Source organism: Balaenoptera physalus (genome assembly GCF_965194825.1).
Source record: "Balaenoptera physalus genome assembly, chromosome: X".
In the NCBI taxonomy this organism is placed as follows: domain Eukaryota; kingdom Metazoa; phylum Chordata; class Mammalia; order Artiodactyla; family Balaenopteridae; genus Balaenoptera; species Balaenoptera physalus.
In genome coordinates, this window is record NC_138903.1 from 69,914,281 (window position 1) to 70,047,854 (window position 133,574).

The 133,574-nt window shown below is 36.7% G+C and overlaps 1 protein-coding gene across 1 annotated transcript; it reads left to right on the top strand.

Annotated features, from left to right (window-relative positions):
- The first annotated feature begins 42,138 nt into the window (after positions 1 to 42,138).
- On the top strand, positions 42,139 to 117,137 carry SH3BGRL (SH3 domain binding glutamate rich protein like). The gene is made up of 4 exons (XM_082447486.1): positions 42,139 to 42,402; positions 104,637 to 104,822; positions 109,538 to 109,618; positions 115,847 to 117,137. The coding sequence occupies exons 1-4, from the start codon at positions 42,358 to 42,360 to the stop codon at positions 115,877 to 115,879; spliced, it is 345 nt and encodes a 114-aa protein (XP_082303612.1). The 5' UTR covers positions 42,139 to 42,357; the 3' UTR covers positions 115,880 to 117,137.
- Positions 117,138 to 133,574: the final 16,437 nt, after the last annotated feature.

Here is a 133,574-nt window from a genome sequence, read left to right on the forward strand (position 1 = left end):
CTGAAGGGGCTGATGCACCACAGCTACCCGGGAGGGAGTCCAGGAAAAAGTCTGGAGCTGCGGAAGAGGCAAGAGACTTTTTCTTGCCTCTTTGTTTCCTGGTGCGCAAGGAGAGGGGATTAAGAGTGCTGCTTAAAGGAGCTCCAGAGACGGGCGCGAGCCACGGCTATCAGTGCGGACCCCAGAGACGGGCATGAGACGCTAAGGCTGCTGCTGCAGCCACCAAGAAGCCTGTGTGCAAGCACAGGTCACTATCTACACCTCACCTCCAGGGAGCCTGTGAGGCCCACAACTGCCAGGGTCCCGTGATCCAGGGACAACTTCCCCGAGAGAAAGCATGGCGCACCTCACTCTGGTGCAATGTCTCGCCGGCCTCTGCCGCCACAGGCTATCCCCGCAGCCCGTACCGCTCCCTCCCCCCACCCTGAGTGAGCCAGAGCCCCCGATTCAGCTGCTACTTTAACCCCGTCTTGTCTGAGCGAACAACAGATGCTCTCAGGCAACCTACATGAAAAGGCAGGTCCAAACCCAAAGCTGAACCCCAGGAGCTGTGTGAGCAAAGAACAGAAAGGGAAACCTCTCCCAGCAGCATCAGGAGCAGCGGATTAAATTTCCACAATCAACTTGATGTACCCTGAATCTCTGGAATCCCTGAATAGACAACGAATCATCCAAAACTGAGAAGGTGGACTTTTCCCTTTTTCTCTTTTTGTGAGTATGTATGTGTATGCTTCTTTGTGTGATTTTGTCTGTATAGTTTTGCTTCTACCATTTGTCCTAGGCTTCTGTCTGTCTGTCATTTTTTTTTTATAGTTTTAGTATAGTTTTTAGCAATTGTTATCATTGGAGGATTTGTTTTTTTGGTTTGGTTGCTCTCTTCTTTTTTCTTCCTTTTTTTATTACTTAAAAAATTTTTTTTAATACTTATTTTTTACTTTAATAACTTTATTTTATTTTATTTTAATTTTTATTTGATTTTATCTTCTTCTTTCTTTCTTTCTTTTTTTCCCTCGCTTTTATTCTGAGCCGTGTGGAGGACAAGCTCTTGGTGCTCCAGCCAGGCATCAGGGCTGTGCCACTGAGGTGGGAGAGCCAAGTTCAGGACACTAGTAAAAAAGAGACCTCCCAGCTCCATGTAATATCAAACGGTGAAAATCTCCCACAGATCTCCATCTCAATGCCAAGACCCAGCCCCACTCAACGACCAGCAAGCTACAGTGCTGGACACCCTATGCCAAACAACTAGCAAGACAGGAACACAACCCCATCCATTAGCACAGAGGCTGCCTAAAATCATAATAAGGCCACTGACCCCCAAAGCACACCACCAGACGTGGACCTGCCCACCAGAAAGACAAGATGCAGCCTCATCCACCAGAACACAGGCACTAGTCCCCTCCACCAAGAAGTCTACACAACCCAGTGAACCAACCTTACCCACTGGGGGCAGACACCATAAACAAAGGGAAGTTTATAGCAATACAGTCCTACCTTAAGAAACAAGAAACATCTCAAATAAACAACCTAACCTTAGGTGCAGCCTGTGAAAAGGAGACCCCAAACACGGAAAGTTATGCAAAATAAGAAGACAGAGAAACACACAGCAGATGAAGGAACAAGGTAAAAACCCACCAGACCTAACAAATGAAGAGGAAATAGGCAGTCCACCTGAAAAAGAATTCAGACAAATGATAATAAAGATGATCCAAAATCTTGGAAATAGAATGGAGAAAATACAAGAAACGTTTAACAAGGACCTAGAAGAACTAAAGAGCAAACACACAGTGATGAACAACACAATAAATGAAATTAAAAATTCTCTAGAAGGGATCAATAACAGAATAAGGGAGGCAGAAGAACGGATAAGTGACCTGGAAGATAAAATAGTGGAAATAACTACTGCAGAGCAGAATAACGAAAAAAGAATGAAAAGAATTGAAGACAGTCTCAGAGACCTCTGGGATGACAATAAACACACCAACATTCGAATTATAGGGTTCCCAGAAGAAGAAGAGAAAAAGAAAGGGTCTGAGAAAATATTTGAAGAGATTATAGTTGTAAACTTCCCTAATATGGGAAAGTAAATAGTTAATCAAGTCCAGGAAGCACAGAGAGTCCCATACAGGATAAATCCAAGGAGAAACATGACAGGACACATGGTAATCAAACTATCAAAAATTAAATACAAAGAAAAAATACTAAAAGCAGCAAGGAAAAAACAACAAATAACACACAAGGGAATCCCCATAAGGTTAACAGCTGATCTTTCAGTAGAAACTCGGCAAGCCAGAAGGGAGTGGCAGGACATATTTAAAGTGACAAAGGAGAAAAATCTGAAACCAAGATTACTCTACCCAGCAAGGATCTTATTCAGATTCAACAGAGAAATTAAAACATTTACAGACAAGCAAAAGCTAAGAGAATTCAGCACCACCAAACCAGCTTTACAACAAATGCTAAATGAACTTATCTAGACAGGAAACACAAGAGAAGGAAAAGACGTACAATAGCAAACCCAAAACAATTAAGAAAATGGTAATAGGAACATACATATCGATCACTACCTTAAATGTAAATGGATTAAATGCTCCCACCAAAAGACATAGACTGACTGAATGGATACAAAAACAAGACCTGTATATATCCTGTCTAAAAGAGAGCCACTACCGACCTAGGGACACATACAGACTGAAAGTGAGGGGATGGAAAAAGATATTCCATGCAAATGGAAATCAAAAGAAAGCTGGAGTAGCAATTCTCTTATCAGACAAAATAGACTTTAAAACAAAGATGATTACAAGAGACAAAGAAGGACATTACATAATAATCAAGGGATCAATCCAAGAAGAAGATATAACAATTGTAATTATTTATGCACCCAACATAGGAGCACCTCAATATATAAGGCAAATACTAACAGCAATAAAAGAGGAAATAGACAGTAACACAATCATAGTAGGGGACTTTAACACCCCACTTCCACCAATGGACAGATCATCCAAAATGAAAATAAATAAGGAAACACAAGCTTTAAATGATACATTAAACAAGATGGACTTAATTGATATTTATATGACATTCCATCCAAAAACAACAGAATACACTTTCTTCTCAAGTGCACATGGAACATTCTCCAGGATAGATCATACCTTGGGTAACAAATCAAGCCTTGGTAAATTTAAGAAAATTGAAATCGTATAAGTACTGTTTCCGACCACAATGCTATGAGACTAGATATCAATTACAGGAAAAACTCTATGAAAATTACAAACACATGGAGGCTAAACAGTACACTAATAAATAACCAAGAGATCACTGAAGAAATCAAAGTGGAAACCAAAAAATACCTAGAAACAAATGACAATGAAAACACGATTATCTAAAATCTATGGGATGCAGCAAAGGCAGTTTTAAGAGGGAAGTTTATAGCAATACAGTCCTACCTTAAGAAGCAAGAAAAATCTCAAATAAACAAACTAAACTGACACCTAAAGCAGTTAGAGAAAGAAGAACAAAATAATCCCAAATTTAGCAGAAAGAAAGAAATCATAAAGATCAGGTGAGAAATAAATGAAAAAGAAATGAAGGAAATGACAGCAAACATTAATAAAATTAAAGTTGGTTTTTTGAGAAGATAAACAATATTGATAAACCATTAGCCAGACTCATCAAGAGAAAAAGGGAGAAGACTCAAATCAATAGAGTTAGAAATGAAAAAGGAGAAGTAACAAATGACACTGCAGAAATACAAAGGATCATGAGAGATTACTACAAGCAACTCTATGCCAATAAAATGGACAACCTGGAAGAAATGGACAAATTCTTAGAAATGCACAACCTTCTGAGGATGAACCAGGAAGAAAATAGAAAATATGAACAGACCAATCACAAGCACTGAAATTGAAACTGTGATTAAAAATCTTCCAACAAACAAAAGCCCAGGACCAGATGGCTTCACAGGCGACTTCTATCAAACATTTAGAGAAGAGCTAACACCTATCCTTCTCAAACTCTTCCAAAATATAGCAGAGGGAGGAACACTCCCAAACTCATTCTACGAGGCCACCATCACTCTGATACTAAAAACAGACAAAGATGTCACAAATAAAGAAAACTATAAGCCAGTATCACTGATAAACATAGATGCAAAAATCCTCAACAAAATACTAGCAAACAGAATCCAACAGCACATAGAAAGGATCATACAGCATGATCAAGTGGGGTTTATCCCAGGAATGCAAGTCTTCTTCAGTATACGCAAATCAATCAATGTGATAAAATATATTAACAAACTGAACAAAAAAAACCATATGATCATCTAAATAGATGCAGAGAAAGCTTTTGACAAAATTCAACACCCATTTATGAAAAAAACCCTGCAGAAAGTAGGCTTAGAGGGAACTTTCCTCAACATAATTAAAGCCATATATGACAAACCCACAGCTAACATTGTCCTCAATGGTGAAAAACTGAAACTCTTTCCAGTACGATCAGGAACAAGACAAGGTTGCCCACTCTCACCACTATTATTCAACATAGTTTTGGAAGTTTTAGCCACAGCAATCATAGAAGAAAATGATATAAAAGAATCCAAATCAGAAAAGAAGAATTAAAGCTGTCACTGTTTGCAGATGACATGATACTATACATAGAGAATTCTAAAGAAGCTACCAGAAAACTACTAGAGCTAATCAATGAATTTGGTAAAGTAGCAGGACAAAAAATTAATGCATAGAAATTTCTTGCATTCCTATACATTACTGATGAAAAATCTGAACGTGAAATTAAGAAAACACTCGCATTTACCATTGCAACAAAAAGAATAAAATATCTAGGAATAAACCTACCTAAGGAGACAAAAGACCTGTATGCAGAAAATTATAAGACACTGATGAAAGAAATTAAAGATGATACAAATAGATGGGGAGATATACCATGTTCTTGGATTGGAAGAATCAACCTTGTGAAAATGACTATATTACCCAAAGCAATCTATCGATTCAATGCAATCTCTATCAAATTACCACTGGCATTTTTCACAGAAATAGAACAAAAAATTTCACAATTTGTATGGAAACACAAAAGACCCCAAATAGCCAAGGCAATCTTGAGAAAGAAAAACAGAGCTGGAGAAATCAGGCTCCCTGACTTCAGACTATACTACAAAGCTACAGTAGTCAAGACAGTATGCTACTGACACAAAAACAGTAATATAGATCAATGGAACAGGATAGAAAGCCCTGAGATAAACCCATACACATATGGTCACGTTATCTTTGATAAATGAGGCAAGAATATACAATGGAGAAAAGACAGCCTCTTCAATAAGTGGTTCTGGGAAAACTGGACAGCTACATATAAAAGAAGGAAATTAGAACACTCCTTAACACCATACACAAAAATAAATGCAAAATGGATTAAAGACCTCAATGCAAGCCCAGACACTATCAAACTCTTAGAGGAAAACATAGGCAGAAAACTCTCCGACATAAATCACAGCAAGATCTTTTTTGACCCACCTCCTAGAGAAATGGAAATACAAACAAAAATAAACAAATGGGACCTAATGAAACTTAAAAGCCTTTGCACAGCAAAGGAAGCCATAAACAAGATGAAAAGCTAACCCTCAGAATGGGATAAAATATTTTCAAATGAAGCAACTGACAAAGTATTAATGTCCAAAATTTATAAGCAGCTCATGCAGCTCAATATCAAAAAAACAAACAATCCCATCCATAAATGTGCCAAAGACCTAAATAGACACTTCTCCAAAGAAGATATACAGATTGCCAACAGACACATGAAAGAATGCTCAACATCATTAATCATTGGAGAATTGCAAGTCAAATCTACAATGAGATATCATCTCGCACCGGTCAGAATGGCCATCATCAAAATATCTACAAACAATAAATGCTGGAGAGGGTGTGGAGTAAAGCGAACCCTCTTGCACTGTTGGTGGGAATGTAAATTGATACAGCCACTATGGAGAACAGTATGGAAGTTCCTTAAAAAACTAAAAATAGAACTACCATACAAGCCAGCAATCCCACTCTGGGCATATACCCTGAGAAAACCATAATTGAAAAAGTGTCATGTACCAAAATATTCATTGCAGCTCTATTTACAATAGCCAGGACATGGAAGCAACCTCAGTGTCCATCAACAGAGGAATGGATAAAAAAGATGTGGCACATATATACAGTGGAATATTACTCAGCATAAAAAAAGAGAAATTGAGTTATTTTTAGTGAGGTGGATGGACCTAGAGTCTGTCATACAGAGTGAAGTAAGTCAGAAAGAGAAAAACAAATAGCGTATGCTAACACATATATGTATGGAATCTAAAAAAAAAAAAAAAGGTCATGAACAACCTAAGGGCAAGATGGGAATAAAGACACAGACCTACTAGAGAATGGACTTAAGGATATGGGGAAGGGGAAGGGTAAGCTGGGATAAAGTGAGAGAGTAGCATGGACATATATACATTACCAAGCATAAAGTAGATAGCTAGTGGGAAGCAGCTGCATAGCACAGGGAGATCAGCTCGGTGTTTTGTGACCACCTAGAGGGGTGGGATAGGGAGGGTGGGAGGGAGGGAGATGCAAGAGGGAAGAGATATGGGGACATACGTATATGTATAACTGATTCACTTTGTTATAAAGCAGAAACTAACACACCATTGTAAAGCAATTATACTCCAATAAAGATCTTAAAAAAAAAAAAAAAACTTCCTCAGGAGGTAAAAGACCTGTACTCAGAAATCTGTAAGATACTGATGAAATAAATCAAAGATGACACATACAGATGGAAAGATATGCTGTGTTCTTGAACTGGAAGAATCAACATTGTCAAAATGACTCTACTACCCAAAGCAATTTACAGTTTCAATGAAATCCCTATCAAATTACCAATGGCATTTTTCACAGAACTAGAAATAAAAATTCTACAATTTGTATGGAAACACAAAAGACCATGAATAACCAAAGCAGTCTAGAGAAAAAAAAATAGAGCTGGAGGAATCAGGCTCCCTGACTTCAGACTATGCTGCAAAGCTACAGTCATCAAGACAGTATGGTACTGGCAAAAAAACCCAGAAATATAGATCAATGGAACAGGATAGCAGCCCAGAGATAAACCCATGCACCTATGGTAACTTAATCTATGACAAAGGAGGCAAGAATACACAATGGAGACAAGACAATCTCTTCAATAAGTGGTGTTGGGAAAACTGGACAGCTACATGTAAACGAATGAAATTACACCAGTCCCTAACACCATACAAAAAAATAAAGTCAAAATGGATTAAAGATCTAAATATAAGGCTGGACTCTATAAAACTCTTAGAGGAAAACATAGGCAGAACCCTCTTTGACATAAATTGCAGAAAGATCTTTTTTGACCCACCTCCTAGAGTAATGAAAATAAAAACAAAAATAAACAAATGGACCTAATTAAACTTAAAAGCTTTTGCACAGCAAAGTAACCATAAATGAGACAAAAAGTCAACCCTCAGAATGGGAGAAAGTATTTGCCAATGAAGCAACTGACAAGGGATTAATCTCCAAATTATACAAACAGCTCATGCAGCTCAATATCAAAAAAACAACAACCCAATCAAAAAATGGGCCAAAGACCTAAATAGACATTTCTCCAAAGAAGAGATACAGGTATCCAACACACATATGAAAAGATGCTCAACATCACTAATTATTAGAGAAATGAAAATCAAAACTACAATGAGGTATCACCTCATACCGTTCAGAATGGCCATCATCAAACAATCTACAAACAATAAATGCTGGAGAGGGTATGGAGAAAAGGGAATCCTGTTACACTGTCTGTGGGAATGTAAATTGATACAACCACTATGGAGAACAGTATGGAGGTTCCTTAAAAAATTAAAAATAGGACTACCATATGACCCAGCAATCCCACTCTTGGGCATATACCAGGAGAAAACCATAATTCAAAAAGACACATGCACCCCAGTGTTCATTGCAGTACTATTTACAGTAGCCAGGACATGGAAGCAACCTAAAAGTCCTTCAATAGAGGAATGGATAAAGAAGATGTGGTACATACATACAATGGAATATTACTCAGCCATAATTAGGAACAAATTGTGTCATTTGCAGAGACATGTATGGACATAGAGACTGCCATACAGAGTGAAGTAAGCCAGAAAGAGAAAAACAAATATTGTATAATATCACTTTTATGTGGAATCTAGAAAAATGATACAGGTAAACTTATTTGCAAAGCAGAAACAGAGAGGCGGACATAGAGAACAAACATTTGGATACCAAGCTGAGAATGGGGAGGGGGGATGAAGTGGGAGATTGGGATTGACATATATACACTACTATGCATAAAATAGATAACTAATGTGAACCTACTGTATAACACAGGGAACTCTACTCAATGTTCTGTGGTGACCTAAATGGGAAGGAAATCCAAAAATGTCGGATATATTTATACGATTCACTTTGCTGTACAGCAAAAACTAACACAACATCATAAATCAACTATACTCCCATAATAATTAATTAAAAATATAAAGAATTGATTATTTTTCCATTATTGCAAGAATTTATTCCTGAGTGAAGGTAAAGACTGTAGCATATACTACAAAGTTTTTTACTAGAAACAGAAAGTTGTAGGGTGTCTCAGTATGTACCCAAGTTTTAGGATCCATTTAGGATTTTGACATGTCTGGCTATACTTGGAGAACTGGTGGAAAAGCAGTTCCAGGGGCCAAGCTACCAGAGGGGCCAAAGAACCACTTGGAATATAACTCATGCACAGGGAAGAAAAAGTCACAGAACTCAAGATGAGTTCAAAGACAGTGGGTCAGCCCCATTAGCAAAAGTGATTACAGTTACAGCACAGGTGTATATCACTCAGTTGGATTAGTCACTAACCCAGCTCACTCAGAGGAACTCACATTTCAGTCCTAGTGGGATACCAAACAAGAAAAAGAGTGAAAATTATAAAGAGCTCTTTTACCTTATCACACAGCATGACACAGCTGTTTTACCTTAGCTGTGCCATTTACATGGCGCATTAAGTGTTTAATCCTTACCTCAAAGTATCAGGATCATCAATGTCAGCAACCTGAGATAGAAGATGGCATCCTCAGTTCTTATACCCCTCCCAGACAAGGGCAGTAGATATCACCAACCTACTGTAAAAATGTCAACAGAGGCAAGAATCTTCAACAGTTAGCAGTAATTAGTGGTGCCTTCAGAGGCAATGGATTCCATAGCTTTTGGGGGCATAGTCAAGGACAGGAGACATCATTACAGCAAGGAGAGGAAGAAAGTGGGGGGCACCAAATAGCAGCCAAGAGGACTGGTTCACACAGCATCTGAGAGATGCCCTAAGGACTCTCAAACCTGTTTGTGATGCACTGGGGCCTGAGACAGGTGAAGTAGAGCAGGTATTAGACTTCTTTAAAGCAAATGAGTCCAGACTTATAGAAATACTATTTGATGATTGTTAAAATAACTGTATCTTACATCCATGATGATGTGACCCAGGAAATGAAAGTCACTTATGGTTATATTAGTATTCTAGTAAGAAAACAAATGTATAACAGAAAAAGAACTATGTTAAAAAATGAAGAAAAATCAGGCAAAATCATTTTGTCTAGTAATGTTAATGACTTAATTTATTAAACTAAAAGTGGATGAACTAGGGGCATAAATAGTAAAATCAACAATCCCTCCAACACTATAAATGAGTGATTATCAATGAAATATATCAGTGATGAAATGTATCAATTATCAGTGAGAGATTATCAGCTAACTGGTAATATGTGTATACTGAGAAATGCTAATACATCTCAAATTCTCCAAATCTAACATTAGAAGTATATTAAATATCACAATACAACATCATAATTATATCGAGTATCTACTGTGTGCCAGATGCTTTATATAAACTAGCTCACTCAATCTTCACAGCAACTCTGCATGTTAGGTACTACTATTCCCATTATGCAGATGAAAAAACTGAGACTCAGAGAGCCTGTGACTTGGCCAGATATACTACAAATATATGGTGGAACTGGGATTGCAATCCTGTTTTGATTGACTTCAAACTTGATGTTTCCTCTGCTACAATATGCTGCCTTCCAAGAAGGTTGATTTTAAGTATTGAAATGAGCATGGAAAAATGTATAGCGCTGTCACAAGAATAGCACATTGTTATTGTGACTCAGGCGAATCTGCTTTTATTTAACATCTAATTTGTGTATTACAAGTAACAAGTCTCATTTGGTGAATATTAAGTGATTGATAAAGTGTGTTTTGGAGATCTGCTTATGAGGAAACTGGATTTTATAATTGAACCAACCAATGGTGATGAAACTGTAGCTTTCATCACAGAAAAACATGCATCTTAGGTAAGTGGGAAGGGAAATGAATGCCACTGAAGTAACATCTGAAAAGGTAATGACTGTACGACTTTTCTTTTTTCACAAATATAATTTATTTTCTCTTCAAAAAGAAACTTTTGAATCCTGAATTCTTATGTGTCAGGTAGCAGGTCAGTTCTCATTCTGCATAAACTTTGGGAGTTGATGGAAATGTGAAGAGAAATGTAATGGTATGTTTCCAGTCTTGACAACATAATTTACTCAGTTTTGACTCACAGGTTGGTGGATGAGAGCCAGACAGCTTCACATTTCCTTGTATAATTTTTATGTGAGCTAGTTAATCAGCATACAAATATTCAGAATTTTCCTGAGCTGAAGATGTACAACTGAAAAATTAAAACTATTCAATGACTTCCCATTGTTCTCAGGATAAAAGCCAAAATCATTAACGGGCCTAGAAAGCCCTGCATGGTTTGGCATCTGCCTCTCTCTTTGCACTTCACCTCCAGTCACTCAAACCCTTGCTTACTACACCCTGGCCACACTGCTTCAGGGTCATTGTACATACTGTACCCAAATATGATACATTACTAAAATTATTTTGTCCTCCCATTAGAAAATATTTCAAATATAACAATAAGTATATAAAATGCTAACTGATAAATATGCTCACAAGGGAACTATTTGAGGAATTCTGGATTCATGCAATAAAGTTTACATTTATCAAAAACAAATTACTTTTTATGAATCACATGTCTTGATAAAATTAAACATGCTAGGCAAAGCTAAATGTTATTTGCTTTTTTAAATACAATATTATTTTTTTCTCCAAAGAATTTGAGGAAGCTCTAAAGACAGTTTTAAAGAGCGACACTGCATTCTTCTGGTTCCCCTCTGTCTGCTCCTTAAATATATGTACATAACAGGGGGGAAAAGCAGGGGGATGTAGAATAAAACAAACTTAAGAGATATAACAACCAAATGTGATGTGTGGACCTTATCTGGATACTGACAAGAAAACAATAAATGAAAGTCATCTTTGTGGTAATCAGGAAAAATCTAATGTAACCTGGGTATCAGATGGCTTTAAGGAATTATTGTTAATTTTGTTAGGTATGATAATGGCATGGTAGTTACATGAAAAAATAAGTCCTGTCAGTTAGACATACATACTGAAGTATTTAGGAGTGAACAGACATGATGTCTGGATTTGCTTTAAGGTATTCCAATAAAAGGCAAAGGAAGAAACAGATACAAGGAGATTATACTAATGTACATTGAACACCCAGAATAAACTCCGAATGTTAAAAAAAAAAAAGAAGCTACAAAAAGACAAAAAGAAAACACCAATGAATGTTTTTTATAATCCAGGGATAGGAAAGGCCTTTTTAACTATGGCTTAAAATCCAGAAGCCAAAAAAGAAAAGATTGATAATGTCAACTACTTAAAAAATATCTTCTGCATGACAGGGACAAAAACCATGAAAAAAATTTTTTTTCAAATGAGTAATGAAAAGCTGGAAAAATAATTGCAACTGATGTCACAGAAGAGAGCTAATCTTCGTAGTTTATTAAGAGGCCTTAGAAATTGATATGAAAAAGACAAGTAATCCATTAGAAAAAGGAGAAAAAGACATAAATGCACAGTTCAGGGAAAAAGGAATATGAATTCCCCATATATATAAAAAATGCTCAACCTCACTCATAATAAGAGAAATATACATTAAGATACAAATAGAATTTTTACCAATCAGCTTCGGGAAACAAGCATTCTCATATATTTTGGTAGGAAAATTCCTATGGATAATTTGGTAATTATCAAAAATACAAATGAATTTATTCTTTGACTCAGCACTCCTAATGAGAATTTATGTCTACAGATATACTTGCATATGTATACAAGGATATTTATTGGTATACTGTTTGTAATTAATAAAAGATTGGAAATAGCCCAAATGTCCATCACTAGTTTAGTAAATTATGGGATACCAATACAATGGAATACTATGCATCTGTTTACAAAACAAAGGAACCTCTCTATATATACTGATATGGGAAGACCTCCAGGATACATAGTTAAGTGAAAAAAAGTAAGAAAAGGAATAATTCATCCTTTTGAATAAATAAAGGATGGAAGTGATAATGACATATATCTTCGTTTTCTTGTATTTACATAAACACTGGAAGTATCCACAAGAACTAATAAAAGTAGTTACTTGTAGGAAAGGGAAGAGTGGTGTAGATGGGGAGGGGATGGGACTTAATATAAACCTTGATTTATTGTTATATTTTTGAACCATTTGAGTATATTACATATTCAAAACAATATAAATAAATAAAACTTTAAAAGTTAACTCCTCAGCAAACCTTCCTCATTTTATATCATACAAGATTAAGTCTTTTCCTTTACTGTGCCCCAACATTATTTTATATGCAGTTTTTTATAACACTCCACAGTTAGTACCATAATTTTTGTTTCTTGTCAGTCAATCCTGCAAAGGTATGAACTTAAGTGTAGGAATCTTATGTTAATGCATCTCTGTCTGTTTCATAACGTGCACAGTGCCTGGCATGTGATAGTTGCCCAATTAATTGTCTTTTGAATGAATATAACCTTTTCAGGTACACCTTATCTTAATGAATCTTTTCCTATAGCATCTTGCTTTTGCCTCTTTTATTGCATTTGTAACTCCATTGTAGTAGAATTATTTACTTAGATGTGTTTGTCTTTATGAGATTGTGAATCCTTGAAGTATAGTAGGTATTCAATTAGGATGGTGAACTGAGAGACCTTGAAAAATTAGAAATAATTTTTCCATAATTCTTAACAAATGATACCAATACTATCATAATATGTAGTGATATCTAAGATGAGCACTCTCCAATAAAGTAATAGAGTCTCGGTAGTGGAAAATAAGAATCTAAACTTTAAGAAAATCTTTGTTCATTACACTGATGCCTTTATCCATGGAGACTTCACACATCCTATAGTCCTTTATTCAAGGGTATGCAGAAATCTATTAAGCTGTTTTTACAATCTCCTTTTGGTTTAATTTCCAGAATTTCAATGATTACTTTTGAAATACATTAGTGGCATTTAGTCAGACTTTATAGAAGAACAACATTACGTAGAACAACACTAATAAATTGGAATCAAAATTCCAAGAATGATAGGGATATTATCCTAGACCACATAAATTACTCGAATGCATGAAAGTCCCTTGGCCTAGCTGAAATGTAGTTATTTATATATTCATTCATTCAGCAAATACTTTTTGAGCAACTACTATGCTAGGCATTCTGAAGTATCACAATATAAATAAAATATGGTCTTTGTCCTCAGGGAGGCATTATAGCATAGTGGTTAAGAACAAATTGACAAAAAAAAAATTGTAAATCACTATATTGTACACCTGTAACTTATATAATATTGTACATCAACTATACATCAATAAGTAAGAATGTGAAAAAAAGTGCACATGAAATCAAATAAACCTACTTTTGAAATATTGCTTCTCTCTTTACTAGTTACATTATATTACATTAAGTTAGTTACATTATATTAAGTAACTTGAGCAAGTTACTTAAACACTGTGCTTAGTTTTCTGTCAAACAGGGACAATAATAGTTATTTCAGAGGATTTTCATGAAGGTTTAAATGAAATAATGGACATATAGTGGTATACAAAGTGGTTGGCACATAATAACCACTCCCAAAGTGTTTCTTTTCAGTCTTATCACCTAAAAGTAGAAGTGTTCTTTTCTGCAGTCAACCTTTTCATAATATTAGCATTTATCTGCTTTATTATAGTATATCACCCCATTCCAAATACTTACAGGTAGACTTGGTATTCACACATGGTACACTTATCCTAATTCTCAGGCTCTATGAGGCATGGGGGAACAAGAGTAGTGAGGATGTTAGTGAATGAAATTGATGAATGATTATTAGCAATCTTAAGAAGAATAAAAGAGGTTCCATAAGACTGACGATGGGAGGATACCACGTTATTTATTTGAGTGAAACAATGGAATTCTAAGAAAGATTCTAAATGTACTAAAAGGTACTTTGAAAGGAAATGGTGATCACTAAAAGTCAGTATGGGTTCACTAAGAATATATTATATATATTATGTTAGTCCAGTAGACCACTGTTACCTAACTGGTATCCCTCAGAACATTGAATGTTAATAGGATAGTGCTGCTAAAACAAACATACAATAAAACCGCACACACACACACACACACACACCAAACTTTTCTATGACAAAATAAATTTAGGAAACATGAGATTAAGCAAAGTTAAACATGCCTTCACATGTATTTACTGCAGGACTTTTCAGTGTTTTAATACACTAAAGCGTGTTATATGTTTCCACTAGCATAACACAGTACACAGTCTTTCCCAAATGGTAACATAGAACTATTTTGTGGGGTGTGTGTGTGTGTGTGTGCACATTACTTATCAAGATTACTCAAACTAATATTTTATAAAATAGTTTTGGAAACACAGGTCTAGTTTGTTTCTTTATAGTTACTAGAGTAGTAGAAAGGATAATGAGCAGATATATTTTAGTTTTTAGAGGGCTGAAAAAATTAATTTTATTAATCTAAGATGAAAAACTGTCTTCTAGATGAGTCAGCTTTAAACATTTTTCTTGCATAACCCATGAAAGAATTTTGAAAAAAAAAATATATCCTCTCACACATTTTTAAGTTGACATCAAATGTTTTTCAACATAATTTAAAATTTATTTTTTAAAAAGTTGGATCACAGGACATTTCTGGTGTTGCAGTGTTGAAAAATCTTCCTGCCAATGCAGGGGACACAGGTTCGAGCCCTGGCCCAGGAAGATCTCACATGCCGTGGAGCGACTAAGCTCGTGCACCACAACTAACGAGCCCACAAGCCACAACTACTGAAGCCTGTGCGCCTAGAGCCTGTGCTCCATAATAAGAGAAGCCACCACAATGAGAAGCCCGTGCACTGCAACGAAAGGTAGCCCCTGCTCGCCACAACTAGAGAAAGCCTACGTGCAGCAACGAAGACCCAGTGCAGCCAAAAAAAAAAAAAAAAAAGTTGGATCACAGATGCTCAGAATTGCCTTCATTATAAACAATTTTAATGACATACTCTATTCATTGGTCTCATACATAGACTACTTTTAGTTATTTATTTAGTAAATCAGTATTTATAATATAATAGCATGCACAAACCCAACATCCAAAAGGAAACTTAGGTCTTGACAGTAATTTGACTTTTACCCATATATTTTCCCCCTGCTGTTCCATTCCCCTGGGTCACCTACCCTGAATCCTGTGTTCACTGTTCCCTGGCTTTCTGTTTTATTTAGCTTTATTGCATTTGTATGTATTCTGAAGATATATATCTTATGTATTATATATGTTATATATATAATTTTAGAAGTTTTAACTTTATAAAAAAGGCTTAATGCTATCTATAATCTTCTGGAACTTAATATTTTCATTCAATGTTATTTTTCTAAGGTTCATGCATATTTTTGGACGTCTGTGATTATTATTTTTTTTAAAAATATTTTATTCAAGTATATAACATATGCACAAAATATATACCAAAAAAAAGTGTGCAAATCATAGGTACAACTTGATGAATTGAAATAAACACACCTGTATAACTACTACCTACATCAAGAAATAGATTTATGTAGGAATTTGATATATTTTATATTATTTAAATGATGTTTCAAAAAGTTCATTTCCCAAGTTTGATGTTAAAATGTTGGAATAGCATTTTATTTATGTATTGATCTTGCAATCAGTTATTTTGCTAAATAAATTCATTTATTATTTAAAGTAGTTTATCCATAGACTTCTTGGATATTCTATATACATGTATATTATTTATAAATAATACATTTAGATTTCTTCCCTGCTATCATTTATGACTTTTATTTTTAACATCTTTATTGGAGTATAATTGCTTTACAATGGTGTGTTAGTTTCTGCTTTATAACAAAGTGAATCAGTTACACATATACATATGTTCCCATATCTCTTCCCTCTTGCATCTCCCTCCCTCCCACCCTCCCTATCCCACCCTTCTAGGTGGTCACAAAGCACCGAGCTGATCTCCCTGTGCTATGGGACGGCTTCCCACTAGCTATCAGTTTTACATTTGGTAGTGTATATATGTCCATGCCACTGTCTCACTTCGTCCCAGCTTACCCTTCCCCCTCCCTGTGTCCTCAAGTCCATTCTCTAGTAGGTCTGCGTTTTTACTCCCATCATGTCCCTAGGTTCTTCACGACCATTTTTTTTTTTTAGATGGCATATACATGTCTTAGAATACGGTATCTGTTTTTCCCTTTCTGACTTACTTCACTCTGTATGACAGTCTCTAGGTCCATCCACCTCATGACAAATAACTCAGTTTTGTTCCTTTTTATGGCTGAGTAATATTACATTGTATATATGTGCCACATCTTCTTTATCCATTCATCTGTTGATGGAAACTTCGGTTGCTTCCATGTCCTGGCTATTGTAAATAGAGCTGCAGTGAACATTGTGGTACATGACTCTTTTTGAATTATGGTTTTCTCAGGGTATATGCCCAGTAGTGGGATGGCTGGGTCATATGATAGTTCTATTTCTAGTTTTTTAAGAAACATCCATACTGTTCTCCATAGTGGCTGTATGAACTTACATTCCCACCAAGAGAACAAGACGGTTCCCTTTTCTCCACACCCTCTCCAGCATTTATTGTTTGTAGATTTTTTGATGATGGCCATTCTGACTGGTGTGAGATGATATGTCATTATAGTTTTGATTTGCATTTCTCTAATGATTAATGATGCTGAGCATTCTTTCATGTGTTTGTTGGCAATCTGTATATTTTCTTTGGAGAAATGTCTATTTAGGTCTTCTGCCCATTTTTGAATTAGTTTTTTTTATTTTTTTAATATTGAGCTGCATGAGCTGCTTGTAAATTTTGGAGATTAATAGTTTGTCTGTTGCTTCATTTTCAAATATTTTCTCCCATTCGGAGGGTTGACTTTTTGTCTTATTTATGGTTTCCTTTGCTGTGCAAAAGCTTTTAAGTTTCATTAGGTCCATTTTTTTTATTTTTCTTTTTATTTCCATTTCTCTAGGAGGTGGGTCAAAAAGGATCATGCTGTGATTTATGTAATAGAGTGTTCTGCCTATGTTTTCCTCTAAGAGTTTGATGGTGTCTGGCCATACATTTAGGTCTTTAATCCATTTTGTGTTTATTTTTGTGTATGGTGTTAGGGAGTGTTCTAATTTCATTCTTGTACATGTAGCTGTCCAGTTTTCCCAGCACCACTTATTTAAGAGGCTGTCTTTTCTCCACTATATATTCTTGCCTCCTTTTTCAAAGATAAGGTGACCATATGTGCGTGGGTTTATCTCTGAGCTTTCTATCCTGTTCCATTGATCTATATATCTGTATATGAGTTTGGGAGTGTTCCTTCCTCTGGTATATTTTGGAAGAGTTTGAGAAGGATAGGTGTTAGCTTTTCTCTAATTGTTTGTTAGAATTCGCCTGTAAAGCCATCTGGTCCTGGGCTTTTGTTTGTTGGAAGATTTTTAATCACAGTTTCAATTTCAGTGCTTGTGATTGGTCTGTTCATATTTTCTATTTCTTCCTGGTTCAGTCTCGGGAGGTTGTGCATTTCTAAGAATTTGTCCATTTCTTCCATGTTGTCCATTTTATTGGCATATAGTTGCTTGTAGTAATCTCTCATGATCCTTTGTATTTCTGCAGTGTCATTTGTTACTTCTCCTTTTTCATTTCTAATTCTATTGATTTGAGTCTTCTTCCTTTTTTTCTTGATAAGTCTGGCTAATGGTTTATCAATTTTGTTTATCTTCTCAAGGAACCAGCTTTTAGTTTTATTCATCTTTGCTGTTATTTCCTTCATTTCTTTTTCATTTATTTCTGATCTGATCTTTATGATTTCTTTCCTTCTGCTAAATTTGGGTGTTTTTTTTTTTTTTTTTTTTGTTCTTCTTTCTCTGACTGCTTTAGGTGTAAGGTTAGGTTGTTTATTTGAGATGTTTCTTGTTTCTTGAGGTAAGATTGTATTGCTATAAACTTCCCTGTTAGAACTGCCTTTGCTGCATCCCATAGATTTTAGGTCATCGTGTTTTCATTGTCATTTGGTTCTACATATTTTTTGATTTCCTTTTTGATTTTTTCAGTGATCTCTTGGTTGCTAAGTAGTGTGTTGTTTAGCCTCCATGTGTTTGTATTTCTTACAGATTTTTTACTGTAATTGATACTTAGTCTCATAGCATTGTGGTCAGAAAAGATACTTGATACGATTTCAATTTTCTTAAATTTACCAAGGCTTGATTTGTTACCCAAGATATGATCTATCCTGGAGAACGTTCCGTGAGTACTTGAGAAGAAAGTGTATTCTGTTGTTTTTGGATGGAATGTACTATAAAGATCAATTAAGTCCATCTTGTTTAATGTATCATTTATAGCTTCTGTTTCCTTATTTATTTTCATTTTGGATGATCTGTCCATTTGTGAAAGTGGGGTGTTGAAGTCCCCTACTATGACTGTGTTACTGTCGATTTCCCCTTTTATGGCTGCTAGTATTTGCCTTATGTATTGAGGTGCTCCTATGTTGGGTGCATAAATATTTACAATTTTTATATCTTCTTCTTTGATTGATCTCTCAATCATTATGCAGTGTCCGTCTTTGTCTCTTGTAATAGTCTTTGTTTTAAAGTCTATTTTGTCTGTTATGAGAATTGCTACTCCAACTTTCTTTTGGTTTCCATTTGCATGGAATATCTTTTTCCATCCCCTCACTTTCAGTCTGTATGTGTCCCTAGGTCTGAAGTGGGTCTCTTGTAGACAGCATATATACAAGTCTTGTTTTTGTATCCATTCAGCCAGTCTGTGTCTTTTGGTTTGAGCATTTAATCCATTTACATTTAACGTAATTATTGATATGTATGTTCCTATTACCATTTTCATAATTGTTTTGGGTTTATTATTGTACGTCTTTTCCTTCTCTTGTATTTCCTGCCTAGAGAACTTCTTTTACCATTTGTTGTAAAGCTGGTTTGGTGGTGCTGAATTCTCTTAGCTTTTGCTTGTCTGTAAAGGTTTTAATTTCTCCCTCAAATCTGAATGAGATCCTTGCCGGGTAGAGTAATCTTGGTTGTCGGTTTTTCTCCTTCATCACTTTAAATATGTCCTCCCACTCCCTTCTGGCTTGCAGGGTTTCTGCTGAAAGATCAGTTGTTAAACTTATGGGAACTCCCTTATGTGTTATTTGTTGTTTTCCCCTTGCTGCTTTTAATATTTGTTCTTTGTATTTAATTTTTGATAGTTTGATTAATATGTTTTGGCGTGTTTCTCCTTGGATTTATCCTGTATGGGACTCTCTGTGCTTCCTGGACTTGATTAACTATTTACTTTCCCATATTAGGAAAGTTTTCAAATATAATCTCTTCAAATATTTTCTCAGACCCTTTCTTTTCTCTTCTTCTTCTGGGACCCCTATAATTCGAATGTTGGTGCATTTAATGTTGTTCCAGAGGTCTCTGAGTCTGTCCTCAATTCTTTTCATTGTTTTTTCTTTATTCTGCTCTGTAGTAGTTATTTCCACTATTTTATCTTCCAGGTTACTTATCCGTTCTTCTGCCTCCCTTATTCTGCTATTGATCCCTTCTAGAGAATTTTTAATTTCATTTATTGTGTTGTTCATCACTGTGTGTTTGCTCTTTAGTTCTTCTAGGTCCTTGTTAAACGTTTCTTGTATTTTCTCCATTCTATTCCCAAGATTTTGGATCATCTTTACTATCATAATTCTGAATTCTTTTTCAGGTAGACTGCCTATTTCCTCTTCATTTGTTAGGTCTGGTGGGTTTTTACCTTGCTCCTTCATCTGCTGTGTGTTTCCCTGTCTTCTCATTTTGCTTAACTTCCTGTGTTTGGGGTCTCCTTTTCACAGGCTGCAGGTTCGTAGTTTCCGTTGTTTTTGGTGTCTGTCCCCAGTGGCTAAGGTTGGTTCAGTTGGCTGTGTAGGCTTCCTGGTGGAGGGGACTAGTGCCTGTGTTCTCGTGGATGAGGCTGAATCTTGTCCTTCTGGTGGGCAGGTCCACATCTGGTGGTGTGTTTTGGGGTGTCAGTGGCCTTATTATGATTTTAAGCAGCCTCTGTGCTAACGGATGGGGTTGTGTCCCTGTCTTGATCGTTGTTTGGCACAGGGTGTCCAGCAGTGTAGCTTGCTGGTCGTTGAGTTGAGCTGGGTCTTGGCGTTGAGATGGAGATCTCTGGGAGATTTTCACCATTTGATATTATGTGGAGCTGGGAGGTCTGTTTTGGACTAGTGTCCTGAACTTGGCTCTCCCACCTCCGTGGCACAGCCCTGACACTTGTCTGGAGCACCAAGAGCCTGTCTTCCACACGGCTCAGAATAAAAGGGAGGAAAAAAAAGAAAGAAAGAATAAAATAAAATAAAGTTATTAAAACAAAAATAATTATTAAGAAAAAATTTTTTACGTATTAAAAAAAATAAAAAAGAAAAAAAAAAGGACAGACAGATCCCTAGGGCAAATGGTAAAAGCAATGCTATACAGACAAAATCCCACACAGAAGAATATACATACACACTCAAAAAAAGGGAAAAAATGAAAAAGAAATATAAATCGTTGCTCCCAATGTCCACCTCCTCAATGTGGGATGATACGTTGTCTATTCATGTATTCCACAGATTCAGGGTAAATCAAGTTGATTGTGGAGATTTAATCCGCTGCTCCTGAGGCTCCTGGGAGAGATTTCCCTTTCTCTTCTTTGTTTGCACAGCTCCCGGGTTTCAGCTTTGGATTTGGACCCACCTTTGCATGTAGGTCACCTGAGGGCGTGTGTTCTTCGCTCAGACAGGACGGGGTTAAAGGAGCAGCTGATTCGGGGGCTCTGGCTCACTCAGGGCCGGGGGAGGGAAGGGTACAGATGCAGGGCACGCCTGCTGCAGCAGAGGCCAGCGTGTCATTGCTCCAGCCTGATGCGCGCCGTGTGTGCTATGGGGGAAGTTGTCCCTGTATCACGGGACCCTGGCAGTGGCGGGTTGCACAGGCTCCCGGGAGCGGAGGTGTGGATAGTGAACTGTGCTTGCACACAGGCTTCTTGGTGGCTGCAGCAGCAGCCTTAGCGTCTCATGCCCGTCTCTGGGGTCCGTGCTGATAGCCGCGGCTTGCGCCCATCTCTGGAGCTCCTTTAAGCGGTGCTCTCAATCCCCTCTCCTTGCGCATGGTGAAACAAAGTGGCAAGAAAAAGTCTCTTGCCTCTTCGTCAGCTCCAGACTTTTTCCCGGACTCCCTCCCGGCTAGCTGTGGTGCATAGCCCCCTTCAGGCTGTGTTCCCTCTGCCAACCCCAGTCCTCTCCCTGCGATCCGACCTCCGAAGCCATAGCTTCAGCTCCCAGCCCCTGCCCGCCCCGGTGGGTGAGCAGACAAGCTTCTAGGGCTGGTGAGTGCAAGTCAGCACCAGTCCTCTGTACGGGAATCTCTCCACTTTGCCCTCCACACCCCTGTTGCTGCGCTCTCCTCCGTGGCTCAGAAGCTGTCCCCCTCCGCCACCTGCATTCTCTGCTGGCGAAGGGGCTTCATAGTGTGTGGAAACCTTTCCTCCTTCACAGTTCCCTCCCAGAGCTGCAGGTCCCGTCCCTATTCTTTGTCTCTGTGTTTTCTTTTTTCTTTTACCCTACCCAGGTACGTGGGGAGTTTCTTGCCTTTTGGGAGGTCTGAGGTCTTCTGCCAGCGTTCATTCGGTGTTCTGTAGGAGTTGTTCCACATGTAGATGTATTTCTGATGTATTTGTGGGGAGAAAGGTGATCTCCGTGTCTTACTCTTCCACCATCTTGAAGCTCCTCCAATTGTGTTTTTATATTGCAGTTACAGACATTCTAACTTTTTAAAAGGAAATATAAATGACTACAAACAGACACTTAATGAAGAAGACCACGGTAGGAGAACTTGCCCTACAAGTTTTCAAGATATTAAATTGATAGTAATTAAGATAGTGTGGTATTGACACAATGATAGATAAACAGACAAGTGGAACAGAATAGAGATACCAGAAGCAGACACATGCATGTATGATCACTTGATCTTTGACAAAGGTGACATTGCAAAGTGGTGCAAAAAGAATGTTTTTTTCAATTACTAGTGCTAGAATAATTTGATGTCTATTTGGAAAAAAATTAAATTTTATCTCTATCATCTCCTACCTTACATGCAAATCAATTCCGGGTGGATTGTAGCTCTAAAAGTAATTTAAAAAAACCCCACCACAATAAAGCTTTTTTAAATGAATATGAGAACATCTTCATGCCCTCAGGGTCTGGAAAGACTTCTTAAATAATTGACATAAAGCCAACTAACCATAAAGGAAAAGATTGATATATTTAAATATCTTAAAATTAAGAGCTATTGTTTATAACATGAAACTATTAAGTCAGGGTGGAAGACGTTATTTACAGCACAGATAAGGGACACAAAGCTGTTATTTGGGATAGAGACAAAGAAAGACAAAAAAATTTGAAAATGGGCAAAAGTTCTGAACAGATATACCACAAAATAAAATATCAAAAAGACAATAAAAATATGAAAAGGTGCACAACTTCTTAGTATACAGGAAAATGCACAATAAGATAACCATTCCCCACTAATCGGAGGGCTAAAAGAGAAACACAGGTTCCAGAATGAGAACCCCATAGTACTCTACATGATGCTAGTCATACCATACTTGGAGCATGATATTCAGTTCTGGGGATCACCCTTTGCAGAAGAGAGAGATTGACAAACCAGAGCATATTTAGAGGAGAGACCTCTAGACATCTATCACAGCATATGAACAATGGTTAGAAAAACTGGAAATATAAACTTGGAGGAGAGAAGTCCTCCTGTTACAAAGGCTTTCACAAGAATAGAGATGAGCTAATAACTGGAAATTATTAGTATCAAAGAAAAATAAAAGAAAATAGTTCTCAGCTGAACCTCATAAATTCTTTTCTAAAGTTTTGAGCTGACCCCAAAATGGAATGGGAATGCCTCAGGCATTGTGAGTTCACTGTAACTGGAGGTGTTCACAAGCAATGCCTAGGCAACTACTTGATGGGGTTATTATTACTAGGGTGTGGAGGTAGCTAGGGGTTTAGACTGACTTCTGAGGCCCTTTTCAGATTTATAATTACATAAATCGTGGTGTGTTTGCATGTGTATGTGTTTGTGTGTGTGTGTGTGTTTGTGAGAGAGAGATAGAGAATGGGACCTCAAAGCAGGCCTCTCTTTGGAAGAAATAATACCTGGGAAATCACCCTCCACCCTAACTTCATCACATTTCTTCTAATGAAAAATGAGTTATCTTCACAGGTTGACTCACTACTCTTCTGGAATCAGTGATAACCAATGAAAGAATAAGGGGCCAGTGGCCCTTACTCTAGGTATCAAAAGGTTTTTAGAAATAGTTGTTTCTCTTGCCTGGAGTCCCATTGTTCCCTGAGATATTTTCTTGTTACTGTTCAAGGACAATGGATGAAATGACATTCTAACTCTCTTCTGGAATTCTGTACAGTGCTAACAATGTTAAGTCTTGCTTTTCCAAGCACAGAACATTTTTTCCCATGGGTATGTGGCACCCTCTAGCGGCCACAACTATGGACATAATGTCTTGGGGGAAATCAAAATTCTAGACCCAACCAAGACAATTTCTGGCACCAAGTCCTAAAGTTGTGTCCTGCTGATACACATCACCATATAGTAGGTGACTGAGACAGGCTTAGAAATCCTAAGTACAACACTCTGTCATTGACCTACCCTATTTCCACTGCAGATATTGCCCTTGCAGCTGACATTTGGAAAGAACAACAGTAAGACCTTCAGAGCGCAGGGGGTTTTTGTTTTTGTTTTTTGTTTTTGGATTTAGATATTTCTGTAATAATGTGTTGTCTGTTAATAGAAGAAAAATGTTATATTCCTAGTCTCCCATCTGCCAGAGCAGGTAGAAAGGTGGGGACCAGGGCATCATTGAATAACATTGTTTGTGGTTCCAGCTAACTATCAAGGCTCTTTGAATACCATCAAGAACCCAGGCACTGGGAGACCTTCAAGATGGCGAAGGAGTAAGACGTGGAGATCAACTTCTTCTCCACAAATACATCAGAAATACATCTACATGTGGAACAACTCCTACAGAACACCTACTGAACACTGACAGAAGACCTCAGATTTCCCAAAAGGCAAGAAACTCCCCAAGTACCAGGGCAGGGCAAAAGAAAAAAGAAAAAACAGAGACAAAAGAATAGGGACGGGACCTGCAGCTCTGGGAGGGAGCTGTGAAGGAGGAAATGTTTCCACACGCTAGGAAGCCCCTTCACTGGCAGACACGGGGAGTTGCAGGGGGGAAGCTTCGGAGCCACAGAGGAGAGCACAGCAACAGGGGTGCGGAGGGCAAAGTGGAGAGATTCCTGCACAGAGGAGTGGTGTCGACCAGCACTCACCAGCCCAAGAGGCTTCTCTGCTCACCCTCCTGGGCAGGCAGGGGCTGGGAGCTGAGGCTCGGGCTTTGGTCGGAATGCAGGGAGAGGACTGGGGTTGGTGGCGTGAACACAGCCTGAAGGGGCTAGTGCACCACAGCTTCCCTGGAGGGAGTCCAGGAAATAGTCCTGACCTGCTTAAGAGGCAAGAGACCATTGTTTCAGGGTGCACGGGGAGAGGGGATTCAGAGCACCGCCTAAATGAGCTCCAGAGATGGGCATGAGCCACGGCTATCAGCGTGGACACCAGAGACGGGCATGAGATGCTAAGGCTGCTGCTGTAGCCATCAAGAAGCCTGTGTGCAACCACAGGTCACTATCCACGCCTCCCTTCCCAGGAGCCTGTGTAGCCCGCCACTGCCAGGGTCCCGTGATGCAGGGACAACTTTCCCGGGAGATCACAAGGGAAGCCTCAGGCTGTGGCAATGTCACACTGGCCTCTGCCGCTGCAGGCTCGCCCGCATTCTGTACCCCTCCCTCCCCCTGGCCTAAGGGAGCCAGAGCCCCCATATCAGCTGCTACTTTAACCTCATCCTGTCTGAGTGAAGAAGTGAAGCCCTCAGGTGACCTACACGCAGAGGCAGGACCAAATGCAAAGCTGAACCACAGGAGCTGTGTGAACACAGAAGAAAAAGGGAAATTCTCCCAGCAGCCTCAGGAGCAGTGGATTAAATCTCCACAATCAACTTGATGTACCCTGCATCCCTGGAATACCTGAATAGACAACAAATCCTTCCAAAATTGAGGCAGTGACTTTGGGAGCAACTGTAGACTTGGGGCTTGCTTTCTGCATCTAGTTTGTTTCTGGTTTTATGTTTATCTTAGTTTAGTATTTAGAGTTTACTCTCACTGGTAGATTTTTTAATTGATTTGGTAGCTCTCTTCCTTTTTATATATATATATTTTTTCTTTCCCTCTTTTTGTGAGTGGGCATGTGTATGCTTCTTTGTGTGACTTTGTCTGTATAGCTTTGCTTTTACCATTTGTCCTAGGCTTCTGTCTGTCCATTTTTTTCTTTTTTTAAATTACTTTTTAATTTTTTTAAATTTTTGTTAATTTTTTACTTTAATAACTTTATTTTCTTTCTTTCTTTCTTTCTTTCTTTCTTCTTTCTTTCTTTCTTTCTCTCTTTCTTTCTTTCTTTTTTTTTCTCATTTTTCAACTGAGCCATTTGGCTGAAAGGGTCTTGGTGCTCTGGCTGCATGTCAGGCCTGTGCCTCTGAGTTGGGAGAGCCAAGTTCAGGACATTGGGCCACCAGAGACCTCCTGGCTCCATGTAATATCAAAGGGCTAAAGCTCTCCCAGAGATCTCCACCTCAGCACTAAGACCCAACTCCACTCAATGACCAGCAAGTTATAGTGCTGGACACCCCACGCCAAACAACTAGCAAGACAGGAACACAACCCAACCCATTAGCAGAGAGGCTGCCTAAAATCAGAATAAGGTCACAGACACCCCAAATCACACCACCAGATGTGGTCTTGCCCAGCAGAAAAAAAAAGACCCATGCTCATCCATCAGAACACAGGCACCAGTCCCATCCACCAGGAAGCTGACCCAACCCACTGAACCAATCATAGACACTGGAGACAGACACCAAACACAACGGGAACTATGAACCTGCAGCCTGCGAAAAGGAGACCCCAAACACAGCAAGTTAAGCAAAATCAGAAGACAGAGAATCACACAGCAGATGAAGGAGCAAGGTAAAAACCCATCAGACCAAACAAATGAGAGGAAATAGGCAGTCTACCTGAAAAAGAATTCAGAGCAATGATAGTTAACATGATCCAAAATCTTAGAAATAGAAAGGAGAAAACACAAGAAACGTTTAAGGACCTAGAAGAACTAAAGAGCAAATAAACAATGATGAACAACACAATAAACGAATTTAAAAATTCTCTAGAGGGAATCAATGGCAGAATAACTGAGGCAGAAGAATGGATAAGTGACCCGGAAGATAAAATATTAGTAATAACTACCACAGAGCAGAATAAAGAAAAAAGAATGAAAAGAATTGAGGACAGTCTCAGAGACCTCTGGGATAACATTAAATGCACCAACATTTAAATTATAGGGATCCCAAAAGAAGAAGAGAAAAAGAAAGGGACTGAGAAAATATTTGAAGAGATTATAGTTGAAAACTTCCCAAATATGTGAGAGGAAATAGTGAATCATGCCCAGGAAATGCAGAGACTCTCATACAGGATAAATCCAAGGAGAAACATGCCAAGACACATATTAATCAAACTATCAAAAATTAAATACAAAGAACAAATCTTAAAAGCAGCAAGAGAAAAACAACAAATAACATACAAGGGAATCCCCATAAGGTTAACAGCTGATCTTTCAGCAGAAACTCTGCAAGCCAGAAGGGAGTGGTAGAACATAATAAAGCAATGAAAGGAAAAATCTACAACAAAGATTACGCTACACAGCAAGGATCTCATTCAGATTTGACGGAGAAATTAAAACCTATACAGACAATCAAAAGCTAAGAGAATTCAGTACCACAAAACCAGCTTTACAACAAATGCTAAAGGAACTTCCCTAGGCAGGAAACAGAAGAGAAGGAAAAGACCTACAATAGCAAACCCAAAACAACTGAGAAAATAGGAACATACATATCGATAATTACCTTAAAAGTAAATGGATTAATGCCCAACCAAAAGACATAGACTGGCTGAATGGATACAGAAACAAGACCTGTATGTATGCGCTCTACAAGAGACCCACTTCAGACCTAGGGACACATACATACTGCAAGTGAGGGGATGGAAAAAGTTATTCCATGAAAATGGAAATCAAAAGAAAGATGGAGTAGCAGATCTCATATCAGACAAAGTAGATTTTATAAAATAAAGACTATTACAAGAGACAAAGAAAGACACTACATAATGATCAAGGGAACAAATCAAGAAGCAGATATAACAATTATAAATATTTATGCACCCAACATAGGAACACATCAATATATAAGGCAAATGCTAACAGCCATAAAAGGGGAAATCGACAGTAATGCAATCATAGTTGGGGACTTTAACATCTCACTTTCACCAATGGACAGGTCCTCCAAAATGAAAATAAATAAGGAAACACAAGCTTTAAATGATACATTAAAAAAAGACTGACTTAATTGATATTTATAGGACATTCCATCCAAAAACAGCAGATTACACTTTCTTTTCAAGTGCTCATGGAACATCCTCCAGGATACATCATATCGTGGGTCACAAATCGAGCCTTGGCAAGTTTAAGAAAATTGAAATTGTATCAAGTATCTTTTTAGACCACAACATGATGAGACTAGATATCAATTACAGGAACAAATCTGTAAAAAATACAAACACATGGTGGCTAAACAATACACTACTAAATAACCATGAGATCACTGAAGAAATCAAAGAGGAAATTAAAAAAAATACCTAGAAACAAATGACAATGAATACACGATGACCCAAAACCTATGGAATGCAGCAAAAGCAGTTCTAACAGGGAAGTTTATAGCATTACAGTCCTACCTCAGGAAACAAGAAACATCTCAAATAAACAACCTAAACTTACACCTAAAGCAACTAGAGAAAGAAGAAGAAAAAAAACCAAAGTTAGCAGAAGGAAAGAAATCATAAAGATCAGATCAGAAATAAATGAAAAAGAAATGAAGGAAACAATAGCAAAGATCAATAAATCTAAAAGCTAGTTCTTTGAGAAGGTAAACAAAATTGATAAACCATTAGCCAGACTCATCAAGAAAAAAAGGGAGAACACTCAAATCAATAAAATTAGAAAAGAAAAAGCAGAGGTAACAACTGACACTTCAGAAATGCAAAGGATCATGAAAGATTACTACAAACAACTATATGCCAGTAAAATGGATAACCTGGAAGAAATGGACAAATTCTTAGAAAAGCACAACCTTCTGAGACTGAACCGGGAAGAAGTAGAAAATATAAACAGACCAGTAACAAGCACTGAAATTGAAACTGTGATTAAAAATCTTCCAACAAACAAAAGCCGAGGACCAGATGGATTCACAGGCGAATTCTATCAAACATGTAGCAAAGAGCTAACCCCTATCCTTTTCAAACACTTGCAAAATATAGCAAAGAGACAAACACTCCCAAACTCATTCTATGAGGCCACCATCACCCTGATACCAAAACCAGACAAAGATGTCACAAAGAAAGAAAACTACAGGCTAATATCACTGATGAACATAGATGCAAAAATCCTCAACAAAATACTAGCAAACAAACAGAATCCAACAGCACATTAAAAGGATCATACACCATGATCAAGTGGGGTTTATCCCAGGAATGCAAGGATTCTTCAATATATGCAAATCAATCAATGTGATAAACCATATTAACATATTGAAGGAGAAAAACCATATGATCATCTCAATAGATGCAGAAAAAGCTTTTGACAAAATTCAACACCCATTTATCATAGAAACCCTCCAGAAAGTAGGCATAGAGAGAACTTACCTCAACATAACAAAGGCCATATATGACAAACCCACAGCCAACATCGTTCTCAATGGTAAAAAACTGAAACCGTTTCCTCAAAGATCAGGAAAAAGAAAATGTTGTCCACTCTCACCACTATTATTCAACATAGTTTTGGAAGTTTTAGCCACAGCAATCAGAGAAGGAAAAGAAATAAAAGAAATCCAAATTGGAAAAGAAGAAGTAATGTCACTGTTTGCAGATGACATGATACTATACATAGAGAATCCTAAAGATGCTACCAGAAAACTACTACAGCTAATCAACGAATTTGGTAAAGTAGCAGGACACAAAATTAATGCACAGAAATCTCTTGCATTCCTGTACACTAATGATGAAAAATCTGAAAGTGAAATTAAGGAAACACTCACATGTACCGCTGTAACAAAAAGAATAAAATACCTAGGAATAAACCTACCTAAGGAGACAAAAGACCTGTATGCAGAAAATTATAAGACACTGATGAAAGAAATTAAAGATGATACAAACAGATGGGGAGATATACCATGTTCTTGGATTTGAAGAATCAACATTGTGAACATGTCTATACTACCCTAAGCAATCTACACATTCAATGCAATCCCTATCAAACTACCAATGGCCCATTTCACAGAACTAGAACAAAAAATTTCCCAATTTGTATGGAAAAACAAAAGACCCCGAATAGCCAAAGCAATCTTGAGAAAGAAAACAGGAAGTGGAGGCATCAGGCTCCACGGTTTCAGACTGTAGTACAAAGTTACAGTAATCAAGACTGTATGGGCAGAGCTGGAACTCCCGGCTCAGGGTCTCTTCCCTCCACTGTCACGGAACTGCCCTGGATCCCGAGGGGAGGGCGGCCTCACTGAGGCTGCCGGCTCTGGAGGGGCCCGGCAGCCGAAGCCGCGACAGTCATGGGGACGGCGGGCCGGAAACAGGAAAACAGGAGGAGATTAACCAAGATGGCAGAGTAGAAGGACGTGCTCTCACTCCCTCTTGTGAGAACACCAGAATCACAACTGGATGTTGGACAATCATCGACAGGAAGACACTGGACTTCACCAAGGAGGATACCCCACATCCAAGGACAGAGGAGAAGCCACAGTGAGACGGTAGGAGGGGCACAATCAGAGTAAAATCAAATCCCATAACTGTTGTGTGGGTGACTCACAGACTGGCAAACACTTATACCAGAGAAGTCCACCCACGGGAGTGAAGGTTCTGAGCCCCTCGTCAGGCTTCCCAACCTGGGGTTCCGGCAACGGGAGGAGGAATTCCTAGAGAATCAGACTTTGAAGCCTAGTGGGAATTGATTGCAGGACTTCGACAGGACTAGGGGAAACAGAGACCCCACTCTTGGAGGGTGCACACGGAATAGTGTGCGCATCAGGACCCGGGGGAAGGAGCAGTGACCCTGGGGGAGACTGAACCAGACCTACCTGCTAGTGTTGGAGGGTCTCCTGCAGAGGTGGGGGCTGGCTCTATTTCACTGTGGGGACAAGGACACTGGCGGAGGTTCTGGGAAGTACTCCTTGGCGTGAGCCCTCCCAGAGTCTACCATTAACCCCATCAAAGAGCCCAGGTAGGCTCCAGTGTTGGGTTGCCTCAGGCAAAACAACCAACAGGGAGGGAACCCAGCCCCACCCATCAACAGTCAAGTGGATTAAAGTTTTACAGAGCTCTGACCACCACAGCAACAGTCAGCTCTACCCACCACCAGATCCTCCCATCAAGCTTCTTAGATAGCCTCAACCACCAGAGGGCAGATAGCAGAAGCAAGAAAAACTACAATCCTGCAGCCTGTGGAACAAAAACCACATTTACAGAAAGATAGACAAGATGAAAAGGCAGAGGGCTATATACCAGATGAAGGAACAAGAAAAAAACCCAGAAAAACAACTAAATGAAGTGGAGATAGGCAACCTTCCAGAAAAAGAATTCAGAATAATGATAATGAAGATGATCCAGAACCTAGGAATAAGAATGGAGGCAAAGATCGAGAAGATGCAAGAAATGTTTAACAAAGACCTAGAAGAATTAAAGAACAAACAAACAGAGATGAACAATATAATAACTGAAATGAAAAATCCACTAGAAGGAATCAATAGCAGAATAACAGAGGCAGACCAACGGATAAGTGAACTGGAAGACAGACTGGTGGAATTCACTGCTGTGGAACAGAATAAAGAAAAAAGAATGAAAAGAAATGAAGACAGACTAAGAGACTTCTGGGACAACATTAACTGCAACAACATTCACATTATAGGGGTTCCAGAAGGAGAAGAGAGAGAGAAAGGACCAGAGAAAATATTTGAAGACATTATAGTCAAGAACTTCCCTAACATGGGAAAGGAAGTAGCCACCCAAGTCCAGGAAGCACAGAGAGTCCCATACAGGATAAACACAAGGAGAAACACACCGAGACACATAGTAATCAAAGTGGCAAAAATTAAAGACAAAGAAAAATTATTGAAAGCAGCAAGGGAAAAACGACAAATAACAGACAAGGGAACTCCCATAAGGTTAACAGCTGATTTCTCAGCAGAAACTCTACAAGCCGGAAGGGAGTGGCATGATATACTTAAAGTGATGAAAGGGAAAAACCTACAACCAAGATTACTCTACCCAGCAAGGATCTCATTCAGATTCGATGGAGAAATCAAAAGCTTTACAGACAAGCAAAAGCGAAGAGAATTCAGCACCACCAAACCAGCTCTACAACAAATGCTAAAGGAACTTCTCTAAGTGGGAAACACAAGAGAAGAAAAGGACCTACAAAAACAAACCCAAAACAATTAAGAAAATGGTCATAGGAACATACATAAAGATAATTACCTTAAACGTGAATGGATTAAAGGCTCCAGCCAAAAGACACAGGCTTGCTAAATGGATACAAAAACAAGACCCATATATACACTGTCTACAAGAGACCCACTTTAGACCTAGGGACACATACAGACTGAAAGCGAGGGGAATGAAAAAGGTATTCCATACAAATGGAAATCAAAAGAAAGCTGGAGTAGCAATACTCATATCAGATAAAATAGACTTTAAAATAAAGAATGTTACAAGAGACAAGGAAGGACACTACATAATGATCAAGGGATCAATCCAAGAAGAAGATATAACAATTATAAATATATATGCACCCAACATAGGAGCACCTCAATACATAAGGCAACTGCTAACAGCTATAAAAGAGGAAATCGACAGTGACACAATAATAGTGGGGGACTTTAACACCTCACTTACACCAATGGACAGATCATCCAAAATGAAAATAAATAAGGAAACAGAAGCTTTAAATGACAAAACAGACCAGATAGATTTAATTGATATTTATAGGATATTCCATCCAGAACAGCAGATTACATGTTCTTCTCAAGTGCACACAGAACATTCTCAAGGATAGATCACATCTTGGGTCACAAATCAAGCCTCAGTAAATTTAAGAAAATTGAAATCATATCAAGCATCTTTTCTGACCACAATGCTATGAGATTAGAAATGAATTACAGGGAAAAAAAAGTAAAAAACACAAACACATGGAGGCTAAACAATACATTACTAAATAACCAAGAGATCACTGGAGAAATCAAAGAGGAAATCAAAAAATACCTAGAGACAAATGACAATGAAAACACGATGACCCAAAACCTATGGGATGCAGCAAGAGCAGTTCTAAGAGGGAAGCTTATAGCTGTACAAGACTACCTAAAGAAACAAGAAAAATCTCAAGTAAACAATCTAACCTTACACCTAAAGAAACTAGAGAAAGAAGAACAAACAAAACCCAAAGTTAGCAGAAGGAAAGAAATCATAAAGATCAGAGCAGAAATAAATGAAATAGAAACAAAGAAAACAATAGCAAAGATCAATAAAACTAAAAGCTGGTTCCTTGAGAAGGTAAACAAAATTGATAAGCCATTAACCAGACTCATCAAGAAAAAAAGGGAGAACACTCAAATCAATAAAATTAGAAAAGAAAAAGGAGAAGTTACAACAGACACCACAGAAATACAAACCATCCTAGGAGACTACTACAAGCAACTTATGCCAATAAAATGGACAACCTGGAAGAAATGGACAAATTCTTAGAAAGGTACACCTTCCAAGACTGAACCAGGATAGAACAGAAAATATGAACAGACCAATCACAAGTAATGAAATTGAAACTGTGATTAAAAATCTTCCAACAAACAGAAGTCCAGGACAAGATGGCATCACAGGTGAATTCTATCAAACATTTAGAGAAGAGCTAACACCCATCCTTCTCAAACTCTTCCAAAAATTTGCAGAGGAAGGAACACTCCCAAACTCATTCTATGAGGCCACCATCACCCTGATAACAAAACCAGACAAAGACACTACAAAAAAAGAAAATTACAGACCAATATCACTGATGAATATTGATGCAAAAATCGTCAACAAAGTACTAGCAAACAGAATCCAACAACACATTAAAAGGATCATACACGACAATCAAGTGGGATTTATCCCAGGGATGCAAGGATTCTTCAATATATGCAAATCAATCAATGTGATACACCATATTAACAAATTGAAGAATAAAAACCGTATGATCATCCCAATATAGGCAGAAAAAGCTTTTGACAAAATTCAACACCCATTTATGATAAAAACTCTCCAGAAAGTGGGCATAGAGGGAACCTACCTCAACATAATAAAGGCCATATATTACAAACCCACAGCAAACATCATTCTCAACGGTGAAAAACTGAAAGCATTTCCTCTAAGATCAGGAACGAGACAAGGATGTCCACTCTCACTACTATTATTCAACATAGTTCTGGAAGTCCTAGCCATGGCAATCAGAGAAGAAAAAGAAATAAAAGGAATACAAATCGGAGAAGAAGAAGTAAAACTGTCACTGTTTGCAGATGACATGATACTATACATAGAGAGTCCTAAAACTGACACCAGAAAACTGCTAGAGCTAATTAATGAATTTGGTAAAGTTGCAGGATACAAAATTAATGCACAGAAATCTCTGGCATTCCTATACACTAATGATGAAAAATCTGAAAGTGAAATTATGGAAACAATCCCATTTACCATTTCAACAAAAAGAATAAAATACCTAGGAATAAACCTACCTAGGGAGACAAAAGACATGTATGCAGAAAACTATAAGACACTGATGAAAGAAATTAAAGATGATACCAACAGATGGAGAGAAATGCCATGTTCTTGGATTGGAAGAATCAACATTGTGAAAATGACTCTACTACCCAAAGCAATCTACAGATTCAATGCAATCCCTATCAAAATTCCAATGGCATTTTTTATGGAACTAGAACAAATCATCTTAAAATTTGTATGGAGACACAAAAGACCCTGAATAGCCAAAGCAGTCTTGAGGGAAATAAACGTAGCTGGAGGAATCAGACTCCCTGACTTCAGACTATACTACAAAGCTACAGTAATCAAGACAATATGGTACTGGCACAAAAACAGAAACATAGATCAATGGAACAAGATAGAAAGCCCTTAGATAAACCCACGCACCTATGGTCAACTAATCTATGACAAAGGAGGCAAAGATATACAATGGAGAAAAGACAGTCTCTTCAATAAGTGGTGCTGGGAAAACTGGACAGCTACGTGTAAAAGAATGAAATTAGAATACTCCCTAACACCATACACAAAAATAAACTCAAAATGGATTAGAGACCTAAATGTAAGACTGGTCACTGTAAAACTGTTAGAGGAAAACATAGGAAGAACACTGTTTGACATAAATCACAGCAAGGTCTTTTTTGATCCACCTCCTAGAGGAATGGAAATAAAAAGAAAAATAAACAAATGGGACCTAATGAAACTTCAAAGCTTTTGCATAGCAAAGGAAACCATAAACAAGACAAAAAGACAACCCTCAGAATGGGAGAAAATATTTGCAAACGAATCAACGGACAAAGGATTAATCTCCAAAATATATAAACAGCTCATTCAGCTCAATATTAAAGAAAAAAACACCCCAATCCAAAAATGGGCAGAATAGCTGAATAGACATTTCTCCAAAGAAGACATACAGACGGCCACAAAGCACATGAAAAGATGCTCAACATCACTAAGTATTAGAGAAATGCAAATCAAAACTACAATGAGATATCACCTCACGCCAGTTAGAATGGGCATCATCAGAAAATCTACAAACAACAAATGCTGGAGAGGGTGTGGAGAAAAGGGAACCCTCTTGCACTGTTGGTGGGAATGTAAATTGATACAGTCATTATGGAGAACAGTATGGAGATTCCTTAAAAAACTAAAAATAGAATTACCTTATGACCCAGCAATCCCACTACTGGGCATATACCCAGAGAAAACCGTAATTCAAAAAGACACATGCACCTGAATGTTCATTGCACCACTATTTACAATAGCCGGGTCATGGAAGCAACCTAAATGGCCATCAACAGACGAATGGATAAAGAAGTTGTGGTACATATATATAATGGAATATTACTCAGCCATAAAAAGGAACGAAATTGAGTCATTTGTTGAGACGTGGATGTATCTAGAGACTGTCATACAGAGTGAAGTAAGTCAGAAAGAGAAAAACAAATATCGTATATTAACACATGTATGTGGAACCTAGAAAAATGGTACAGATGAACTGGGTTGCAGGGCAGAAGTTGAGACAGAGATATAGAGAACAAACGTATGGACACCAAGGTGGGGAAACTGCGGTGGGCTGGGGATGGTGGTGTGCTGAATTGGGCAATTGGGATTGACATGTATAAAGTGATGTGTATAAAATTGATGACTGATTTAAAAAAAAATACTGTATGGTACTGGCACAAAAACAGAAATGTAGATCAGTGGAACAGGATAGAAAGCCCAGAGATAAACCAACGCACCTATGGTCACCTTATCTTTGATAAAGGAGGCAAGAATATACAATGGAGAAAGGACAGCCTCTTCAATAAGTGGTGCTGTAAGAACTGGACAGCTACATGTAAAAGAATGAAGTTAGAACGCTCCCTGACACCATACACAAATATAAACACAAAATGGATTAAGGACCTAAATGTAAGACTAGATACTATAAAACTCTTAGAGGAAAACATAGGCAGAACATTCTATGACATAAATCACAGCAAGATCCTTTTTGACTGACCTCCTAGAGATTTGGAAATAAAAACAAAAATAAACAAATGGGACCTAATGAAACTTAAATGCTTTTGCACAGTAAAATAAACCATAAACAAGATGAAAAGACAGCCCTTAGAATGGGAGAAAATATTTGCAAATGAAGCAACTGACAAAGGATTAATCTCCAAAATTTACAAGTGGCTCATGCAGCTCAATATCAAAAAAACAAACAATCCAATCCAAAAATGGGCAGAAGACCTAAATAGACTTGTCTCCAAAGAAGGTATACAGATTACCAACAAACATATGAAAGGATGCTCATCATCACTAATCACTAGAGAAATGCAAATCAAAACTACAATGGGGTATCACCTCACACCAGGCAGAATGACCATCATCAAAAAATCTACAAACAGTAAATGCTGGAGAGGGTGTGGAGAAAAGGGAACCCTCTTGCACTGTTGGTGGGAATGTAAATTGCTACAACCACTATGGAGAACAGCATGGAGGTTCCTTAAAAAACTAAAAATAGAACTACCATACGACCCAGCTATCCCACTACTGGGCATACACACTGAGAAAACCGTAATTCCAAAAGAGTCATATATCACAATGTTCATTGCAGCTCTATTTACAATAGCCAGGACATGGAAGCAACCTAAGTGTCCATCGACAGAAGAATGGATAAAGAAGATGTGGCACATATATACAATGGAATATTACTCAGCCATAAAAAGGAATGAAATTGAGTTATTTGTAATGAGGTAGATAGACCTATATTCTGTCATATAGAGTGAAGTAAGTCAGAAAGAGAAAATCAAATACCGTATGCTAACACATATACATGGAATCTAAAAAAAAAAATGATTCTGAAGAACCTAGGGTCAGGACAGGAATAAAGACGCAGACGTAGAGAATGGACTTTAGGACACTGGGAGTGGGAAGTGTAAGTTGGGATGACGTGAGAGAGTGGCATGGACATATATACACTACCAAATATAAAATAGTTAGTGGGAAGCAGCCGCATAGCTCAGGGAGATCAGCTCAGTGCTTTGTGACTACCTAGAGTGGTGGGATAGGGAGGGTGGGAGGGAGGCTCAAGAGGGAGGGGATATGGGGATATATGTATACGTATAGCTGATTCACTTTATTATAAAGCAGAAAGTAACACACCATTGTACAGCAATTATACTCCAATAAAGATGTTAAAAAATATATAAAACAGGCACTCTCATTTTGGAGACACTACTCCACAGTGTATCAAAATATAAAAATTCAAATGTACCTACCCTCTTACCTAGATATAAATATTTAAACAACTATTATTAAGATTTTATAGTTTGTTTTAAATTTAAAATCATTCAGCACCAAGCAATTGATTAAATTATGCTTGACAGTTATTTCTCTGCAACTATTATATATACTTGGGAATTCTGCTGATGTAGAAAAAAATCTAAACTCCAAATTATTTTCAAATGAAATGAAATTTTTATGAATACCAAATTTAATATTTAAAGAAGTTGACATGGTAATATTTTGTAGATATTTCATTAAATATTTCCTAATTGTTATTTTATAGTCTTCTTTCTGTGTTATAGGGTAAATAATATTTTTACTTTCTCACAGTTTAAAAATAGGGGAAATTTCTGCTCTGGCAATGGTGGACCAGGTAATCTGAACAACCCTCTTACTAAAGGCAATTTAGAATTTTAGAAGACACTTAACAAAATCTTAAAAACTTCAAAGACCTTGACAAGAAAGTGAGGAATTACCAGTGTAAGAAAAGGGGATGAATTTTAACTTCAAAGAGCTCAGTGATGAGTTAGCACTGCTTTTGCTCAGAGTGGGCATTTGCTGAGCAAGATAATGAAGCTTTTGGCAGAATGAAAATAACCCACCTGGAGACAACTAGCCCTGAGAGGGGTGTGAGAGCATAAGCAGTCTCCACTTGTGAAAGGAAAAAGCTGTCCTGAAGAAGTAAGTATCAGTTAAGGCAAGGAGATAGAAGGAAAATTCAGAGAAAAGGTTGATGTGGGAGAGTTTTCCCATCATAAAGCAGAACCTCTAGTGAATACAGCAAAAATGTTTCAGAGTAGTGAAGCATGGAGATTGAAACCTGAGGTAGAATTTCTGAATGAGAGACATCTTCTAGTTCTTATCCTATGTCATATGCATCACCCATATCTACCAGAAATTATTAGACTCCTGTGTGGAACCGTTCCATGTGACAGATATCCTCAATTCTGTAACCTTCATATTCTATCTGTTCACCTATGCCCATGACATACACCCCAATTCTACCACTGTATGTACATCTCACTGAAACTGTCCTATGCCCTCCAGCTCAGCAGTTGGCCCAAAAATTCAGCACAGGGAACCAAAATGTATGTTTTTGGGTAGTGCTGTACTCATTCTGATGCCATTACCGGTATGAGTGCCTGGTGCATCAAAGGAGGTATGGGCCAGGGAAGTATACGTAGGAACTTACCTGCCACCTCAGAAAAATTCCAAACGTTAGGGACTTATATCAGTAAAATCAGTGAGGGAGAAGAGGAGAGTAAAACCTGCTAAGAACTGTCCTTAGATTCCATTCTCTACAACCATGGCCATAAAGCCTCTACTCAAACCTCCCCAACTGAATTCTTGTGATTGGGAAAACATCAGCTAGTTTTTCAATGAAACCAACATTCTTTTCCTCTCAGATCAGGGCAAAATTGGGTCCAAATTATAACATTATAACATTAGGCTGGAGTAACTATCCAGTTTGCCAGAAATTGCACATCTAGGAATTTACTTTGAAAACATTTTTATAGATGTGGGCAAAGATTTATTGATAAATGTATACTGCGGTCCTAACTACATAGAATAATTGAAAACAAGCAATATGTTCAATAATACAGAAATGTTTAAATACATTTTGGTACATCTGTAAAATCGAATCATGTAAAGTCATTAAAATCATGTAGGGTAATATTTTCTGACCTGTGCTAAGTTTTAAAATATATTTTCTAGTGACAAAGAGCCATTTAAAAAATAGTATGTATCTTGTAATAAATTTGAAAAATACATTCTCTCTCTCTCTTCCTCTTTACCACTTCTCTCAACCCCTCAACCCACCCTCATCTATCTATCTCTGACTAGGTCGGAAAGGCTTACACCACCATATTAAAAGTAGTTATCTCCAGATACTGGGGGTGTGGGTGATTTTTTTCTTTTCAATGTTTGTTAAGTTTTCTGCACACAGTATAAAATCATTTTATAATTTTTGAAAAATATTATTTCATTAAAAAATGAATAGATTTCCTGTGGCAATTGGTCACAAATACTGTTTGAAAACCCTTGATCCATTTTCTTTAATCAGACCTTAACCTTTCCAGTTGAATTATATGAACAGATGGTTTTGGAGACTGCTCTATGAAGTATTAAAATGACCATTCTAAAATGTACATTCCAGAGATGGTTGACTATAGTAAGGAACAAGTATAATATAACCTACAATGTTATTTTCTAGGATAAAATCGTTGGTAAAGCCCCCCTGCCCCTTGTATCCCAAGTATTGTTAATAAGGACCAATAGATTTTATTTATATATGAATTTATGGGGAACATTTTCACTTAGATTAATACATCTGTATTTAAAAGAAATGAAACACCAGGAATTGTCTTCCCATTCTCAAAGTTCCTGATAAGATCCACTGGACTCATTACTAATCCTGTCTGCCACTCAGTTCTCTGGAGATATTAATTTTTTCATATGGGTATGTAGAATACATAGAAGAGTTTTTCTTTATTTCTCTTTATTATTATTTTTTTCATCAATTCAAAATAAACTATGGGTCCAAATAGAATATATGTTGACCACTAAGAGGTGGTAGGTTAGATTATGTTATTATATGGCAAATTATGCCCATTATGCCAAATCACAACCTGAAGGAAGATTTTCCTGTTCTGTGGTCTGGGAAGCACAATAATAGTCACCCTGATGTTGACCATGATGAGGGTGGCTAGGTCACCCTGACTTACTTCAGCCTGATCATTTGTAGAAAGATTTTGATTTGCATCTAATAATGGTAACAGTTGGACAGATGGAGAAGGCAGAAAAGTATGACGATGTGGGGAAAAGGCAAAGAAAGGAACAGGAAGAGCAAAGACATGGAAATGGTAATAAGTATGGTTATTGCAGTGGGGAATCAACAATGATTATTCAAGGAAGTTAGTTTGGGGGAGCAATGGGTAAGACTGTATGGATAGTGTAGGGCCAGATTATGGTGGAAGCTCCTTAGAAACATAATCTAGGTTTGGTTTGATAGTCAATGGAAACCTATCTTAAGTATTTCAGTCCACATTGTCTTTAGTGACACATGAAACTGATATTTTAGGAAGAAAAATAGCTAACAATTATTGAGTACTTTCCCTGTTACAGGCAGTGTATTAAAATGATATTTAAGAGGGTGGCCTTTGGAGTTGGTTGGACTTGAAGTCCAATCTTAACTCTGGAATTTACTAGCTAAATAACTTTAGGAAAATTACTTATTTTCCTGGGTTTGCTTCTTCATCTGAAAAATTGATGTTATAATATCCATTTCTTGAGGTTGTTGTATGGATCACAGAGTTTGGAGAAGGAAGAATCTGTGAACAGGGAACAGTTAGGAAGCTGTTACAATTACTGAACCTAGACAAAGATGATAAACCACTAGAATGGAGAGGGAGGACAAACTTCAAAGTAAAGGTAAAGAAGTAGGACAGGTGACTGAACTGACACCCTCTCTCCACTCTCATTCATCTTGCCAGTTCCTTATTTCTGTTCATTTGACATAATTTAGGAAGGTGAAATTACACTCTTGAAGTATATGGTCCCTCTCTGGGCATTATCAATTGTTTGCTCATTTCCCTAGAGCTACAAATAACCATTTGCTCTCTCTGTTCACCATTTCAACATCTCCTGCAACATATGGTCCAAACTCCCTTTCCACAGTCAGTTAGAAAGCAAACAAAACATAACAGAAATCATTCACGTTCTTACACTGTAATTTCAATGTTTTTGATTTGCAGTTTCTTCCTCCATTCTTGAGTTTTCCAGTCAATCAGGTTTCCTGCGAATTCTCACGGAAGCAGGATTCCGTAATTTAACAAAAAGCAAAACTCAAAAAGAAAACCAATCCTGCTGTTTCTGGGCTTTGGGAAACCTGACACTTTTCCTAAACCTTCCACGGCAGCGCTCAGTGCTTCAAGGTCCATTTCCTGCCACCAGCTAACATCAGAACAATCACTACGTAATAGGAATCTTAAAATGCACAAGGCTTTGAGAACTTGGTCTTTATCACTAGTGTCTGGATTCAACGCAGAACTTCCTCTTTTAAAGAAGACATCTTATTTGCATACATTTCTGAGCAGGAAGTTACACGCAGAACTTTGAGTCTACGTGGGAAAAGATCCTTCATTGCAATCTAATTTAATTCAACGCTCCCTCTTTCTTTTTCTTTCTCCTTTCCCTCTTCTCAGGGAGGGAATAGTCAAGAATAAATGTTTCAACAGATCTCGCGGTGCTATTCGAGATTCCCAATTTAAAAAAAAAAATTAGAAATGATGCAAACGAGCCTATGCCTTCCGGGGTTTGGGGCTGGGACTGCCGCCCTCTGAGCCCAGTGAAAGCAGCCAAGAGAGGAGGCGGGGCTCTGGCGAGTTCCCCTTCCACCTTCCCCCACCCTTCTCTTCCAACCTCTGTAAGGCCCCTAGCTTGATTCCAGCCTTTGCTGCAGCTGCTCTCCAGCCGTTTGCAGGACTCAAACAACTACAGCCGCTGTTCCCAACCAAGATGGTGATCCGTGTGTATATTGCCTCTTCCTCTGGCTCCACGGCGGTAAGGAGGGTGGGAAGCCCACCTTTGTTGTTTTTCTACACATCAGTCTCCTGCTGCCCCAGAACCGTTAAATTGCAGAAGTTAGTCTGGCAGCTTCTCCTTCGGTAGACACCCGCATTTCCCACCCCACCCCTTCTTCCCTTTCTTCTCTTTGTTGCATCGATTTCATTTTTCCATGGAGTTTACCTTTGTTTGCCTAGTGATGTTAGGCCCACATTTCTTCTCTGAAGAAAAAAGAAAGCTACCGAGTTTTGGTAAATGGGAGATGGTGGTATAGGGTCTTTAGGGTTAGGTGAAGACGTCAAGAAAGTCTCACACTGGTAAGTTTCAAGAGTGGGACATTTCACATATTTGCTGTAGGTACTGAGGCAGGGGCAGGAGTGCACATCTGTAAAGGATGTAAAACATGCTGTTACTGATGATGACGGAGTGGAGGCCTACTGAGGCACTGTGATTATATTTCACAGAGTGAGACCCTTGTAATCAAAAAGTTATATTTTGCCACTGTGTAGGAGGGGGTATTTAACTTCAGCCTAAAGAGTCTGTTAGAACTAGACAGAATGGGAGCGGAAGTTGGGAACAATGATATAAAGTTGTGGGGGGTTTTTAAAACAATGTGACAAGGGACCTGTTTTTCCCTTCCATTGTGTCCCTTATTTTTACCTTTGCTTTTCTTTCAAAAGATGTTACTTCAAACAGTTTCTAACTGCTTCAAATACATTGAGAACTGGAAGGGAACTAACAAGTGCCTTCTTGTGTAGTTGCAGATTCCAGTGGTGGCTTCTTCAAATGATAGGACAACCCTCTCTCATCCCCCGTGCTCTTAATTTAGAATAACAATTTTCAGCAGTTGTGGGGAGCAATAGGCTAAGCTGGAGTGAAAGCTGAGTGTATATCCATGGTAAATGAAAGTGTCTCTGTGTTTCACAGCTCAGGAGAAAAGCCAGCAGTGGCAAGAGCAGATGTGTGGGCTCAAAATGTAGAATGTATGAACCCACTCCCTCTTCTGAGCTTCAGAGCAGCAGCTATCCCATGTTTTTCGTTGTTGTTGTGTTTTTGTTTTTGTTTTGTTTACCCCCTAAGAGGGTTTGGAAGAGAACTGAAAGTTGCATGAAATCACAAGAAGCTTGAACCTTCAACTTGTCTTCTCTGGCTACCACATGTGGGTGTGTTTAGACAGTTTTGAAATAGAATACTTAAAGTTACATTTTTGGAGCAAGTTTAGGTTGAAAAAAAGAAAACTTTTTATATTGTCTTTGAACTTCACTTTATGAGCCTCTTGCCTTATTATTTTCCATATATATTATGATATTTAAAATAATGTGCAAGCTGCCCAGAGTCTCAATTCCAATAAAATAATTGTAAAATTTAAAAGATCAGCTTAATACCTTTAGTTAAATCCCTAATTAGGGTGGACAGATCTGGAAGCTAGTTTTGGTGATTTCACTTTGGGTGACATGCAGTTTCAATACTGCTATTTATTCTTTGTTTTCTTGCTCTTCTACGCCTCCCCGAAAAGCAGATTCAAGAAGAAACTCCTTTCAGAATTTCTATTCAGATAAGAACAATTATACCTCTCTGTTAAGACTTAAGTTTCTTAGGGCCTTAAAAATGACTACTGGCTCCTACTATGTACATTATTAGATTCCACTGTTGAAGACTATGCAAATAAGAAATATTTATGCTTTTTGTTTCAATTGTTTTTCTTATGGGTAATTATAGATTTGTTTGTTGTTGCAGTAATTATAGTTCCTATGAACCTGTTATCAAAATTCTACTGCATATTGCCAAAATAAATTCTTATTTTATTATAATCTTATAGTACTTTTAAATAATATTAAAACAGGATAAAATGAGTATACTTCAGAAGAGCTCCTTTATAACATAAATGGGGACTCTTCGGTTTGCAATACTAAGGTTTTTCCTTTAAGAAAGCTGTCATGTTGTTTTTAACATATGATTTAGAAATTTTGGGGCAAACATCCTAACAGGAATCCAGCAATTGTACAAAGTGAGATGCTTCTATAAATGACTAAGTGTTTTCTGAAGAGCACTTAAAAGAAAGCTTTTGGTTTTGGATTGTGAATCTTTGACTGTTTTCTTACTCCTGCTAGTGCTTTTCATAAAAATAACCAATATTAGATGTTTTATCAGGCGAGGGAGGATCTATGATGATTGCAACTTAGTGTGACCTTAACTCAAGACTCCCTTTCCTTCATAGACCAACTAAAAAAAGAAACTTTTCAAACTTGTACTCAACTGTGCCCTAATACAGAGGTATAGCACTTGCTTCTCAAAAGTTTAGAAATGAAAGCAGGTATATTGGTTTTTGCAATGGATTTCTTGATAGTAGCCATAATAGTGTTAGTAAGTAGGAACACTTAAGTGTGTTGGGTACTATCTCATTTTTTCTTGGCAATTTCTAGTCCTATGAGTTAGATACTGTGATTATCTCTATTTTCAAGATAAAGAAATACAGGTTCAGAGAGGTTAAACAACTTTCTCAAGGTCACACAACTAGTAAGCCACAGAGCTTGAATTCAACACAAGCTGTTTGAATCCAAATGACATATGTTTAAAGAAATACATCCTCCCAGTGATGCATGACAGCTAGGAGGCATGCAGAGATAAATGTGAACATGAGGTGAGAGGTACAGAAGGGAGTAAGTCCTGTAAGTGGAATTGCTTGGGCATATACATACAGAAGAATAGAAAAATGAGGAGCTAGTGTAGAGGAGAGATAGCATGTCTAAAGGTGAATGTCAGTAAGTGGGCTAAATTCACTCAAGGCCAGGAAGATAGAGAAGATGCACATTTGGAACTTGTCTAGTAAAGGTCAAGATGAAAATTCAGGTCTTAGTACCGTTTTTTTTTTTTTTTTTATGAAAACCATTTAGCAAGAATGCAACTCCCAAGTTGTCTGTCTGTAGGAAGTGATTTCTGCCTGTTCAGAACTGTTCGTGCATGTTTTGACCTATTGTAACACAATAATATATGCCATATTTTTTTCCTCGAAACTGTAATGTCCTGTAAGTTTGCATTTAATGGAAAAAGAATAGTAAGCACAGAACCTATAATAAACTTAATAAATTTCAATAACTTTTAATAAAAATTAACATTGGCCTTTGATCAGGATTGCTAGAGAGATGATAGCTTGGAGAATTATAACTGGTTTGGAGTTTTCTTCCCATACTTCTTTTCCTCAGATCCATAATAATCTACATTTCACGGTCTCTATGCATTTTAGGTGTGCTTGGTGTAGAAATTTTAAGATTGTGGTAGATAGATTGTAGATTTCTGAGGGTATTATTTATGGTCTAACTTTTGTAAAATGATCTCTTTTATGACTGCTAAAACATAAACTAGTTGTAGCTTGGATTGTCCATATAGTAAATGAAATATATGTGATTTTCCTCTATGGCATTTTGTAAATAAGCTCATTTGTATCATTTTTTTTGATTCCACATATAAGCGATATCATATGATATTTGTATTCCTCTGTCTGACTTACTTCACTTAGTATGATAATCTCCAGGTGCATCCATGTTGCTGCAAATGGCATTATATCATTCTTTTTAATGGCTGAGTAATATTCCATTATATATATGTGCCACATCTTCTTTATCCATTAATCTGTCAATGGACATTTAGGTTGCTTCCTTGTCTTGGCTATTGTAACAGTGCTGCAGTGAACATTGGGGTGCATGTATCCTTTCCAACTATGGTTTTCTCCGGATATATGCCCAGGAGTGTGATTGCTGAATCATACGGTAGCTCTATTTTTAGTTTTTAGTTTTTTAACGAACCTCCACACTGTTCTCCATGCTTGCTGTACTAATTTACATTCCCACCAACAGTGTAGGAGATTTCCCTTTTCTCCACACCCTCTCCAGCATTTATTGTTTGCAGACTTTTTGATGATGGCCATTCTAACTGGTGTGATGTGATATCTCAATTCAGTTTCGATTTGCATTTCTCTAATAATTAGCAATGTTGAGTGTCTTTTCATGTGCCTCTTGGTCATCTTTATGTCTTCTTTGTAGAAATGTCTCTTTAGGTCTTCTGCCTGTTTTTGATTGGGTTGTTTGTTTTTTTTGATATTGAGCTGCATGAGCTGTTTGTAAATTTTGAAGATTAATCCCTTGTCGGTTGCTTTGTTTGCAAATATTTTCTCCCATTCTGTGGGTTGCCTTTTCATTTTGTTTATGGTTTCCTTTGCTGTGCAAAAGCTTTGGGGTTTAATTAGGTCCCATTTGTTTATTTTTGTTTCTATTTCCATTACTCTGGGAGACAGATCAAAAAAGATCTTGCTGTGATTTATGTCAAAGAGTGTTCTGCCTATGTTTTCCTCTAAGAGTTTTATAGTGTCTGGTCTTACATTTAGGTCTTTAATCCTTTTTGAGTTTATTTTTGTGTCTGGTGTTAAAGAATATTCTAATTTCAGTTTTTTTATATGTAGCTGTTCAGTTTTCCCAGCACCATTTACTGAAGAGACTGTCTTTCTTCCATTTTATAGTCTTGTCTCCTTTGTTATAGATTAATTGGCCATAGGTGTGTGGGTTTATTTCTGGGTTTTCTATTTTGTTCCATTGAGCTATATTTCTGTTTTTGTGCCAGTACCATACTGTTCTGATGACTGTAGCTTTGTAGTATAGTCTGAAGTCATGGCGCCTGATTCCTCCAGCTCTGTTTTTCTTTCTCAAGATTGCTTTAGCTACTTGGGGTCGTTTGTGTCTCCATACAAATTTTAAGATTTTTTTGTTCTAGTTCTGTGAAAAATGCCATTGGTAATTTGATAGAGATTGCACTGAATCTGTAGATTGCCTTATGTAGTATAGTCATTTTGACGATACTGATTCTTACAATCCAAGGACATGGTATATCTTTCCATCTGTCTGTGTTGTCTTTGATTCCTTTCATCAGCATCTTATAGTTTTCGGATTACAGGTCTTCTGTCTCCTTAGGTAGGTATATTCCTAAGTTTGTTATTATTTTTTTTTGATGTGCTGGTAAATGGGATTGTTTCTTTAATTTCTCTCTCTGATCTTTCATTGTTAGTGTATATAAATGCAACAGATGTCTGTGTATTAATTTTGTATCCTGCAACTTTACTGAATTCATTGATGAGCTCTAGAAATTTTCTGGTAGCATCCTTAGGATTTTCTGTGTACAGTATCATGTTGTCTGCAAACAATGACAGTTTTACTTCTTTTCCAATTTGAATTCCTTTTATTTCTTTTTCTTCTATGATTGCCATAGCTAGGACTTCCAAAACTATGTTGAAAAAAGTGGCTAGAGTGTACATCCTTGTCTTGTTTCTGAACTTAGAGGAAATGCTTTCAGCTTTTCACCATTGAGTATGATGTTAGCTGTAGGTCTGTCATATATGGTAGCTTCTCTGTCTCTGTATTTATAAATTGAACATCAGTTTGATGTATACTATGGTCTTTGTCATAGCTGCCAAGGTTTGTTTGAATGCTGTGTAAAGGTATTCATAAACTAAGAGCAAAATTAGAAACTCTTCATGAGATGACTGTTTGGATATGCTTTTTGGATGCCCTGAACAATGGAAAATGGCAGCTCTCCCGTGGCAAATGCAGGAACTCAAGATCATTGTGTTCAGATTGGTGCCCTATATTTGGTGACTGATTTCCTTAAACTCACAGCAACAATGGCAAAGCCTTTGGAATAATTTGGCCCAATTTAAAGAGGCTTGGGAAACACAGTTATCAATGATGATGATTATTTGGTACTTGAAAGTAGAATGGTTATAAAAAAGAATATATTGCAGAAGTTTAGTAAAAGTTTCCTAATCTGGAAGAAGAAAAGGATAAAATAGATTCATTTTAGCTCAAAGACTAGTTACTCTATTGAGGAAAGGGTTTTGATCAATAAACCTTAAGGTCAACCCTCCTCCTGGGTTGAGCTGGAAAAAAAACATAAATTCAAGCTCCAGACACAATCAGATAGAATGTTCTAATTCTCTGTAGTTAATCTCTAACTTCTTTTCTAAAATATATATTGTGCCATAAAACATATATCTTTTACAGGAATATTTTCTGCTTTAATTGAATTTTCAAGGGTGAATGTTGTGTTTCATTTCTTACTGATAAAATTAAACAGGTTGAGAATCTGTTGATGACTATCTGACCATCTGTTTGCTTTCAGCTCTAATTTGCAGCTCGCCAGGAAACCTTTTAAACCCAGTACTTAATTACTTCCTCTGATGCAGACCAAAATTAAACAAACATATGTTTAGAGAGAAGGGGCAGCTCATTTATGATGACTCTTTTTATTAATATGAGAGCAAAGCTGACTTTTCACACTTGGCCAATAGAGAAGAATTCTAAGCAAGGGGATTATTTTCTAGCTCAGTCCCTCACATTTTGGCTTTATTAGTTTGTTTGAACTGTTTCAGGTTGCCAGAACATCAGGCAAAAGTTAAATATAAATTGTAAAATATCACAACAAATTTAAAAAATATATATTTAAAAGTATTCAGTATTAGTGCTGCTAGATTTTTGTTTCATTACTTTTCATTAATGTGACTAATCAAGATTTGACTTTAGTAATAGTAAAGCCTAACATTTATTTATGCATTGTGTATGTCAGGCACTGTACCCAGTGCTTTACATACTTTATCTCAATTAGTTTAATACTTGTGATGACATTTTGAGGTAAGTACTAGTATTAGATCCATTTCATGTAAGTGGAAGGGATATCTCTAAGACCCAGAAACTAGGTACATTGCTCAAGATCAAACAGTTACAAATGGCAGAACTGGGATTAGAACCCAGGTTGTTCTGACTCCAGAACTGGCTCCTAAACACTGTGTTATTTGCACTCCCTTTTAGAGTATAGATATTGAACAGAAATCGTGTCAATAATACATTAAAACCTTATCATGTGATTGGGAATCTATAACTGCCATTTAATAACTGGATGATGCCTGAAAAGAAAGAGAAAGACTGGATGATGCCTAACTAGGCAAATGTGTCTTCATCCATAATCTGCATGTGAGAGTTAGGTGGAAGTGAGGGAGATAGGTTAGTAGCAACATTTTCATATACAATTTAGTTCTTTTTTAAATAAAATTGCCTAACCAAGGGCATATTTTTAAATAGCAATTGTGACACATATTGAACTTTTATGACTTTGGTTCTCTTCCCTGAAAAGTATCTTTGTGTGGTTATAGACCAACATAATTAAAATGTGGCTTTTTATGATTCTATAAATATAAATTGATCAAGAAAGCAGTACATCTATGACTTGTAAACTCTGGTTCTGGACTCTAGTCTTTGAGTTCTGTCCTTTTGGCTTAGTCCTTTCTGGAAATAAGACCCAATCACAGAGTTGGAGCAGAGCCAAACAGTTCTGCTGAGGGGATTTCCAGCAGTGAGTCAAGACAGAAAGAACTTCACCTTTTAAACACCAGAGAATGTTCATCCCAGTTAAGAGTTACAACATGGGAAAATCTTGTCTGTTTGTTTCACCACCACTCAGCCAATTGTTTCACCATAAGTGCAGCATATTTCTCAACACTGATATTAAAACAGTAAGTATATATTTAATAATGGCTGTATTATTTGAGAAACCATTCTATCCAGTGTGATTTGGAAGCAAGATGAGCGTAGACAAGTACTTAATATGTTAAAAATATGATAAAGCATTGCACTTTAATTTCTCATGCAAATAAGTTGTCAGCTTTAGTTGATAATAATAAGAGCTATCATCCATTGAGCACTTAAAATGTGCCAGGCATAGTGGTAAGAACTTTAGGTATGTTATATCATTTAATTCTTGTGACAACCCAATGAAGTCAGTATTCCTATTGTGCCCATTATTTTCTTCCTTTTTTTCCTTCCTTTTTATTGCGATATAGTTGGTTTACAATATTATACGTTTCAGGTGTACAACTAGTGATTCACAGTTTTTAAAGGTGTGCTCCATTTATAGTTAATATAAAATATTGGCTATATTCCGTGTGCTGTACAATATATCCTTGTAGCTTATATATTTTACACATAGTAGCTTGCACCTCTTAATCCCCTGTTATTATTCCTATTTTTAGGAAGAGGAAACAGGCTCAGAGAGCTAGCAATGTCAGAGAGCTAGCAAAGCTCCCCTCGGGTCTGTCTGATCCCAGAGCTCATAATCTTAACCTTTATGCTATTCTGCCTACTGAGTGTTATTTATTAATTACCCAGTATGAATGTAGCTATGAAACTACTTTGAAAGTCATTGTAAAATTGCTTTTCTTCTGAACTTGGAAAATCATGAAAAGTACTTCTTAATTGGTCTGTAGCAGTACCAAGAATAATTCTAGTGGCCTGTTACATCATGTAGAAAACTGAAAATTCTTTAGAGCAGATAATTAAAGTCATAATAGCTTAGTGTATATGATTAGTTAGATTGCAGAACATGTACTTTTATCCCAATATAAGAAAATTACCTTGTGTAAGACAGTCTAACTCAAAGCAGATAAGACACATTGTTTTGGGAAGGGATTTTAAGTTTTTAGCTAGAGCATGTAGATTTAGGGTGAGGTATGCGTTATGGCCTGTTGCCTGTGTGATTTGAGTAGGTCACTAAACCTTTGTTTCTCATCACCCTCACAAGTGAAATATAAATGACATAAAATTAAGAGTATTATGGAAGAAAACTTCTGCAAGTATCGTCATTGGAAATCTATTACTGAAAATTATAGAATCTGATCTCATACTTTCAGAAACTTAAACATAATTAATTGGTCTTGCACATCAACTAAATATTTTGAACTCAAAAAAAGGCAGTGGTTGGGGTGAAGATTTTTCAATAAGTTTCTACTTAAAAAATTTAGAAATAAAGGTCTTAAATTAAATCTTCAGAGCAATATTGAGAGGGCACTCAGGCATGGTGGTGGTGACATAGAGACTGGGCCAGGCAATAATACAAACACCTGGTGAGTTTTTTTTAACATGTTTATTGGAGTATAATTGCTTTACAATAGTGTGTTAGATTCTGCTGTATAACAAAGTGAATCAGCTATACATATACATACAACCCCATATCTCCTCCCTCATGCATCTCCCTCCCACCCTCCCTGTCCCACCCCTCTAGATGGACAAAAAGCACCAAGCTGATCTCCCTGTGCTATGCGGCTGCTTCCCACTAGCTATCTATTTCACCTTTGATAGTGTATATATGCCCATGCCACTTTCTCACTTCGTCCCAGCTTACACGTCCCCCTCCCCGTGTCCTCAAGTCCATTCTCTATGTCTGTGTATTTATTCCTGTCCTGTCCCTAGGCTCTTCACAACCATTTCTTTTTTTTTTTTTTTTGATTACATATATATGTGTTAGCATACGGTATTTGTTTTTCACTTTCTGACTTACTTCACTCTGTATGACAGACTCTAGGTCCATCCACCTCACTACAAATAATTCAATTTTGTTTCTTTTTATGGCTGAGTAATATTCCATTGTATACATGTGCCACATCTCCCTTATCCATTCATCTGTTGATGGACACTTAGGTTGCTTCCATGTCCTGGCTATTGTAAATAGAGCTGCAATGAACATTGTGGTACATGACTCTTTTTGAATTATGGTTTTCTCAGGGTATGTGCCCAGTAGTGGGATTGCTGGGTCGTATGGTAGTTCTATTTTTAGTTTTTTGAGGAACCTCCATACTGGTCTCCATAGTGGCTATATTAATTTATATTCCCACTAAAAGTGCAAGAGGGTTCCCTTTTCTCCACACTCTCTCCAGCATTTATTCTTTGTAGATATTTTGATGATGGCCATTCTGACCGGTGTGAGGTGATACCACATTGTAGTTTTGATTTGCATTTCTCTAATGATTAGTGATGTTGAGCATCCTTTCATGTGTTTGTTGGCAATCTGTATATCTTCTTTGGAGAAATGTCTATTTAGGTCTTCTGCCCACTTTTGGATTGGGTTGTTTGTTTTTTAGATATTGAGCTGCATGAGCTGCTTGTAAATTTTGGAGATCAATCCTTTGTCAGTTGCTTCATTTGCAAATATTTTCTCCCATTCTGAGGGTTGTCTTGTTGTCTTGTTTATGGTTTCCTTTGCTGTGCAAAAGCTTTTAAGTTTGATTAGGTCCCATTTGTTTAGTTTTGTTTTTATTTCTATTTCTCTCAGATGTGGGTCAAAAAGGATCTTGCTGTGATATGTCATGGAGTGTTCTGCCTATGTTTTCCTCTAAGAGTTTTCTAGTGTCTGGCCTTACATTTGGGTCTTTAACCCATTTGAGTTTATTTTTGTGTATGGTGTTAGGGTGTGTTCTAATTTCATTCCTTTAAATGTAGCTAACCAGTTTTCCCAGCACCACTTATTGAAGAGGCTGTCTTTTCTCCATTGTATATTATTGCCTCCTTTATCAAAGATAAGGTGACCATAGGTGCGTGGGTTTATCTCTGGGCTTTCTATCCTGTTCCATTGATGTATATTTCTGTTTTTGTGCCAGTACCATACTGTCTTGATTACTGTAACTTTGTAGTATAGTCTGAAATCGGGGAGCCTGATTCCTCCACTTCCATTCTTCTTTCTCAAGATTGCTTTGGCTATTTGGGGTCTTTTGTGTTTCCATAAAAATTGTGAAATTTTTTGTTCTGGTTCTGTGAAAAATGCCATTGGTAGTTTGATAGGGATTGCATTGAATATGTAGATTGCTTTGGGTAGTATAGACATTTTCACAATGTTGATTCTTCCAATCCAAGAACATGGTATATCTCCCCATCTGTTTGTATCATCTTTAATTTCTTTCATCAGTGTCTTATAATTTTCTGCATACAGGTCTTTTTTCTCCTTAGGTAGGTGTGTTCCTAGGTATTTTATTCTTTTTGTTGCAGTGGTACATGGGAGTGTTTCCTTAATTTCTCTTTCAGATTTTTCATCATTAGTGTATAGGAATGCAAGAGATTTCTGTGCGTTAATTTTGTATCTTGCTACTTTACCAAATTCATTGATCAGCTCTAGTAGTTTTCTGGTAGAATCTTTAGGATTCTCTATGTATAGTATCATGTCATCTGCAAACAGTGACAGCTTTACTTCTTCTTTTCCAATTTGGATTTCTTGTATTTCTTTTTCTTCTCTGATTGCTGTGGCTAAAACTTCCAAAACTATGTTGAATAATAGTAGTGAGAGTGGACAACATTTTCTTGCTCCTGATCTTAGAGGAAATGGTTTCAATTTTTCACCATTGAGGACGATGTTGGCTGTGGGTTTGTCATATATGGCCTTTATTATGTTGAGGTAAGTTCCCTCTATGCCTACTTTCTGGAGGGTTTTTATCATAAATGGGTGTTGAATTTTGTTAAAAGCTTTCTCTGCATCTATTGAGATGATCATAGGGTTTTTCTCCTTCAGTTTGTTAATATGGTTTATCACATTGATTGATTTGCATATATTGAAGAATCCTTGCATTCCCGGGGGAAACCCCACTTGATCATGGTATATGATCCTTTTAATGTGCTGTTGGATTCTGTTTGCTGGTGTTTAGTTGAAGATTTTTGCATCTATGTTCATTAGTGATATTGGCCTGTAGTTTTCTTTTTTTGTGGCATCTTTGTCTGGTTTTGGTATCAGGGTGATGGTGGCCTTGTAGAATGCGTTTGGGAGTGTTCCTCCCTCTGCTATATTTTGGAAGAGTTTGAGAAGGATAGAGGTTAGCTGTTCTCTAAATGTTGATATAATTCACCTGTGAAGCCATCTTGTCCTGGGCTTTTGTTTGTTGGAAGATTTTTAATCACAGTTTCAATTTCAGTGCTTGTGATTGGTCTGTTTATATTTTCTATTATTTCTTCCTGGTTCAGTCTGAGAAGGTTGTGCATTTCTAAGAATTTGTCCATTTCTTCCAGGTTGTCCATTTTATTGGCATATAGTTGCTTGTAGTAATCTCTCATGATCCTTTGTATTTCTGCAGTGTCAATTGTTACTTCTCCTTTTTCATTTATAATTCTATTGATTTGAATCTTCTCCGTTTTTTAATCAATGAGTCTGGCTAATGGTTTATCAATTTTGTTTATCTTCTCAAAGAACCAGCTTTTAGTTCTATTGATTTTTGCTATTGTTTCCTTCATTTCTTTTTCATTTATTTCTGTTCTAATCTTTATGATTTCTTTCCTTCTGCTAACTTTGGGGGTTTTTTGTTCTTCTTTCTCTGATTGCTTTAGGTGTAAGTTTAGGTTGTTTATTTGAGATGTTTCTTGTTTCTTGAGGTAGGATTGTATTGCTATAAACATCCCTTCTAGAACTGCTTTTGCTGCATCCCTTAAGTTTTGGGTCATCATGTCTTCATTGTCATAGGTTTCTAGGAATTTTTTGAGTTCCTCTTTGATTTCTTCAGGGATCTCTTGATTATTTAGTAGTGTATTGTTTAGCCTCCTTGTGTTTGTATTTTTACAGATTTTTTCCCTCTTATTGATATCTAGTCTCAGAGCATTGTGGTTGAAAAAGATACTTGATACAATTTCAGTTTTCTTACATTTACCAAGGGTTGATTTGTGACCCAAGATATGATCTGTCCTGGAAAATGTTCCATGAGCACTTGAGAAGAAAGTGTAATCTGCTGTTTCTCATTGGAATGTCCTGTAAATATCGATTAAGTTCATCTTGTTTAATGTATCATTTAAAGCTTGTGTTTCCTTACTTATTTTCATTTTGGATGATCTGTCCATTGGTGAAAGTGGGGTGTTAAAGTTCTCTACTATGATTGTGTTACTGTCGATTTCCCCTTTTATGGCTGTTAGCATTTGCCTTATATATTGATGTGCTCCTATGTTGGGTGCGTAATACTTACAACTGTTATACTTCTTCTTGGATTGATCCCTTGATCATTATGTAGTGTCCTACTTTGTCTCTTGTAATAGTCTTTATTTTAAAGTCTATTTTGTCTGATATGTGAACTACTACTCCATCTTTCTTTTGATTTCCATTTGCATGGAATATCTTTTTTCCATCCCTTCCCTTTCAATCTGTATGTGTCCCTAGGTCTGAAGTAGGTTTCTTGTAGACAGCATATATACAGGTCTTGTTTTTGTATCCATTCATCCAGTCTATGTCTTTTGTTGGGAGCATTTAATCCATTTATATTTAAGGTTATTATTAATATGTATGTTCCTATTACTATTTTTAAAATTGTTTTGGATTTGTTATTTTAGGTCTTTTCCTTCTCTTTTGTTTCCTGCCTAGAGAAGTTCCTTTAGCATTTGTTGTAAAGCTTGTTTAGTGGTGCTGAATTCTCTTAGCTTTTGCTTGTCTGTAAAGTTTTTAATTTCTCTGTCAAATATGAATGAGATCTTTGCTGGGTAGAGTAGTCTTGGTTGTAGGTTTTTCCCTTCCATCACTTTAAATATGTCCTGCCACTCCCTTCTGGCTTGCAGAGTTTCTGCTGAAGGATCAGCTGTTAACCTTATGGCGATTCCCTTGTATGTTATTTGTTGTTTTTCCCTTGCTGCTTTTAATATTTTTTCTTTGTATTTAATTTTTGATACTTTGAATAATATGTGTCTTGGCATGTTTCTCCTTGGATTTATCCTGTATGGCACTCTCTTTGCCTCCTGGAATTGATTGACTATTTCCTTTCCCATATAGTTTCCCATTTTCAACTATAATCTCTTCAAATATTTTCTCAGTCCCTTTCTTTTTCTCTTCTTCTTCTGGGACCCCTATAATTCGAATATTGGTGCATTTAATGTTGTCCCAGATGTCTCTGAGATTGTCCTTAATTCTTTTCATGCTTTTTTTCTTTTTTCTGCTCTGCAGTATTTATTTCCACTATTTTATCCCTCAGGTCACTTATCCGTTCTTCTGCCTCAGTTATTCTGCTATTGATTCCTTCTAGAGAATGTTTAATTTCATTTAGTATGTTGTTTATCATTGTTTGTTTACTCTTTAGTTCTTCTAGGTCTTTGTTAAACGTTTCTTGTTTTTTCTCCATTCTATTTTGGATCATCTTTACTATCATTACTCTGAATTCCTTTTCAAGTAGACTGCCTATTTCTTCTTCATTTGTTTGGTCTGGTGAGTTTTTACCTTGCTCCTTCATCTGCTGTGTATTTTTCTGTCTTCTCAGTTTCCTTAAGTTACTGTTCTTGGGTCCTCCATTTCGCTGGCTGCAGGTTCGTAGTTCCCGTTGTTTTTGGTGTCTGCTCTCAGTGGGTAAGGTTGGTTCCGTGGGTTGCATAGGCTTCCTGGTGGAGGGGACTGGTGCCTGTGTTCTGGTGGATGAGGCTGGATCTTGTCTTTCTGGTGGGCAGGACCATGTCCAGTGGTGTGTTTTGGGGTGTCTGTGACCCTATTATGATTTTAGGCCGCCTCTCTGCTAATGGGTGGGGTTGTGTTCCTGTCTTGTGAGTTGTTTGGCATAGGGTGTCCAGCACTGTAGCTTGCTGGTCATTGAGTGGAGCTGGGTCTTAGCACTGAGGTGGAAATTTCTGGGAGAGCTTTTGCCCTTTGATATTACATGAGGCTAGGAGGTCTCTGGTGGACCAATGTCCTGAACTCGGCTCTCCCACCTCAGAGGGTCAGACCTCACACCTGGCCAGAACACCAAGAGCGTTTCAGCCACATGGCTCAGAAGAAAAGTGAGAAAAAGAAAGAAAGAATGAAAGAAAGAAAGAAAGAAAGAAAGAAAAAGATAAATTATTAAAATAAAATAAAGTTATTAAAATAGAAAACATAATTAAAAATTAAAAATAAAAAAAAGTAATAAGAGAAAAAGAAAGAAAGAAAAAAGAGAACAACCAAACCAGAAAACAAATCCACCAATGATAACAAGCACTAAAAACCATACTACAAAAAAAACAAAATGAAAAAAAAACAAAAAAAGACAGTCGGAACCCTAGGACAAATGGCAAAAGCAAAGCTATACAGACAAAATCACACAAAGAAGCATACACATACACACTCACAAAAAGAGAAAAAAGGTAAAAAAAAATATAGATAGATAGATAAAAAACGAAGAGAGCAACCAAATCTATAAACAAATCTACCAATGATAATAAGCTCTATATGCTAAACTAAGATAAACATAAAACCAGAAACAGATTAGATGCAGAATGCAAACCCCAAGTCTACAGTTGCTCCCAGAGTCCACCACCTCAACTTTGGGATGATTCATTGTCTATTCAGGATTCCACATTACAGGGTACATCAAGTTAATTGTGGAGATTTAATCTGCTGCTCCTGAGGCTGCTGCGAGAAATGTCCCTTTCTCTTCTTTGTTCACACTGCTCCTGGGTTTCAGCTTTGGGTTTGGCCCCCCTCTGCATGTAGGTCGCCTGAGGACATCTTTTGGGAAGTCTGAGGTCTTCTGCCAGCATTCAGTAGCTGTTCTGTAGGAATTGTTCCGCATGTAGATGTAGTTTTCATGTATTTGTGGGGAGGAAGGTGATCTCCATCTCTTACTACTCCGCCATCTTGAAGGTGCCCCCACACCTGGTGAGTTTTAAAGGGAATAAGTAGGAAGTGTGACAAGATCCAGAATAAGGCCAATTCTATACCAGACTTGGAGTTTATGTGATTTTTTAAAAAAGAAGTTGTTGAAAGGCAAATATAAAAGTATTGTAGGAGAATGTGACTAAACATTTACTTTTGTCCAGTTGCATTAGGACTTATCATTATACTTTGAAGTTGAAATTGAAGAATGATTTTTGTTTGGTATGTATTTGTATCCCTTTTATTGTATGGTTATGATCAAGGTCTGCATGGGGGCTTAAGAGAGGTGTATGCATATATCTGTCTTGGCATTTAGTCTGACTCTACCAAAAAGTTGACCTTGAACTAAAGCTACAATACCAGTGGATCCTTACACTGCCCAAATATCAGGGACTGTGTGGGGGAGGTCCCACCAACCACACAGCATGTATATTCTTTCAGAAATTCAGTGACTCTAGATTTCATGAAAAGTGATGTACCATGTGATGTTTTGAAACACAAAGCATCTAACACAATATTATCTAAATAATTCATGTCTGGATACCTGAGTAGATTTACTATAAATAAATATCTAATTACTTTTTGAAAATCATTCATTTACAGAGATGGATTTTAGTTTTTCACTGCATAACATGGTTGAATAGAGAAGTATTAGAATTGTACTTTCAGGTTAATGTATAAAACTAGGGTCACAGTGCATAAACGTCCTATTGCTTGGAATATATAGAGAACATCTAAAAGAGGGCTATCATTATAAGAATTAGATACCATATTGTGCAACAGCTTATGTTAAGAGATTCTGTGGGACGAAAATTGAATAACCTGAACTTTTGGGTTGTCAAAACATGTATTTCTCCAGTAAGCTATTAAAAGGAAAGGTAGTTAGACAATCTCCTAATGAGTGAGATAATTATGACCTAATTCTATACCCACGTTTGCAAAAGGACCACCATTTGATGTCCTTATAAGGCTTCATGAAAATATTTGAAGTTGAAATGGTGGACGTTAATTTACGTGTCTATTTTGTTTTAATAAAAATGTATAGCAATTTTCATTTCATATGATTAGTTGTGAGCCCTTATTATATGTAAAAGCATATGATAAAAAAGACAGATGCATGTTGTTGTGTATAACAGCATTAATTTTTTTTTCTAAATATTTTCTCAATCTATAGACATTGTTTCTACTATAGTAATTATTCTAAAGTTACATAAGGCAGGTTTCTGTACATAAAAGAACAGATATTAAAGCCAAGTCAAAACATTGAACAAACTTAATAGTATATGTATACATACATACCATATAAACACTTGGCAGAGATGCTCAAGTGCAGAGCCTTACATAGGGTAGACAGTTTGAATAAATTATATGGGCAGGCCCTGCTAATGCTGGACCTATAGGCTGTGTTGGGAATTTTCTTCCTTTCACCCCCCAATTTATTAATTCATTGAGAAAACATTTATTGCCATCCACTGGGCTAGACTCTGGACCCAGGTCCTCAAGGGAAAAAAAGCCAGGAATAAAGATTCCTCAGCCTCTTCCCTGAGCCAGAGGAAGTGAGGTAGTATGGAGATGTCAATTTTAGGGACTATGTTATACAGTCTACAAATAAAGAGTTGTATTTGAGGGGTTCAAAGGCAGAAGTACTTCAGGTACTACTTGCCTGAAAGTTGGTATGCTGTCTCACAGGAATCCATATTCTACCTCCCAACGAATGTCTCAAAGTACTTTGTCTACCCCTTCTAGTTACCCTGATGATGATCTCCTCCTTGAATAACTATTCTGAAAACAACAATAGTGTATTAGTTCAATTGAAGCTTTACTTAGTTTTCCTGCCATTTCACTAGAGAAGGGTATGGGAAGTAGATCGTAGGCACAATTTGCACTTTCTTCTTATATGTGAACATTTTTCACAGGCATGATTATTATACAGTTATGATTAAAGCCAAATGTAGCAGTGATGACAAATTAAAGATTTGTGGTATCACTGCCTAACTATTTCTACCAGTTACCTTGGGATTCTGGAACAATGCATACTACGCCCCTTTTTCATTATCTGAAAAGTGCCTTTTAGACTTCTCTATAATCCCTTCACTTTGGGACCACCCTGACCTTGATCTTTTGTGTAAACAATTATGCCTTACAAAAATCTGAGGTGTATTCATTAACTCTTTTATTTATAACACCTCAACAATTTTATGTTTGCTCTCCCTTCCTGTTCTCCTTGGCTGTTTCTTTTTTTCCCAAGGATTATAGGATTAAACCAACAGTATGGTTTAATGTTTGGTTCAGGGTTCTACGTATCAATGCCCTTATTTACTTTGGGTTTAATTCATGCCACTGCTATGTTAAATTTGATAAGGATCATGTCTTGAGCCAGACTTTCCAGTGTGGAGGCTACTCAGTGTTTGCCTTTGGTAAAGCATATAACAAAGAGGCTAAATGCTGAAATAATCAATATTTCTCCTTACGTTTCCACCAAATCATTAGATAAGTAAAGATAATTTTAGCTCCTCCTTCCCCCTCCCAACATATTTCTAACTCTCCCCACCACAAGCATTTGAACCTGGTCAAAACTGGTTCCATCCGTTACCAAGATTAATAAGCATCGAAATCCAGTTGGGCCTTATTGTTCTTGTGGATAAATTTTCTCCTAGTACCAGACTGTTCTTAAAATAGCATTATGGGGAATTCCCTGGCGGTCCAGTGGTTAGAACTCCGCACTTTCACTGCAGGGGACACGGATTCGGTCCCTCGTCAGAGAATTAGGATCCCGCAGGCTGCGTGTGGTGGCCAAAAAAAAAAAAAAAAACATTATGGATTTCAAATGTTTATAACAGTGCTTTAGTGGGCTAAAGCAACTATATCTAGATAGAAAGGACATGGTAAAAATTAATCTATTTTTAGATTAATGTCACTTGTTATTAAGAAACCTAGAGTATAACACTGGAAGTCCCTTCTTCATTGTGAAAAAAAAATGACTTTCAGTCTTTTCCATTTTTCTCACCATCAAACATGCTAAAAATAAAATATTAAAAGCATCTGGGTAGAAGGAATCATAGGAGGTCATCCAGTCTATACACATAAGGACTGCCTGTGAACTGTCCCAGACAGATCGTAATCAATTTTCTCTTAGAAAACTCTCCAAAGAAGGAAATATGCAACCTCCCTTGATAATATGCTGCAGTACTACTTTCTATTCCTTGTTGTTCTAGACTCTGGGACTAAGATTGTGGAAATCTGGGTGACCGATGAAGGTTATTTTTTACCTCTTTTTGTATAGTGAAGAGAAAGATTAGATTCTTGAAGCCGTGGAAGCAAAGGAAGTAAAGCACTGTACAATACATAGAGATCCACCAGTAATCAATTCAGCACATATTTCCTGAATACCTGCTGATAAAAATATTCAGCTCTGTGGGGGACAAGGTGTTCATCCTGAAAGAGTTTACAACCTACCTTGTTTTGGAAAGCTTAAAATAGGTTTCTTTTTTTTTTTTTTTCTTCTCTTCTGCCCCTCTTCTTTTTTAGGAAGCATTCTGGGCATTGTTCATGCCTGTATATTAGTACACTCTAAGATCATGCCATAAGAGAATATTCCCATATATTGGTTATTTTGTGAGATGTGATTTATTGAATTTATACTAATCTCAAAATCAGCATCAGAGTAAAAAAATCATGAAAAAAAACATTTTAAAGTCAATAATCCCCTAAGTCCAAGTATTGGGTATTGTTCATTCATAATAGTTGAATGTGTTATTAATGAAAAAAATCATACGGCATGGCTAATGTAAGAACTAATGTGATGCCTTTAAAAGGTTCAATTTTGAGAAAAATATTTTGTTATAAAATTATGAGTTATACTACTTACTGTTGTAGAGAAAACACAGCAGTTTTAGAACTCTGAACTGAAGGCTGTGACTTTTTACTGTTGTTTAATAGTAATTTGTTTGGAATCCTTCTGATCATTAGTGTACTAATCAACAAGGGAGCCTTGGATCAGGGAGTAAAGGCGTTAGGATAATGATTAATCTCTATGCTTTTTTTCCCCCTGTAAAATAGAAGAAATGACCTTATCTCCACTTCTCATGAATGTTAGTTAGATTTTTAAAAATGTGATGAATAGCAAGTGCTTTGAGTTTCTTTGAAAGGAAAGAATTTTTCTTTAGCAGCCTGAAACATTTTGGTAAAACTCTTAAGGCAGAATGGTCTTTTCTATTTCTCTTTTATAAGTTGGCATTTTGCATTTTGTTTTTAGTAGTCCAAGATAAGGCTTCAGGAGAACCTCCACTCCTTGTTTTCTTTTGAAATCCTAATATTGCACATGAGAGAGTTTTACCTATCATTCCGTTTCCATTGAAAATTAACTAACCTGTTAAGGAGAAATACTATAGACTCTTATGTTGTCTCTCTCCTTCTCTCTCTCTCTCTTTTCTTTCCTCCATTTCCCCCCTTCCTCTCTCCCTCTCTCTCTGATTCTTTTCTATGCCCTTGTAAGAATGCACAGTGATATGCAGTTAGTTGAATGTGACGTTTAATAACAAAGTTGTGACGTGAAGAAGTTATATTTTCAGCTAGGAAAAAGGTGCTAAGAAAAGATTATACAGGACCTTCAACTCAACTCTAGAAAATAGGCTAATAATGCTGTTTGTGACATTCACATTTCCAAATTGGAGTTGACACATATAAAAACTTATAAATGTATAATATTATTGTGTTCTAGAAAGAGAATTTTATGCTATTGAAAATGATCACATTCTCTTCATTGATAATCACTCTTTTTGGATGATTTTCTCCCTACCCTTAATTTCTTCTGAATCTATGTCAGTAGCTCTTATGCTTATTTGTAAAATATTAAAAATCTACTCTCTTTGGGTATTTTTCAGCTATTTCAGGCAAATTTACAATAGGTTCTGGTCTCAAGACCTTCCCAAAATTTAAACAAATTTTGTGAAACCTTATTATATATACCCCAAATATGGCTTCTTTAAAGTAAAATTTAGGAACCAGGAATACAAGCTGAGGCACAGGTTATGTGCTTAACCCCAAACTACATAGTTCGAAGCAAAACTGTGAGTGAATCAAGAATAGACACTAAAAGGCATTTTTTTGGGTCACAGTCTGTGAGATTAAGATGGCTTGTATATACTAACTTAATTTTATACAAAAGCTTATTTTGAGTCTCCCTTATGATTCCACTGCATTTGTCTTAAACTCCATTTTTTGACATAGTATAATAAAAGGACCACTAATCATCCTTTGTTCAACCTTTTTTTTTTTTTTTTTTTTTGTCAACAGTCTTTTTCCCCAACTCTGGGACTGGGAACACAGTTTTGTTTTGTTTTTTGTGTTTTTTTAAATTTTTTTGGCTGCGCCTCATGCCATGTGGGATCTTAGTTTCTTTACCAGGGATCAAACCTTTACCCCCTGCATTGGAATCACAGATTCTTAACCACTGGACTGCCAGGGAAGTCCCCAGTTTTTTTTTTTTTTTTTTAAACAAAGTCATTACAGAAACCATGAGGGGGTGGTGGTGTTAGTTTCTTCTTGGAGATTGCTGCTTAAAGCTGACTCAATTTCTGTCTTTTCTAAAGAAGATAATAGATCGGATAATGACCTGATGAGTGATATGTAGAGCTAAGTAAACCTGGCAGCCTCATAAAAGCCCTGCACAAATGGAGACTATATTTCACTCAACACCCATGCCTTTCTTCAAGCCTTTCAAGCCTGAAGAAAGTTTTGCCACCCCAATACCAGTTCTATTAATTTTATATAATTTAGAGTAAGGAAACATAATGATCCTAGTTGGACTGTTAACCAAAATTTGGGCCACTACCAATTATATTGTAAATAAAGTCAAGGCCTCAGAAAGAAGATTGCTGTACCTTAACCTAAGTATGGGCAGTAATTTAATTGTTCTTCGGAAAAAAATGAAGTTTCTTTTTAAAATTAGGCCTTTGTCACATTTTTAGGCATCTGCATTCAGCCCAAGGTTCTTTTGGATATTCTTTGGTGAAACCTATGTATTTATAAATATTAGCTGACCTTTTGCTCCTATAAAGTTTTTTTTTTCCCATAATGAGTGAGGTTATATTGATAATATTAATCTTGAGAAATAGGAAGACATGAATTAGGAATCTTAGCATCCATTTGATAATGTATATATTTCTGAGAACTACAGGGTAAATGCCAGCTGACTTAAATTGATACTTTATCTTTTATTGGGAGAAAAATCATTCAATTGTCTCTCCCTCTGCAATCCATTCCACACAGGATCCTCATATTAACCTTCCTAAATATACTTTAATCTTTTCCAGAAGACACCCTCAACTTAGGTTATGTGTCTTTTTATAATCTAGTAGCACCTTGTGCATATTTTTATATCATGGCATATTGGGTTGGCCAAAAAGTTCGTTCGGGTTTTTCATATGAAAACCCGAACGAACTTTTCGGCCAACCCAGTATTATAATTTTCTGTTTATATCTGTCTTTCCCACTAGACTGTGAACTTCTTGGGCTCAGGGTCTTTGTTTTGTGCACCTTTGTTGTATTCTCAGGCTGTAGCACAGTGCCCAGTCCCCAGAACTATGTAATGAATACATGCTTATGGACTTAGTGGATGTATAAATGAATGCATGTGTGAATAAAGCACTTGATTTATCCCAAACAATGATTTCAGTAAAATCATGGACTTAATGTGCTAATTACCTATTTTTTCTATTACACATTAGCATAAACACATACAATTAAAGAAACATCTTTAATCATGTACTAAAAATCACCTTGTGTGCCGTCAATGGAAAGCGCTGCACTAGAGGCACTGTTTGGTCCAGACATCTGAGTTTACTACTTTCTGCATGTGCCAGGTATATCCTCACCTCTGTGCCTTTGCTTCCAGTGTTTCCTCCACCTGAGTTATCATTCTTTTCCCATTCCACAGGCCTTGGTCTTACCCATCTTTACCCCTCCTCCCTAATGAAGTCTTTTCTGGCTACTTAAAGTAAGGCAGTTCTCTCTACCTCTAAACTCCTTTAGCATTTATTTTCTATATGTTTCATAAGGGATACTCATCATATTGTTAGCTATGTTCTGATTACTCCATTAAACTCTCTGAGGATAGAGACTATATCATATATGTCTTCAGTCCCTAGCCCAGAAGAGATGTTCAGTAAATGCTTGTTGCTCAATTACTTTTCTCAGTGATGTTGTTGCCTTAATATAATAAGCAACATTAGTGTAAGATTTTATGTGAAAGGAATCGTATCTATCAGTGAAGTCTAATTCAAGACCCATATAATTTTTTAGGTGAACTGGACCTACAGCCCAATCTGTCTAACATTTTATCCAATGCAAACATGTTTTTTTAACAGCCTTTTAAATATTGACCTTCTCCATTGATACTTCTAGTAATTCTTCAAATAGATTGTTCCATTGTCAGAAAACTCTGGTTAATGTATACTAATAACTACTACTATTAACTCCTAAGTTAGTAAATAGAACTTCTAGGAGATATCCAAGTCCTAATTTCTGGAACCTGTGAAGATTACCTTAAAAAGGGTAAACTTCACAGGTTCCAGAAAAAGGGACTTTGCTGCTATGATTCAGTTAAGGATCTTGAGATGGGGAGATTATTCTGGATTATCTAGGTGGGCACTAAACGTAATTATAAGGGTCCTTATAAGAGGGTAGCAGAGGAAGATTTGATGACAGAAGGGAAAATAGGAGACATGATGATGGAAATAGGTTGAGAGTGATGCAAGGAAGGCATCATAAGCCAAGAAATGTAGGTGGCCTCTAGAAACTAAAAGAGGCAAGGAAAACAGAATCCCTCCTAGAGCCCTCAGAAGGAACCAGCACTGCCACCATCTTGATTTTAGTTCCATGAAACTAATTTCAAACTCTGACCTCCAGAACTGTAAGTGAATAAATCTGCATTGTTTTAACCTACTAAACTTGTGGTAATTTGTTTTTGTGACAATAAGGAACTAATAGAACTCCCAGCTCTGCCATTGATAAGTCATATATTCTTGGCCAAGTTACTTAACTCTGTCACTGTTTTTGTTTCTCTTAGGTAAAGAGAATGGATTTAACATTGCCTATATTACAGATCATTCAAGCCTGTTGTGAGGAAATTCGTAAAGTTGTACCTGAAATAAATGCTTTGGGCTTTTACAACAGAGATATCATCGTGAAAAATGGAGGGCCAAAGACCAAATGTTGAGAAATTGGTTGTTAGACCCCCAACACCAGTTAAAAACGTGGTGCAAATTTTTAGATACTTCATGGATTTTAAACTGCCACATTTTATTTTGATCTGAAGGAAATTCCAGAGCTATTACTAAGGCAATCAATTAGTCTCTCATTTAAGAGTTCTATTTTATTTTTCTGCTTAAAAGCAACCAAAATGTTCTCTTCTGTACATTTCCCACCACCATATGCCCTTACTCTGCTGATCTATTTCAGAACAGAGAGCCTGTCTCATTGCTTACAAAACCCTTGGGGCTCGAATCTATGTGAAGAATGCACAATAATTCCTGAACAAACTATCAGATGGGACTGTTGACAGCTTCCTAGTTTGAAGGAAACCAGTTGTCTTATGTTTTCACTTTTGCTTTAGAAATGAGTTATTTTTTACTTGTGGTCTTGATAAGTCTCTAAAAGGCACTATGATTTCATTTGCTTTTTAAGCTTTTAGTAATAATAATCTTTTACTTGCAAATATTCTTTAAGTCATAGGATTTTTGAAAATCTGTTGTTTTTTAGTTATTGTAAGCTGGACGTGCTGTTAAATCGCCTAAACCAAGAGTGGGCTGAGTACAATGAATGATGAACTAATGCTTGGAGTATTAACCCACATGATAACATACTTCACTCATTTCATGGATTTGTACTCTCTTGCAATTCACAGAAGTTATTACAAAATAAACTGTGACCATGTTAACATGTTCATGTTCTCTCATATATTTCACTAAGCAGGCAATTTTAGATACTAGGGCTCTAGAAAATACGATTACAGTGATTGCACATAAATATGTATAGACCTTTTTTTGTGACAGTTAATAATGTATTTACAAGAACAGTCCATTTTAACTGTCCAGAGTATATAGCTAATCCACTTTGTTTATATGTTTTGTGTATATAACTCTAAATTCTTTTTTTCAACAAAATGACATGAAGTGTGACACATGAGGTATAGCTTGTGAGTTACATATAGAACTTAGAGGTTTTAAGATTAGCCCCACTGAAGTTTGGGAATCCTGAGTGGCCTGGATGGAATGGTGGTCCTCTTTTGAAAAGAACATAGATAATTGGTTAACTCTTTTTTAAGGAAGTCTGTGATGCATATTCATCTCGGCTGCCTAGAATTCATTTTCTAGGAGGCTATGGAGGAGGTATCAAAGATTAAATTCCGATGAACTCACAAGTGTAGGTAGTGTGCTACATGAGGGGCAAGTTTTTCGCTAACATCACAAGGGTCTCTGGCCCAATGAGTGGAGTTTGATAGTAATACTTGCTACAAATGAAAAAAAAAAAAAAAAAGATTAAATTACATGGGGTTACTAGTAATTAGAGAGTTTCCAGCCATGTGGTATAGTGGAAAATATACTGGATTTGGAGTAGAAAGTTCAGAGGTTGAGTTTTAGTTCCACCATTTATAGCTATCTTATAGTTTCCCTAGTTTCTGTGAACCTCGGTGACCTCAACTAAAAAAATGAATATACTAATACTTGTTCTACCTATTCCATTAGGTTATTGTAATGAATGAGTGAATATATATTCATTTATCAAGTGTATTTTGAACATTTTCTATGTGCTTGGTTCTGTACTAGGCCTTGGGGATTCAGCAGTGAACACAATGGACATAACTCCTACTTTCATTAAGCTTACATTCTAATGGAAAAAGTAGTAAACACATAAATAAATATGTAATTACAACTTGTGATAAGTGCCATGAAGGAAGAAGACAGGGTTTAGCATGAGAACATAACAAGAGACTTACTTTAGGTAGTGTGGTCAGGGAAGGTCCCACTGTGCAGGTGATAATTAAGCTTAGTCCTGAAGGAAAAAAGGAAGAACCTGGTGGATGACATGCAAGAAAAAGAACATTTCAGGCAGAGGAATAGCAACTGCAAAGACCGAGAGGAGGAAATGAGCTTGGCATACTTGAGGAATACAGACAATCCCTGGTGTAGCTGGAACAAATTGAAAAATTTGAAATAAAAATGGAGTAGAAATCAGAAGATAGAACAAATAGAGCCTTGACAGTACAATGGCAAACTTTATGAACTCTAAAATCTTCTGTAAGTTTAAAGTGGTGATAGCATTGGTGGCACCACTATTATCAACATAATAACCCTGAGTTCTTTCATCCCTGTAATGTGTGGTCTTAAGTGACTCGACACGTGAAGATAAGCCTGTGGATTCCTGTACTTGTACTTAGAGCCAAATGGGATGAAAGCCAGGTTTCTCTCACTTGCCTTAAGATCAAAAGTATGCTAGGTGTCTTCCGTGGTTACTTTCCCCCAAATGAGATTATTGGTTCCTTGGAGTTCCTAATTAGTTCATACTAGGTTGAAGAGTTTTAGCTGTTTGTAACATCAACAGTTTCATTCATGTAAAATGAGTAGAGAATTCTTCTATCGAGAGTGGCCACTAGAAGGTATATGTCTTTACATAACACTTTTCAGGTAAAGCAAGGGCTTACTTTTCCAACTAGTTTCTGGAGGAGATAGAGATTCCGGGAGAACTGCACATCCCTTACCCTACCTGGATTATCTGGTTGTTAAAATGGAAGACTTCTTGGAACAACAACATAGCAGAGTAGGAAGTGTCCTTAGAAATTAGCTATTTCATATTCCTTGTTATATATATAAAGAACTGTAGCTCAGGGACTAGACTCCAGGTCACCTGACTCCCAGGTCAGTGCTCTTTAGAACAATGTGTTCATATGTTGAAGTAAGGCAAATAAGTTTGCTAGTTGGTGGTCTGTGGCTCTTCAGGGAGAGAAGCCAGAAAAAGCATGTTGAATTGCCCTTGGAAAATTTTCATGTAGAAATAGGTTTAAATATTGTTTTAGTAGAAGCCTGTGAACACAAGCATTGTTCACTCTTAATCTTTTAGGAAAATAGTTTTCTGCCAACAAGAATAATACATTTCACCAGACATATCTAAAAAGATGGACTTGCAGATGAAGTTTTACGTGTAAATTCGGAGTCAAGCAAATACTTATCACTCCTAACTCCTTTTGTCATTTAAAACAGCTGTGAAGAACAGTGTCTTTTTTTTCTTTTTTTAAGTGAGGAGAGTTGAATTTCATTTTGTGTATATTATTAGCCTTTGAAGGTATCAGTATCTATCGTTTCTCATTTTTAGAACAGAAAAATTAGGTTATAGTTTTGGACACTTCCTTTTATTAATCTTTTCTATCTGAACCTAAGGATCTAAACAAAGTAGTAAACTGTATTATGGGATTTTTTCCTCTGTTAGAAAGCAGTCAACTTGTTGCTATAGCTGATTAGAAGGGGGATTCCTAACTCTTAACAACTGCTAGTAGTTATCAATTTAACTGAATTGCTATCTGTTAAATGATGATTGTGTTGTCAATTTTTGTGATGAACTAGTCAATTTTTTGCTGAAAAGTTAAGTATAGTTAAGTTCAAAAGAAAATATCCAATATGTGCAAGATTAAGGTGTGCTAGCAGTTTTCAAAATGACTCGTCATTTAAGTATTTGAATAACATTGTGATATTATATATATATATACATATATATATATACATATATATATATATGTATATATATATATGTATATGTATATATATATATATTTGGTCTGTCTCTGGTTCCTGGCACAGAACTCCTAAAACCTTTGGAGTATCCTTAGATATAGGAGTGCCTTTTGTTATTCATAATGGCACCTTTCAACCACACCTGAGTTTATGCTAATGAGGTGGCTCTTGGCAGGGTGGGGCCTCTAGATAGCTTCCAGTATTGGGGGGCTGGTCTCCAGAGTCACCAACCAATAGATTAGAGGGTTGGAACATTTACCCCCCCCCCAACCCTGGGGAGTGGAGAAGGGCTGGAGATTGAATTCAGTCACCAATGGTCAATGATTTAATCAATCATGCCTACATAAAACCTCCATTAAAAACTCCTAAATGACAGGGTCTGGGGAACTTCCAAGTTTGTGAATACTATATTCACATTCCAGGGGGTGGTTCACCTTGACTCCACAGGGACAGAGGCTCCTGTGTGTGGGACCCTTCCAACCCTCACCCTATTTACCTATTCAACTGGTTGCTTATTTGTATCCTTTATAGTAAACTATAATAGGAAGTAGAGCGCATTCCTGAGTTCTGTGGGTTGTTCTAGTGAATTATTGATGCTGAAGGGGGCTTGTGGGAGCTTAAATTTCTAGTTGGCCAGGCAGAAGTGTGACTCGCCTGGGAACTCTACTTGTAGTTAGCATATGAATTGAGGGCAGTCTTGTGGGACTGAGCCCTCTAATTTGTGGGATCTGATCTAACTACAGGTAGTGTCAGAATTGTATTGATGGACACCAAGTTGGTGTTGGAGAATTGGTTGTTGGTATAGAAAAATGACATGTAGTTGTCAGAAAAACCACACAATCATGTTGGTCAGTTTGTTTTGAGATTAGAATGTGAATATTTGACATTTAAATTCCAAGAGTCTTTTTTGATTCTGGTTTCATAACCTTATTAGTTTCCGTAGGTTATAGCAGTAATATCTCTATGAGAACCTTTTGGAACCTTATACTATATGGAACTCAGTCAGATAAAGACTAACGCCAAGTTGATAGAAGGACCCCAGTTGTAAAAATGGCTGCTTTGGGTACAAGACTGCAGTAGCAATATTCTCAGGGCACGAGCAAATGAAATTAAATGAGACAATGTATGTGGTACTTAGCATAATAATCTGCCACAAAGTAGATGCTAAATATATTACATATATGTTCATATATATGTGTACATATATATGTGTGTGTGTATATATACATATATATATATATATATATATGGTTAAAAATGATTAGATAAAACAATTTAGGAGATACAAACTTTAACACTTCATGAAGCAGGCAGTCTCTATTCAGAGAACTGCAAAATGGGACAGAGGGCAGGAAACTTTTATAGGATAAAGAATAATGAACAAGGAAGAGAAAAATAGAAAATACTTAATTGGTTGGGACCACATAGTCAACCTTGTTTGGGGTAAGAAAGCCCAGGGTTGGCTTGGCATTTGGGGATTGGCTGACTGGATATACTGCATTTCCGGTCAAATGGAATATTTACAGGGACATGAAAATGGTCTAAGTTTGGGTTTGCTGACACGGCACCCTGGGCAGGAGCAGCTCCATCTTGGGTCTAGAAATTTATTTCAGCTATACAGTTGACCCTTGAACAGCAAGGTTTGGAACTGCACAGACCCGTTTATAGGTGGATTTTTTCAATAAATATAGTATCTGTTTTTTCATTTTACAGATCTTTAAGTTAACTAAGTTTGGGAAAAGTTAGTGTTTAATTAGAGATCACAATATGTGGAATCACAAGAACTAGGGTTTGAGTCCTGATTCTATCCAAACTGTTTCAGCTTCCTGCCCGTGGGTGAGTCATTTACCAATCAATTTTTTTTGAGGCAGAGATTTCCCCTGCTGTACGGGGATTTTTGACTCTGTCGGGGGGCAACACCCCTAACTCCCACCTTGTGCAAGCGTCAACTGCGTGTGTGTGTGTGTGCACGTGTGTGCACACACACACACACACACACAGAGTAAAAACAGTGATAGTAATACCTAACTTCCTTGGCTGCTATAAAGTTTAAGAAGTGAGATAATATGCTTAGCACAGTGCTTAAAACAGTAACTGTTCAGTGTTATTTGATATTATTGTTTTTATTATTTTTTAAATTGTTATTATTATTTTATTAGTTATTATTTATTTTTGTTTTTATTATTTTTATTATTGTTATTATTATTATTATTATTTTAGGTATACCTGGATATATTCATATTGTCCCTAAACTTCTTTACTAGGTTCAACACTGTATACAAGTCATTTAATTCCCTCTGAAACTCAGTTAATAAAATGGGGATAATAGTACATATACATTACAGAATCATTGTGATGACTAAACAGGATGAAGCTTTTAATGTAGTGTTTTGCATACCGTTAAGTATTCAGCAAATAGTAGTGATGATGATGATGATGATAAAGAAGATGATGATGATAAAGAAGATGGTGTTGCCTGCCCTCTGGAAAATAAGTGTAGGCTAGCTGTCGCCTTTCCGAACAGTAAGACTTTTACTGCTTCGCTGATACTCTCCCAGAACTGTTTTTCCTATTACTAAATTAAGACTTTCAACATGCATACCCATCTCTCTCTCTCTTCTCATGCCTTCCCCAGAGCTCTCATATTTGCAGTGGTTTTTGCATGCCAACGGCAACTTTTTCTTTGTGAAAGCACTCTCAGCATGGATTAGCTTACTCTTTTGGAGATCCAGCTAAAAACTGTAATGAACACTGCATATTGTAAAATAATGACCCAGTATTTCATTCTTCTTTGGACATTCAGGGTCAAATCCTCAAAATGCCTATGAACCAGAATCTGACCCTGCACTTGTCTGACTCATCTCATTTACCTCCCCACAATCCTGGCCCTGTCAGATCATGTCTTATTTAAAATTTTGATATTTTGTTCATTATCTATATTTGCATTAATTTTTATTTTAAAAATGTCTTTAACATGTTATCTATCTTGATTACTGAGCTTTTCTGTGCCCCTCAAATTTTCAGTTGAAGTGAGTGCCTCACTTCCTTCACCCTAGTCCAGGCTTGCTTGAAACAACTGGAGAATGTCATACAACAATAGAAACACGTGATACTGGGAGTCAGCTTTTTCAGAGTATAAATATGGAAATCTACCATAATATTAGTTAAATTTTTACTATCCTTTGGCTAAGAAAATAAATAATAACAAAAACTACCATACCACTTTCTATGGGGATATATGTATATGTATAGCTGATTCACTTTGTTATAAAGCAGAAACTAACACACCATCGTAAAGCAATTATACTCCAATAAAGATGTTAAGATTTCAAAAAAAAAAACTACCATAAATTTGCTAACACTTTGAAATGAATTTGTATTTTAATTTACACAACAGTATCTATACATATTAGAAAAGAGTTGTATGTTTTAGTGCAAAACTTATTCTTTTAGTTTCTAGAAAATGCTTTGTGTACTTAGAGATTTGTCGGCTCTTTGCAATAACTGTTCTTCCCTCTCCCTCCCCCTCCCCACAGTGATCTCTGGACCACATATCAGAAACTACTGCTATAATAATTCAGATCTAAGAAAAATCAGTGCGCCTAAAGTATATTCTAGGGAAGGTAAGGCTTGAGTTTGAAGAATGAGTAGGACTAAAGGAGGAGATGGGTGTGGAAAGATTTTCTATTTATTGAGTGCCTCTGGAGATCCAGGCTCAAAGCCAGACACTTTACATTCCTCTTCTCATTTAGCCCTTACATCTCTAGGAGGTAGGTGTATTATGCCCACTTTACATATAGGAAAACTGACTCTCAAAGTGCTTGAATAACTTGGCCTAGGTCTTATAGCCAGTAAATTTGCAGAGCCAGTATCCATACCCAGGATTTTACGTTATCGTTAATCTAATAAGAAGGGCAGAAGTCAGCTACTGTTAGTGCTGGTAAAGAAAGTGTGAATTTGAACTGGTAAGCCTGGAGTCCATAGAAATTATAGCAGTTGTACTTTCTCACTTGGCAGGCCCATCTTAATTACCTCAGTGTTTTTGAATATCCTGTTGAGAAAGCTTATGTTGTTTCTAGACTGTCATTCAACAGATTATTTCATCTTTGACTTTACTATTAATGTTTAAATCTACTGCCTGGACTCATTCTATGGTCCAGAATAATCTATTTTCAACAGGCCATCTGAAGCAGCGCATAAAAACATCAGTGGTCCTGTGATTGACTCTCTAAATTCCTCAAATTGCATGTGAAGAAGTAGCCTCCCATTACAAATAGTTTGCGCCAAAGTAGAAATATCTTAACTTGCTCACTTGCTGAAAATAATAAAGCAAGAAGTATAAAATCAATTCTGCATTATGCATGAGGAAATGGTTTTCCTCACTTTCTCTTTAGTTGTCTTTGATTAATTTTGCACAGTGCATTTGTGAATAGTTCACTGAAACTTTTATTTTTAAGATTTCAATTATTCTTTTCTTCCAATGTTGTTCTGATTATTTTACATCCAAAGATAGCCAGTAGATGTGATTGTTGATTACATTATTTTAAGATTTATGTTACAGCAAAATGTTCTTCATTGAGTTTTTTTTTCCTATAACATGGAAGAACTTTCTTCTATTGTCAGAGGATACAGGACATTTAACATAGTAATAGACTTTATGGAAATTTCAAAATTTTTAGATGAGACGTAATTGGAATTACTCATCTTTTTATCTCCCTAATCCTGTCTCCCTCTATAATTATTAAACCTTTCTGGATCTTGAGGCACACAAATACTTGATCATGACTGTAAAACTTGGTGGTAGAGGTTTACCAGGCATGTTTTAATATCATGAAGGATTTTAATTCTGGGCTTTAGACTGTGTCCTTTTTCCCTACCTTTAAAATTTGTGCATCAGTGTCTTTGCCTCATGCCAGTAGTTACTGCAGATATTTATGAGCTGGCAAGTAGTCATGAAACACCTGGGTTTCCACAGGCTGCATAAGTTCAAATCCCATGTAGTAGTTTAAACCACCATTTACTGGCGGTTGTCTTGAGTAGGTTACTCAACTTTTCCCTCTCAGAGACTCTGTTCCTTTATCTGTCAAATAAATATAATAATATCAACCTTACAGATTTCTCTTGAAGATTAAGAGAAAATGTGATATGCTTCACACTGTGCCTAGTGCATAGCGGACACTTGATAAAATGTAAGGGATGATGATAATGTTTAACTTTAGCAAAGTAAACATGTGTTTATGAGCTTAAGGGTTTGGGATCTAGTATGCCTGTCAGAGACCACCTACCAAGCTGTCTCAGAAAGGTAGTTGTCCTTATCCTTTGGGAAGTTTAAAGGAGTTTCTTCCCATTTAGGTCAGCACAGAGCACTGAGTAGAGTTCCCTGTGTTGTACAGTCGGCTCTCACTAGTTATCTATTTTATTCATGGTATCAATAGTGTATATATGTCAATCCCAATCTCCCAATCCATCCCAACTCCCTCCTTCCCCCCTTGGTATCCATACATTTTTTCTTTACGTCTGTGTCTCTATTTCTGCAAAAAAAAAAAAGGAGTTTCTAATTTTAAAAACCCAGATCTTGGAAGAATGGGGCAAAGAGGACAGAGGGAAAGAGGTCAGAGAATTTATCTTTTTAATGCTTGGGGTTCCTAGGTAGTTGGGTATCTCTGAAAGGCTGAAGTGGAAATAGGGAGAAGGAGAGAAATAGTGCCTCAAGCAAACTGAGAAGCAGTAGTTCAGTTTCTTATATATGATTTACACACTGCCCACTTGCACCTAGAGGGGTGTTTTTTAATGCAGATCCCTGGGCCATGTCTAGAACTCCTGAATTATATTCCAAGTCACATTAAGGTTTGAAAATCCACTAGTACAGAGAAATCAGATTGATCATGGTTCAGATCTCTATTTTGCCACTTATTAACTGTACTCATGGCTTCCATCCTTCTCAAGTGTCCCTGCCATCTCTGCTCTTAGCTCCCTCTTTCCCTTCTTTTCTCCTTGTTATTTTATAACCTACACCAACCACACAAACTCACTTAGGCAGTTGTGCACTAGCCATCTTTTTCCCTGAGACCACTGAGATGTTATCACTTGACTAATCCTTACTGAGCTTGTACAATTTTCTAGCTGACAACTATTTTTTATTTGTTTATTTCTCATTCTCAATCGTTGGTTCTGACATGGCTGCCAGTCCTCCTTTATAGTTTCTATGTGGTTTGAGTTACTGCCCTGACCAATCAGATGCTGAGTATTTTTTACTTTTCTATTAGTCTACCCAATTTACAGGCTTTATAGCAAACTTAACTCAAGGGCACAGACTCAGATGTAAAACTTCAGTTTATAAAAGCTAAAGACCCTATCATCACTCTACTTCCTTGTACCCCAGTGCTGATAATGTCCCATAGCTTGTTCAATAGAAAAGAGCACATCTGCTGGGTATGGGGGAAATGGACTAGGAGGCTGCATTTGAGCTGGATCTCAAAAAATAAGCAATATTTTCATTATCAGAGAAAGGGAAAGATCATTCCTGAGAGAGGCAACAGTAAGAGCAAAGATATGACTAGGGGACTGGTGAGTGACTCAATGTTAGGTGTTCAATAAACATTTCATTGTTTCTCACAGTGTAGTATGGGGATCACCTGCTTCAGAAATCTCACAGGATACTTGTTCAAAATTTCATTCATGGATGCTGTTAACCTATTGAATTAGGATCTATGGGAATATGACTCAAGAAGCTGCATTTTGAACAACAGGTACAGCGTCAAAAAGCAACAAGTAGCTATGTATAACTAAGACTACAGAGCTGAGGACCTGGGAAGACAAAGCCAGGTCTTTTTTAAAGGGCTAAAAACTACATAATTTGGAGAGTGAATACTGACTTTCTAAAAGAAGTGGCAGTGTTTGAAATTAGTCTCAGTCCATGGAACCAACCGAGATATAATACGTAGGATTTTAAGAGAAAAGGAAGGAAACTAATCTGAAGTCCAGTAAGTTTTGTGGTTGTGGGTGTGTGTGTGTGTGTGAGAGAGAGAGAGAGAGAGAGAATAGGATAATAGTGCAAAGAATTACTGATATGGCTTTGAAGTACCAGGGAACCTATAGTAAGAAAGCAGACACAGCCTGGAGACTTTGAGACCATGGGGATTAAATAGACTTAAGTGAGGAGTATGATAGTGAAAGAAAAGTCGGATGATTATATTGAATTACATCTTTATTTGATTATATTTACAAAGTTCTTTCAGATACATTTGCAGTAATACTCATGATAACTTATAAGTGTAAGCACCCATGTTACTCTATTGGACATTAGGAAGCAGAGGCCCAGAAATTTAACTGACTTGCTTATGATTACATATCTAGTAGGTAGAATAGACAAATTTTTAAACAAGCTTTCTGACTCAAAGTCCAGTATTATTGACAATACACCAATACTGCCTCTCTCACCTCTGGATATAATAATAACTTCAGTAATAACAACAACTAACATTAATTGAATCCTATGTGTCAGACATTGTTTAAAGCACTATATATATATTAATTCATTTTGATCCTCTTTTTTATTGAGTGCTTTTTGTCTGTCAAAGATTGGTTTCCCATCCTGACTTCTAAAATCTTTATATTTAACATATGTGCCTTTCCTATATAGACCCTCATAACTCTATGAAACAGACCAAAAGAAAAAAAAAAGTGGGAGAAAAGCCAAGAAAAAGGAGTGGTGGAAGGACACATAAATTACAGGACTGGACAGGTCATGTTTACTTGAGCTATGGTCATGTTTACTTGAGCTATGTTCATGAAGCCATCTCTGCCAATCAGTTGTGAGACAGTAGATAAGTAGTAAGGCACCACCTAATTTTAAGGTGTTGATCAACATGAAAATTTTAACTGAGCCTCATCTTTTATGAACCTTGAGGTATTATGCCTATATGCAGCACATAATTTCATGCCTGTAGCCCAAAGGTATATTTTTCATTTTTGAATTGTTTCCCTTCTCAAAATAGATAGGCAGAGAGCAAAAACCAGTTGTGTATATATAGTAATCTTTGAACTTTAACCAATTCTAGATAGCTCTTCTAGTGCTTCATACATCAAGTATTTGGTTAAGAGCTTTAAGAAAGAGTCTTTACTGTCCACAAACAGAGGACATTTTAGGAGTTGGGGAGAGGAAAATAAAATCCTAGGAGTAGTCAGAGATGCTAGCAAAGCATTTTTACTTACTTCACTCCTTTGCCTGCCTCTTTTCTGGCTTAGTTCTTGGGCCTGAAAGTTCGTATATTCTGCTTTTTTTGAGTTCCTTTTCTTCTTATTTAGAATTAGACCAAAACAGGCTTTGATTAAAAAATGAAAATACTGCTTACAGTGGTAACAGTGCCAATAGAATAAATCCAGTTAGTATTCTCAGGACAGGAGAACCATCAAAGTGATGCATTGTGTTTTAAATAAGATCTTGAAGGGGTCTTTACTTGAAAGTATTTATTGAGTACTAGCAATGTATAAGGCATTCTGTTTGGTATTCTGAGGGACACAAACATAAATTAGGTATGTGACCTGCCCTTGAGGAGATTGTAATCTAGTAGGGATAACAAGACTTATATGTTAATACGTGTATATATTTTTTTCAGAATTCTTTTTCCACACAAGGACTAGTAGGATGAGCAAGCATGCTTTTTCTCAACAGTTAACTGTGAGAGTAGAAAGCAAAAGAGAAGCACAATGAATTGATTTACCAATTCTTCATTCTCTACTGTGAATAGCCATTACATGTTTATAATAAACTAAAACCCCTTCACTTGTAAAGATAGCATTTACTGAATATATCATCTTGTTTTGCTGTACCGAGGTAGTTTTTAAAAAATTCTGATAATACATTTGTTATCATACTCATGGGTTGTTTTCTCCTGAAAATAGAAGTCTTCTAGCTCAATTTATTTAAAACTTAACTCATCGTCTTTACTCTCTGCCACTCCCCTCACCATTCTTCCCTTCTTAGATATACTGCCCCCCCAACATATACAATACACAATCATATCGAAGGTCTGCCTTCACAATGTCCTGTGTTTTCCAGTGGTTCCATGTTATTGTAAGTATCATCTTTTAATTAAATGAGATAATTTGTCTTAAAAAGCCTAGTCCATTAATTAGTACATATTTAGTTCCCTTGCACTTGTCCCTTTGTATCCTGGAAGTCATCTTTCATACTGATACTTTGATAACTTATAGAATTTATCAGTTAATCACTGTCTGAAATTATTTTGTCTATTAATTTGTTTTCCTATTATTAGATTATAAACTGTTTCCTCTCATTAGATTATAAACTCTGTGGGGGCAGGAACCTTCCTTGTCTGTCTTGTTTATTGCTCTTTCTCTGATGCCTAGAACAAGTGCCAGGAACCTAATAGGCTTGGCTCAATAAATACATGTTAAATGAGTGATTGATTAAATAAATCTTATTCCTTAAACTTTCCCAACCTATCCATCAGTGAAGCCTATCAATTTTTCTTTTAATAATGTCTCTTAGATTTTCCTCTGCACTTTTACAGCTCACACCTTCCAACTGACCCTGGACCCTTTAAACCTAAACAATAACTTCTTACCCATAGTCTGTTTTCAACTCATCCATTTCAACCCATCCATCCTGCATACTACTGCTCTTCTAATTTTCCTCAAACACTGTTTCCCTCATCTCATTTCATGGCTTAAGAACCTTCTCCAAATGCTTCTTGGTTCAAATGAAAGTAATGGGTGTAAAAGCTTAAAGTGCTATGTGAAGGTTGTCTTTCTGTTGCTTATTGGATTGTAAGATTTACCAGCAATCATTTCCATCCTGCCTCTTCCATTGTTATTTCCTTTCTAAAACACCTATGGATCTTTCACTCTAGTCAACCTGATAACCTGATGGAAGCTCTGGAGCTTCTTCCCAAAGACATACACATACACATTTTAGGGGAGTCACAGACCCTAAGTTCTAAGTTAAGAATCCCTTTCATAATCTCACAATTAAGCATTCCATTAAATAACGTCTTATACTGCTGTAAAGTTTCACATGCCTATTAGCTCCCTTCTTATGTAGTATTTTTATCTTCTCTTGTAGTCCCCAGAGAATGTAGTGCAATGCTGGGCCCAGAACAAGTGTTTCATAAATACTTGCTGACCTGACATACAGACCCTTATCCATTTGTTTCTGTGAAAAAGCTAATAATAAGAATTCAGCAAAAGGGTTGAGAGAAACCGAGAAACCAGTAAGTAACTAGTAGTTAAGAAGAATATCTGTGAACTGAAATTTTAATTATAAAAACTAATGCTGCAAGGGGGTAGCACAAGGGAATTTGGGGGGGAGTCAGAGAATTGTTCTGATTGTGGTGATGGTTACATGGCTCTATGCATTTGTGAAAATCCATAGAAATGCATACCAAGCGAGTGAATTTCACAGTGTATAAGTAAAAATAAATTTAAAATATTTTTAATATAGTAGAGGCTTTTGTTTATTGGCCACACCACGTGGCTTGTGGGATCTTAGTTCCCCGACCAGGGATCAAACCTGGGCCCTCAGCAGTGAGAGCATGGAGTCCTAACCACTGGACCGCCAGGGAATTCCCTATAGTAGAGGTTTTAACTTTTAAAATTCAATCTACTAAGCAGCATTCTGGTCTCCATGTTTTAGAATTATGGACTTGTGATTATTTTAATCTAAGGCATAATACCTTCTATAATGCAAATTTGGTGTTGTACTTCCTCTTCCTTGTCTCCTTTTTCCTCCTCCTCCTTTAAAATTAATTTTTTGGTATGGTTGGTGAAAGTTTGCATTCATTGGTATACAGTAGCCTAATTTATATAAAGTTTACAAACTTCAGCTAAATTTTTTTCCTTTAAAGAACAAATTTTCAGGGCCAAATTGTTGTTCTTCATAAGGGGAGCCATATGTGCATTAAAAATGCAGAATTTAGACCTTAATTTAAGCTTTTTTTCCCCTCACTAAATGGTGTTCACAAACAAGCATGTCTTTTTTTCAATTGTACTAGTAGATTTATTAGAATCATGTATTGAATGTATCCAAATGTGTTCCTTCCCTCTGCTGGATGGAAGAGCTAGAGACCTTCATTCTGTGTCCTGCTGCCCTGCTGAATAAACAGAAATTATGGGTATCTCCTTTCTAGACCAGGCCATGCCATATAAATCAGTTCTCTTCCCGTGAGGGAGGGTTTGGTGAGGGCCCTACTCTGTGCTAGGCTAGAGGGAAAATTACTCCGATATACCAGATATCTTGATAGAAAAGGGTGAAATAATTGCAGCTGTCCTTTCAATGGAAAATTTTAACATTGCAAATAAATTCCATCTGTGTCTACACATGTAGTAGTTACAAAAAAACATGCCACCCTTAACTTTTGGTCAAACGACTTCACAGTGGTTCGATAAGAAAGACCAGAATTTCCAGACCTTCACTAAACACACCTTCATCTAGATGAATGCCACAGATCATACTGATCAGAAGTTGTAATGAGAATTGTTCTCCGAACTGATCAGCAGCTGTGTTTATTTAGAAATGAATGTATTCAGTACAGCCTCAAGGGAAATATATTCTAGAACATACCATCTGGTGGAGAGTAGAAACGAAATACAGTTTTAACTTATACCATAGATCTTACTCTAAATTTCTGATATTTCAAAAAAAAAAAAAAAAAAAAAAGGCCTGCTGGTTTTAAATGAATACTACATAATTAAAGAAATTTCCCAGGACTTTCCCAAAGCAGGGAACACCTAGCTCTCTCCTTTTTATCATAAACTAAGTTGGGCAATCTAATAAATTGTAAGATTATTGCTTGCTTTTTATACATTTTAAATCCATTTTTAATTTTCATTCTAGATTTGAAAAGAAAGTGATGCTGGGAAAATGTATTAGACAAAAATATGTACTAAAATGGAGAAAACTGCTTAAAGTATGTTTCTGTAAGTTTTAAAAGAAAGTAATTTTATATTTTAATTTTATACTTTTCTAAAGCCATTGGTTTTTTCATTGACTACTGGTTACCTTACTCCTTTTCAATCCTTAGAATGAAAACTTTCCTAATTATTTAAAATATACTAGCATTATTTTCTTATTTATACCTTACTTAATTACTTAACTTCCATTTGTATAATGTGGTGGATTCAAGCAGCTGGAGTCAAGCTGCTTCTTGGGAAAGGTTAACTGCTCTAAGAGCTGTATTCTCATCTATTAAAATGAGATAATGCATGTAAAGTACTTAGTGTAATATTTAGCACATGACATAAATATTTAAAAATATTTACCTATCACAAATATTTTATTGAAGTGTAGCAAATTGAATTTAGTGTCCTACTAAATTTTAAACTTTTCTAAAACAGGAATGGTGTTTTCTCCTTTTAAGTTCCCTGAAGAGCTAGGCTGTGGAACAAGAACTTATCTACAAGATTTCGGGGTTGGGGGGCAGATTTCATGGACTGAAGAAAATAGAAAAAAATATTTAAAATTATTTTTAAATTAAGTACAGTATAGCAGCAAATCTCTTTAAACTATGTTCAACACTTTTACTTGTTTTTACACTAAGAAAAGTATATTTAGTGATTTTTCCCTGTTCCCCTACAAGACTAGTCACCGAAGTGTTTATGTGTCTCAAACCTAATGTTAAAAATTTGCAGGATACTATGATGAAGAATCATTAACAAATACTTCTCATGTAGATCTTTTAAAAGATCCATTAATGCTTAAGGAAACTGCATATCTGCCAATCAACAAACAGGTATTATGAGATTTTATTGCTTTGGTAGATTGCACAGAGTTAATAAGTAACATTCAAATTTTAGAAAGGCCATGACAGGCATGGATTCAATACTTGTTTTCTGTTAATTATACCTGTGATTCTTTACTACAGAATGAGTGAGTCAGATGCTTAGGGCAATTAGATATATGTCAGTGAATTATCTACTATCAGATCATGAGGTGATTCCTTGGAATAATTCATTCTCCTGTGCGTATAAATTTTAATGAAGAGAATATATCTTATTGGCTTCCCATGGAAAATGTCCTATAATCTGTTGTAAGCAGTGAAACACTTTAAAAGTCATAAGGTAAAATGAGTAATTTAATTTCTGCAATTTACATTCCTTACAATTTATGCTTCCTTTTAATATTGATTAAAATCAAAACAGAACAAAATAAAAAGCAATTATCCTTACATAGCATTTTAGTAGTAACACCAGACATTAAAATCCTTCTTTCATATACTTTACTTTCAATAAGAATTCTGTAAAGATAACTGCCAGTTTTTTTTCTTTTTTATTTTTTAAACTTGACTAGTATTAGATTTATTTCAACAAATCATTTCCTGAATCAGGAACAAAATCCTTAGGGTAAAGGCATGTTTACAGAGAGAATAAATGCTTTGCAGCTTGTCTAGACTTTAAAATGAGATCATGATTTAGTTTTTGTCTTTTGGCACACATATGGATATTTGGGTTTAGAGTGAGAGAAGTTAAAGATGAAACATTGGTCACAAGAATTGATTTTACAAATAAACAACCCATATTATGAGGGACTGCTGAACGAATGTGTTATCCCTGGATGTAGAAGAGTTCAGTCTTACAGAATCCATGATTTCTATTTTTAACTGAGTTGCTATACAGCTTTACTCCTACAATTTTCTATTCAGCCAGGTGGTGAAATTACAGGATTTTATCACCCAAAACTGCATTTGATGTTGATATTAGCTTCCCCTTCAGAAATGTATAAGACAAGAGCTGAGAACTCTATAATAGCCAAATAGGTTGTACATGGTAGATGCTGGCAGACAGTTTTCCATTCATCTCTTGTATTTGCGTACATCTTGTAAGCAGAGGCAATGACTTTTTGTTCTGTATTATCTTTTCAAGGATGCAAACAGCCTTGAAAAAATGAGATAGTGTCTCTCTCTAAAGCAAAGGGAAGATTTGCTTACTGCTCAGTATGAAAGATCCAGGTTCCCTAACCTGGCTCCCTGTGTCACCCTATAAGAATTGAGGATCAGGGAATAGGTACAAGAAAATGCTGATACTCTGGCTACTGCTGTTGCTATGACCCAGAAATCTCATGTTTTCTGCCACCATCCTTAAAACTGTGGCAGGTTTACTTATTAGTTTGCAAGTGGAGTAAAAATAGCAGACATTTCAACATCCTTGACAGCAGTTCCTATTGCTGGACATGCTGTTGTTCTCGATGGTCATAGTCCAAATAACAATGGTAGCAATTAAATTGCACCAAAAAGTCACTGATGAGCCCACAGAACTACCTGACCCAGGCCTCTTTTGTTTTAGCAGCCTTAGCTTGCTAGTTGGTTAATTTCTTGGACCATTTGATCCTGGTCTTATTTAACTAATTAGGTAATACATGGAAATTGTTCTCAGCTGGACAGTTTGGAATATGCTTTATGGCTTGAGTCTGGGAGTACATTCATATTGTTCTCTGGAATGTTCATGTGGGGCACACTGTTAAGGCTTCAGACTAATTCTTTCTCCTATGGCAAATGCATTTGTTTGGGCCAGGATACAGAATTCTCTGAGTTGCCATGCTCCCTTGAAAGGAAAGTGTTTAATTTCCTTTGTTATGAAATATTAATCACCTCACCAACTATAGAGGAAAAACATCAGTACTACAGCGAAGTTAGTGTGAAATGGTAGTATTTGTTTTTTTTGTTTTTGTGTTTTCTGAAATCACAGGCAGCCCTTTAGGTGTAAGGATTATGCTATGGACCCACCATTAGCTGGATGTGGTTAGCAGTTATTTTCCCAGAAGGGTCTAGAGAGAGTGACCAGGGACATGCAGTTTTTTGTGTATGTGAAGATAACCAGACCAAGAATTATCTACCAACTGAGCCTACAACCCTGAAGAAACATTCATATAAAAAACTTTTAGATTGTTAAACAACATTTAGTAATATACATTTCTTTGTGGATATTCTCACAAATTCCATTAAAAAAGCAAAAAACATGTAATCATCACATGTTTGTGTAAGGCCACTTAAAGTCCTTTACCTTAAATAGACTGTAACTGAGGGTTAGCTTTAAATTGGGTGGCTATATTTGTTTTCAGTATGAAAAAAAGTAAAGTCATACCTATTTGTCTCACTATATGACAGTAATAAAGCATGCTATTTAGTTAGATAAGGTTTTAATTATTTGGAAAGCTGACCCTGTGATCTAAAATCTGACAATTATTTGTGGAAAATGCCCCATTAGATAACGTATACAAAGATTCACTATCTCCTGTTATTACAGATTTGATAAAATAGTAATTTTAAGGGTAAATAAATTGAATTTAAGGAAGATGAACTGGAGCATTTTGTGCCATTTCCATGAATTTGATCAATGTGAAAAGATTATGGTTCTTTTCTGCATTCGATGCTTTGCTTCATGCTGGGTATTAGACTGAGATTCTCTGCCTACTTTGAGTGATGCCATTAGCAATAGGTCAGACCTCCCTGAAACATTCTTTATGTTTTGTTCCCCTTCTGTCTATTGCTACAATAATATGACTCTTGAATTTGAAAAAGTAATTGCCTTAAAATATTTTTATTGTACTGAGGGAGAATTTGGTCATAGCAAAGAGATGTCTTTGGGTTAAAAATTCAGTAGGACATATGTAAATACAGCTTCCTTTCCCTCTGAAAAAGTAAAAGGAAGTGGAGAAATCATTTTCTTTCAACCTAGAGTGATTAGAAATTGCATTTCTGAGAATGTGCATGTGTCTTTGTCTGTGTGAGTATTATTGTTTTTCTTCACAAAATGATTTGGGGGACTTTCAGAGATTGAGTCAATGACTTCCTTACTCATTGTTCAACAATATTTTTGGTCTTCCCTTTTTCACAGAAACAAATATTGGTGGATTTTTACAGTGAACACTAGCTGAGTGTTGTGAGTATAGGTTTTGTGATTCAAATTGACTTAACTTTGGAATTTTTTCTACTGCTTCAGATTTATTTATCAATTGGGAGCCTTTTAATAGATGCCAGAAAAAGAAGCCAATCTATGAAAAAGAACAATTTTACAATATGGCAGGATGTTTTTAATGGAAATTGACTAGGTCTCAAGGAATGTATTGCTTGACAATATTTAACTGCCAGTCAATTTTCTATTAGATTCTCTTATATTAGAAGTACTTTTTAATGGATTGTTACCAGAGTAAAATTTTTTACTTTGGTAGACACTCTTTCTGAGCACAATGCTGGGATTTTGCTGTAATGCAATAAATAGTTGCATCTTTCTGAGGTTTCTCATGGAGAATTTTACAGTCTCTGAGTGGTCCCTCAAACATTTCCTGGATGTGCTAAATAGGCCACCTTACTTCTCAAGAGCCCCATGAAGTGACTGAGGAAAGTCATTAGACTTTACGAATGTTCAGGCATCAGTCTAGCATTTTACAAACCACTCATCGTGACTATCTAGTGACTACACTGCTTGATTTAAATACCTCTTTTATCATCTTCATATAAGTATATTTTCTATTAATATTGATAGCAGTTTATCAAAAGATTACAATGAATTGTGCAGATACAATTTTCTTATGTTTGATTCCAGAATCTGGCTCCTTATCTGCATATCCTCACTATCATACTGCTCCAGAAAGGCTGTCCTATATTGTGATTGATACTATGGTGTAATTCATTGTTTTTAATACATTGAAGGCAGGGGTTCTCTTTCAATTATGTATAACTACAGTTCCTTATGTATATTTAAAGTAGCTACATTTCCTTGAGAGTTTATCTTCATTTATTTACTCATTTGGTGCATATTTATAGAACACCTGCTATGGGTCAGATATGATTATAGGCACTGTATAGAATGATAAGCAAGATAGATAAGGTTTCAGCCTTGAGAGACCTTATAATTTACAATCTAGCGTATTTTGTGGCAGTCAGTGTTAAAGGCACATTGCTTCTGTTGTCTGTAATTTTCTGTACAAGAGTTCTGGGAGCGAGTATTATTACTCTCAGTTAATAAATGAGGAATTTGAGAGTCAGAGAGGTTAATCAACTTGCTCTGTCACACAGATAATATGTGAAGGATCTGAGATTCAAACCCAAGTCATTTGGGTTCTGTATTAGTTTTCTATGCTGTTTAACAAATTACTCTACATTTAGTGGCTTAAAATAATACACATCTATTAGATCACAGTGCCTGTAGGTCAGGAGTCCTGGTATAGCTTAGCTGGGTCCTACAAGGCTGTAATCAAGGTGTCAACCAGGACAGGTTTCTCATCTGGAGACTCCACTATAAAAGAATCCATCTCAAACTCATGTGGTTGTTGGCAGAATTCATTTCCTTGAAGCTGTTATACTCTTGGCAGTTGCTTGTTTGTATCCAACAAAGGAGAGAGAGACTCTAGTGTGAGTCAGCTAGAAAGATAAAGCCTTGTGTAATAACATCATCACTAGAGTGACATCCCAACACTTTTGCCATATTCTACTGATTGGAAGCAAGTAACAGGTCCTGCCCACACTCCAGGGGAAGGGATTCTATAAAGAAGTAAATGCCAGGAGGTGAGGATCATGGGGGCCATAGTCAGTGGTCTTTCCATTATATTGTATTGCCTCTACTATGAGCTCAATATACATGAATTGATTTTTTTGAAACATTTTTAAAAATTATGTAAAGCTATATAAAGTGACTGGAAAAGTTTGGCAGGGGGAATTCCCATAATCTCATAATCCCAACACAGCTTAATTAGTCATCTGAGCAAGGTGCTAAGCCCTCACTCCTGTTCTAAGAGGTCGTAATAATTGTGTTTGAATTCCTGTCTAGTCTTTTAAAAACATACATAGTTCTCCTTTTCACAGTTGGAATCACAGCAAAAACATGATTCTGTAGACTTCTTTTTTCACTCTTTATATCATAACTATTTTTCCTTGTTGCTACATAATTGTACAGTGGTCAGTTTTAATGTGTTCATAGCAATCTTTTGAATGATCACATCACTGTTTATTTAACTAAGTACAAATGGTTGGACATGCAGGCAACTTTCAATTCTCCACCACTAAAAAACAAACAAATTAATGAAAACAAGAAAAACACACCAAAACATTGCATAACCTCTTCAGGCACACAATTTCTACCCTCTTTTGGATTACTTACTTAGACTAGGAATCCAGAAGTGAAATTACTGGATCAAGGAACATGAAGGTTTCCATGGCTCTTGATGCACCCTCTCAAAATGCTTTTGGTTTTATTTGACTTTGACTGAATTAGCAGCTTTCAAAATTACCAAGGCATATTGATAATGCTAATTAGAATTCTATGATCATTGGAAAAAAGGACAGTATCTTACCTGCTGTTAATCATGGGGTTTTGGTAGTGAGAAGTAGGGGAAATTATCTTCTCTTTATGTTGTTCTATTCTTGAGTTTAAATGAGGACAAGGATCCCCGCAGGACTTATCCTTAGTATCAAATGATGTCACTTATATGGATATTTTTCTTAGTCATAGTGTAGGACAGTGCCTTCCTTACCATGGGGCAGACACTATTCTCATGGAGCTTTTGGGAAATCTGTATTTCTTTCTGTAGGCAGATTGGACTAGTTTATTTAGATGTAATACCCTATTGCCCACTTCGGCTGCACATTTCACAGTAGCCTTTCCTGCTGCAGAAAAGGAAAGGATGAAAAAGACAGAGCTGGTGTAATATACGGTAGGCTGGATCATATTTGTCATCCAGTCAACACTAATAAAAATAGATTAATTGCTTATTACTTTTCTTGTGATTCAAGAACTTGGAGTTCATGGTTGCAGGTTTTTTTTTTTTTTTTTTTTTTTAAGTATCTGCTGTGAGCTGGAGAATTTAACTACCATATTTGGTTCTCATGTGCCTGCCCTGTGACCTTACATCAGCCTGTTGGAGGATTTGTGTGTTTTTGCTTACCCTTATATGGCTGCCTGGAGAATCTGTCTGACTGGAATTCGAAGCCCTGTAGCATTTGCAGGAAGTGTGGCTTTAGGAGAAAGCTGTGGTTTTTGTAATTAGGTTTCCTCACTGCCAGAATTTGTTTCATAGAGAGGTGGTGAGTTGGAGAACATCTTTGCTGACTATAAAATCACCAGCGTTTTATACCTCTTCATTTTATACCTCTTCATATACCAAATTCCCTTCCTTCTATTACGACAAAATTCTCCTAAAGAGGAATGAAATCTGTATAGTAACTCACTCTACTGAGTTGATAATGATAGTGATTAAGGCAGGGAGGTGGGAGCTGAAATGAATTGGTCCGTTTATTTTTAAATTCTTAGTGCAAACAATCTGAAATTTTATGGAACATAAAATCCACCTATGTTAGACTAGTACTTTTCACAAATATTTAACTTTGATGTTTGATTGTATTGTAACAGTGCGATTTGTTTCAAGGAAGGCTTTTGCTTTAAGGACACTCCTAAAGCTGCCAGAACAGCCTCAAGCACCTGTTACCCTATTTCCCCCTCAGTACTCATTTCCCATAGGCACCTTTGGTCACAAGTCACTGATACTTTTGTGGAAACACTTTGGACTGTTCTCAACTTCATATTTTATTTGTCCAAACATATGACAGTTTTAAATGAAGGTAATTTTTCTTCTTTTGGTATAAGCAATGTAATTCATATGAATCATTGATTCTTCGTGGTAACTTTTTCTTACTAAGTCTTAAAGTTCCAGGAGGCTTTTATTGCTTTTGGCATGTTTCTTTGTTTCATTATCACAGTACTTCAGAGTGGGAAAGGACTGAAGGGGTCATCGAGGAAAATCTATCCTGTGTATAAAAACTTTAAAATAATCAACAGGTTTTCTTGCCCTTACTTTAGACCAAGCTTTGGAATTAAGAAGGATACAAAAGAATTATGAGCCATTTCTGCACTCACGGAGACGTCATTAACTTGACAGTCTAGTTAGCATGAGATAACAAGTATGGTAATATTTTGTTATTCATTATGCTTAGTGTTTAAGTGGTGCCTTTTACTTTGACAGATCTTGGGCAAGTGTGTGCTTAGGAGAAAGTTTCTAATCCACTTGAATATTAGTTTCTTCATCTGTGAATCTGGAATGAAAGTAATAGCAGCTCATAAGATTTTTGTGATAATTAAATAATGTAAGCATGTATAGTGCCTGGCCCATAAAAAACACTTAGTCAATAATATTATTATACTATAATTTAGAGTAAGAGTAAATTTGGTGCAAAGTAGAGAGAGACCTGCTACATATAAAATTCTGCGGTCCATTGTGTCCCTTTGTTTCCCTTTATCAGCCTACTCCTAATCCACACATTTCCCTGCAGCAGAAAGAGACTAGTCTTTGATTAAGGGATGGCTATATTCCATTGCTTAAATCGCCTGCTAGTATGGAATTTATAATCTTATAGTTTATAAGTTCCTTGAGCCCATAAATAACATCTCTATTTAATTTTATTTTTACTGATATTAAGGTAAGAACAATGGCCTTAAGGCCCAGTGTGTACTTAGGAACTGCATTCTTTCTTTTACTTTCTTTTCACAGAAAGATGCAACTTTATTTTTTATCCAGTATTACTGAGATATAATAGACATACAACACTGTATAAGTTTAAGGTGTACAACATAATGTTTAACTTACATAATCATGAAATTATTACTACAATAAATGTAGTGAATATCCATCATCTCATATGGATACAAAATTAATGAAATAGAAAAAAAACATTTTCCTTGTGATAAGAACTCTTGGGATTTACTGTCTTCAATAACTTTCATATATAGTATATAGCTGTTTTAATTATATTTCTTAGTTGTACATTACATCCCTAGTACTCATTTACCTTATAACTGGAAATTTGTACTTTTTGACTACCTTCATCCAATTTCCCCTCTCTCCAACCTCTGCCTCTGGTAACCACAAATATAATCTCTTTTTCTATGAGTTTGTTTTACTGTTTAGTTTTGAAGTATAATTGACCTATGACACTATGTTAGTTCCTGGTACACAACACAGTAGTTCAATATTGCTATACGTTTCAAAATGATCACCATGATAAGTCTAGATACCCTCCATCATCTTACAAAGATATTATATAATAATTGACTATATTCCCCCACACTGTACATTTCATACCCTTAACTCATTTATTTTGTAACTGGAACTTTCTACCTCTTAATTTCCCTCACCTATTTCTCTCCTCCCCAGCTTTCCCTTCCCTCTGCCAACTACCTGTTTGTTCTCCTTATCTATGACTCTATTTCTCTTTTGTTATGATTGTTCATTTGTTTTGTTTTTTAGATTTGACATATAAGTGAAATCATATAGTATTTGACTTTTTCTGTCTGACTTATTTCATTTGTGTAACACCCTCTAGGGCCATCCATGTTGTCACATATGGCAAGATTTCATTCTTTCTTATGGCTGAGTAATATTTCAGTGTGTAGGGACATCCCTGGTGGTGCAGTAGTTAAGAATCCGCCTGCCAATGCAGGGCACACGGGTTCAGTCCCTGGTCTGGGAAGATCCCACATGCTGCAGAGCAACTAAGCCTGTGTGCCACAACTACTGAGCCTGCACACTAGAGCCCGTGAGCCACAACTACTAAGTCCCTGTGCTGCAACTACTGAAGCCCAAGTACCTAGAGTCCGTGCTCTGCAACAAGAGAAGCCACAACAGTGAGAAGCCCTCTCACCACAATGAAGAGTAATCCCCGCTCGCCGCAACCAGAGAAAGCCCGTGCGCAGCAATGAAGACCCAACGCAGCCAAAAAAATTAATAATAAATAAATAAATAAATAAAATACACAACATAAAAAATTTTTTTAAATATTCCAGTGTGTATATATATCACATTTTCTTTATCCATTCATCTATTGATGGGCACTTAGGTTGCGTCCATATCATGGCTATTGTAAATAATGCTGCAATGAATATAGGGGTCCATGTATCTTTTCAAATTAGTGTTTTCATTTTTTTTGGCTAAACACGCAGGAATGGAATTGCTGGATTGTATGGTAGTTCTATTTTTAATATTTTTGGAAAACTCAGTATTGTTTTTAAATAGTGGCTGCACCAATTTATATTCCCAGCGTTACTGCATGAGGTTTCCCTTTTCTCCATATCCTTGCCAACACTGGTTATTTGTTGTCTTTTGGATAATAGCCATTCTGACAGGTGTGAGGTGATATCTCATTTTGGTTTTGATTTCCCTGATGATTAGTGATGTTGAGCATCTTTTCATGTGCCTGTCCATCTGTATGTCTTCTTTAGAAAAAATGTCTATTCAGGTCCTCTGCCCACTTTTTAATCAGCTTGTTTTTTTGATGTTAGTTGTTTGAGTTTGTTGTATATTTTAGATATTAACACCTCATTGGATATATTGTTTGTAATCTCCCATTAAGTAGGCAGCCTTTTCATTTTGTTTAGTTTCCTTCACTGTGCAAGAAGCTTTTTAGTTTAATGTAGTCTCATTTGTTTATTTTTCTTTTGTTTCCCTTGCCTGAAGAGACATATCCAAAAAGTATTGCTGAGACTGATGTCAAAGAGCATACTGCCCATGCTTTCTCGTGGAAGTTTTATGGTTTCAGGTCTTACATTTAAATATTTAATCCATTTTGAGTTTATTTTTGTATATGGTGTGAAAAAGTAGTTTGGTTTGCTTCTTTTACATGTAGCTGTACAGTTATACCAGCACCATTTATTGAAGAGGCTTTCTTTTCCCCACTGTATATTCTTGCCTCCTTTGTCATAGACTAATAGGCCATATAATGGGTGCACTTCTGGGCTCTCAATTCAGTCCCAGTTATCTGTGTCTGTTTTTGTGCTGGTACCATACTGTTTTGATTACTGTAGCTTTTTAGTATAGTTTGAAATCAGGGACTTTGATACCTTCAGCTTTGTTCCTCTTTCTCAAGATTGTTTTGGCTATTTGGGGTCTCTTGTGTTTCCATAGAAATTATAGAATTATTTGTTTTAGTTCTGTGAAAAATGCCATTGGTGTTTTGGTAGGGATTGCATTGAATCTGTAGATCACCTTGGATAGTATGTTAATTTTAACAATATTAATTCTTCCACTCTATGAACACAGTATATCTTTCCATCTGTTTGTGTCATCTTCAATTTCTTTTATCAGTCTCATAGTTTTTCGAGTACAGGTCTTTTATCTCCTTACTTAGATTTATTCCTAGGTATTTTATTCTTTTTGATGTGACAGTAAATAGGGTTGTTTTCTTAATTTTTCTTTCTGATAAGTTGTTTTTAATGTATAGAAATATAACAGATTCCTGTATATTAATTTTGTATCCTGCAACTTTACCAACTTCATTGACGAGTTCTAATAGTTTTATTGTGGCATCTGTAGGATTTTCTATATGTAGTATCATGTGATCTGCAAACAGTGACAGTTTTACTTCTTCCTTTCCAATGTGGATTCCTTTTATTTCTTTTTTTTTCTGTCTGATTGCTGTGGCTAGGATTGCTAATACTGTGTTGAATAATAGTGGTGAGAGTGGGCATCCTTGTCTTGTTCCTGATCTAGGAGGAGGTGCTTTCAGCTTTTCACCATTGAGTATAATGTTAGCTGTGGGCTTGTCATATATGGTCTTTATTACGTTGAGGTGTGTTCCCTCTATGCCCACTTTCTGGAGAGTTTTTATCATAATTGGATGTTGAATTTTATCAAAAGCTTTTTCTGCATCTATTTAGATGATCATATGGGTTTTTTCCTTCCATTTGTTAATGTGGTGTATCACATCGATTGATTTGCTGATATTGAAAAATCCTTGCATCCCTGGGATAAATCCCACTTGATCATGGTGTATGATCCTTTTAATATATTGTTGGAGTTGCTGTGCTAATACCTTGTTGAAGATTTTTGCATATATGTTCATCAGTGATATTGACCTGTAATTTTCTTCTTTTGTGTGATATATTTGTCTGGTTTTGGTATCAGGGTGATGCTGGCCTCATAGAATGAGTTTGGAAGTTCCTTTGCAGTTTTTTGGAATAATTTGAGAAGGATAGGTTTTAACTCTTCTGCATATGTTTGTTAGAATTCACCTGTGAAGCTATATGGTCCTGGACTTTTGTTTGTTGAGAGTATTTTAAATTATTGATTCAATTTCATTACCAGTAATCTTTCTGTTCGTATTTTCTATTTCTTCCGGATTCAGTCTTGGGAGATTGTACATTTCTAGGACGTTGTCCATTTCTTCTAGGTTGTCCATTTTATTAATGTATAATAGTTCATAGCAATCTCTTATGATCCTTTGTATTTCTGTTGTGTTGGTTGTAACTTTTCCCCTTTTATTTCTGATTTATTGATTTGGGCCCTCTCTCTTTTTTTTTTCTTGATGAGTCTGGTTAAAGGTTTATCATTTTTTTTTATGTTTTCAAAGAACCAGCTCTTAATTTCATTGTTTCTTTTTCTATTGTTTTTTTTCAGTATTTCATTTATTTCTGCTCTGCTCTTTATTATTTCTTTTCTTCTACTAACTTTGTTCTTCTTTTTCTAGTTCATTTAGATGTAAGGTTAGACTGTTATTTGAAATTTTTCTTGTTTTCTGAGATAAGCTTGTATTGCTATAAACTTCTCTGTTAAAACAACTTTCACTGCATCCCATAGTTTTAGGACCATTGTGTTTTCATTTTTATTTGTCTCCAGGTATTTTTTTAATTTCCTCTTTAATTTCTTCAGTGATTCATTGTTTGTTTAGTAACATAATGTGTAGCCTCCATGTGTTTGTCTTTTTTTTTTTTTTGCAGATTTTTTTTAAATTGGGGTATAGTCTCTTTACCATATTGTGTTAGTTTCTGCTGTACAACGAAGTGAGTCAGCTATATGTATACATATATCCCCTCCCTCTTGGACCTCCCTCCCTCACATCCCATCTATCTAGGTCACCACAGAGCACCGAGCTGAGCTCCCTGTGCTATACAACAGGTTCCTATAGCTATCTGTTTTACACAGGGTAGTGTATATATGTCAATCCCGATCTCCCAATTGGGGAAAGAGGGGTGGGAGGAATTGGGAGATTGGGATTGACATATATACACTATTGATACCATGTATAAAATAGGTAACTAATGAGGGCATACTGTGTAGCAGAGGGAACTCTACTTATACACTGTGGTGACCTAAATGGCAAGGAAATCCAAAAAAGAGGGAATATATGTATATGTGTAGCTGATTAATTTTGCTGTACAGTAGAAACTAACACAACTTTGTAAAGCAACTCTACTACAATAAAAATTAATCAAAAAAAAAGAAAATGCAGCTTTTTATCTTATATTTTATTTCTTGTCTCATAGCGCTATGGTCAGAAAAATGCTTGATATGATTTCAGTCTTCTTAAATTTACTGAGTTGTTCTGTGGCCTAGCATGTGATCTATCCTGGAGAATGTTCCATGTGCACTTTAAAAGAATGTGTATTCTGTTGCTTTTGGATGGAATGTTCTATATATGTCTATTAAGCCCATTTGGTCTATTGTGTCCCTTAAGGCCCGTGTTTCCTTATTGATTTTCAGCCTGAATGATCTGTCCATTGATGTAAGTTGGGTGTTGAAGTCTCCTAGTATTATTGTGTTACTGTCAGTTTCTCCCTTTATCTGTTAATATTTGCTTTATGTATTTAGGTGCTCCTATATTGGGTGCATATATATTTACAATTGTTGTATCTTCCAATTCTGTGTTTTAAACTCTATTTTTTTCTGTGTACAAAGGAACCCATGTACACTGTTGGTGAAAATGTAAATTGGTGCAGCCACTATGGAAAACAGTATGGATGTTTCTCAAAAAACTAAAAATAGAACTACTATATGACCCAGCATTTCCACTCCTGGGTATATATCCAGAAAAACCCAAAACACTAATTCAAAATGATACCACACCCTGATGTTCATAACAGCATTATTTACAATAGCCAAGATATGGAAGCAACCTAAGTGTTCATCAACAGATGAATGGATAAAGAAGATGTGGTATATATATAAAATGGAATCCTATTCAGCCATAAAAAAGAATGAAATTTTACCATTTGCAGCATCATGGATGGACTTGGAGGGCGTTATGCTAAGTGAAATGAGTCAGAAAGAGAAAAACATATACTGTATGATATCACTTATATGTGGAATCTCAAAAGTACAAGTGAATATAACAACAACAAAAAAGAAGCAGACTCACAGATATAGAGAACAAACTAGTGGTTACCAGTGGGGTGGGGGGAAGGGCAATACAGGGGTGGGTGAGTGGGAAGTACAATATGGGTGAATATAGCCAATATTTTGTAGTAACTGTAAATAGAAAATAATCTTTAAAATTTGTATACAAAATTAAAAAAAATTTTAAGCGATGGAAACACAAAACATAAGAATTTACTGGCACCATTGTCCTTGAAGTAGAATGAGCTCACAGAAATGGCTACTGCCAGAGTCTCTGTCCCAGGGTGATTCCTAGTTGCCTCCTGCCTCTCCAGGAGGCTCTCCAAGATCAGAAAGTTGGTCTGACCCAGGCTTCTTTCAAATAGCTGATTCTGCCCTGTATCTCGGAGTGTGTGAGCTTCTGTGTACCCCTTTAAAGAGTGGCGTGTCTTGTTTCCTACAGCATTCTGGTTCTTCCAAAAGTAAGCCCCACTGGCCTTCAAAGCCAAATGTTCTGGGGGATCATCTTCCTGGTGCAGGACCCTGGGGCTGGGGAGCCTGCTGTGCATCTTGGATCCCTCACTCCTTGGAAGGAACCTTTGCAATTGTATTTATCCTCCCGTTTGTGGGTCACCTACCCGGAGGTATGGGTCTTTTGACTATACCTCATCTCTACCTCTCCTACCTGTCTCTTTGGTTTCTCCTTTATATCTTTAGTTGTTGAAGACCTTTTCTGCTAGTCTTCAGGTTGTTCTCATTGACAGTTGCTCTGTAAATTGTTGTAATTTTGGTGTGCCTGAGGGAGGAGGTGAGCTCAGAGACTTCCTACTCCGTCATCTTGGTCAGTCCATGAACTGCATTCCTGACTGAATGGTAGTGTCTAACATCACCTAGGCAAGAGTCTGACACTAATCCTTCCCTAGCAGCAGAGGATCCTAGAGTTGGAATTGGGTATTCCAGTCACTTTTTGTTCATAATAATTTGAAGATTGATTAGATTGTGTGCATACTCATTTGGATGATAATGGGAACACAATCATGGTCTGGTAAGTAGAATTTAGAATTAAATTATATAGTAAGAACACATCAAAAAGTGGTATTACTCTTTGTAAGAGCTTGTCGACCTTATATAAAAATCTCTTAAGAAAAGAAATCCATGCAAAATATCTTGAAGCTAGACAGGGCAATGTATTGGAACAAACTTAATCATTGGAGTTAGAGACATTTAGGTTTGAATGCCAGCTCTGCCACTGACTAACTTTGTGACTTTGGGTAAATTTACTTAACCTCTTTGAGCCTCAATATTCTAATCTGTAAAATGAGGGTAATAATATTTACCTTATAGAGTTATTATGAATATTAAGTTAAATAATGTATCAAAACACCTGCTTTAGCAGCTGTCACTTAATTGGCCTTCTATAACTGGTATGAATAATAAGACAATATCTGTCTCCCGGTCTTGTCTGAACACAGCCACAACTCAAAATTCCTGTGAATTTGGGAATAATTCCTGAATACCTTCTGATACCCCAACGTATGCTGGATGAACCCATAGCTTCTGTGAGTCCAAAAGCTCTAAATATTGTGAAACTTTTGAGCTTTAATTCTTCTAAGCTTTGCTTAGAGCAGCTGCTATCTCCCTACCATGGAATGTGCTAGCAATGAGGTGCTCTGTTTGGGTCTGGAGATTTCTGAAGGCTGTATTTTATAATCAGCTTTGTTCTTGGATTGCCAAGTGGTAATTTGGAGAATAAAGACTTACTTTGCTAGTTAGGGATGAATGAGAGTCTATGTGCAAACAGTAATAACCAACAATATTTCCCTGCACTCAAATCCTAGGTAATTGGAATTTATATTGTCATATTGTACATTCCAGTCATTAGTACTTCAAGGGTGCAGGAAATATCTGATATTGAAAACAGTGGCTAAAACATAACTAAAACCCACCATTAAATGGCATTTTCTCCAATTCCTTTTGGAGAACCCATCAATCTAATATGATGCATTAAATGTTTAATCCTGGGAATTCTTTTGAAGACATATTTCCAGATAACATTTAATCTGTGAGAAATCCAGCCCAGTCAGCCACAAAGACTAATGTATATTACTTTAGAATAGGCTCTTATAGGTTTCAGATTATAGCTACCTACTTTTCTCAAACTTCCCTGACTCTTTTGAAACTTTCTTAGAAAGTATTGTCAGGTTCACAGTATGCTGTAAGAGTTTTTAAAAGAGAGCTTTTCTTGCTTTATATAGCTGGAGATATTTTTTTCCAGATTTATTGATGTATAATTGATTTATTGAATTGCTTCCAAAACATAGAGTGTGGAAATATAATCATCCAAAAAACATCAGACAAACCTGAATTGAGGGGCATTTTACAAAATACCTGACCAATACTCCTCTGAACTGTCAAGATCATGGGAAACAAGAAAAGTCTGAGAAACTGTCACAGGCCAGAGGAGACTAAAGAGACATGACTAAATGTAATGTGGTATCCTGGAAGGGATCTTGAAACAAAGAAACAAACATTAGTGGAAAAACTGGTGAAATCCAAATAGTCTGGAGTTTAGCTAATAGTACTATACCAATGTATCAGTGTTGGTTTCTTAGTTGTGGCAAATATGCCACTGTGAGGTAAGGTGTTATAATAGGGGAAACAGAGTGAGAGTTATATGGGAACTCTCTATATTATATCTGCAAATTTTTGTAAATCTAAAATTATTCCAAAATTGAAGTTTATTAAAATGAAAGACTAAAAACAGGCATTTTGGAGGTCCTGGATTTAAAACAAAGTTGTTAGATCAATCAGTATTAACTACTTTGTGTCCAGCCTATGAGGTGAGCACTATGTAGGAAAGCTTAAACAAAAGGTATGGCCCCTACCTTCAGGTGGTTTAGCAACTAATTGACGAGATGAGACTTTGACATGTAAAAAGATTAGCAATCATTGGTACTATTTGATTAAGCTCCAAACTGGGTGATACTGACTGTAGGAGGTCAGAGGGAGAAGGCTGGAGTGGCCACCAAGGGTTTCACAGAGGGAGTGCACCTGGATGAATAAGTTAGAATTGCATCAGTGAAGAGAGGGGAGACTTGCAGTAGAAGGTAACAAAGAGAAAAGCACTAAGGTCTTGGGCACAGCAAACTCAGGGAAAAATAAAGGCAGCTTGATATGTTGTGGGGTGCCCGGGGAATGCATATTTTTAGAGAAGATAGAACATTATGCAGAACCTTGAAAGTTAAGCAGTAGGGGGTGAGGTTGAAATTGGCCACAGGGAACCAGTGTAGGAGCAGTAGGATTACAGTATATGTTTTGATTCTGTGGCTTTCAACCTTTTGCCAAATTTGTCTATTATTTATTAATCTGCTAACACTTCACTCAGCATGTACATTTGATAAGACTATGTGGGGATGAAGTTCACCTGCAAGAGATGAAAGTACAGTCATGCTAATTTTCTGAATTAAAAGGGCTTTTCTTGACTAAATGAAATTTCAGTTCTGAATAATCTCATCTTTATAAGATGAGAATTTGGGAATAATTATTTGGGAATGATTCCTGAATACCTTTCTTATCTGGCACTTTTCTCTGTCCATACTGTTTCACAGAGTCAGAAAGAACTTTAGTCCCGCTGTTACTGACTCAGTAAAAGCTTGTTTTTACTTTCTTTTTTTTTAAATTAATTAATTAATTTATTTATTTTGGCTGCATTGGGTCTTCATTGCTGTGCACAGGCTTTCTCTAGTTGCAGCGAGCGGGGGCTACTCTTCATTGTGGTGCACGGGCTTCTCATTGTGGTGGCTTCTCTTGTTGTGGAGCATGGGCTCTAGGCACACAGGCTTCAGTAGTTGTGGCACGCAGGCTCAGTAGTGGTGGCTCGCAGGCTCTAGAGCGCAGGCTCAGTAGTTGTGGTGTACGGGCTTAGTTGCTCCGTGGCATGTGGGATCTTCCCGGACCAGGGCTCGAACCCATGTCCCCTGCATTGGCAGGCGGATTCTTAACCACTGCACCACCAGGGAAGTCCCTGTTTTTACTTTCAAGTGAGTAGTGCATTGTGTTCAGATCATTTTGCTCTTTGAAAAGGTTATTGCACTTTTTTTTTTTTAAAGTGATGGGTACATTGTTTATTTTTAAAAAAATAAAGAATGGGAGGGGTTTGATGCCCTTGCACTTTCTCATCTGTTTCTCTGTACATTAAAGTACAGAAATATGCCTCTATACCAACTTTGCCCACTCAGAACTATTAAGTGGCCGAGCTCTTGACAAAGGGGAGACATGGGCTACATTGTTCTCAGTGTAGTCAACAAGAAACCAGAGGCCTCATGACATTCCATTCAGTTCTTCTGTGTGCATGCTGCCCATGTGCAAGCAAGCCCACAAGTTGGTGGGCTTAGGAATTCAATAGGGTCAGTTTAGACTGGTCAAGGGGAAAGAGACCATAATAACTAGGAAATCAAATTCAGTAAATGAGGCTATTTGGAAGAAAACATAAGATATCTCAGCTTTTGTTGTCTTTCTATTTTGTATCACATAGTTTAGAAGAACTCTTTCATATATGTCCATCTTATTTCCCCAGCTAGATTGGGAATTCTAATATGTACTGCATGTAGTGAAAAAGAACAGGGTTTTGCAGTCAGATAGCTTTAGATTTGTAATTTAGTACAGGCAATTAATAGATCATTCTTCTTGGGCAGGTATCTTAACCTATCTAAGCCTCAATTTCCTTTGTTGTAAAATGGGGATAATCATATAAACCTTTCAGAATTGTGAGGATTTCAAGGGATATATGTACATAGCCTCACAAAGAGTTTGGTACTCAGCAAGCACTCAACAAGTCTTAGTCTCCCTTTCTCCTTAAAGGTCTTTATCTGGTACAAATCTTAACCCAGTACTAACATATAATAAGGCTTGGAAATTTCCTCTTGGGATTATCTTGGGAGGCCATTCCTGCAGCTTTTTTGTGTACCCCTCTATTAGAGTTATATAGGGACAACTCTGGCAAAATTCTAAGGCAGACAAAGAAACTTCACTGTTTCCTTGCCTACTTCTCTCCAGGCAGTCCCTCCCTCCACTCCAAACATGCACACTGCCTACCCTTTCTATGAAGACCAAACTAGTAAATCGGTCATGGTAGAGTTTCAAGCATCAGAAGAATTGAATTTTAGGGTAGATGGTACTCCCAGTGCTCCTGATTTCACAGCCTCCTGGGTCTACACATACAGCCACGTCTGAAGGAATTGGAGAGAGACTGCAGTTCCTTCTGACTCTGGAAAAAGCTCCAGATAAGAAAGGGCTGGATCCTCTTCAATAAGTGGTGCTGTGAAAACTGGGCAGCTACATGTAAAAGAATGAAATTAGAACACTCCCTAACATCATACACAAAAATAAACTCAAAATGTATTAAAGACCTAAATGAAAGGCCAGACACTATAAAACTCTTAGCAGAAAACATAGGCAGAACACTCTATGACATAAATCACAGCAGGATCCTTTTTGACCCACCTCCTAGAGAAATGGAAATAAAAACAAAAATAAACAAATGGGACCTAATGAAACTTAAAAGCTTTTTGCACAGCAAAGGAAACCATAATGAGGAAAAGACAACCCTCAGAATGGCAGAAAATATTTGTAAACGAAGCAACTGACAAAGGATTAATCTCCAAAATATACAAGCAGCTCATGCAGCTCAATATCAAAAAAAAAACAACAACCCAATCCAAAAGTGGGCAGGAAACCTAAATAGACATTTCTCCAAAAAAAAAAAAGAAACAGATGGCCAACAAACACATGAAAAGATGCTCAACATCACTAATTATTAGAGAAATGCAAATCAAAACCACAGTGAGGTATCACCTCACACCGGTCAGAATGGCCATCATCAAAAAATCTACAAGCAATAAATGCTGGAGAGGGTGTGGAGAAAAGGGAACCCTCTTGCACTGTTGGTGGGAATGTAAATTGATACAGCCACTATGGAGAACAGTATGGAGGTTCCTCAAAAAACTAAAAATAGAACTACCATACGACCCAGCAATCCCACTCCTATGCACGTATCCAGAGGAAACCATACTTCAAAAGGATACATGCACTCTGATGTTCATTGCACTATTTATAATAACCAGGACATGGAAGCAATGTAAATGTCCATTGACAGATGAATGGATAAAGAAGATGTGGCATATATATACAATGGAATATTACTCAGCCATAGAAAGGAATGAAATTGAGTTATTTGTAATGAGGTGGATGGACCTAGAGTCTGTCATACAGAGTGAAGTAAGTCAGAAAGAGAAAAACAAATACCGTACACTAACTCATATATATGGAATCTAAAAAAACGGTACTGAGGAACCTAGTGGCAGGGCAGGAATAAAGACGCAGATGTAGAGAACGGACTTGAGGACACGGAGGGCAAGGGGAAGCTAGTACGAAGTGAGAGAGTAGCATTGACATATATACACTACCAAATGTAAAATGGATGGCTAGTGGGAAGCTGCTGCACAGCACAGGGAGATCAGCTTGATACTCTGTGACGACCTAGGGGGGTGAGATAGAGAGGGTGAGAGGGAGGCTCAAGAGAGAGGGGATATGGAGATATATGTATACATATAGCTGATTCACTGTGTTGTACAGCAGAAACTAACACAACATTGTAAAGCAATTATACTCCAATAAAGATAAAATTTAAAAAGAAAGGTCTGGATAGATGAGATTTTTCAGAACTGATAAAGAAAAGCCTTTTTAACCCAGAAAATTAAGCATGACTGTACTTTCTTTACTGTGACCACCTTAAGACATAGCTGTTTTTGAGAAACTACCTTTAAATATCTACATTCTCCTCTTTTCACACAAGGCTCTACTTCTGAAATTACTTGAGCCTTAATATCTCTCTATACATAATGTGGTAGAATTGCAACTGAAAAAGAAATTAATAACAGTATTTGGGGAGGCAGACAGCAGTAAAATAGCAAACTTTACATTGTGCTCTTATGCTGCCACATCTTTGAACATCTGTCAGGAGAACTCCAGGGAGCTAGGGGTAGTGGTGGGAGATCAACAAGAAAATTCTTAATAGTCTTACCCTAGATTTGTTGTAGACTTGTTGGTAAAGAGATATGAATTACAAGTTTTACATGGCTGATTGTGACCAAAGCATTTTTTAAAATATTGCAAAACAGGCAAGCTGAAAACAAGTGTCTCTTGCTGTGGTTATACCATTAGATTAAGCAGTAGGAAGCCAGTGGCTTAAGGACTCATGACAGTATTCATTTAAAATGCACACAGATCTCTTTGGTTACCAAATGACTACACAGTGGCAACACTGCAGTAGTCAAGTACCAAACAGACTAACTGGGGATTCAGACTTGATTTTCCTTTTGGGTGTATTTTGTAAGTAGATTAGTAAAAGACTGAAAAGGCAGCTTTAAATTCTATTTGTTCATGCTTCCTTCACCCCACTCTTAAATCGATAGGCACTGGCTAGGCAAAGACAGTCTTATTATTTAACTACAAATTAGCGTAGCCCTTCTTGTAGCAGCATTTGAAACAAACAGAACCAATTGGAAGGAATTTATATATCTGAATTTCTCTTTGCAGAAGTTGACTGGGTCACAAATTATAACCTGTTTAAAAAGACAAAATACACACCCACACAAGTGTTTATTCATTTAGAGACTTCAATTACGTGTAAGAATTTAGTCATAGAAATTATGAGCATCCATTTAGAAAGTTTCCAAGTTTATTTTGTAATACTGTACCTTTATTGTTCTAGTTCAATATGCTGTAATATTTATGAGCTCATTTTTCACAGCTGGACAATTATATTAAACTTTAATAAGTACATCATGCTTTCACTAAAACCATAGACTGCATGCAATATAGATGGATGTAGTATGCAGCATGTGTGCTGTCATTATTAAGCTTAGTCTAAGTGGCATCACTCATAGCAATAAGCGCTTGCTCTCTCTTCTAAGTTCCTTGCACTCTTGGCTTTGTCATTCACTTGACTCCTCTCACCTGACCACCTTAGCTTCATATTTAAATACCATGTTATAATTGAAATTTTTAATATATCTATGTCTAATCCCTCCCTCTAGATTGTAATTTTAGGAGGGAATCTGCTATTTTTCTTTAGACATTTTAAAGAACCTGATAAATTTCTTACACACTTAAGAGGCACCAAAGAAATATTGTTGAATAGCTATTAAATACAGTTTCGGACAATCATTTTAGATTTTAGTGCATCACAGTTGGAACCTCTGTTCATCTTCAATAAAGTGTTAGCTGAGAAAATGTGACAGGTTGATTATAAAACAAGACAAAACTCCATCTTGATTAAATGTGTTGTTGTAGCTCGGCACTTTCATGAAAAAGACTCTTGTTTTCTTGTTCAGTTTCTGTTCCAAATGATGAAAATTGACACATAGAGTCTTGTAACATTCTCAAGGAAAGATTCATTTCTGTTCACTGTATGATGCTTATTAAGACAGGAAGTAGACTCAGGTCATTTGGAATGACTTTCAACAAAGGCTAAAATTAAGAGAGGCTTGTAGATAATCGGAAAACACACCTTCCCACTAGTCAAACTTTTGAGGTAATTGCACTTGAGGTTATTGATATACATCAGCTAGCTTTTCTTCTTCATGATTAGATGTGAGCATTTCAGTGAATAAAAGAAAAAGTTGGGTTGATAAAAGGACCTGTGAACTGAAAGCTCTTCAATCCACTTGTGAGATATCATTAACAACAAAATAATAGAGGGAAAACTATATATCTTCTGTTAAACCACAAATCTTGATCCATGTCTGAATTCATTTCTGCTAGTTCATTAACACTTTTTTGTTGAATATGATAAACAAAAATAATAAAAGCTGTTTGTTCAACAATATAACTTCTTGTCCTTTGGGCCCTAGATTAAGAAGAAACAGCAAGATGTGCTTGGTTTCCTAGAAGCTAACAAAATAGGATTTGAAGAAAAAGATATTGCAGCCAATGAAGAAAATCGGAAGTGGATGAGAGAAAATGTACCTGAAAACAGTCGACCAGCCACAGGGTACCCCCTGCCACCTCAGATTTTCAATGAAAGCCAGTACCGTGGGGTAAGGAACCAATTAAAATTCTTGTTTTTTCAAAAATGGATTGCCTCAAACCCATCCTCTTTCTTTTACTCCCACCCCAAAACTACACACAGTCATTTCTCCTGTTCATCCTCTACATCCATCCTAGGCAGCTGGGGTATTTTACCTTCTACTAGAAGGCAAATGGATGAGTCATTCACCAAAAGATTATCTGTGAATGTATAAGTACAGACCAGAGCATTTATATTATTTCTAGTATGTCCATGAAGAAGCCACTGAAAAGAGGTGAGCTGTTTTACTTATTTAGATTAAAATTAGTTTAAAAAGAGGAATATCTTAGTTTCTGCTTCAAGGTAGTAAAACTTTTATTTAGGTATTATTAATGAATTTTCTTAAAATTTTGAGTTAGCTAATTGAACTAATGTATGGATGAGGGAAACAAGAGTAGAGTTTTTACTTTGTGACTGGTGCTTTCAAGTTTGTCATCTTAGTTAGCCTTCATTTAAACCATGAAGTAGTTCCCTTCAATGTTCATTCACTGTGTATTTAAGTAACATTTGTAGCCTATGGCCATTCTAGGTACCATGGCAAGTACAAGTATGTATAAAACAAAGCCTCTTTTCTTAAAAACCTGATTGGGAGTGTTGTGTGGGTAGAATCAAACACACCTGAAACAGAGAGAGTGGTTATGAGACCACATCCATGTGATGACATGGTACAGAAAGCATATGTAAGGGCTATAGGAATTTCCAGTAAAGAACTGTTTGCTTTGCTGTGTCCTCAGAATTAGCATAATTGAGGAACAAATGTTTTTAGAGCCAGCAATCCAAATCTTCTAACTCATGTGTTTATATGGGAGTGAGAAGGAGAACACCTAAGGGAGGGTATGGCAAAATTGAGAAGTCCATTAGCATAAAATATTTTCTCTGTGAATTGAATTTGTCACTTCTGAGGAGGGGCCAGAAGATTTCTTCTGCTGCTGCAAACAGGGCCAATGTTTAAAGACATACTGTGTAGATAAGGAAAAGACAATTAGGCTATTCATTTACATGGTGAAACCTCAGTGCCTCTATATTTGAAATTTCTGCAAATTGTTGACTCTCAGGGGCTGAAAGAGGCCTCAGAGGTCATCCAGTCCAATCTAAGCCAGCATATATTGTCTTAATCTCTCCTTTTTGAAGCAGGAATTTCAATTTGTTTGACTTTTAAAAAGAAACACATTTTGGGTTGTAAGGGTGATGTTTGAGAAGCCAAATTTACCTGGTTTATTTCTCCTTCGGAAGCCACACTACAAGGTAATGGAGTATGTTATGGAAAAAAAAGGCAAGTATCACTGAGAAATGGGAAGATGAAAAGGAAGGTGCAGGAGGTGAGACACAACCAAACAAATATTTGTTAATGGAAAAGGAATCCATTTTCTATTGAGTGCCTGCTGTGTGCCAGGCACTGAGTTAGGAGTCATAACAATAATTAAGATTTGTCCCTATACAGACGTTAGGGAGAAAAGTGTATAGCAACCATTCATAGAAAGCATATTATATGTCAGCTATTGTGCTACATACTTTATGTGTATTATATTAGTCAGTTCTCATACTAATCTCATGAGGTGTAGATATTGTTATTCCTGTTTCATAGATGAAGATATTGAGGCCTAGAAGAGGTTAACTAACTTCCTAAATCATACAATTAGTAAGTGATGCAGCTAGAATTTAAACCTAGATCTGTCTTATTCTGAAGTTCTTACTCTTTCTATTAAACCACTGCGTTGTTAATTTTCCTGTTTACTCAAAGATCCCATCTTTGTTCTTTTCTTGTTTCATTCTGTATTGTGGGAGGCTGACCTCAGCAAATTATATTTCCCAGTGTCCATTGCCAACTGGCTGCCTATTAGGTTTGGCCGATAATAGGAGGCACTGGTTGGATGAGTGGCGGGCAGGAGGAGAGGAAAAGCCAAGGTATCCCCCTTTTTCTGGAGGTGTCCATGACAGTGGCTACATCTCCTTTGTGGTACCAGCTCTGTAATACTACCTTCTCCACTTTTCCCTTCAGCACTAGCTGTGGTAGCAGCTTCCTGCTATGTCTAGTCTCTGGGCTGCCTCACCGTCTCCTGTCTGCCTTTCAGCTCTTTAATCTTTTGTAAGTGGTTCTTCGTATTAAATTCCCTTGTTTAAACTATCTCAAGGTTTCTCAGCCTTGGCACTACTGATATGTTGGGTTTATGGGGGCTCCCCTGTGCATTGTAGGATGTTTAGCAGCATCCCTGGCTTCTATCCATGAGTGCTAGTAGCACCCTCCCAGTTGTGAAAAAACAAAAATGTTTCCAGATTTTGCCAGACGTCCCTGGGGGAAAATTACCTCCTTTTAAGAATCATTGAGCTATAGCTTAGGTTCTATTTCCAGATTAGGATGTGAATGAAATAATGACCCTGCCAACATAAATGAAGCTCTGCTATAGACGCTACAAAATTTTTAAGGGTAATCTTTGTTCTGAAAGAGCTTATGCTGTGTATATGAAGAACTAAAGCACATTTTCATGAAATAATTAATATGATACAAATATATGGTAGAATACATTCTGGATTAATGTTATTGGAATCCCAAAGATGTAAATAAAGTATATTTTTCCTCAAGAGAATTCCTATAGAAGAAGCAGACTATGTTTTGTTTACTCTTGTATTCTTAGCACCAGGAACAGTGATTGGCATGTAGTAGGTGCTCAATACATATTTGCACAATAAATTAATTAATCCGGCTTAATTGAGAAGCTGATGTTCTTTTCTCTCAGAGCTACAAATCTGTTTGTGTGTGCTAAGTTCAGGGCCAACAAATAATGTACTGTGATCCCCAAACACCTGAAACAGAGATAACTAGATTACCCTACATAGTATTTCATGATCAGATTTCAATGTATTTGAAGACCTGCTTTCTTTCACATGAGTTTAAAGATTGACACAGACTGTTTTTATTGATTTGATGATAGTAAGAAATGTCTATTGTATAACTGTTAGGTTCTTTTAACTAGCATTTTGAGGTTACTTCCAAGTGGTTGAGTATAGATATGATGTATATTGCTTCTTTACCTTGAGTAACTTATAGGTCATGTGTCTCAGTATGGATTTTGTATCAAGATCCAGTTAGTTTCACTTTTGAATAGTGAGTTCAAAGAGTATAAGAGGCTGGTCATAAATGCCTGTTGTTTATGATTTATTCCTTTGTCAACATCTAGGGTACACAAAAAGATGCTTTGAGACAACCCTTGAGGAGATCTCTGTGGCTCTAAACAATACTGGCTGTGTTAAAAGAGTCCCTAAATGAGAGAAATTCTGATGTTTCTTGAGGTAGGGGTCAAATTTAGGGTCATCAATGGCTTGAGAGGCCGTAAACTTTATACCTCCAGATCCTCCAAGTACCAGGAACTATATATGCTAGAAAAGAACCTTGTAATTGGTGATCTGTTGGTGAGGCAATCTCTAGAGAAGCCAGCAAATTTTGAGAGCATTTTACCTCTAATAACTCAGCCAAAATGCCAAGCTTATCTCTGTGTTTTTGGGTTTGTTTTTTTTTAAATGTATTTATTTATTTATATTTATTTTTGGCTGTGTTGGGTCTTCGTTTCTGTGCGAGGGCCTTCTCCAGTTGCGGCGAGCGGGGGCCACTCTTCATCGCGGTGCGCGGGCCTCTCACCATCGCGGCCTCTCCCGTTGCGGAGCACAGGCTCCAGACGCGCAGACTCAGCAGTTGTGGCTCACGGGCCCTGTTGCTCCGCGGCATGTGGGATCTTCCCAGACCAGGGCTCGAACCCGTGTCCTCTGCATTGGCAGGCAGACTCCTAACCACTGCGCCACCAGGGAAGCCCCTGTTTTTGGGTTTTTTTAGAGAAATTTTTTTTTTTAATTTTTAATTTTTTAATTTTTTGGCCATGCCATGAGGCATTTGGGATCCCCGACCAGGGATAGAACCTGTGCCCCATCCATTGGAAGTGCAGAGTCTTAACCACTGGACAGCCAGGGAAGTCCCTCCCTGTGTGTTTTAAGTCAAACAAACTAAGGCCAGGTATAGACAATGGCTGTGTTTTCTAGTATATTTCCTATTGATTATATGTCATAGTCAAATATAGGCAGTTCTGTTTGTTACTTTTGGAGCATGCATGGTGGTTTAGAGGATGACAATGGGAAGCCCAACTGAATTTAGTCATGTGAAGCTTTTATTGGATCCCTGGATTGTTTACTCTTCCAGTCATATTTCATGAAAATCTCATACCCTTCCTCCGAACACAGCACAGATTTACTATTTTTATGGCCATGGGATAGCTAAAATCTGGCCTTCTGTAGGTTCTGAGGGCATCTTTACCTTAATAAATAATGCAAGAGAATTAATGACAAACTGGAACAACAGCCTCCTCCCAAAAGTAAGCAACCTCTTACTGGCAAATAGTTGGCTGCTTTGGGCTATGGAGAAAGCTGCTTGCCCTGAGGCAGATTTAAGATCTATGCAGTATGAAATAAGTCCTTTTGCTATTTCTGTCTCACAGATCAGCATATCTTCTAACCCACATTAATTGGGATCCAATAAGCCTTGCCGCTTTACTACTCTTTCCAGAAGTCTAGCATTATTGAAGTCAGCTAGCCTGTTTGCCATCAAAGATATTGACCAGTCAGATAATTTTGAATTAATTTCCCCTTTTCTTTCCTTTGTTGGTTGCATATTGCTAATTTTTGTTGCCTTCTTTTATCAAGGACTATGATGCCTTCTTTGAAGCCAGAGAAAATAATGCAGTGTATGCCTTTTTAGGCTTGACAGCCCCACCTGGTTCAAAGGTATGGTTCATTTTTCCCCTTCTTTATAGGCCATTTTATTGCTGCTGGGTTTTTTTAATCAGTAAGATTTCCACTTTATTAAGTACTCAGATTAAGCCAGAGGCAGTGCAACATAGCTAAAAAGAAATGTCCCTGCTCCGCATGCACTTAATCCCTAGTAGGGCAGACAGATGTGCATAATTAAATACATAAAGTATGTGGATAGAAGGTAGGCCAAGTGACTTCCCTGTCAAGCTGCCCAAGGCAGCAAATTTCTCATTGACCCATTCGCAAATAAGTGGTTAACAATTTTAAAGATGCCATTATTCCAGTTGTCATGTATGGTATTACATGGACAGAAAGCATCTTAGTTCATAGTAATCTTCTTGTCAGTACCTATTGTCCTTGTGTGACAGCAAATGCTAGAGTCACCTATTCAAATTAACTAAGAACATTTGAGTATCAAAACTTGTCACTAAATTGCTGGCTGAATTTGGAGCTTTTCCCCTGCCAACAACAAATTAATTTTTCAAGTGGTGGTGTTCCCAGGGAAGATCATACAAAGAAAAATATAAAAAATTAAGTCGCCTGTTTAAAAAAATGTCTCAAAGCTATGGACTTTAAATATACGTTTGCCTTTTGCCATATTTCTTCTCCAGAAAGGCTGGTTTAATAAAAGTGTATGTCCCCTGCTCTATCATTTTACATTTTGCTCTCAGAAGCTAATTTTTGTTAAACAGATTCTTCAAACTCCAGCTCCTTCTCCAATTTTGAGAGTCTGTGTTATTGTCTGTATTTTCACTAGAGACTGTTCAGAGGCATTGTTGTCTGAGTCACTATGAAATTCTGTTTTCTTGCCAAACTTTCTTTTCCCATGGATAAAATGTCTTATTTTAGGCTTTGTATAATTTAAGTTGTAGGAAATCTTAGGTAAGGCATTTTTCTTCAAACAAGTTAGTAAAACCCAAGTTAAGTCATTGATTTCAGTGCATATTAGAGGAAGTATAAAAGGAAGGATAGTCTGTTTTCTGTGACTGATGACTCCCTTTCCTTCAGTGAAAAGTAGGAGCCATTCATTCATTTATTCATTCAGTAAATATTTACTGAGTGTCAAACATTGACTTGATATTGATGGTAGGGCAAATACGGAGAATACAACATAATCTCTACTTTCAAAGTGTTTATAACCTAGTGAGGGACATGTATATGAATAATTATACAACAAATATGTCTACAAATAATTATGATATAGTATGGTAAATTCTGTATGGTTGGTATGAATAAAGTACAGTAAGCATCCAAAGGAAATAATCATAAATTACTACTAAGGAGTTTGGGGAAGGTTCCACAGAGGAATTGGCATTTGAACTGTTAGGGATTCTAAAACACTGAAGTAACACTAGGCGTCTTTCACAGTGGCTGCAATAGGAACCACTGCATTGGGATGTACCTGCACTCAAAGGCATGTTCAGGGAGCAGAGTGTAATGCAGCATGAATCTACTATAGGACATATTAAATAAGGGAGATGCATTAGGAGGTAAGATTGGCTAGGTAGGATGGGGCCAGATTATGAATACTGTGCTAGATACTTTTGGCTTTATTCTCTAGGCATCTAGAAGCCATGGTAGGGAATGAGGGAAGACAATGATGTGATTATCTTTATATTTTAAGATGTGATTTGATCTATGTCTCAAGAAAATAAATTTGGCAGATGTGTGGATTGTGAAACATTGGAGAAATGAGATATTAGAGATGGGCTGACACATTAGAGGGTAACTTAAGTGTCCAGAAAAGCAATGGAGAAGGCCTAAAGTGGGACTGCAGTTACAGAAAGGAAAAGATGGATTTAGGAGACACAGAAAAATCACTTGTGATAGGATTTGGCAAATTATGAGATGTTTATGTATGCAAAGAACTGGGAAGGATTGAAGCTATCTCTGAGGCTTCTAACCTGGGTGATAGGGAAATGAAGCAAAAGTCATGGAGGAAACAGAAAAGTGAGTGATCCAAGGGAGGAGTTAGTCTTGGAAAAGAGAGGGCATGCAGTTTTCTTCTGAGACTGGAGAGAATGAAGAGAGAAGGATAAAAATAGAAATTTTAATGTGTGGGGAGGTTAGGGAAGTTCACATTTGAAAATGTCTTATCTTTAGTATGAGGTAGGAAGAATGATCATCTGCTAGGAGTGATGGGAAATTTGAGAATTGAAAAGATCCATTTGCTGAAAATAAGCTAAAGAGTAGGCGAAGATCATGAATGGAAGGATGGCTGAGCAAGATGAAAGTCCCAGTTGATGTTAGAGTTGATGAGCCCACAGTGGAGCCAGTCAGCTTGTTTACAGTGGGTTTTTTTTTTTTTTCATCCTTGTTTAACCCTAGAAGTAAGAATAGAGTAAAAGAACAGCAGATGTTATCAAGGATTGAACTAGAGGGAGCTGATAGATCGGGATAAAGAAAAAAGGTCTGGAACTGACAGTGGAGTTGAAGGGTGGACTGGTAATAGGGCTATTTTGAATGTTAGTATTTAATAGGTTTTTCCCAAGACTAAAAGTGATAAATTTGATATCAGAAGGATGATTTTTCTATCCTTCAGCTCAGCTTTCAGAGTTTTCCCCTTTAATTTAACAGGACAATAAGTCTTCCAGAAAGAACTGGCTGAAAAGAAAGTATACGCAATAAGAAATACAGCTAATTAACCCACATTGGAAAAGTGCATTCATAATAAGAAGAAATGTGATAAAATGAGATACAATATTCATCTGTGAAGTTAACAAAGATAAAACAAAGTGATAAGGCTCAGTGCTGAGAAGTGTGCATTAAAACATATTCTCTCATATATTACTGGTGATGATATAAATTGGTACTACTGTTTGAAAACCAAAATAGCAAATATATATCAGGGACCTCAAAAATGTTTATAGTTCTTCATCCAGTAATTTTACTGGGTATTAAGGCCTAATGAAATAATTCTATACATGGAAAAGTCTTTATGGATAAAAAAAATAAATCAAAATGCTATTTATAATCTTAAAAAATTTGAAAACAAGTTAAATGTCTAAAAATAGGGTCAACAAAAATGATTTATCCACTGAGTGAACTCATGCTCTCATTAAAAAATGAGAGTTTGTGAAAAGATACATTATAATGAGCTACAGAATTGTTTTTACTGTGTAATTAACATTCTATTGATAATTACATTTAAAATCTATGTATAGGACAAAAAGAGACTGAAAGGAACCATAGCTAATAATATGAATGTTTTCCTTTTTTCTCCATTTCTTTATTTTCCAAATAATTAGAATACATTCTCTTTACATTTAAAAATTATTGAAAGCCAGTGCACTGGAAAGCTTGATATTTAAAAGTACCCAATGGCAAATATTTCCATAAGGCAAGGAATCCTCTGTAAGACAAATCATTTTTTTAATTCTTTTATATATTAGATGCAGTTAAACATGGTATATAAATATTTGCTCTTTACTCTTCTATTAATACAGAAGATAATTTCATAGCACTAGCATTTCTTACATTGCAGTATAGTTGATAGTTTTGATATGGAATAAAATAACTGATATATTTTTACAAAAAATAAAAATCCAGTGATGTTCATGTTGAGAGGAATACCACTCCTCTGGAAAAGCCGTGTTCACTAGTAGGTGAGGGTATAGAACATGTTGGTTAAAGAAGTGTTCTCATTGGCTTTGGTTAAACCACCTAGCTCTAGGGAGGGGCCATGAAAATCTGCTTCTGCTGTGAGATTTGAAGCATTCCTATTTCCACTAAGCCCATCCCATTTTATTGCATCTCCAAGAGAAACTGTATGTTAATAACACTTAGCTGTGGTGTTGGTCTTAGTGACTAGGCAGAAAGTGGAAAGGAAAACGGCAGGAAAGAAGTCTGGATACCTGCAATGGACTAAGCATTGAGCTACACAGTTCACATTCATCTCATTTTATCTTTACTCCATCCTTATGAGCTAGGTGTCCTCAATCCCATTTTACAGAGGAGGAAACTGATGCTTAGATAATTTAAGTAATTTGTCCAAGGCTACATAATAATTGAGTAGCAGATATGGAATTTGAACCCAGGATTATCTAACTCAAAACCAATGCATTTATAGAATGATGTATATAGTGGGAGTAGAGGGCAAGAACATATCATATGCCTGTTTCTAAAGCTCTCTGGTTGATTAAATAACTCATGATACTATAAATACTGGCTACTTACTTTTAGATAATAATAAAGCTTGTAGCACAATTTACATATTTGATGAATAAAACATAATTAGAAAAGTAAATAATTTAAATATGATGTATTCTTAAAGACAAATTACAAAGAAGTTTGAATTGCCTTTTGTTTTGGATTTTTGTGCTAGTAATTTCTTCCATTAAAAAGGATAAGTGAGGGCTTCCCTGGTGGCGCAGTGGTTGAGAATCTGCCTGCCAAGGCAGGGGACACGGGTTCGAGCCCTGGTCTGGGAAGATCCCACATGCCGCGGAGCAACTGGGCCCGTGAGCCACAATTACTGAGCCTGCGCGTCTGGAGCCTGTGCTCCGCAACAAGAGAGGCCGCGATGGTGAGAGGCCTGCGCACCGCGATGAGGAGTGGTCCCCACTTGCCGCAACTGGAGAAAGCCCTCGCACAGAGACGAAGACTCAACACAGTCATAAATAAATAAATAAATAAATAAAAGAACGTGAATTTCTTAAAAAAAAAAAAGGATAAGTGAGAGCTAAGGAATTTATGACAAATTACAGCAAAGATCAATAAGTGTGACTTTAGGGAACTAAGCTGTCTCCAAAATACTAGTTACTCAGAGGCATTACGTGCTCATAAGAAGAAGGACTTCACATTAGCACATATTCACATTATTATACCACTGCTTCCCCACCTATATATACTATGCCACTGAGGGGTTTTATTTATTTTTATTTTTTATATTTATTTATTTATTTATTTTTGGCTGCGTTGGGTCTTCGTTTTGGTGCACGGGCTTCTCACTAAGGTGGCTTCTCTGATTGCAAAGCACGGGCTCTAAGCGTGCGGGCTTCAGTAGATGTGGCACGTGGGCTCAGTAGTTGTGGCTCGTGGGCTCCAGAGTGCAGGCTCAGTAGTTGTTGTGCATGGGCTTAGTTGCTCCACGGCATGTGGGATCTTCCTGGACCAGGACTCGGACCCGTGTCCCCTGCATTAGCAGGCAGATTCTTAACCACTGAGCCACCAGGGACGCCCCATTGAGGGGTTTTAGTATAAAATTAATTGTGTTGTGTGAGGAAATTTTTGGAAGCTTGTTCTATAAAATGAAACAAAATACATAATGTGGGTCTAAGATATATTCATTAAGACAGCCAAACACCATGTTAGAAATTTCAAAAGAGCTTAGGGACGTTTGTTTTTGTTTTTTGACTAAGAGTTTTGGAAGGTGAGTCAGTAGTGTATTACATATGTTTTGTTAAGGATGTATTAAGAATGAATTACACTGTCCTCTGGTTTCCTTCTTTCTATCATTTCTACCTCTCTTTTTTTTGGTAAAAATATAGCATCTTTTTTTTTGTTTGTTTTTTCCCCTTCTTCTGGGGTTAGCATCAGAGGCTCATTTTGGAATATGCAGCTGCTGTCACTCCTCCTGAGACTGTCAAGTACTCAATTAGTGACAGATGTTAGAGTGACATTGTCTAGCATACATGATTTCTACAGCTCAAGTCTGAGGTTTCTTTCACCAGAGTCACTCTTGCCACCCATCCTTATTTCCAGAGCACAACTATAGGTCAGAGTTCCTATGCTAGAAGTACTCACCATCCATAGGAATAGAAAGGCAACCTTACCTCTTCGAGCCTACTGCCATGAAATTTAAAAGCAACAATATTTTAGCAAATAACACATTTTCTAAGTAGCTTAATCCTGAAACAAAACTCACGTGACTGTAAACTGTAGGTGACAATGTTTTTGAACACTCAATTTTTGTGAAAAATCATTCAAAACGTAACTTAGCTACTTTTAAATAAAATGTCAACTATAATTGTAAATCACTTGCTTTTATGGAATTATAGACAGTCCTCTATGACATCTATTTCTAGGCAGAAGTTTCTATTTTTTAATTTTTCTATTAAGAATTTTTAAGCAGTCTTTTCTGGGGGCTATTTTTCTGATTTTGAATATTCTTAGCAATTTGAGGTAATATAGTCTAACCAAAATACACATGGATGCCTGCTTTGTGATATTTAAATCTGTTTTGTTTGTTTTTCATTTCAGGAAGCAGAAGCTCAGGCAAAGCAGCAAGCATGAACCTTAAACATTCTGCCTTAAGCATCCTGACAAAGGAGTCTCCACTGCTTTTTATAAAATAGCAAAATTATCTTGGCTTCAAAAGAAATAGGCTTAATGTTAAAATAATAGATAGTTGTTGTTTTCACATGCAAACAATCAAAATGAATACATAATTAAAATGTGAACATTATGATGAGGAGAATGGGAGATGAACTTAAAATTTTAAGTAGGTGTCATGGAATAGTATTGTTGTCTGCTAAGGCATTTTATGTACTTCAGTGATTTTAAAAAGCAAACACCTGTTCCCTTTTTTGATATTATTATTGCAGCTTAAGTATATCTGTAGCTCTACATTGAGTAACTTTAAAAGATGAGCGAGAAAGAAAGAATCTGTCTCTTGTTCCCAAATTGCCTCAATTTTAGTGAACAAAAATATGTACCTTTTTGATGTGAAATTATTGTGATTAAAAACTAGTTGCAGATAATGTTTATGATATGTCAGACATTGTAATTTCTGATGGTAATTATAACATTTCCATTCTTTTGTAGTTAAAACTTCTATGTACTGAACCACAGGTTTTCTAGGCTTCTAAATGTAGCCTTGCATTGCATGTTTCAGTGATCAGAACAGATGACCTCCCACCAAAATAAAGATGTATTCAGTTGACAAATTTCTTGCTTAACTACACAGCTATGATGCAATCATGTTACTAAGTTGCTTGCCCCAGTGAAATATGCATATGTATGTTATGGAAGTGGGATGGCAAATAAGTTAAAAATGGCATCCTTTTGCAAAGAGCTCAGACTTTTAATTAAATATTTTAAAATAGGTTGGAACTCATTTTTCTCCTTTTAAAACAACTTGTGATCACGAATGCCACTATCTCTCAGATATTTGACCTTTTTGTTTCAGCTTAGACATATATTGTATGAGTACATTAATCTAAGCAGAGAAAATCTTTTCTATGCCTCTATTCCAGTGAATAGCATAAGTATCAGATAAAAGGATCAATTTAAAAAATGTTAATTTTGAAAACTTCTAAGAAGACAAGAAACATTATGACCTAAATCACCCAGAAGACACATATATTGTACTTTAGTTCCATATTACTAAAAGAAAACACCTTTTACTTTAAATTACTTTATTATATCATTTGATGTATGCAAGTCTGTGCTCTTTGCCAAAATCAACATACAATGAAGACATGGCTTTGTTTACTATGATTCAAACATGATGCAATGCTTTAAAATAAACTCAGTACTGTCAGAAACATAATTTTTGTGTTTGTGTTCGTGGAGTTTCTAAATAGTGTAATAATAATTTTAGATGGGTAATATATTTTTTAGATGGTGGGGAAGGAGAAAAGAGAAAATAATAGAAAGAAAACCATTTGAATAAACTTTCTAAATTTCCTATTTAGGACTCTGAATTTTGCAATACACACTAGAGTCAAACAACTACTCCATTGTTTTGTGTACAAAAATATGCTATGGAGAACTCTAAAGTAAACAAGGTATTTTGTAATAAATTCTGGAAAATGCTAAAACATTTTTCAATATTTTCTCCTGAGCTTTATCAAATGCAGATGATGATACTTGCAATATTTTATGTGGGCATTTTTACTTTTAGTATCAAATAAGTTAACACTGTCAAAAATAGACATTCTTTAAAACTAGATGACATTTTTGAGATGTGTATATCTACTAGACTATACCTTACAATTAACATATGTATATTTAAAGTAAAATGTTTTATTGAGTCTTGCCAAATTGAAATCTTTCTTTTTGTCAGCTGAGTACTATATGTCCTGTAGATACAAGAAAAGCAAGTGAAATTCTGAATATTAGGGAGCTGCCTTCAAGGCTATGCTGAGGCCCCCCTCCCTTTTTAAATTTTTATTTTATTTATTCATTTTTTTGTCTGTGTTGGGTCTTCGTTGCTGCACATGGGCTTTCTCTAGTTGCGGTGAGTGGAGGCTACTCTTTGTTGCAGTGCACGGGCTTCTCATTGCAGTGGCTTCTCTTGTTGCAGAGCACGGGCGCTAGGTACGTGGGCTTCAGTAGTTGTGGCTCATGGGCTCTAGAGCGCAGGCTCAGTAGTTGTGGTGCATGGGCTTAGTTGCTCCGCAGCATGTGGGATCTTCCCGGACCAGGGATCGAACCTGTGTCCCCTGCATTGGCAGGTAGATTGTTATCCACTGTGCCACCAGGGAAGCCCCTGAGGCCTCTTTTAAGAAGGACTAAAGATGTCGCACTGTCCTAAAAACACACTAAACTCCAAGAGATAGCAGGAAGCTGCAATAACTAAGCCAGTGAAACCAGTACACAAGCCTGAAAGCAAAGCAGAGGGAAGGTGGGGTTTGGGTCTCTGGTATTCCATGAGCAACAGAGCCCCTGCTTTCCTAGATTGCTCTTGATTCAACTTTCTGAGGTTGGGAGTGTGTACTCATTTTCTGAGATACTTACTCCCCAAAGTCTCCACCTCCATCGGTGTGCTGGTCTGCTCTGTTCCCTCCAATTCCCAAGCAGCACACTAAGCAGGGTAGTAGCATGGTTCCCCAATGTTAAAGCTCTCTTGGTTTCTAGAACCAAGAAACAAGAAGCTTTAGAAACAGCTTCATTAGTAGTAGTAGTAGTAGTATTTAGGGAATATATAACCATCTACTTGTCTGTAGGAAATTAAACCAATATAGATACAGATGTGTGTGTGTGTGTGTATATATGTATATGTGTATATATATATGTATATGTTTATATATATATGTATATGTGTGTATATATATATATATATATATATATATATATATATATATATATATATATATATTCACACAGCACCATCTACTGTGACTCTTGGAATATGTTAGGGAGTTAAGCAGGATTGCAAAATCCTTTTTGCTCTACTAAGGTTTTCCAGAAATGCCTATAAGGGAAAAGGTTTTGGGAAGCAGTGAGAAGAATTCCTAACTTCCTCCTGACAGGCAGGAACCCCAGGATTGAATGGAATTCCTTGTATCACGTGACTATTCTAGCTGGTATGGGAAATGCCTGCATTTCCTAATGGCTCATTCAAGCTTCCAGATTATGGAACCTAATGGTGATCATGCAAGAGGTATCTGGAGAACGGGAGCAGGCATCTTACTCTGCTAGGAAGCCTTTTAAATTAAGATCATTTTCAGCATAAGATGACAGACCACTAAGCGTTTCTCCCATCCCACCTCTGTCACCTGTACTAGAAGAAGAGCTCTTCAGTCCCCTTCTTATGACACCCCATAAACTTTATGCTTCATTTTTTTAAACCACTATATGAAATATAAAGGGGATTCCTCTGGACAAAAAAAAGGATCTAAAAACCCTGCAATTGAGGGGCCTTATATGCAAAGGGATAAATTTTATTACCCCAAGGGAGAGGACTGTATAAATACAGAGGGGTTTTATATGCATATTAACCTTATTTATCATTTTGGGTCTCTTTATTTCTTCCTGTGGAATTAACATCTGGTGTCATTTCTTATTCCAGTATAGCTATATGCCCTTAGGACAACTTCCAGAACTTTCAGTTACTTTTGAATTTTCTTCAGTCAAATTGCTGTTTTGATGCGGGAAGTTCTACCATACTCCTTACTACACCATTACAAAAGCACAGCATGATTGTCTTTCATGATAAAATATATCTCATTTCCTCCACAAGTTAAAACATTTTAACATTATTTTTCTTTGGCTCTAACATGCTTGGAATGTACATGGAAATATAGTATGCCTTCAATCCCTCCAACCTATCAAGCCATGGGATTTATGAGAGAAATAAGTTCCCTCAAAGTTTTATCAAAATGACACAGCCTTAAAAGTAGGTGATCTTCCTAGGTTTCTTATTAAAATATACTGTGGGAAGGTTAACCTAATGACCAAAGTTAAAAATGAAAGGACAAAGAAAAGGTCTCAATTTCAGAAATTGTTCAAATCATTGAGATTCTTGAAGACCTTGAGTTATTAATTCATATTACTACTGGAGTAATTAATTTGCATTACTGCTGAATTAATGTAGGAGAAGAGGCAGAGAGACAGTAGTGGATACTTGTTTTAGCAACTTCATTTCTACTCTCCCACTTTTTTTTTTTTTAAGAAATTCACGTTCTTTTATTTATTTATTTATGACTGTGTTGAGTCTTCGTTTCTGTGCGAGGGCTTTCTCTAGTTGCAGCAAGTGGGGACCACTCTTCATCGCGGTGCGCGGGCCTCTCACCATCGCGGCCTCTCTTGTTGCGGAGCACAGGCTCCAGACGCGCAGGCTCAGTAATTGTGGCTCACGGGTCCAGTTGCTCCGTGGCATGTGGGATCTTCCCAGACCAGGGCTCAAACCCGTGTCCCCTGCATTGGCAGGCAGATTCTCAACCACTGCGCCACCAGGGAAGCCCTACTCTCCCACTTTTAAGTAAAGAAAAAATAGCTACAGAGCATATAGAGCACCTTTTCCTTCTTCACTTTTTTCTTCACTCGAATCCTAATTATTTAGATTGTGACTGGGCATAGTGAAGGCTGTGCATCAACTCTGGGCACTCTGCTAGGTCATATGCCTACATAATTTTACTTAATCTTCACAACAGTCATGAGAAGTAGGTGTAATGGTTAAATTTATGTGTTAATTTGGCTAGGCTAAAATTCCCAGATATTTGGTCAAACACCAGTCTAGATGTTGCTGTGAAAGTATTTTTTAGATGTGGTCAACATTTAAGTCAACAGACTGACTAAAACAGGTCACCCTCCATACTGTGGGCAGACCTTTTCCAATTAGTTGAAGGCTTTAAGAGAAAAAGATCTAGACCTCCTGAGGAAGAAGGAATTATGCCTCCTGACTGCCTTTGGACTCAAGACTGCAACGTCAACTGTTGCTGGAATTTCCAGCCTGCTGGCCTGCTTTGCAAATTTCAAACTTTCAGACTTGCCAACCACTACAATCACATGAACCAATTATTTTAAATGGATGTGTTTTTTCTATTGGTTCTGTTTCTCTGGAGAACCCTAACTAATACAGTAGATATTATCATGTCCATATTTTTGATGGAAAAACTGAAGTTCTGTAACTTGTTTGGGTCACACAGCTGGGAAATGGCAGTTACCTAAGTCTTAGTAACTCTAACATCTGTGGTTGTTCATCACCCTAAAAATTATCATGAAAGGAATCTTCATTTTCTGCCCATCTCTACTCTTAGGGCCCATATATAAAATAAATACATTTCTGAAAAAATGACTATACAGTCAAATTCTGGGGCTTGAATACTTTTGTAAAATTTACTTACATTTAAAAATTAAATCCTGGTCCTACTGAATATTGCTGTTGCTATGACAGCATAAAGTCTGAGCTTTGAAATGGAATTCTGAGGCAAATACATGCAAGCAATTTAGAAGAACAAAGAGAAAGTACAGATTTTACTTCAATGATTTTGCTTGTCCAATTTAAATCTGTCTCTTCACTCACAAAGCATTTTGATTCTTATGCTGACTTTATCAGCTCACTCAGGGGAAAAAGTCAAATGAGGTATTGGATTGACAGCTTCTGGCCTGACTTCAATTGATTAAGTCAGTCAAAACAAACAGGTTTGTTCATGTAGATGGAGCTTGGGATAAATTATGGATATTTCCATTTCTTTTCACTTTTCCTCTCAATAGAGGAAACATATGCAAATCACATGTGGTTTTAACTATTTCTAAGTATTAGTAAAATATTAAGTGAAAACATTGGAGAAGACTGTGTATTAAATTTATAATAACTAGCTTGAAGTGGAGGTGGGAAAAACCACAAATTAAGCACCTGGTATAGTGACTGACACCTCAGCAAGTGGTACATCGGTCTACATAGCTGATGGCAAATAGTCTTTCCAACTCCATTCTACATTTTTTGTTTCCTGCAATGGATTTGATATGCTCTGAGGAAATAAAAAAGAAAAAAAAATGCATTCCTGGTCATCAAAGAACTTTGTTTTAAAAATCTTTTTCTCTACATCTTGTAATGTCTAAATTTTAAGGTGCTACTATGAGGGGTAATTATAATTAATCATTCAACTCATATTTTTAGTCACATACTGTATATTGATAGCAGGCACTTTTTTAGGGGTGAGAATACTGCCATGAACAAAACATTATCTCTACTTTTAAGAAACTAATAGTTTAGTATGGGATGATGTACAAATTGCTAGGCATTTCTAATACAGAAGGATAAGTGGTGCTAAGAGAAGATTTAGGAGAGATACCTCATTATGTGTTGTATGTAGGAGGTGATCAGGCATACTTTCCTATAGGAAGTGATATATAAACTAAGGCATAGAGGCTAAGAAGGAGTTAGGTAAAAAAGTAAGGGGAGTGCAACAGTATGTTCCCCGACTTGGATGCAAGAGACATCATGGAGCATTAAATAAACTATAAGTACTTCAGCAGGACTAAGGTAGAGACTATCTGTGGTCAGCACACATATTACAAATGTGGGGGTGCTTGTGATAAGATAAGAAGCTAGGGAGGTAGGCAAGTCTTTCTATATATATATATATATATATATATATATATATATATACATATATTTGATTGTTTTGGCTGCGTTGGGTCTTAGTTGCAGCACGTGGGATCTTTCGTTGCAACGTGCAGGCTCCAGACCACGTGGGCTGTGTAGTTTGCTGCACGCAGGCTCTCTAGTTGAGGAACGTGGGCTCAGTAGTTGTGGTGTGCGGGCTTAGTTGCTCTGCGGCGGCATGTGGGATATTAGTTCTGGGACCAGGGATCAAACCCGTGTCCCCTGAATTGGAAGGCGGAGTCTTTACCACTGGACCACCAGGGAAGTCCCCTTAATATATTTTTATTCTTCTTTGAAACTTCCTATTGCCATTATTTGGCAGTCTGCTTTGGTAATGAGTGGTCCATGTAATTTTTTTCAGTTTGAAAATTAATTAATAGATTACTTTTTAGAGCAGTTTTAGGTTTGAAGAAAAATTGAGCAGAAAGCACAGAGCATTCTCATATATTCCTCTCCATCTCCCAGTTTCCAGTATTATTAACATCTTGCATTATTGGAGTATATTTTGTTATGATTGATGAACCAATATTGATAAATTATTATTTACTTAAGTTCATAGCTTGCACTAGGCTTCACTCTGTGTTTTACAGTTTTATGGGTTTTGACAAATGTGTAATGTCATATCCATTAGAGTATTATAATGTTACATAACATTACAGTAGCATAATAATTTCATTATCCTAAGAGTCCCTTCTCTTCCACCTATTCATCCCTCCCTCCCTGCCCCATTCAAGTCATTTGATTTTCCATCTGCTCAGAAATTTATTGCATTTTGTCACTTATTCATATGCTTTACATTTTACTTGATGTACATTTTTACTTTTTTTTTAAAAATGTTACATTCCTTAAGATTGGAAAGGATTTTAAGAGATCATGTAGCCCAGGGATGTTAAATAAATTGCCCAAAAGCTTTCCTTACCCGTTCCATTGTCCATGGAAGATACTGTTAAAGGATCACAGTGCTCTTTCCTACTGTGCCTCAGATTCCTTCTAAACACCTTACTTTAGAAAGGCAATAACAATCACCAGATTCGGCACAAGAGTTAAAACCTATTTGCTACTTTAATCTTGTCTAAACCAACCTCATTTTACCAAAAAGGAAATTGAAATCCAGAAAACTCAATTGATTTACCCTAGGACACAAAGCTGGTAACTTGCAAAATAAGAATATGTCAAGAGTCTAGTGTTTCTTACTCAATCCAGTGATGTTTCTACTATGCCTCTCTTAGGGTCATCTTGAAAGAGAAGTTGGTGAAGTGACAAAAAAGTCATTATAAAGTGCATGCTTCATGATTTTTTTCAAAAACATACATTTCTATTTCCAATACTGACCACTTCTGGTTACGAAGCAATCACCAGTTAGTGCTTTTTAAACCTGATCGGTACAACTTTTTCTTCAAGGTAAATATGAAGTAGGTGACCGGTATGGAAGACATGCACGTGGAGTTTTTCTGATTAAAATAGGTGTGTGTGTATATGTGTATTAGGGGGAGTATGAGTCAGGCTGGCTCTATTTTCTCCCCCGTACTCTGCCAAACATCAAATAATTCTAGGGAACTCCTAAGACTCAAACAAGAATAGTTTGAAAGCCTTTGCACTAGAGGAACAAGTATTTATGCCTAAGGAATTATTAACTGTATATATTCATACTTTACAATATATTTCCACATCTCAGATACCATATATCTTTTCTTAACACAAAGGCTCATAGACTGATGTATCGATTATCTCTCCAAATTATGCCAACAAATTATTAATGACTCATCTTTATAATGTACTTGATTTAATAAACACACTTCGTATTAGATAATTAAATCAGGTCAATGCTGCTATAGGAGACTATCTCTGTATAAGTAAGGTAAGATTGTTGAAATATACCTTGCTTACTTATGCTATGTTATACACAATACTTCTGTTTTTTAAAAACTAACTTGAAATATATTCTAATCTCATTATTACACCCCTGTCATAGAAGGAAGGGACTCAGAACAATCCAAATGTTCTTTAGCCAGCCTCTCTCTCTCTCCTTCTCTCTCTCTATTTCTCTCTCTCTCTCTCTCTCACACACACACACACACACAGAGTCTGAAAAAATGTATATTTTTTTAAAAAAATGTAAAAAGGCCTTAATTTTAGGTTTGGGTCATCTGTTTCAACCCATTACAATAATGGCTTTCCAACTTTGTTGCTTATGATCTCCAGTGACACACACATCCTAAATCATGATAATAAATAAATGAATACACATCTATATGTGTATGCACCTCTCTCTACACCTATCTCTCTATATACACATTTATATACACGTAATCAATTTCTCCATATATGTTTATAACTGGAAAATAAATTTTACAAAATAGTATTTTTTTCCTTTCCCCACTTTCTCTAATGCAATTAGGAAGAGTCTACCAATCTCATTATATTTGTGAGTTTGACAAAAATGTTCTAAGGCATCAAATACATGGTCACCCAGAACTTTGCCTTTTGTAAGTATTTTATTAGGAGTTCCAATGGCGATATTTTGCATTTCTCTATTAACACATAATTCCTGGACTATTGATTCCCTTTTTACCATTGGAAATAGAGTCATTAATGCATTTAAATCTGATAAGATTAGAGAAACAATTCCAGAAACCTCAGAACCAAAAGAGAAAAAACTCAATCTTTAAGATTCTGTTCCTGTAAAACCACTCTAGGTACCAAAATCTCTATCAGTGAGGGTTCTTCAGAGGAACGGAACAGAAGAACAAATAGGATATATATGCATATCTGATATATATATATATATATGTCCTATATATATGTAGGAATTATTTTATATCTGAATTATAAATATGTATGAATTATTTTAAGGAATTGACTCACACGATAATGGTGACTGGAAAGTCTGGAATTTGTAGAGCAGATTGGCAATCTAGAAACTCAGACAGGAGGTAATGCTGCAGCTTTTTGTTTGTTTGCTTATTTGTTTATTTTACGAAATTAAATCTCCTTGTTCATTAAGCAGTTTCTTCCCATTCCAACTCCCCCAAGCACCAGGCAACCAACAATCTGCATTCTGTCTTTATAGATTTATCTATTCTTGACATTTCATATAAATGGAATCGTACAATATGTGACCTTTTGTGTCTGGCTTCTTTCACTTAGCATAATGTTTTGGAGATTTATTCATGATATAGCACGTATCAGTACTTTAATCTTTTATGACTGAATAACATTCTGTTGTTTGTATATATCAATTTAACTACTCATCTGCTAATGGACATTTAGGCTGTGTTCACCTTAGGCTATTATGATTAGGGCTACAATGAACATGTGTGTACATGTACATATATCTAGGAGTATATGTTTGGGGTCATATGATAATTCTATGTTATTTTTGAGGGACTGATCAACTGTTTTCCAACATGGCTACACAATTTTGCATTTCCACCAGCAGTGCACAGAGTCCCAATTTTTCCGCATCCTCTCCAACACTTGTTAATATCTGTTTGTTTGATTTTTTTGTTTTGATAATAGACATCCTAAGGGGTGTGGGGTGGTATCTTATTGTGGTTTTGATTTCCATTTCCCAAATGACTAATGATGTTGAACATCTTTACGTGTGTGTTGGTCATTTGTATATCTTCTTTGTAAACATGTCTATTCAAGTCCTTGCCCATTTTTTAATTGGATTGTTTGTGTCTTTGTTTTTGAGTTATGAGTTCTTTATATATTCTAGATACTCCACTTTTACCAGACACATGATTTACAAATATTCTCTCCCATTCTGTATGTTGTTTCTTCACTTTCTTGATAGTCTTCTTTGAGGCGCAAATATTTTTAATTTTGATGAAATCCAATTATCTCTTTTTATGTTTGGTTGCTTGTGTTTTGGTGAAAGAAACTACTACCTAATCCAAAGACACAGAGATTTAACTCTATGCTTATTTCTGAGAGGTTTATAGTTTCTGCTCTTACATTTATGTCTTTAATCCATTTTCAGTTAATTTCTGTACCTGTATATGGTTTGAGATAGGGGTCCATATTAATTATTTTCCATGTAGATAGCCAGGTGTACCTGCATAATTTCTTTAAAAGACTATTCTTTCCCCAGTGAATAGTCATGGTACCATCATCAAACATTAATTGATCATAGATGTATACGTTTTATTTCTGGGCCCTCAATTCAATTACATTGGTCTATATGTCTACCCTTATGCCAGTGCCACACTGTTTTGATTACTGTAACTTTGTAGTAAGTTTTGAAATTGAGAATTGTGAGTTTCCAACTTTGTTCTTCTTTTTCAAGATTGTTTTGGCTATTTGGGACTCCTTGCACTTCCATATGAATTTGAGGATCAATGGGCTATTTCTACAAGAAAAGGCTGTTGGAATTGTGATATGGATTGAATTGAATCTGTAGATTGATTTTGGTACAGTACTGCCACTTTAACATTAAGCCTTCCATTCCATGAATGCAGGATGTCTTTCCATTTACTCCGGTCTTTAATTTCCTTCATGAGTAATTGGCAGTTTTCAGTGTATAAGTCTTTCATCTCCTCGGTTACATTTATGCTTAGTTATTTTATTCTTTTGGATGCTATTGTAAATGGAATTGCTGTCTTAATTTTTTTTTCATATTTTTCATTGCTCTTGTATAGAGACACAACTGCCTTTTTTAACATCTTTATTGAAGTGTAATTGCTTTACAATGGTGTGTTAGTTTCTGCTTTATAACAAAGTGAATCAGTTATACATATACATATGTTCCCATATCTCTTCCCTCTTGCATTTCCCTCACTCCCACCCTCCCTTTCCCACCCCTCTAGGTGGTCACACAGCACCGAGCTGATCTCCCTGTACTATGTGGTTGCTTCCAACTAGCTATCTATTTTACATTTGGTAGTGTATATATGTCCATGCCACTCTCTCACATTGTCACAGCTTACCCTTCCCCCTCCCCATATCCTCAAGTCCATTCTCTAGTAGGTCTGTGTCTTTATTCCGGTCTTGCCACTATGTTCCTCATGACCTTTTTTTTTTTTCCTTAGATTCCATATATATGTGTTAGCATACGCTATTTGCTTTTCTCTTTCTGACTTACTTCACTCTGTATGACAGACTCTAACTCCATTCACCTCACTACAAATAACTCCATTTCGTTTCTTTTTATGGCTGAGTAATATTCCATTGTATACATGTGCCACATCTTCTTTATCCATTCATCCGATGATGGACATTTAGGTTGCTTCCATGTCCTGGCTATTGTAAATAGAGCTGCAATGAACATTTTGGTACATGACACTTTTTGAATTATGGTTTTCTCAGGGTATATGCCCAGTAGTGGGATTGCTGGGTCGTATGGTAGTTCTATTTTTAGTTTTTTAAGGAACCTCCATACTGTTCTCCATAGCGGCTGTATCAATTTACATTCCCACCAACAGTGCAAGAGTGTTCCCTTTTCTCCACACCCTCTCCAGCATTTATTGTTTCTAGATTTTTTGATGATGGCCATTCTGACCGGTGTGAGATGACATCTCATTGTAGTTTTGATTTGCATTTCTCTAATGATTAATGATGTTGAGCATTCTTTCATGTGTCTGTTGGCAATCTGTATATCTTATTTGGAGAAATGTCTGTTTAGGTCTTCTGCCCATTTTTGGATTGGGTTGTTTGTTTTTTTGTTATTGAGCTGCATGAGCTGCTTGTAAATTTTGGAGATTAATCCTTTGTCAGTTGCTTCATTTACAAATATTTTCTCCCATTCTGAGTGATGTCTTTTGGTCTTGTTTATGGTTTCATTGCTGTGCAAAAGCGTTTAAGTTTCATTAGGTCCCATTTGTTTAATTTTGTTTTTATTTCCACTTCTCTTGGAGCTGGGTCAAAAAGGATCTGGCTGTGATTTATGTCATAGAGTGTTCTGCCTATGTTTTCCTCTAAGAGTTTGATGGTGCTTGGCCTTATGTTTAGGTCTTTAATCCATTTTGAGTTTATTTTTGTGTATAGTGTTAGAGAGTGTTCTAATTTCATACTTTAACATGTACCTGTCCAGTTTTCCCAGCACCACTTACTGAAGAGGCTGTCTTTTCTCCCCTGTATATGCTTGCTTCCTTTATCAAAGATAAGGTGACCATATGTGCGTGGGTTTATCTCTGGGCTTTCTATCCTGTTCCATTGATCTATATTTCTGTTTTTGTGCCAGTACCATACTGTCTTGATTACTGTAGCTTTGTAATATAGTCTGAAGTCAGGGAGCTTGTTTCCCCCAGTTCCATTTTTCGTTCTCAGGATTGCTTTGGCTATTCGGGGTCTTTTGTGTTTCCACACAAATTGTGAAATTTTTTCTTCTAGTTCTGTGAAAAATGCCAGTGGTAGTTTCATAGAGATTGTATTGAATCTGTAGATTGCTTTGGGTAGTAGAGTCATTTTCACAATGTTGATTCTTCCAATCCAAGAACATGGTATATCTCTCCATCTATTTGTATCATCTTTAATTTCTTTCATCAGTGTCTTATAATTTTCTGCATACAGGTCTTTTGTCTCCTTAGGTAGGTTTATTGCTAGATATTTTATTCTATTTGTTGCAATGGTAAATGGGAGTGTTTTCTTAATTTCACTTTCAGATTTTTCATCATTAGTGTATAGGAATGCAAGAGATTTCTGTGCATTAATTTTGTATCCTGCTACTTTACCAAATTCATTGATTAGCTCTAGGAGTTTTCTGGTAGCATCTTTAGAATTCTCTATGTATAGTATCATGTCATCTGCAAACAGTGACCGTTTTACTTCTTTTCCGATTTGGATTCCTTTTATTTATTTTGCTTCTCTGATTGCTGTGGCTAAGACTTCCAAAACTATGTTGAAAAATAGTGGTGAGAGTGGGCAACCTTGTCTTGTTCCTGATCTTAGTGGAAATGTTTTCAGTTTTTCACCATTGAGGACTAAGTTGGCTGTGGGTTTGTCATATATGACCTTTATTATGTTGAAGGAAAGTTCCCTCTATGCCTACTTTCTGCAGGGCTTTTATCATAAATGGGTGTTGAATTTTGTCAAAAGCTTTCTCTGCATCTATTGAGATGATCATATGGTTCTTCTCCTTCAATTTGTTAATATGGTGTATCACGTTGATTGATTACATACATTGAAGAATCCTTGCATTCCTGGTATAAACTCCAATTGATCATGGTGTATGAATCTTTTAATGTGCTGTTGGATTCTGTTTGCTAGTATTTTTTTGAGGATGTTTGCATCAATATTCGTCCGTGATATTGGCTTGTAGTTTTCTTTCTTTCTGACATCTTTGTCTGGTTTTGGTATCAGGGTGATGGTGGCCTCATAGAATGAGTTGGGGAGTGTTCCACCCTCTGCAGTATTTTGTAAGAGTTTGAGAAAGATAGGTGTTAGCTCTTCTCTAAATGTTTGATAGAATTCGCCTGTGAAGCCATCTGGTCCTGGGCTTTTGTTTGTTGGAAGATTTTTAATCACAGTTTCAATTTCAGTGCTTGTGATTGGTTTGTTCATATTTTCTATTTCTTCCTGGTTCAGTCACAGCAGGTTGTGCATTTCTAAGAATTTGTCCATTTCTTCCAGGTTGTCCATTTAATTGGCATTGATTTGCTTGTAGTAATCTCTCATGATCGTTTGAATTTCTGCAGCGTCAGTTGTTACTTCACCTTTTTCTTTCTAATTCTATTGATTTGAGTCTTCTCTCTTTTTTTCTTGATGAGTCTGGCTAATGGCTTATCAATTTTGTTTATCTTCTCAAAGAAACAGCTCTTAGTTTTATTGATCTTTGCTATTGTTTCCTTCATTTCTTTTTTATTTATTTCTGAACTGATCTTTATGATTCCTTTCCTTCTGTTAACTTTGGGTTTTTTTTTTTGTTGTTCTTCTTTCTATAATTGCTTTAGGTGCAAGGTTAGGTTGTTTATTCGAGATGTTTCCTGTTTCTTGAGGTAGGCTTGTATTGCTATAAACTTCCCTCTTAGAAATGCTTTTGCTGCATTCCATAGGTTTTGGGTCGTCGTGTCTCCATTGTCATTTTTTTCTAGGTATTTTTTGATTTCCCCTTTGATTTCTTCAGTGATCACTTCGTTATTAAGTAGTGCATTGTGTAGCCTCCATGTGTTTGTACTTTTTACAGATCTTTTCCTGTAATTGATATCTAGTCTCACAGCGTTGTGGTCAGAAAAGATACTTGATACAATTTCAATTTTCTTAAATTTACCAAGGCTTGATTTGTGACCCAAGATATGATCTCTCCTGGAGAATGTTCCATGAGCACTTGAGAAAAATGTGTATTCTGTTGTTTTTGGGTGGAACGTCCTGTAAATATTAGTTAAGTCCATCTTGTTTAGTGTATCATTTAAAGCTTTTGTTTCCTTATTTATTTTCATTTTGGATGATCTGTCTATTGTTGAAAGTGGTGTGGTAAAGTCCCCTACTATGATTATGTTACTGTCGATTTCACCTTTTATGGCTGTTAGTATTTGCCTTATGTACTGAGGTGTTCCTATGTTGGGTGCATAAATATTTACAATTGTTATGTATTCTTCTTGGATCAATCCCTTGAACATTATGTAGTGTCCTTCTTTGTCTCTTGTAATAGTCTTTATTTTAAAGTCTATTTTGTCTGATATGAGAATTGCTACTCCAGCTTTCTTTTGATTTCCATTTGCATGGAATATCTTTTTCCATCCCCTCACTTTCAGTCTGTATGTGTCCCTAGGTCTGAAGTGGGTCTCTTGTAGACAGCATATATACAGGTCTTGTTTTTGTATTCATTGAGCTAGTCTGTTTCTTTTGGTGGGTGCATTTAATCCATTTACATTTAAGGTAATTATCAATATGTATTTTCCTATTCCCATTTTCTTAAATGTTTTGTGTTTGTTATTGTAGGTGTTTTCCTTCTTTTGTGTTTCTTGCCTAGAGAAGTTCCTTTAGCATTTGTTGTAAAGCTGGTTTGGTGGTGCTGAACTCTCTCAGGTTCTGCTTGTCTGTAAAGCTTTTAATTTCTCCATCAAATCTGAATGAGATCCTTGCTGGGTAGAGTAATCTTGGCTGTAGGTTTTTCTCCTTCATCACTTTAAGTATGTCCTGCCACTTCCTTTTGGCTTGCAGAGTTTCTGCTGAAGGATCAGCTGTTAACCTTATGGGGATTCCCTTGTGTGTTATTTGTTTTTTTTCCCTTGCTGCTTTTAATATGTTTTCTTTATATTTAATTTTTGATAGTTTGATTAATATGTGACTTGGCATGTTTCTCCTTGGATTTATTTTGTATGGGACTCTCTGGGCTTTCAGGACTTGATTAACTATTTCCTTTCCCATATTAGGGAAGTTTACAACTATAATCTCTTCAAATATTTTCTCAGTCCCCTTCTTTTTCTCTTCTTCTTCTGGATCCCCTATAATTCGAATGTTGGTGTGTTTAATATTGTCCCAGGGGTCTCTGAGACTGTCCTCAGTTCTTTTCATTCTTTTTTCTTTACTTTGCTCTGCAATAGTTATTTCCACTATTTTATCTTCCAGGTCACTTATCCATTCTTCCGCCTCAGTTATTCTTCTATTGATCCCTTCTAGAGTATTTTTAATTTCATATTGTGTTGTTCATTGTTGCTTGTTTCCTCTTTAGTTCTTCTAGGTCCTTGTTAAATGTTTCTTGCATTTTGTATATTCTATTTCAAAGATTTTGTATCATCTTTACTATCATTATTCTGAATTCTTTTTCAGGTAGACTACCTATTTCCTCTTCATTTGTTAGGTCTGGTGTGTTTTTACCTTGCTCCTTTATCTGCTGTGTATTTTTCTGTCTTCTCATTTTGCTTGTCTTACTGTGTTTTGGGTCTCCTTTTCGCAGGCTGCAGGTTCATATTTCCCATTGTTTTAGGTGTCTGTCCCCAGTGGCTGCGGTTGGTTCAGTGGGTTGTGTAGGCTTCCTCGTGGAGGGGAAAAGTGCTTGTGTTCTGGTGGATGAGGCTGGATCTTGACTTTCTGGTGGACAGTTCCACGTCTGGTGGTGTGTTTTGGGGTGTCTGTGGCCTTTTTATGATTTTAGGCAGGCTGTCTGCTAATGGATGGGGCTGTGTTTCTGTCTTGCTAGTTGTTTGGCATAGCGTGTCCAGCACTGTAGCTTGCTCTTCGTTGAGTGAAGCTGGGTCTTGGTTTTGAGATGGAGTTCTCTGGGAAATTTTCATTGTTTGGTATTACATGGAGCTGGGAGGTCTCTTGCGGACCAGTGTCCTGAAGTTGGCTCTCCCACCTCAGAGGCACAGCCCTGATGCCTGGCTGGAGCACCAAGAGCCTTTCATCCACACGTCTCAGAGTAAAAGGGAGAATAAATAGAAAGAAAGAAAGAAAGAAAGAAAGAAAGAAAGAAAGAAAGAAAGAAAGAGGATAAAATAAAATAAAATAAAGATAAAATAAAATAATTAAAATAAAAAATAATTATTAAGAAAAAAAATTTTTTATAGTAAAAAACAACAACAACAAAAAAAAATGGACAGACAGAACCCTAGGACAAATGGTGAAAGGAAAACTATACAGACAAAATCTCACACAGAAGCATACACGTACACACTGACAAAAAGAGGAAAAGGGGATAAAATAATATATCTTGCTCCCAAAGTCCACCTCCTGAATTTGGGATGATTCATTGTCTAATCAGGTATTCCACAGATGCAGGTACATCAAGTTGATTGTGCAGCTTTAATCCGCTGTTTCTGAGGCTGCTGGGAGAAATTTCCTTTCTTTTCTTTGTTCGCACAGCTCCAGGGGTTCAGCTTTGGATTTGGACTCGCCCCTGCGTGTAGGTCCCCTGAGGGCGTCTGTTCTTTGCTCAGACAGGATGGGGTTAAAGTAGCAGCTGATTCGAGGGCTGTGGCTCAATGAGGCTTGGGGGAGGGAGGGGTATGGGGTGCGGGGCGAGCCTGCGGTGACAGAGGCCAGCGTGACGTTGCTCCAGCCTGAGGCGCGCCATGTGTTTTCCCGGGGAAGTTGTCCCTGGATCACGGGACCCTGGCAGTGGCGGGCTGCACAGTCTCCCGGGAGGGGAGGAGTGGAGAGTGACCTGTGCTTGCACCCAGGCTTCTTGGTGGTGGCAGCAGCAGCCTTAGCGTCTCATGCTCGTCTCTGGGGTCCGTGCTGATAGCCGCGGCTCACGCCCATCTCTGG

Bases quoted from the DNA above. Each gene is read 5' to 3' on its own strand.
- SH3BGRL (XM_082447486.1), top strand. From the start codon at position 42,358: ATGGTGATCCGTGTGTATATTGCCTCTTCCTCTGGCTCCACGGCG. The intron at 42,403-104,636 runs GTAAGGAGGGTG...TTTGGGCCCTAG, and splicing joins CTTCCTCTGGCTCCACGGCG to ATTAAGAAGAAACAGCAAGA. The intron at 109,619-115,846 runs GTATGGTTCATT...TTTTCATTTCAG, and splicing joins CAGCCCCACCTGGTTCAAAG to GAAGCAGAAGCTCAGGCAAA.